Source organism: Gavia stellata, chromosome 14, assembly GCF_030936135.1.
Source record: "Gavia stellata isolate bGavSte3 chromosome 14, bGavSte3.hap2, whole genome shotgun sequence".
Lineage (NCBI taxonomy): Eukaryota > Metazoa > Chordata > Aves > Gaviiformes > Gaviidae > Gavia > Gavia stellata.
The window spans coordinates 8,920,891-9,039,907 of NC_082607.1; the positions used below are offsets into that span (position 1 = coordinate 8,920,891).

The 119,017-nt window shown below is 45.6% G+C and overlaps 3 protein-coding genes, 1 long non-coding RNA gene and 1 other non-coding gene across 13 annotated transcripts; 4 read left to right on the plus strand and 1 right to left on the minus strand.

Annotated features, from left to right (window-relative positions):
* The first annotated feature begins 7,905 nt into the window (after window positions 1-7,905).
* MOSPD1 (motile sperm domain containing 1) lies at window positions 7,906-22,425 on the plus strand. The gene is made up of 6 exons (XM_059824406.1): window positions 7,906-7,943; window positions 13,228-13,484; window positions 13,670-13,745; window positions 16,988-17,214; window positions 19,161-19,322; window positions 21,758-22,425. The coding sequence occupies exons 2-6, from the start codon at window positions 13,331-13,333 to the stop codon at window positions 21,787-21,789; spliced, it is 651 nt and encodes a 216-aa protein (XP_059680389.1). The 5' UTR covers window positions 7,906-7,943; window positions 13,228-13,330; the 3' UTR covers window positions 21,790-22,425.
* A 7,032-nt stretch (window positions 22,426-29,457) lies between these two features.
* On the minus strand, window positions 29,458-46,760 carry LOC104251254 (P2R1A-PPP2R2A-interacting phosphatase regulator 1). 3 transcript variants are annotated; one of them, XM_059824269.1, is made up of 10 exons: window positions 46,615-46,760; window positions 43,086-43,164; window positions 38,044-38,100; window positions 35,919-35,962; window positions 35,785-35,839; window positions 35,238-35,330; window positions 34,599-34,687; window positions 33,852-33,916; window positions 32,736-32,832; window positions 29,458-31,570 (listed from the first exon to the last, which is right to left on the minus strand). In XM_059824269.1, the coding sequence occupies exons 1-10, from the start codon at window positions 46,728-46,730 to the stop codon at window positions 31,411-31,413; spliced, it is 855 nt and encodes a 284-aa protein (XP_059680252.1). In that variant the 5' UTR covers window positions 46,731-46,760; the 3' UTR covers window positions 29,458-31,410. The 3 variants fall into 3 exon arrangements, with proteins under 3 accessions (XP_059680252.1, XP_059680250.1, XP_059680251.1); XM_059824267.1 differs by having other exon boundaries at window positions 33,852-33,913; window positions 46,615-46,730; XM_059824268.1 differs by lacking the exon at window positions 35,238-35,330 and having other exon boundaries at window positions 46,615-46,730.
* Window positions 46,761-47,168: 408 nt separating this feature from the next.
* Window positions 47,169-49,596, plus strand: LOC132318166 (uncharacterized). Its single transcript, XR_009484292.1, has 3 exons — window positions 47,169-47,338; window positions 47,939-47,996; window positions 49,446-49,596. It is a non-coding gene; the product is annotated as an uncharacterized LOC132318166 (long non-coding RNA).
* Window positions 49,597-50,545: 949 nt separating this feature from the next.
* PABIR2 (PABIR family member 2) lies at window positions 50,546-61,354 on the plus strand. Of its 7 annotated transcripts, none has more exons than XM_059824255.1 (10): window positions 50,546-50,691; window positions 51,193-51,271; window positions 52,585-52,641; window positions 53,015-53,058; window positions 53,139-53,193; window positions 53,420-53,521; window positions 54,942-55,030; window positions 55,590-55,654; window positions 58,036-58,132; window positions 59,240-61,354. In XM_059824255.1, the coding sequence occupies exons 1-10, from the start codon at window positions 50,576-50,578 to the stop codon at window positions 59,388-59,390; spliced, it is 855 nt and encodes a 284-aa protein (XP_059680238.1). In that variant the 5' UTR covers window positions 50,546-50,575; the 3' UTR covers window positions 59,391-61,354. The 7 variants fall into 7 exon arrangements, with proteins under 7 accessions (XP_059680238.1, XP_059680232.1, XP_059680235.1 ...); XM_059824249.1 differs by having other exon boundaries at window positions 50,576-50,691; window positions 51,193-51,276; window positions 52,578-52,641; XM_059824252.1 differs by having other exon boundaries at window positions 50,576-50,691; window positions 51,193-51,276; window positions 52,578-52,641; window positions 55,593-55,654.
* Window positions 59,010-59,154, plus strand: LOC132318199 (small nucleolar RNA U109). The gene has a single exon (XR_009484300.1). It is a non-coding gene; the product is annotated as a small nucleolar RNA U109 (small nucleolar RNA).
* Window positions 61,355-119,017: the final 57,663 nt, after the last annotated feature.

Consider the following 119,017-nt stretch of genomic DNA (forward strand, 5'->3'; position numbering starts at 1 on the left):
CATTTCAGAATAAATGTAAATTTGCACCAGAACAACAAGCGATGTGAAATGAGACTTACAAATGCATTGGTACAAGCTTGCACATGAGGCAGTAACAGATGACTGATACAATGACTGATACTATAATTTAGCTTTTTATGCAGCTTAAATGAGCACTCAATTTCGTACCCTTTAATCACAAAGTGGCATTTCATCTCATGAGTAGTCAGCTGCGGTTCAATAAAAGAAAGACTGCCCAACAGGAATAGGCAAAGTAGGCTGAGGCCTCCAAAAAAACCCAGATCAAAAACATTATTTGAAAAATGAAATATTAATATGGGCAAGGCTTCCAACTAAATGTTTCCTTTGGTATTTGCTCAAGTGAATGTTATACCTCTAGTGGCAGTAGAAGTGAATTACTTAGCATAATGACTATGGAAAATTCAGACTACAGTTAAGTAGTTTCTACATCTTGAATATAGGTATGTACATACAAAAATGTGCGTCATTTTTGAAAAATGAAATCTTAAATCCCCATGTCGGTAATTCACCCTGCTCAGAGCCTGAAAGTCGAGCAAAAGACATAAGCAGGCCTTTCCAAGTTAAATACTGTAATTTGTCCAAATAAAACGACAGCACGCAGGCTCACACCCAGTGTTCGGATGCGCCCATGCCTTCTGCTGAAGTTACCAGATATGTCCATTACCTCTCCTCAAAGGAAAGCTTGTTATAAAAATGCTAATGTACAGCTCGCCCCTGGAGGCACACAGGAAGGCAAACTGCACGCCCAGCTGTGCGAGGAGACACGCTGCTCTGGAGAGGGAGCATACGGCAAGACTGGTTTAGGCTGCGACAGTGCCGGGAGTCTGTCTGTGGACATGTATCTCCTCCCAAATCCAGCTGTGTTGACAGCAGAGTCCTCCCCCAGCCTGCCCAGAGGCTGGTGAGCATTGCCCTGCAATAGGTTACCACCCCTCTGATCTGGATATACTTGTTTGAACACTCCCCAACCTATTTCAGTGAAAATCAGCTGGGCCAGCAAACTCTTACTACTTAAAATGTTAGGCCATGGTTGCACAGACATTTTTTCTTCCCTCCAAAACAAGCTCCAGCTATTTCTATTCCCCTAATCTTCAGCTATGCTTTGGCTCTGCATCCCCTACCCCATGGGTCGATGCGCTATTTTGTCTATTTTTATAAACCTAAGTTGTTGGGGTTTTTTAAGTTGGATGCCCCCCCCGCCCTAATTCACTTAACTAAGTGTTATGGTCTGTACCAACACAACAGAGGAGATGGCACGGGGTTGGAAAAAATGGCCAGGATGCCCCTACGTCAAATTTGTCTTCAGATAAATGTCTTCAGGAAACCATGGTCTGATACTCCCTAATTCCCCTCTGAATTTGGCTTCTGATAAACTACATGAATCGAGTTTTTTTACAATCATTTCATTCACAGAATCACAGAATCACTAAGGTTGGAAAAGACCTGTAAGATCATCAAGTCCAACCATCAACAAACACCCCCATGCCCACTAAACCATGTCCCACAGTGCCACATCCACATGTTCCTTGAACACCTCCAGGGACGGTGACCCCACCACTTCCCTGGGCAGCCTGTTCCAGTGTCTCACCACTCTCTCAGTAAAGAAATTTTTCCTAATATCCAATCTAAACCTCCCCTGGCACAACTTGAGGCCATTTCCTCTTGTCCTATCACTTGGGAGAAGAGACCAACACCCACCTCTCTGCAACCCCCTTTCAGGCAGTTGTAGAGAGGGATGAGGTCTCCCCTCAGCCTCCTCTTCTCCAGACTGAACAACCCCAGTTCCCTCAGCTGCTCCTCATCAGACTTGTGCTCCAGACCCCTCACCAGCTCCGTCGCCCTTCTCTGGACACGCTCCAGCACCTCAATGTCCTTCTTGTAGTGAGGGGCCCAAAACTGAACACAGCATTCGAGGTGCGGCCTCACCAGTGCTGAGTACGGGGGCTTCAATGGGATTCAGGGGATTCAGTGATCTCAATCTCTTGTTAGTGTCATGCTCTCCAGACCCACTAAACTCAAAGTTTTTTTTGGCCTGGGCCTTCATGTAAGTAATTCAGGATGTGGCAGTTGCGGAGTTGTACCCTCCCATACGCAGCTCAGAATATGCCCAAGGCAGGTTGCTTCTAATGCCCTGAGTCAAAGGAGAAATACACTCTAACCACTGTCCGTGCAAATGAAGTACAGGTAGGATCTGTGCCCATGGTGTCCTCTTCAAGTCAGTGCACATAGATTATCCGCACGGTAAACTTCTCAAACGTTGGTGGCAGCAAACCCAAATCCAGAAGCTTTTTTAATTTCCAGGTCAGAGATCAACTCCGGCCCCCTCGCCCCCCAGATCTCTCTCTTCTGCAGTGCATTTGCAACGTACCAAAGGCTGCACGAACTAAGCACGAGACTATCTGCCTAGCAGCAACAACAGTTTCTTGTTCTCAACTTCTAGCCTTTTTAAAATCCTTTGTCTTTGTCCTGCTGACCATAATCAGGAACAAGTTCAGCAGGAAGGGCGAGTGGTTTCCAGAGTAATTCCCAGCAGAACTCCATGAGGGAGCCTGGAGCACGCCTTGGCGCCATGCTCAAGGAACAGAGCGTGCAATGTGGAGAGCCCTTCAGAGAGGGGCCAGGATCGGAAAGAGAAGGACAAACGGTACTTGTGGTCAGCTTTTAAAGACAAATCTAAGTATCAGGGCAGACATTTGCTAACACGATAGCAAAGCCGTCAGCGAGGCTGCCCTGCCTCCCCTCTGTACAGCTGCACAAAGACTTAGTAAGTTGCACACGTAGAACGCTTGAGCAGCGGAGGTGCAAAATAGATTGTATTAAGTGAAGCTTTTAATAAGATTTTGATAACAATGATTTTTATGTTAATCTCTAAAGAGTTTGCTTTTGTAACATTTAACTGATAAGCATATAATCTAGTTTTAATTTAATCTCTGCAGGTGTTTCCCAATGGTAAATGTTAAATTTTTATTGCTTCCTTAGGCAGTAATAATACGGGAAATGTCTGTAAGGTTCCTATCGTCCATTTGTATGCAGATAGCATCACATTTTATAATAGCTGTAAATCTGACAGGATAACCTCTTACTTTTGAGATGACATTATAAATATGTGTCAACACTGAAGTAAATATCTTTGGAAGGAAAATGAAATAGAGGTGTTATTAGAGGTCTAATGAAACAACCGTAACTGCTTATTTATTAGAGATGTATGCGCACATCCTTGAAAGAAGCAGAGCCCATGCTGGGTTTGCAGCTTTCCAATGAGCAGGACAATGGAGATTCTCAGCAGGGTCCTACAGACAACGCAGAAATAGATCCTACACTTCATAAAGATGATGACTGTCTATAAAACTCTAAATGTTTGCTCTCTCTGAGGTTTCTAAATGATTATAAATACCATGGTGTCTAAGACTCAATTATGGCTTCTTTCATACAGCTTCATGGAGCAAAGCGTAGGTCAGGAGCTCCCACATGAAGAACCATAAGACACCAAGTACAAGGAAGGGAACTCTGATACCTCTCTCAAGTGTAATAGGACCATACTTTGGGCAAAACTCACTCAGTACAAGACCTGAGAGGGACTTGAATGATTGCTTAGATCTCACGCTGGCCTCTTTCTCAAGAAAGAGCATGCATGAAACCTGCCTTTGCTTACATTTAGTATTTTAAAGACAGCTACGCTTTAGGCTATATTTTACCAAAACCATTTTATCTGTTCTGCAACAAATACGGCTCTCTGGCATGCTGTGCTCACCGCGTCCACAGGCACATCTCAGCGACCCATCAGCACGGGCTGAGAGCTGAGCTAAAGGATTTCTAAGGTGGAACTGGCTTGCCTCCAGGCAGCGTGGAGCATGGGCAGAGAGAGCTTTGAGCTGTCTTCACTCTCCTGTACAGGCATGCCCTGAAAGGGATTACACTTTAACAGAGGTCTAGATTATTTCCTCAACGGTGCTTAGATATGTGGCTCCCAAGGTCCACATTATTAGCCATAAAAACAAACAGTCTAACCTCTGACACAAAAAAATACACGCTAGTACGTTTAAGTCCCTAGGGACACGAAATGGGAATACAGCATGCTGCCACGGGGGGGTGGGAATCTGACAAGCTGCCACATGAGCAAGTAAAAGAAACCCCTTTTACCGGTGAATTAAAGTTACAAGAACAGCTTGGACAGTTTAGGTTGAGCAATTCTTGCTTCTGTTGTAAGTCAGAACATGTATGCTGCTTTAAGGTGGTAGTTCGAATGCAGGATTTTGTTTCTTTTGATCGCCTTTTAAAATGAAAAAAGACCTTTTATGAAGACTTCCTTATAAATTGGTATTAATTAGAAAGAAAAATCATTTTCTACAGAAAGACAAGATAAAAACAACACAACATGGGCACGAATGGAAATGCAGAGACGTCACTCCATTTCCTGAGTAACTTCAAAGAGGATCTGCCATGTTGTGCCATGGAGAAGGCAACTGCCAAGAAAAACAATCAATCACGTTAAGAATATTCACTATTAACAATGAAATGCATTAAGAGCTACAGGTAAGACTCAGGTATATAAAATGTTCAGCTCTCTCCTGTCTGCACGCTAGTTCTTCTCCGATCAGACTTTGTAAAAATACAATTTATTTTGCGTACTGCTTCAGACTGACGATTCATTAAAGGAGGCCCCCTCATAAAGCGTTTGCAGTCAGCCTCCCCAGCTGCACCACTAGGACATATGTGCCAACGTTACAGGCGTACTGGGCTAGCGGTGAACACAGAACCCGAGTGCCATGCCCTCTGTATCTAAATACTACACAATGTCCTTATGCCACGGCAGATAAAGTGGAATTCTTTGCTAATCAAGTGTAAAAATTACAGGAATCAGGCATAATGCTGTGTTTCCCACAACTTAAGAAAATCTTCTCCATGATAAACGAGTTGAGAATCTCCCATATAAAGTATTTAAACAGATGGATAATCACCACAGCAACCAAAACCATGACAGAGTCATTCAGGAGCATTCCCTATCTGCAGACTCCAGTCTCGAGTTTCGTGCTGCAAGGAGGCAGTATTTTATGTAACAGAAGACTAGCCAATACTTTTCAGTAACTCGCAGTGGTTTCCAAGGTAGGTAAAAAATCAGAGGACCAAACATTAGCTACAGGAGCAGAATTTTTTTACACCTCAGATCACACTTAAAGTGACCTAACAAACTTGTCGCAGATTCTCTGCTGCATCTGATGTCTCGACTCCTTTGCATCTGTATTTCTGACGACTTCTTCATCCACATTTTTTCCTCTCATCTTTTCCATGCTCTACCAGCATCATAACAAGGACTGCAACCTCAATCTGCCTCTGATCCCAGAGGTAATTAATTATTCAGGCAAAATACAGTAGCCCAAGAAGGAGAAAGCGAAAGAAACAATAACCTAATGATAAAGGAGAGAACTTCCCACAGATCTGAGATAATTCTAGTTACTGCCACACATGGCAGTAGTCTCCATCTCCCACATTGCAGATGAGCAGTCTACCCACAGCACATGGCATGTGGGCACACTCCTATACATCCTCTCAACAATTTTTCCATCCACCTAAAGTACGGAGCCTTGCTGGCAAGGCAGTGAGAAGAGCTGTAGGACGGTGCCAAGCCAGGCTTTGTGCACGCCCCAAACCAAAAAGCTCAGCACCGGTGGGTTTACCAAGCAGCTCTGTAATATTTTTGCGTATGTCGGTGCTGGTTAAATAGCGATGGCACATATGTACCTTTAATAACGTCTGGGATGGGGCACAATCTCTGTGAAGGGCACGTTACTGCACAATTGTCAGTGCTGTGGGGTTTGTGCTCTCTCAAGCATCAGGCGCTAGCCACGAGCACAGAACACTGACTCCTACTCGTATGCATACAATTGTTTTCACATTTAATTGGAGTTAACACAGGGCTTTTAAAATAACAAAATAGCCTACAAACAAGCTGCAGCGATAGATGGGTGGAAGAGGAAGGAGACCAGCACGATTTCCGATTTTCAGCAGGTGGCCAGTGGATGCAAATGTTATTAAATGTGTGACAGAAAACCCAAAGTTGAATCCTGGGAAATTTATAAAGGGAGAGCTAAAACCTGCTTTTAGAGATTCTGAACTTTCTTTGTAAATGAGCTGGATGAATTGGAAAATATCAACTTGGCTAATTAATGTTCTTCTAAGTCTAGCCATTTTAAATTATGTTTTTTTCTAATTTGATCATTCTGTTTATTATTAATTTGAATATCTCTGAAGCATGTTTATGTCTGCTGCTTCTCCTGAGACAGGTTTCCAAAATCAGAAGCACTGTTTTGATCAAACATTTAATACTCAGTAAAAACCTCGTAATTTTCTGAATGTATCCTGAAGGCTGCAGTCTGATAGTCCATTTAAAAACAAGAATTCCAGTTTATTTTTAAGCATAAATATTAAACTCTATGAGCTGATTGACTTGTCAAGAAACAAAAAAATAATGCTACCAGTCTCCCCTGCATGCATTTTCAGAAATTATGGCAAGATGATAATTTCTCTATGTCATAATTTAACTATAACATTATGTAATTTGTGGTTGTAAGACTGAAACTGTTAATGAACTACTAGCAACTCTGAGACCTGCTGAAGGAAGTATTTGGAAAAAGATGAGTGCTAACACACACATCTTGGCTAAGGTACAAAATGAAGGATTTTTTTTTTTTCTTTTTAATGTCTTCCATGATTTTAAATAGACAAAATATGTTACTTCCTGTCCTGGATTGTTTCATAATGTTATTGTGAAATACTAATGGCTGCTGTGTTTATTTTCCATAGAACCGTGTTCATTTCACTGGTGGGTAAAGTCTGGTAATGGGAAAAAGATTTTGCAATCCTGCTGACTGGATGGCTTAATATAAATCTAAATTATTCACCTGACTTGCAACAAAAATATTTTGCTGCATTAAAGTTGCAAATGATCTTAGGTGATGATTACGCTGCTGCGGGGGTTTTTTTATTATACAGAACTTAAAAGCCCAAGTCAAAAAAAATCCAAAGAAAAGTGATAGTGGATACTGCATAAAATGAGCTGAAGTCCACAAATAGTTTAATAAAAACACATTAAATAAGTAAGAGGAATATAGAACAAAGGTAAGAGCGAGAAAAACAGTTCAGAGAGACAACACGGGCCATTTAAGCGGTGCTACTGTACGATTAGTGATCACGAACGTGCGTTCAACTCGTTACGGTTCCATTCCGCGTTCAGAGCAGGCGAGACAGGCTGTAAGCAACGGGCAAGACGGCTCCGCGCTGGGGCTCCGCAGCCACAGCTTCACCGAACCCGAGGCCGGGTTTGGGCCCCCGCCCGCCGGGAAACACAGCGGCCCCAAGGCCACGAGTGGCCAGGAAGCCTTTCGGAAAGGGGTCAGGTCTCAGAAACCATCAGCTGAGGTAAATTATTCTTGAAAAAACAACTTCCCGTAGACGCGCAGAGCCGGGACGGTTGCAAAATCCCCCGCCGCCCGCCGCTGGGCCTCCCCTCGTTTTGCTGCCCGGGGAGCGCGGGCCGGCGGTGCGCCTCACGCCCTGCCCGCGGCCGCCGGGATTCCTCGGAAGGGCGGCCCGGCCCGGCGCCGGGCTCCCGGCTGGGGAAGGCCCCACGCCACCGCCCCGCAGGGAGCAGCCGAGGCCCGAGCCCCGCGCAGCGCCGGAACCTCACCGCTCCCCGCCAGCCCGCGCCGACATGGCGGCGGGGAGGGCGGGGCTTGGTGGCGCGCGAGGGGCGGGGCCCCGTGACGTCTCGGGACGGCTGGCCGGCGGCGGGAGGGAGGAAGGGCGGGAGTCTGCCGCGATCCCGGCAGCCATAGCGACGACGCTACCTGCAGTGACGGGAGCAGGCGGGGGGGGGCGGACAAAGGGGGCGCCGCGCGAGCCCGCACCCAGCGGCCCCGGAGGGGGTGAGTTCGGGGCGGGGGGCGCCGCGCGACACCCCCGGGTCGGCGCGCGGGGGAGGAGCGAGACGTACAGCCCCGCTCCCCGGTTGCCGGGCCCGGCAGCGGGGGGCCCTGGCGGGCCGGGCCTCCCCTCCCCTCCGGCGGGGAGCGCGGGGCTTTCCCCCGGCGCCGGCGGCCCTCGCCGTGCCGGCTCAGGTGGGAGCGCTGGTGGAGCTCGGCGCCCGCGGCCCCTTCCCCTCAGCAGGGCCGCCGGGAGGAGCGGGGCGGCGGCCGCGCTCCGAGGCCCCGGCCGCGCCTGCCCGGCCCGGCCCCTCTCAGCCGCGGGGCTCCAGGGCGGGGAGCGGGGCGGCCGGGGCCGGGGGGTGAGCGCGGACCGGCCGCCGGCGGGGCCGGGGCTCGCTGGAACTGGGGCCGAAGTGCGGGGCGGTGCGGGTGCGAAGGTGCAGGCAGCGCTGTCGGCACGGGCAGGGCAGGGCGCAGCTGCGGGGGGGCCGTTAGAGCGCAGATGCCTCAGCCTTTATCTCTGCTGCTCCTTGCTGGAGAACAAAGAGGATCAATTAAGCGTGTACGATTATTCCCGTTTCTCTGCCTTCAGTCCGACTGAAGGCAATTTGGGAGTCAAATTGGAGTGCCCTTCTTCCCGGGGCTCGCTGAGGGAGGAGTGTTTTCCTCAGTTGGTCTGTGGCACCTTGGCATTTAAGCTGAGTGTTTGAACCTGGTCTGAGACAGGAGAAAGGCCACGTAGAACTAACGAGCACAACACGCCTTTGAAAAACAGCGAGTTTAGTGCACTGAACACAACCTGAAAGTGAGAAAATAGAGACTAAAGCAGATGTGCCCTTGAAAGTCTTCCATAGGATTCTTCTGGGCTGTACAGTAGAATGGATCAGAAGCACTGCACAGCTGTTACTTCATTTTGCCCTGCTTTTGCATGTCTCTCAGTTGCATTTGAGTATTTTTTTTTTGTTACTGTCACCTTTTCGGCATTTAGGAAAATACTGTGGTCCTAATAAATTTTGCTGTCAGTATCAGCACGATTTATGCATCTTGTAGTCATCCATGCTAATAGGTAACGCTCTGAGACTGTTCAATTTTACAGCATCCTGGAGACAGTTACTAATTACATTTCTCATCACCCTGTAAAGAGGTAAACAGTAGCATGTTTCAGCGCAGGCTTTGCAAAGTATCAGAGTAGTTCTGCCAGTTTAAATGTGACTATCCGCCTACTTAAATACTTTGCAGAATATGTGCCTTCATAGATTAGCAAATTGAGGTGAGGTTAACCAACTTGCTCAAGGTCATGAAGTGTCAGTCACAGAGTTAGCAATAATGGAATCCAGCCATCCTGGCTGCTGGGTCTGTGCTCTAATCATTGGATGACTCTCCCAAATAATTGCAGGTAGTTTAAACATTGGTTTGCGTAAGTGCGTGTTAAGGCCTTCAAAAACTTTTGGAGAAAATAAATGTTCATAGATCTGCTTCAGTCAGATCTTATGCTGTATTTGCATGTAGCTTAAAGTGGTTGCGCTGCTTGACATAGGAGGGAATTTTAAAGAAGGCTTTGTGGCTTATTTTGTAAATACGCACTCCAAAAGCATCAGTTTTATTGAGTATATAATGTATAAAGGCTTATTGTGTAGATTTAGAGGGTAGGTCATGAGATTTAACAAAAATAGATTACACTGTAATTAGACGATTTTTAAAAGGAGAGTGTGGAGACTATGACTGTAAAGAGGTTATCTTCTGAATAAAGTGTTTACCAGATGACATTCTGTAGAGTTTATTTGCAGTTGTTAGGGGAAAAAAAAAACAACCAACAAATGCACTCAGAAGCCACGGTGATGAGGCTGTTGGAAGTTAAAATGGGAACAAAAAACTTCCTCACTTGATTTGTTTTTTCAGCAGATACTTGTTAAGTAAAAACAAATCACAATCGGTGTTATTTTTGACCCTAGAGAGAAGTTACATTTCACTTCGTGGTTTTCTCTGTCGAGTTAAATTTATGAAGAAAGGGATTTCACAGGAAACGCTGGCAGATCTGTGCTATTGTCACACCAGCAGTATATATTTAGTAACTTCAGGGGGGAAAGATCCTTATTGTGCTTAGAAAAAAAAAAATCAGTGGCAATTGTTTGTCTGGACTTCAAAGAGCGTTGGAAAGCAAGCTGGCATTGTTCAGGTGTTACTCTTTGGCCCGTGTCCTGTGCTGTGCATTACGTTTGACAGATTCCTGCACCTGCGGGGAGTTTCATTGGCAGTGCTGGGAGAAGCCCATCTGCGCAGTGTAGGTCTCAGACTTGAGGCCACAGATCTCGGTTTTGTACAGATTTGTTTGTGCTTACCTTTATGTTCTGCAAGTAATCCTGATGACTGTTGACTATAAAATTTAGTGATTGTGGTGAGAATCTGCTGCGCTGCAGTGCACAGGGTAGAGGAGCGGCAGCAAAGTTTCTTTTAAATGACCAGACTGGGGTGCCGAAGGCAGCTGGCTATGCAGCCTTATTCTGAACATTTACGGGAGTGCTGCTTTAGGGTTAATCTGTGCAGAGAAGTTCTGATGATACAGACTTTCTCTGTGAAAGTCTTTACAGTTTCTTGTTGATGAGTGCTGTATGAAAGGTATGCTGTTATTAATGCTAAACCATCAAATCTCCCCAGCGTATGTATAGTTTACAATGCGTCTTTGGGAAAAATACTTTTACTGATCTAACTTGGTTAGATATCTCAGCAAGGTGACTTCTAAGCCAAAATGATTGTCTCAAAAAGGATGCCGGTTGCTTGCTTAGAAACCCAGAAATTTGCATCCTGAATGACGCTGCTGTGCCAGCACACGTCCCTACTGTAGGCCTGGGTTTGCCAGATTTACTTTTGCCACTTTGAGCCAGAACTTCTTATCCAGCCAAGTTAAATAAGAAAAGGAAGCAATAATGGGGTATACTTTTTTAAGATTGGTGGCTTTCCGCCTGCAAGTTGTGGAATCCTGGGAGGTTTGCACACTGTTTTTTCAATGGACGCATAAGAAAAACAAGCCTGATTAATAGGCTTAGTGATCCATACCTCAACTGATGTGCTTTGAGGGGTTTTTGGATGCCTCAGTGCTTGCCGCTGGCTGAACTGAAGAAACTGGAGTTGTGGTATGACACCAGGAATCAGAATTAAACCTGTGCATTGTTTAAATAGAAAACTAAAGCATCAAAATAATAGTAATTATTATAAACAATATTTTTAAAAATTTATTAAATACAGTCACTTGAAATATCTAGCAGTAGTTTGCTATTGGTTGTACGGTAGTTTAAAAGGTTTATTAGGAAAAAGACCTTTTGTTAATTTCAAAGATTGTCTATATTTCTGTTATGCATAATGTATGCAGTATAAATATGTATGAGAACCAAAGATTCTCACATATGCTTACCGCATGCTGCATTGAGCTAACTTTTGTAAAAAAAAAAAAAAAAAATTAAAAAAAAAAATCTTATCTTCTGCCTATGAGAAGTTTCAAAAGAAGTTACTTTGTATTCCTACGAGCTGGCAGTTTTTCCACATTAGCTCTTCATATAGCCTTTATATATAGAACAACGAATCTCACTTTGCAATAGTACATAAAGTTGTTCAAGAAATAATGCTTACCCTTGCTGCAAAGTGATTCCAGAGTTTGTTAATACTTCTGAAACAAAAGGGATTCACCAAAATTCTAAGAAGCACTTGGAACACGAATTGCCACTTAGAGAGCTATTTCTTTTTCTAGACTCTTCTTAATAAGGTAGCAGAACATCAACTTGGAACGCTATCATTGGGGATTTGTTTTCAGAATATTATTAGTAGCATTTCAGTGAAGTGGAAACAAACCTGTGCTCTGAAAAGAAACTGGATCTTGGGGAAAGACATTCCAGTAACAGCCATGAATTTAAATTTTACAGGGATGATTTGCTATTTAAAAAAAAAAAAAAATAAAAGCTTAGTTTATGAATAAGAATCAGAACCTGTAAATCTGAAGATATGACAGATATACTCTAGTAAACACCTACGCTTATATCATGTTTCAAGTATGAAACGTGTATCTGGTACTTGGAAATGTGAACGTCATGATGTTTAGAATGCAAAAATAATCATTTGTTTTTGATTGTTCATAATGCGAGGGCTATTCACTGCTAGACAGTTCAGAAACTAAATTTCTTAAGGTGCAACCAAATCAGATTATTAGACTGGAGAACAGCTGAAATGGATGTTGTCTTATAAAGCTTCTTTGGAAGTGGAAATTACAGCTAATGAATCAGTAGGAACTTTTTGTCTTTTAATGTTTTCTACTATAGAATAAAGTTAAGTTTCAAAGGACACCTTCAGTTTGATAATTAACCTATAGGAACCACAGTAAAATATGACGTTCTTGGGGGGAAAAAAATATATGTAGCTGTTTCCCTTTGTTCTGTCTGTTGTGTGTAAAGTCAATGGTATGTGTGCTGAGGAGTCTGGCCTTAATTTTATTTTATGAAATACGTTTGGGATTGTTGCTTGATTGGGTCATGGGTTCTGGTTTTAGTTCTGGAATGTCACTCAAAATAAAACAAAACTGTGGGGGTGGCAGAGGGAGAATTATAATGGTTATACTTTGGTTAGAGACGGTGGTGGTAGAAAACCTGTCTTATTTTTTTAATCGAATAGTAAATCCCAAATCTGTTTGGTATTATTCATCCCAGTTATTTTTCAATTCGTTGCCTGTAACTACCATGAAATTGTAACAAGAGTTCAGTTTAAACAAGGCATGAAGGTGTTCCCCATTCTTTTGTTCTGAATCTCTGGGATTTGACATACCTCAGTGCCTATGTGAGCAGATACCTAAGTTGTTATACCTCATCCGGGAAGGTCACCACTGCAGAGAGGTTCCTGCCTAAATGGTGACTACTGCTGCCTTACGTCTTTGTGTTTCCTCATTTCTGCTCTGTTTTTTGTCAAGTATTAGTGGTCTGAGGCAAGGATGGGATATCTTTTTGTTGTTGTTGTTTGGTTTGTGTTGTGAAGACCCAGCATAAGCAGCCCTTGTCATGGACTGGGACCCCAAAATGCTGCCATGATACACTGAAGAAATGCTTATCCATTTATTTTATAGCAGGAAACCCGATGCAAATATTTTTCCTATTTCTGTATTTTTGAAGGAACTTAAGTAAAGGCAGATTCATAATCAAGCATCAAGTTCTATATTTTTACACCTTTGTTGACTGCCTCGGTTTAGTATAGACTTACGGAAATAATCTTCTTGCTTTTTCTCTTTTTTTCCCCTTTTTTCCTTTAGAATTGCCAAAATGCTTTGGAATTCTTAAACGATTCAAAAACTGAAGTCTCTGAGGATACAAAATCATAAGAACACAAGAAGCAGCAAGGAGGATTCAGTGCCAATGCAGCAACAAAAAAGACAGCCAGAGTTAGTGGAAGGAAATCTTCCTGTTTTTGTTTTTCCTACAGAACTTATATTTTATGCAGATGACCAGTCAACACACAAGCAGGTGTTGACTCTATATAACCCCTATGAGTTTGCCTTAAAATTCAAAGGTGGGTTTCTTAGGTTAAGTTTTATTTAAGGGTTAGTTGGTGATCTTGAACAGTCCAATTATATAATTCGTGTAACAAATCATATTTGTGACAAAACCAAACTCGTGTCTTTACGTATATCTGTTGATGAAGTTGGTGAGGTATTAATTCGTGATTTGTTATCACTACTGTCCTTTTTGTTGCAGTTCTTTGTACAACTCCAAATAAATATGCGGTGGTTGATGCTACTGGTGCAGTGAAGCCTCAGTGCTGTGTTGATATGTAAGTAAAAGTTGTTTGTTTGTTTGTTTTTCTAATGTATGACACTTGATTACCTTAATTTCTTTTATTATTTAAGGTGTAGTAAATAACAGCATGCATAGTATAAACTAAGTTGGATAAAGGTATAATATTTTCCTAATCTCTTATGTTCTTGTGGTCATCTGGTCTTTGCTATTCTTTTACTCTAGGGCAGAGATATTACAATATGGGAGATACTTCCTTCTTTAATTTTGTCTTCAGGCATAAATGAAATGCTAGTAAATGCATCCTGTAGTATAGTTTGTAAACCAGCCGTGAGAGTCATATGAGCCTCCTCGGAGTACTTTTTTGTTATTTCTAACAAGAAAAGCAAGACCCCCAGGGTTGGGATTTCTTCATGAGAAATATTTGTTTGCAGATGGGCAAAATGAAAATGTACGCAGCTCTACTGAGCACACCTTCCTGGGCCATGTTTAATAAAGGTACTTTTGCCTACCTTTCACTCCAACCACTTCTCTCATTCTCAGATGTCTCTGTCTCCCCTTTACTTGTTTCTGCTGTCAGGTCCCAACCCCATAACGGAGAAAGGATGGAGGCCAGTTAAGTGACCATAATAATGTATAGGGTCTGGAGGCTGCTATAATTCAAGCTAGAGCAGGTATATAAGCTAAAATAGCCCAATTTTTTTCCTCTTCTATGTGCCACATTATGAAAGTATGAAGTGCCTAAAAGAGCAGACTGAGCTTTCTGACTAGAAATTTGCAAACTGTAAAACACCTTCTGGAATCTCTGGCTAACAAATGGTCATATAAAAAACCCCCTGCTATCGAATGAGCCGTTTTTTGTTGGATAAATAATACTGTGCTTGGGGAATGGCTCTTTTCCTGTTGACTGTTTTTCTTAGGTGTAATCTGGAAAATTCCAAGGACTCACCAAATAGAAAGAAAGTTTAAAACATGGAACTAGAATTTTCAGTGGGCAGGGGTAACAATCCTAAAAATGGAACAAACCAGGTCAGAATATACCAGTGTATCAGTGAGCTATTCCAGTCTTTAGCAGACATTTACACAAGCTTGATTACATTTGGTTCATCTTAACCAAATGTCTTTTATTAAATAAAGGAAAATAAGACATACGCATGTTTCCAAGGGAATTTTTTGTGCAGCAAAACCCCCACCCCATTCCAATGGTTGCTGTCTAAGGGCAGTGTTTACTGCTAGGATATGAGCACTACTATGCAAGTATGGCCATTTGCCAGATAAACAGATATTCTACAGAGCTTCCAATTATGCAATGGTCTCTAAAAAGAAACAGGAGAATGTATCTGTTTATAAGGGTCTGCAGAAAACGTCTCTTTGCTTGGCAGCAGACGCATGTTCTCATAGCACAGTGTTACGTAAAGATTCTGTTTAGGTTGGTAGATAGTACCATGGTACTAAGAGTAGAAACAAAAATTTAAAAGGAAGTGTTAAAGGAAGAAGTGAGCGTTGAATCTGCTGTTCTGATATGCTGAGAGTTGTATGAATTAGGATTGTCGGGGGGGAAAAGGCCTTTTGTTTTAGTGAAGGCAGTTGCCCAGCCAACACTCAGCTTGCTGAAAGCCTGTCATAAGCACACTCTTTTGCCTCTAAAGTGACATAAAACTACGTGTATTCCTGCAGCCTTCTCAGTTGGGGGATGACTTAGTCTCTGTTTCCTTGTTGAATAGTCTATTCAAACTAGGTACCAGTTACAAGCATTGGCTATGTGTTAATGATTGTAGAATATCTTGATGTGATACAGTTCCTTTAAATGAAGACTGAAACACAAAAATCTGTTTCTTGCAGCAGTTTAATGTATATATTATCACAAAGATAGGTCTCTTGAAGCAATTTTAAGACTACTGTCCTGTTACTAAGGGTAGAATCATTTTTTTCCCCTCAGGAGATGGCAACCTTCTGGAAGCCAAATCACTTATATGTAGGTATTTTTTCAGATTAGCTATTGTTATCTTAGAAATTTAGAATAGCCTTTCACAAAAAAAGTTTTCTACTTTGGAAAAATAATTTAAATCCATATTAACCCTAAGAGCTGATATGACTTCAAAGCCTAAATGTTATAGCTTTTTAATGCTAGATACATATTTTCGTAATGAATCATAAATGCAGAGAGGAGGCAGTTGAGCAGAGCACTGCTCAGAGGTCTGTATTGCCTTTGATCACTGTTACTTTAAAACTGTGCCTTTTGTAGGTCCCACGTACAGTTTTTCTCATGAAATACCATAAAACTAGAAAGAATGCAACAACTATCACCCTGTCTTACTGTTGAAGCCATCTTGGTCAAACATATTCAAAACAGTAGAGCAACAGAGTGTTTGCTGGACAGGGAGAAGGCTCACCAAGAAAGTAACTGACTCTCTAGCTGTAATACAGAGAATATGCCTATGCTGCAGTCTGAGTTGTGGTTGCAGTTTGTGTAGCTACACCTGGCTTAGGTCTTGGTAGCTAGCGAAGTATCTGCAGCATGATGCATTTCAATGCAGGCTACGAAATGTGCTCAAGCTAGCTAGATTAATGAGCAAAGCTCTGACAGCACAGAGATCTGCTACTGATAGCCAGATTTACTCACTGAAAGACAGATGAGAAATGTTTATGTAGATACGTAATTGCCATTTTTGCTGCATTGCTACATGCTCTTAATGGTGGGCTTCTGATTTTGAAAGTCCCTTTACATCTAGCTGCCTCTTGAATGTAGAGGGAATGAGTTTTGCTTCTGAGAAAGTATAATTGTAAAGCTCTAAGCCCGGTTTCAGCAAAAAGCTAGACTTTTGCCATCAGCTGTCCAAGTGTTTGGCAGTCTTACTTTTTTTATTCCCTTCCCTGTCCATTCCAGTTCCCCCATACCTTTTAAAATCATTGGCCAGCATCAGACAACTTTGATAAAGGAGGAGGCGTCTTTCAGATAATTGATCTTTCATGTGAAGTGGCAGCTGGGCCTCAGATCGAGGCAAAGGTGTGCTTGAGATAAGTAATTAACTGTTCTTTTTGACCAGCCAATTGCAGCAGATATATTTGAGAATCAGAGCAAGCATAGGGAGAGGAGAGAGAAGGCAAGATCAAATCTTCAAGAACACTGAGTGATGGAGGAGGGAATGGGGATCTGTACTATTGCAGTGTATCTGTGTATGGGAGAAAGGGGAGAAACATTGGGCTGTAGGGTGTAATTCCACAGGAGACATGCTTTTTATTAGTTCCACTGTTTGAAAATGTTGTTTTCCTCCGCAGTGTGATTCGTCACAGAGATGTTCGGGCTTCTTACTATGGTGTGATAGATAAATTCCGTCTACAAGTGTCTGAGCAGAGCCAGAGGAAAGCATTAGGGAAAAAGGAGATTATTGCTACTCTACTTCCATCTGCAAAGGAACAACAACAACAAAAGGAAGAGGAGGAAAAACGAATAAAAGAACACCTGGCTGAAAGTGTCTTTTTCGAGCAGACTTTGTGTCAACCAGGTAGCTGAAATCTTTTATCCCTCCTGTCTTCTGAATCACTTATGAATAGCTCAAGTAACTAGGAAGCCTAGACTAAAATAAATTTTAAAATAATTCTTTTTACTTACCTGTAAGACTGCTGTCTTTATCATTGGGGTATGATAGTGCCCAAGAACCCAAACTATGGCTATTCTGCTTATGCTGTCTTGATTAAGTGAGACCCTTGGCTACCCCAGGTTTGCATGTCATAACTTGGAGAGTACATCCTCTATTTCTCTGGTGCAGAAGTTCTGTTAGATCCCATGGGAATTTATCTGCAAAAGGATGGTAGTGTTTTTTTCCCTTGGGCTCTTTCAGAACATATGCCCCTTCTGAGTTTGTTCCAAACCCTTAATCCTCCATTTCCTGATGAGCAGGAAATACTGCCAAAACATCTTCTAAAGTGCTCCTTGTTCTGCACCATCTCATTTGTCTGGCTCACAAGTACAGAAAAGCACAGTTGCTATCTGAAAACTCTTTGCACGTTTCATACGTGAGGAAGTGAATCGACAGTCTTTGGCAAAACCTGGACCAAACAGTTAAACTGAGGTGATAGGGGAAGATATAAAAAGTATCAAGTTTTACCGGAACTGAATCTAAACTGATTTTTGACTTGACGATCTACCTTCTTGTTACTTTTACTGATTTATACTGTAATATTCTTGTCACTGTTTTATTTTTCATGACAAGAACGAAAATAAATTCCAGAAAATAGATGAACCTGCTTCAAAGTGTTCCTCTTGTTAAAACCAGACTGTTTCGCTATTTATACATAGTTTGTTGGCTGGTGAAACACCTTTTACTAAAAAACCCCTCAAGATAGGTATTAGTAGCATACATGGTTAAAGCAAACCTACAAGATCTCTGGGCTCGCAGAACAAAATGTTACCATGATAGTTGTTCCAGTACAGAGGGTTTGAACCATCCTGAACAATCTGATGCTGGTCTTAATCCAAATGCTATTTCTCTGCTTAAAAACCTTGTTGACTACATTATATTGCTTGCCTTACAGAAAAACAGTAAACAAAGCAACTACAGTCTCTGCATATAACCTGCAACCTAGAAATATCAAATTTATGGAATTAAAACAGGACACGTATTGCTGGTCACTGAGGATAGAAAAACCTGATAAAAACATTGGCCAATTTCCACTGGGTCTCAAGAATTTTGTTAGAGGTATTCAACAAACATGTTTAAGAGCTCTTTCCAAAGATTACACAGTGTGCCTTTGAGTAGGTTCCAGCTGTTAAACTGCAGCGCAATAAAGAGTATGAAGGACAGTTTGTCTATAGTTTGCATGTCCTTATTCTGGTGATACTCAACTGTCAGAATGGTTCACTCTCACAGTTTTTAAAGAAAGATTCAAATGTTGCTAATTTGTGGCACATAAACTGGTTCTGGCAGGTGCAGCCCTTGAATCCTCTAAAGAAAGAAGGCGGCATCTGGCCCGAGAACCTGTGCTCTTGCTGTAGCCAAGTTTTGTTCTGGAGGTGTAAGGAGAGTTATCTGCCTGTGCAGCTCCTTTAGGTGCTCTTTCCTAATTGATTACTAATCACTGAAGGAACATATCAAGGAATGGAGTCAGGATGCATGGTGAAACCTCAAGTGTTGCTGAAGCATCCAGCTGTCATGAGTGTGTATATATAGCTACTGGGTCTGGCAGGCTCTGTTCCTCCGGAAGGGAGGGGTTTGGGAAGTCATGTGAAAACAAGTTCCAGCATCAGATCAGGGAGCAGCCTTTTCCGCTGCAAAATGCAGAAGGTTTGGGAAGGTGGGTTTAAGAGTTGTTTTCTACCCCCTCCAGATTCCAAAGGGAAAAGAAAATCTCCGTGTATTGCAGCTCCAATCTACCGCGAACATTTTTGCAGAATATTTAACGTTTATATTGGGTCGATATTCCTTACAGTTGGTACCATCTTGTTTTTCAGAAAACAGAACTGCCTCATCGGGACCTAGTTTACTAACAGTCTTCCTAGGAATAGTGTGTATTGCAGCACTAATGCTACCTACATTGGGGGAAATGGAATCCCTGGTGCCTCTCTACCTCCACTTAAGTGTGAATCAAAAGTTAGTAGCTGCTTATGTTTTAGGTAAGTATTTTCAATTTTGTAAATGTTTTCTTGCAACTTCTGTGATTTGGGAAACTTCGGTGTTTGCCAGTGGCTTCAGGAAACTTGATGGAGAGAAAGCACCACATTACGTTTTGTTTTGCATCTCCACTTATATTTTAACTTGCAGCCATAGTGATATCAGGGTAAATTAGTTACTGTAAGTATTTTAGACCAGATTTTAGTTGATATTTATTATAAACATGCCCCTACATGTTAATTTCACCTTCATTTGACAACTGGCCAACTGTAGTCATTTCCAACAAAACTGAATGGAATGTGCCGTTTCTTACTCTTATATTGAAATAGTTACTCTATTGCAGAACCTAGATCTCTTCTGTTGTTTTATTTCTCTCTCCAACACAGATGAGCTGGGCTGAAATGCTGCATTCACTTGTTGATAAGCAGTTGAAATGTGTAGAAATAAGTTGTTGTAAACCCCTCCTAAGAGGCCGCTACCATCCACAGTCCTTCCTGATTTGTAACTTGCTCCTAAATTAGCAAGCATAGATAAGTTGCACATTTCATTTGTTATGACTATTTTTCTGTAACTATTTCAGATTTGAAGAGCAGTCACTCTAAACTCAATTCTCCTGTCCCACTACCTGGCAGAAATGAGGATTTAAAGGAAACGAGCTAGGCAGCTTCAAACTGATAGCTAGAGGTGAGGTAGTGATGGGAAAAGATGCAAGTTCTTCATGGTTAACGCGCACACTCAGTTGACTGACTGATTCATGCAAGTCAGTCTGCTGGAATGGTTTGAAAGCTCCCTTGTTGCTAACCAGAAGCCTACATCTTTGCCTGAGCCGATGGTGATGTATTTTCAGATCAGGACCTTGCAGTAATCCTTGAAAATTACTCCAGTGTTTGCTGGTGCCAGCTATAGTATTGAACCATTTGACTTCATACATTTGCAACAACTTGCCTGTTTCTAGATTCACTGTGAAGTTCTTACAGGCTTTGATTCCTTTGGTAGCAGCATTTTTAGTGTTTGTGTTTGTGAAAAATTTCTTCTCTGTGCAACTCTTGCTCATCTAGAGAGTTGATTGCTCTTGAGAAGATGAAACCACTTTCTTCCATAACAAAGTATGACTGGATTGTGTAGCATTTAATTGAAAAGGGAGGTTAATACCACACCAGCTGGGCTGTACAACATTTGAGAAGTATTTGCTTTACAGAAATGAGTTAAACTCTTTATTGCCTGAAAGTCCCTATAGAAGTGGTATAAGCTGTCCTGTAGCACCTTCCAGAAGCATCCGTTATTACTCTGCGATGATTTAGATAATCCGAGCTAAGGCCTACGGCAGCGCTGGTAGTACTGACGGTCTAAGCTAATACAGAACTTAAGAAATAGCTGAACTATAATTCCTCTTCAATGGATAAATTGCTTATCTAATGGAAGGCAGCATTACAACTGTTCTGTCATGTGTCTATCTTCAAAATCTTTACAAAGTAAGTAAGTTAAATCAGTATGTAGTGGCAGGATAGTAAAATAGTCTCAGAAATGTCTTTATCCGTGGTGAGATCTGTAGGCTTTACCTAAGCTCTCTGCAGTGAAAGGCTGTTATATTAACATCATCTGAGCCTGCAAGAAAGTAAGATTGCCTAAGAACTGATACATTACTGTTTTGATGTTACGTAAGGTTGGAATTCGAGGAGCCCTAATGTTTTTCCATATGCCTCTCTGCCTTGTGCAATGTAACTCATGGCTAAGAACTTGCAGACTTGTACTTTTTCCGGTATCTGCACATAATTAAAGTGAACTTTTCAGTGTGTCATGAGTAAGTTTATTAGCCCCACGTTTCCTACTTTCATCTGTTTTTAATTGTTTTTAACTTCTATCAGAGCAGGGGTTTTTTTTTCTTCCTCTCCCTCTTCAAAGGTCACAACAAAGAGTCTGTAGAAGGCTCCCTATGCAGACTGACAAGGAAGCTTAAGATCTTCGTCTAAAACTAGTCTTTGATCAATTATTCTGCACAGAGCAGAAACAAAAATATCTTCGAGACTCCAGCTAATCTCTGCCTTACCGATGATTCAGCATTTGAATTATGCTGCCCATAACTAGCCCCCATGAAAACTGGTGGCGTGTGTGCTAGTGTTACACTTACCTAAGCCAAAATCTCAATGTTAATATTTTCCAGTAGTGAGATCGATAATTGTTTGGAGTATTTATATCTTCTTTGAAGTTCAGTTATTAGATATACTGCACTTCAGTGTCATTTTTACACAGATTTTGACTACATCAAAATTCAGAACAATACTTCCAATATTTAAGTGAAGTGTATATATAAATTCATTCTGCATGTATTTACGCACTTTTACCTTATTTCTTGGCCTGTGACAGGGTAAACTGTCTTTTTTTTAAATGTTTTATTCGGTGAAATTAAAGGATTTAGTTCTCAATTCTTGTCTTTCAGGTCTCATCACCATGGTTATTTTGAGAACATGAACAATGAGTTAATAGGATGTCAAACACCTTACTGTATATTCACATCATGAATGTGGACTGCCTTTTACTCCCATTTGGCTCACTAAGATGCTAGCAAAACTGTTCAGTGATTTAAGATACCTTCAGAAGTGTAATATATTTTAACTATGTATAATAAATGAAAGACTCAAAGCACTTTTCGGTGCTTCTGTAACAGACAGCTATGAAATGTTCAGTGATACCTGTGAAAATAATTTGAAAAACTTTTATATCTACGCCTACTGTAAAAAATCCTTATTAAAGCAACATTTGTTATTTTTAGTCTATGTTCACATCAGTGCGTGATCACTATAAAAGCAAACTGTCTTATGTAAAACGTTCATTTGGTTTGTGGTTGTACATGCTGAGGCTGGTGCATAACACTTCTGTATACATACCAGAAGGATGAGAGTCATGACTAATTATTGAAGAAAATGAAAAATTCCATCAGTGAAACTATGAAATAAACCATGAATTTTAGGTGAAGAAGTAATTCTCAAATTCCTTACTTCATTACAAATACATCGTTGAGTGCTTGTTTTCTTACCTGGGGAAATAATTTCTGCAACAGCCATTTTGTATCACAATTGTAGACAATAAAAACAAGTTCTATAATCAGATCCTTTCATTTCTTAGGGATGCATGCAATATGTGAACTAAGTGGCGTTAACGGAAGTTGAACTCACACTGCACGCTAATACAAAATTCTGCGTTTTTTCTATTTTAGAGACCAAACTAAGTATAGCAACAAAGGCATTCCTCTACACCTTCCCTTCCTCCCCACAGCTAAGAGGGGTATTTCTTTTGATCAGAAACTCCTGCACAAATTCCAGTTTTATATTCTAAGGAAACATTTATCTTGTTTCATGTAATAACTCTTTTCCTTCATTTGACATTTAATTGTCAAGATGTTAAGTTTAAAAATAGGTCTACTGAAGGGCTGTTATTACTGCATTTGATTCCTACACACAAATCTTTATAAGATGTCTATGTAATATGCTCTATCTATATAAAAAACAGTTTGGAAATTGAACTTTCTTTCTCCCTGCATGTTATGGGTCACTTTTCTGTTTATGCATGGAAATACAAAGAAACCATGCAGAAATGAGTGGTGTCAAAAAAAAAAAAAAAAGGTTGATATTGTTAATCACTGTACATTTTTTCTTATATATATAAAACAACTAAGACTCCCTAGGGCAATAAAATGTTACTTTAGTTTGATTCTCCGAAGAACCGAAATTGTGTTATCTATCAGCATCAGATGATAAAGAAACAGTCAAACATTGACATTTGTGGGGAAAAAAGAAAAAAAACAAACACGTTTCTAAGTGGTTTGAGAACTCCATGTTCCAGAGCCCGTGCTTGCCTCCAGTCACAAACACGGAGAGCATGTTCTCCTGCCACTGTATAGCTGCATTCTCGTACCTTCACTGTTAATTCTGATTTTCATGAGGTGGTTTAACGTGCCTCTTCTTGAGGAAAGGTGAGGGAATTAAACAGAAGTTCGGGAGATAAAACTGCCAGGTTGTGCATCAGCCTGGCTGTTATGTATTACAATACCTACATTTTTATGTGGGCAAGAGTAGGACTTAACTCAAAGACAATGTCTTAAAGGCCCAAGCTGATGATATTAAAAAAAAAAAAGAAACCAAACCCTTTTTCCCCCCATATCCTGGAGTTCCAGTCATGGGCCAGGATTGTGTTTTGCCAGGTGCTTGCAGCAGTACAGAGAGAGAATCCCACATCCAGGAACTGAGTCACTACAACCACGGCTTGACGCCTTAGTCCTGCAGGAGAGCGCACGCACAAGACTTGGGACATGAGATTACAGGAGAACACAGAGCCAGACTGCCAGCATTCATTTTCAAGGAATTTAAAGAGAAGCAATTGGTTTAGAAAAACACCTTGACCAAAGAAATCGGTAACAAAAAGTTACCAGCAACTAAAAGGACTGAAAGATTGGACCATTTCTTTTTCAAGGGCAAGTGAGGAGTGACACACAGATAAAAAGGGATTAAATGCACAGTGTAACTCAGCAGATACAGGTAAAACTGGTACTTGGGCAAAATACGCATAACAAGTCTGAATTTTGACTTCTTTCTACTTCAAGGAAATTACAGCACACTGTACAATCACAGATTTATTCCACTGTTTGGAAAACTAGACCGGAGGAGAGTTTCACTTCAACACTGCAAGGGGGAATGTATCAACGCATGTTACAGCATGGTCACAGGGAAACACTAGTAAAATTTTACCAGGTGGATACACAAGGTTTATAAGATATCTTCTGATACTAGAGGACACACCTCTAGTACTTACTTAATAGGGTTATGGAAAGCACTGAATGCCTTTGGAAGTAAAACCTGAGACAGTGAATATGCCTCCTCTTAAAAACACCAGGAAAAACAGTTAAGTAAGTGGTCACGTAATTTCCTATTCCTGACTCTTAACACAAACAAAACAGTCATTTCCTTGAAATGGAAAAGTATTTTGAGCAGACAGTTAGGAGGGCTTTAAGATCATCCAGCAGAAACAATCCTCTTGTTTACCTAGCACTTACTATGGCACTGATATCTCAAACAAACAATGCTGGCAGGCAGGAAACGAGAGCGCTGCTGAGATCACTTTCATTAGCGTCACTCCTAGTAGCTATAGGCTTGGTACATGATCTCCTCTAGGTGTTTGCACTTGTCTGGATCAGAAAATGCTTAGACGTCCCTGTTTTCGCTGAAGGAGTGAATCACAGAATGCTTAAAACTACAGTAAACCCAATATAACTGTTCCAGAGCTCCAGGGAGCTAAGAATTGTCAAAGCCAATCGTACGTTATTTCATTTTATGTTCACATGTAGCAAGCATCTGATAACCAACAAGCCTAAACTGGAAAGAGGCTGCCAAATAGGTTTGGCAATAAATCACCATATTTTAGTCCTTGTTTGTCAATGTATATTTAAGATATACCTCACTTTCCTTGTAACAGCTTTCCTTATAAATGCCAAGTTCCATCACTCCTTTCCTTTGTCAGGGGTATGAATCTCCTACTTAAGACTTATGTGCATCGGTAATCCATCCCACTGGTAGGGCAAGACTACAGAAGGGAACTTGCCCAAGCCAGTAAACCAGATCCAGGAATGCTTTGTTTACAGGAAAGAAAGTTCTCAGGCACTGAGTGATATATGTTTCATAGGGCCTGTGGTGATCCAGAGCAACCTCAAAATTTAGGGACCAAGCTGTATTGGAGGTCTTAAAAAAAAAAAAAAAAAAAACAACCATCCTCTCTGCCAGGAGGGAGTTTGAGTTCTTGGTCCAAGCAGCTCTGGTACTTTGCCCTCTGACCTTGTATGAGACCCTCCTGGCTGAAAAAAGAAGGGAACAGACTGCAATACAAAGCATGCAGGGCTGAGTAATCCTGGTATTTGATCCTCCTGCCTAGCTGTGTGCAGAGATAGAGGCTGAGTGGCCATAGAAAAACAGGTTCTCTCCTATGTCCCTGTGAAACAGGTCACTCGCCTCCTTACGGCAGTGCTAGAGAAGGCACTAAAGCCTCTCATTAAAGCCTGAGGAGAGACATCCAAAGTTAATGGTGCTGGCGATGGAGTCTATCTTCCTTGTATGCATAGCTCGATGCCTGAGGAAATTAAATTAAGACTGAAACTGTTGAAGGAGAGTGAAGTATGCTGTTGCCAGCAGCATATCACTTGCTTAGTACTGCTCCACACGAACTAGTGAAGATTGGGAAGCCATTACTACACAATCTAGCAAGAGCCATTTAAAGATAATGAGTGTATAAATGAAAGGAGTCTAGACAACCTGTGTATTCTCAAAAAATAAGTATTGGAGGTATGAATTCAGGCAGGTGACACTCAAGTGAACAACTAAAGCCAAGTAAGGAGGTATATTCACTTTTTGGTCTATTTTTGTCTTCTGTAGAACACAACCTTGCAGAAGCTCTCTGCTGTACGCTAACAAGCTGTTTACTTTAGATAATCAACTGTAGCTAATGCATATCAGCTCTTGAAAATTTGCAAAGCTCTATAACCACGCTGACAATATAATGTGGAATTACATGCAGGCAAAGTTAACACACACTGGTCTTTGAAAGAGCAGAGACTCTGCAAAAGAATAGTTTAAGCAAGAGCACAACCATGATTACAGCAGCACGATCAAAGCAGTGGATGATCTCCTCACTGGGAGGAAAAAGGCTAGTAAGAAGGCCCACCTGTGTAACAGGCTCCCTGTAATACCTCTGTCATGGAGTATCAATTCAGACACACTTAACTGCAGCCGTCCTGATCCTAGCAGAACAAAAGATACTAAGAAGGAACAAAGATGACTGATAAAATGCATATCAAAGACATGGAGTAGAAGAACCAAGAATCTGTAATGGAACTTAAATCCATGTTTACAGTTAAAAAAAGGCATTAACAATAGAATTTACAATAACAAAATAGAATTTACAATAACAAAATGAGAGCATTCTTCTCTAGGAAACTGCAGATACTCTAGGTGGCTTGAGGTACAAACGTCAAGGCATTAGGCGAGCATATGCTTTGACAAACAAGAAACCACCATCAAGACACAAATAAAACTCTGCAGTAGGCTCTGGAATCCCGTGTTCCATCAACACCACGAAACCCATTAGCGCCTTTCCCTCAGGAATCTGCCAGGAATCTCCAAAATCAAAACCGACTGCTGAAGTGAATGCACTTAAAATGAAAGGATCTTGATTTATTTTGAGCAGGAAGTTTCTTGCAGCTATTTCAGTGCCACACAGCCTGATTTAAGCTGGCTTGAACGACAACACACTATTTCTGCGCCACAAAAAACAATGCATGATATGCACATCATGGTTTTGATTTTTCTCCACATGAGGGGAAAAAGTAATTATGAGAACCACATTTCCAAAGATTAGTACCTGCAGCAAAAACTGCTCCTGCTTGAGCAGCTCTTCCTACTTGACATCCAACAAAATTTAAACATTTACATGCCATTATTAATTGTGGAAGGAAGTCCTAAATAATGAGCATTTTCCAAGGCTCTTACAAAGCAAGTAAAAGAAGAAGAAACTAAACTACCAGAAGAATTCTAAATTTGATAAATGCCAGATTTGTCTGAGGAGTCTTCATGGGTTTGGGGACGTCTGACCAGTTCCTTGAGAGACACAGGGGAACCAGCATGAAGAGCCCGTGTTTGGTTTTGGGTTAAATGCACTCAACTCCTTCCCCCTCTGGAATTTCTGTCCTCAAGCCAGCTACTGAAAGTCAAACAAGGTTATTCTCCTTCAGTTGCTTATTTTTTTCCTCTCCTCTCTCATGCTTCTACCACAAAACCCCAACAGGGGAAGCAATCTCTCCCTTAAAGCATGTACACGGGGTCTGGGTCTTTTAGATGCAGGGTAGCTGTCTGCTTGGAGTCCAGTGTGACAGAACAAAGGCATCTCCTGACCAAGACCTAGGCTGGCTGTCAACTGGTCTCAAGTTTATCAAACAAGGATGCTCATACCAAATATACAGAAATGGGAAGACTCTACTGTTGACAGGTAAAACAAATGGACAATCATCCAAGACATACCCTCAGGAAACAGCTACCAAATAAAAAACATGAGGTGACAATTTTTGCATTCAGTTACTGAAAAGGACTCTTGCAAGCCAAGCGCTCCTCTTTGGATCAGTAAGGTTTTAATTATTGCACTGTAGCTGTAAACATTCAATTACATTTACAAATATTTTAACTTCCAGGAGAAGAGGGACCAACTTAAACTCCATCTGCCAGTTGGTGATGAGAAAGGTTGCTTAAAACAGGATATGAAGAGCTCACACGTTTTAATTATGACTCCTGAAGCTCTCTATTTTAAGTAAATGAGTTACAACTCCAACATATGCAAGAACACAACAGCATAAAGTGAACATTTCCGAAATGACTACTGCTAAGAAATGCACAAGCTGTTCTCAAGCTGGAAGCTAGCTGATGGAGCTCCAGAGGTCACTCCTGCCTTTAGTCACTTCGCTAGCAAATAACCTCACAATACCAGGGCTGGACTCAAAAATACAGCACCAATATTAGAACCACAATACACATTTATAAATCAAAATATCTCAGTCTCACTAACACAAGACTTTGGAGACCTGTTTTGTTTGTACAGGTTGGCAATCATTTACACTCAAGTTTTCTGAAGAAAGGTGAAAAGAACAAATCTAGGATTAAGTTCTTCTACTAATCTCAGGAGGACCGTGGGCAGCTGTTCAGTTGAGTATTGAGATCAACTGGCTTGCTGACAGCACACAGAAGACCCTAGCAAGTTAATCTGTCTGATGCACGGGCTCATTTTTCCTGGCATTTGTACCTCTCTTCTAGCATGAAGTATCTGTTCCTCTGCTAAATGCAGTAACCACTGAAGCGCTCATTCCAAAAATACGGTCCCCCTGAGCACTGGCACGGTTATCAATGTTCCCTCAGCAACTACGTCACTCTGGAGAAGGTGGAAGGAAGAAAAACACCTACCAGTTGTCAAGGAAGACACCCTGGCTCAAGACCCGATTTAACTGCCAACAAATCCTACAGGATAGTTTTCAACCAGTGCCAATCACAAGCATGACTTTGGAAGGGTGTCATTCGAGAGTCGTGATAGAACCCTGGAGAGAAACAGCTGTATGCCCCGAAAGAGTTGCAGAATAAAAAAGTTTATATAGAATAATATATCCTTATATATTATATTTTTTATCTATACATATATATATATATATACACACATGATCATAATACTTCTAATATGGCCTGAGACAAGAAAGCTGCCCATTTCTTCTCGGAGGAAGACAAAGGCGTAGACGTTTGTAATATAAACTCAGATCAGTTAAGGAACATCAGATGCAATAGTCCTCTAACCATGACACTTAATCAAGCAAAGCTTCAATATGCATTGTTCATGAGTAAATGGGGAATTAGTAAAATAGAGGCAATACTAACAGCATGAGTTACTACGTGAGTACAGGGTTGATTATGCACATTGTATAACACCCTAATTCCCTGAATCCAGATACAGAATAATTTGGTTCCAAAATTTTATCTTTCATTTCAGTGGAAAAAAACTATACATGTCTCCTGTCTCCAGGGCACAAAACTGCAGCTGCTTGATGACATGGACGGACAAGAAATTGAGATGCCTTTTTCCACAAGTTCAAAGTAATTTCTGTTTTGCAAAAGCAGGGAAAGGAATGACTGCAGATATGTAACTATTTCTCTCTCCTCCAACAGCATTAATTGCCCTATTAAGGCAAACCACCAAGACTCCCCACTTCTTCCCAAGAGGTAAGAGGCTCAGTACTGTCCACCAGCCAGCTGTAGCTTCTATCGTCCAAACTATTTCACTACAACTTCCTCTAGGTATAAACTAGGGACATGTTAGGCTATTAAAGTCTTTTGAAAATGTTCGGTTTTATTCTTCAGTTTTCCTAGAGTTGTCACAGAACTTTAAGATAGCATTACAGTAGGAAAACAGAAAAGTCTGCTGCAGATTTTAAGGCCAACTTAAATGTAAACTAGACTGGGTGGAAGTGGGTTACAATAGATATTCTGATTTAAAAAGAAAAACATCTAATCACAAATGAAAACAAGAACATAGTTACCTTTCTAACAAAGTGCAGAAACAGCAAAAGACATTTATTTTTCCATTTATTGGCACTTATTTGAAAAATAGCATAAATATTAAACAGAAAAGAGACAAGTTGACCCACACGCAACTATTAAACCCCTCTACTGATGCATCTTTTAAAAAAGACTGGAAGAAACACCAGAAGGTTCTTTCTTAAGAAATACGCAAGATTTAAAAAAAAAAAAAAATCTTGCCCTCACCACAAAAAAGTGAACGCACAGCAACTCTTTGGCACATACCTGAAATTGTGAAACAAAACTATGCCATATTAGACAGGGAGCACACAGACATTAAACACAAGCTTGTCCATCTGCCACAGGGATGAAGGGCAGTCTGAATTTAAAAAGGAACTGCAATCAGTAAGTTGACTATTACAATAATTTAAGAGGAATGAAATCAGAACTGAACCATATAATATCTTACTTGAACTGACTAAAACTATTAAATACATTCTATTTTCTTTCTACAATAAGGACATACGGAAACTAGTCATTGGTCCTCAGGTCACCAGGTCTTTGCACTCCAAGTCGTCCATTTATAATTTTGATGGCTGCTGTCAATCAAAGCTTCATCCATGTGAATCTTTCACAGCAGAGTTCAGAGTTGGCTTTTTTCCTACTTGAGGAAGTTTCCATACTTTTCTCACTTTGTTACAAATTACAAAGATGTAATGCTTCATTATTAACCTCTCTGGAGAGAAGGCTTGAAACCACATAGTACAGATGCGTACACATGTACAAATGGGGACCTAGCTGGGAAAGTTCAATTGCATAACAGGAGACAACAACTAAAATGAAGTTGTCACTGGAAAATCTGAAGCAGCTGTCTATGGTGGGGTTTGCAGATTTTTCTTCCTGTTCGGGGAATTTCAGAGTTGAGATCAGGATGCCTCAACCCACTGACTTTTCAAATATAGTACAAGAGTTCTGAAACAGCTCAGATTACCAAATTCTAGGCTTCCAATCAGCATCTGAAGTTTTCAACGGTAGAAATAACTTGATGCCATTGTTTGAGGAAGTGACATCAGGAGATTAAACACAGATTAAATGTGTTTGATAGCCTCAGCCTGTAAAAAAGCATTCAAGATTCCTTACTGTTTTTGTCCAACAAGTCATATATGAGGACAAATACTGTCTGTTAAAATGCACTTCTGAAGTATTAAATACTAAAACCTCAGGATTTAATGTTTTGTTTCAAACATTATTACTATTTTTCCCTATGAAAAGACCTTTAACAGAGCATCTAACACTAATACGTCATCTAAATGGGGAAGAAAAAAATAATAATACAAAACCCCAGAATGTTCCACACCTAATTCGGATTTAGTCACAACAGCAGTCATGATCATTAATAAAATCCAACATATAAATTCGACAATTCATCAACTTGTTCTTTTGACATCTATTAGAACACAGAATTGATTAACAGCCAATCAGAACAGAACACAAGAATCTATTTCCCCCCTGCAGTATTTCCCCTTTCATATGAAGAACAAAAGATACAAGTATCTAACACTCGGGGAATAAAAACAAATTAGTAAGCTGCTTCATTGGTTTCTGACTGAGGACAAACATCAAAGTCATCTGTTACTACATAAGCACCACTTAATATTAGTGAGGACACTGCCTGTTGGCTGTTGGAGAGCAGTGTCTTCCACAAGCAGAATGTACATACAGTATTTGTAAATTACACCAACAAGACAATATCCATTGTAAATCAACAGCTTGCTTACAAATTTTAGCATCAAATATGTCTGCAATTCAAATGCTTACTGTATTTTAGTAAATGTCATACAAATCACTAGAAACGTGAATTCCTCCTCAAGGAACTATTCTGGAAGTTTTCTAGAAATAACGACATTTCTGGAAGTTCCTATGAGGAACAATCAGTTACACACAACAGAGTCTTACTGATATCCAGCCTGTTTCTTGGTGTCCATTAGCAGACTTCTGCTTCTCAATTAATAGGTAACTTAGCAGTAAGATCTACGGGTAAAAAAGGAGATCTGGAGTCAGAAAGTGAGACTGCAGAGTCTGTGTTGGTGCCGACTTCAGCTGGTGAGTCACAGGAAGAGCCTGCACTGCTTCTGTTGTCATCAAGAGCATGTGATGACAGACTGAAAACAGAGTAACATCAAGATACAAGAAATGAGGTACTCTTTCTGATAAGTTTCAAATACTAGTTTCCATTCATTATAAAGCCATTTTAAAAACAAATGTACATCTTCGAAGGAACAGTAAGCCCTATGATTCGAAACAAATCTGCAACTACACACCTTGCAGTCACTTCCAAACAGCCAGATAACATTCTGCCAATTTCTTCCTTCAACTCACCCAGAAACGGTGTACAGATGAGAAGCATCGGGCTGAGCAATTCATTACAAGATTTAACCCACCTCCTGCAAGGTCCTGGGCTAGCAGATATCCATAGGCCTCTCTTGTCAGGAGAGCCGACGATAAACTGTACATACTTCAGTTGTACCATTCACTACATACTTCACAGGACACAGAATTGTAACTATAGGTGATCTATCATTAATGATAGCATCAAAGTATTTTTTAAAATTACCATCTCCTAAACCAAAATGCAGCAACTGAACCTGCACTGCTATGCCTACTATGAATAGGGTGTGCAAAAAAGGTATGTTTTCAAACTACCTTTAAAACACCTATTTTATTATTGCCACTGCAATGGGCTCAAAGCTTGTGCACAGCTATGTGTATTAGCTGAGAGGCAAAAAGGACAAACATACTGTGAATCACCCTCTCTTGATAGTTGTGGGGGCACACCCTACGTATTATTAACCTCTTGACTAAAATAATAAATCAAAATCCCCTGCTATTTCAACTCGTTACAATTTTTTTACATGGTACTTTTTATCTCCTCCCAGCAGGGAGGGTCAGACAGAGTAATTTTCCTATGTGACTACAAGCAAGGGAAAAAAGGAAGAAAAAAACCTCAATCGGTCCACAAGCATTAGCATTCATACGTGTCTGCAACCTGAAACTAGACTCCAAAAATTACCAGCCATAAGGTGTCTTTTCCTAAACATGCTCAACTCCCACATGCGTGAAGCATGTTAACAGTCAGTCCTAGAAATTGTAAAACTGTAGTGAATATTACTGCCTGTTTACTGTGATAATTTCAGTGCTTCAACATTATGGGATGTCTGTATTAATAAAAAAATCCAAACAACTTCAAGCATGATCATTGCTAGATGAAAAAAGACTTGTTTGTAGCGCCTCTGATGAAATCGACACAATAAATAGCACAGCATTTACCATCCTCCAAGGTCCGCCTGATGTGAAACTTCAGGGGTAAGCATGTTGGTGGATCCTTGGAATAATCTTTTTGGATGATCTTCTATCTCTGTTACACCTTTGGTAAGAGATAAGGAGTGATAAAAAATTACCACTCATTTAAACCGAAATTTACTTTCAACATAGATCTACAGAGCAAACAGAACAGAGGTTCAAACTTAATACAATCTATTGAGTGTTATTTTATATGTAAAACATAGAAGTTCAACGCTGACATTTTAAAGACTGTTTATTTCTTGGAAACATTCTAGTCCAAGCTTCAGGGAAGTTTAGCGAGTCATGAACTGGGGTTTAGGTATCAGATATTTATTCTTCAGTAGCGAAGACTGTTTTTTTTATTCCAGTTTATTCAGCTATTTGTTCACTAACTAGCTCCGTCAATGTAGAGAAGCTGAGAACAAGGAAAGCTTCTTTTCCTCTTGCAATCAATATAAACAAGGTCCAGGACTATCAGTAAGCTTATATATTGACTTTGATTTCCAAATACGCTAGAAGAAGGGAGGCTAGATATATGCTTACACAGGCTACAACAGAACTCAGACAAAAGTATTTTAAAAGCTGCCTCAGAGCCAGAAGTGTTCTGTTACAAAGGTGAAGCATGAAGACATATTTAAACTTGAAGAAAAATGTAGGAAGATAGAGAAACATTTCCCAGTAAAGCAGTAAGGTGTTTACCAGGTCTCTGGATCAGTTTTTGGTTTTTACAGTACCCGTGAGCTTCAGTTAGCCAGGACTTTCAAAATTTTCTATTTGTTAAGTTAAATATACCAATAGTTGTAGTTCTTGTTTTGTTAAGCAGGTTACATTAGTTTCTTATAGGACCTATATGACTACAGCAATGGAGAGGCATTAGAACAGAACAACTATTAGTTTTACAGAATAGTAAAAACTAATTTATCAATTTGTCTGGTTTATCCCTATAAATAGTTCCATTTATTTGGTCATCTGTAATACCCTCTATTACTAGGCACTCTTTGAAACATCAGCCAATTGAACAGAGTTATGAAGAAAGCCATATGGATTATTATAAAAAGTAACAGGTTGACTTATTATATTAGCCAAAACCAAATACTGTACCTTTCCTTTTTATCGACCCAAGAACACTTGGTCGAATGCAGTTAATCGGACTCTGGCTTCTCCTGCTAAAAGAAGGCATATGCTATACTGATATCACCATTAATAAAGGAAGCCTGAAAACATGTGAAGAATCAAAAGATATTCAGATAACAAACCACTAAGTGGAAAACACTAAGAAAATAGGCATTAAAACAGCTTATCCAAAATAAATCCTTTTTTTTTTCCCTGAATAAAGACCAGAAAGCAGAGAGCTTAACAGAAAAAGTTTAATCATATTATTTCACAGCTGGGACAGTCTAAAAGCTCACATCTAGGCACTGACTAGATCTCAGCTGACAGGCAGTACTTTGCTGAACTGTTTGGGCCTAATAAAATTTATCTGTATGCCCACATCACTCAAAACAACATCCAATGCAACTAAACCAGAATCAGCAACAAACCCTAAATCTGTTTGGGGTTTTTTTTTTTTTCCCCTTAGAATTCAATTCAATTAGTTAAGAACTGATTAAGAGCAACGTAGAGACTACACTGAGAAGACAGATGCCAAAATGCAGCCCACTTTCCTGATGTTATGACATGAGGATTTTAAATATTTTAGAGCACTGTAAAATCCAAAGTTTACATGAATATATAAAGTTGTATTTGTGATCAGAAATCAATTATGTATATAACAAATTCTGGTATTTCAAAAGCCTACTGTGAACAAGCTGTACTAATTTTCTGTTATTGATATGATCTGGTACTTACCTTGAAAATCGCCTTGTTGGACTTGGGCTAGGACTTGGAGGTAATCCACTGCTACTCACCAAACTTTGCAAAGATGGTGAGAAACATTGCTGAGAGTTAAACAGTTTGTGTTATTTACGTATGAACACTGTATCACACTCTTATGGTAACAACTAATCCTTAATGCAGGTAAAGAAGCAAGCAACTATCAATTTAAGCAACCAGTCAATATGGCTGGGTATACCGAAATACCACTGTTTGTTACTGAGGAAAAAAAAAATTAAGAAAAAGTTGGATAGACTGCATTTTCATGTGGAATACATGCAAGTTGACAAGGATTTATTTCACCATAGTCTGGTTTAAACAGACTATGGTTCATAAAATAAGAATGTATGCCCCTTCCTCTTATTCCAAGAGGAAGGCAAATAAAGAATAAGGTTCATTAACAGTCGAACACTCCACGGAAATTCACATGCACAAGATGCACAACTGCTAGCCGCTATCTTTGGTTTGGGGGTTTAGGGTTTTTTTGTTTAGTCTGTAGTTTCTTGTTTGCAGCTGAGGTAGAAAGGAGCAGGTGGCTTCATCTTTTGCTACTAATTTGGTTGAATTTATTTAGCACTATTGAAGATAAAATCATTATTACCACATTTTGCTCACCTTCCCTATTCCTCTGGTAGGTGAAGGAGCTGGAGAAACTGGGACAAAGTCTACTTGCTTTGGTGATGATGATTTTTCAAAATCATTGTCGCTCTGTAAATATTACATACAATTAATCTTATGAGCAAGTTACCTTAATATGAAAAGGACTGACTGGTGTGGAACTGAGTATGATTCCAAAGTTATCCTCCATCATATTAATAATTTTTAGGTAGCCATTTATGACCTAAGCTTAACAAAAAAAAACCCAAACCAAAACAAAAAAGCCTTAAACATTACGTGGTGAGTATCAGAACGTGGAAGAAAATTTGAACAGGCAGACATCCATGCAATTTTCCTTTTGGCATACTAGCCCAAGGAACCCAAACGTATCCTCAAACAACTGGTAATTCTATGCCTTGTTGGTATGAAAAATTGCTGATCAAAAGCAGTGATATACTAACACCTTAATTGTAGGTCAAACTATAAAATAAAATGTTGACATGAGAGAGTCTCTAGTGTCCTGATACTGATAATAGAAACACAAATTAAAGCATGAATGCATTACCAGGCTCAAGCTCTCCTCCCATGAGTGGCTCATCTGCATTGCTACTTGCACTTCTCTATAAAGAAGAAAAGAAATGTATTGTCCCGGGCCCATAGAAGACTGTGTTAAGTATTCTAGTTTGTCTTAATGCTTACCTTTCACGTACTGTTTCTCTGTTCATCAAATTCATTCCTTCTTCCTAAAAGATTAGCAGATGAAAAATTAAGACAAAAAAAAAAAAGCTTTGCTACAGCAAATCAGAAAAGCTTGTTTCATTTCACTTATGTATGTGGAAAATTTAATTCAACCCGGTTAAGCAAAAATAACCTTAAGCTCTCACTACATGAAAAGGAGTGAGGGGGAACGACAGGAAAAAGATGTAGCAAGACAGACCATCCCAGAAGAAGTGCTTATGGGAGTTCGTTGTTTCTCAGGCAGCTTTTTTATTTTCATTACTATCCAAGAGGTAATTACAAAACTGAACAATGATAATACGAACCAAAAATTCTGCACATGCTAGAGTATCTTTATGCAGTCTCGTATAAGATTATTTCACAAAGCGGAAACTAGTACAGATAATCATCAAAAGCATGGCTGGATTCTTACCTTATTCTATGGATTAGTAACTACCTAGACACTTGTCAGCGTTTTATTTGCAATACAGTGCATTGTACACAATGAATTTGGGATTTATTTTCTTTTTCCTAAAACATCCATAAAATGTTATTAAAATGGATCAAAGATGTAAAATTAAACTAAACATTAACACCCAGTTAAAGTACAAACTTGACTCAATCTCCTCTTACGTAGACTAGTCCTTAAAACTAACTGAATACTGTCCAGTCTGGTGAGCGCATGAGTAGATTCTCTAATTCAGTCCAGTTCAAGAATAAAAGTTCAAGGAAGCATCTTCACAATCTTCACCATATGTATGAAGAGTCTTACTACGTTAGTAAGTGTGTGATTATTTGCTAAGATTTGAAAGAGATCAAAAGTAAATCACACAGGTTCCCATCTGTGCCAGTAAATATACAGGACATGGAATTTCAACTTGTGAATTTAATGATCAAACACAAATTAGGAAGTGTAATTGTTCGCTTTAATAAATGTATGGAACAGGTATGAATACAGAAGTATTTTCCAAAAAACTGAATTATCAAACTTTACTTCACGTAATACAGCAGAGCCACAGTAGTTCATTCCCTTGCTCTCATCACATTTACATGTTAATCCTAAGCTTTATATGCTGATAAAAACAGCTCTACAACTGACCTGAGTGCTTCAGAGTCTCTTCAAGCCAGTAAATTATTTACATAATGAAAGCAAGCAGTTATTTTCTTCAGGATTACTATGCATGCACCTTAAATATCTGAGGTGGGAAGCAGAAGTGCCTCCCATCACTTCAGACATCATACCCTGAAAATGCTGTCCAAAGCATTAAATTGTTTCTTAATTTTTCACCCTGTAAAAATCAAGCCTATCCATTGAAAACTAGCATGCTAAAAGGAATTATTAAAAAAAAAAAACAAAACCAAAAACAAACCAAGCATCTTCAAGCCAATTTTATAAACATTCTACTGTCAAAAAGTCGACACATAAAATGGAGGAGCCACAAGAGTTTGAGCTGTTGATTTTAAAATCCGAGTCTTTAGACTGCGGTCTGTTGTCTGGTAGCAGTGCTATTTAAGCCTACTCAGATATTTGCCACACCCCCCCCTCCCTGCCTAAGTGTTTGCTCTTGTGCCCTTCCCCCTCCGCTCATGCTGTGACAGCACAAGTACAGTGATCTGGGTAAGAAAATTATACAGATGAAAAATAGCCCAGCCAGAAGAGTCCAAACTGTTTCTTAGCCAGAGTGCTTCCTTATCCAGTTCATTTTCTGGCTGCACAAAAGTCTTGTGCCAACACAAGTTAAGGAATGCTTTGTTATTGGCCCTGAATATTTATGCTGGCACTACTGCCAAAACCTTGGTGAAACTTTACCCTAAGGGTTTACATTAAAGGTTTCCTTTCTAAAATGTCCATTTTAAGATTTCTCTTTCTGCTCAAATCATCTTCTCACTACAAGATGCACTCTACTTTATGAAATTTAGAACAAGACCTGCGGACAAGATCCAGTTTTTACTTCTGAAAACACCCTGAAGTGACCGCTGCAAGACTCTCTACTACAGTTTCAAAGTAAATCTATCGCCATTTGAAGGACATTACACATTAACTGCAAAAAACCCAACCACCTATAAAAAATCTAAAGTTTAAAAAAAAATTAGAACCTGTGCTTACCTGTTTGATTTGATGAAGACGGCTGCTAGGAATACGGATAGGAGATGATGGCACAAACTGCAAAACAAAGCCACATACAACTGAAACACACTTACAAACTACATGAGAAGGGAGAGGAAGGTGCAGGAATGTTAGTAACCACTCCACAGTGGTATCCCAAACTAAAAAGTATATGTATTTTGGTATGGGTTTTGTTTTTTTTTTTTAAAAACAAACCCTAACATTCATAACATTCTCTGTATACACAAACTACATTCATTAATTGCAAGAACATGGTAATATGTATTCCCATATTATACTGCTTTGTATGCTCACAGATGCTAATTGACATCAACCTGCCTTTCATTTCATTTCCAGGCAACTAGAACTCACAGCCTTCTCTACAGAATGAAGCTGCCCAGGGAAATGGTGGAGTCACCATCCCTGGAGGTATTTAAAAGACCACTTATGGATATGGTTTAGTGGTGGACTTGGCAGTGTTAGGTTAATGGTTGGACTTGAGGATCTTAAAGGTCTTTTCCAACCTAAACGATTCTATGATTCTAAGCTGCTTTTAACTAGCACACTGCCACCCTTAATATATATCGTTGCATAAATATTTTCATTTAACTGATCCAGAATATTTTCATTTAAGTGATCCAGAAGGCTCCCCAATAGATCATTTAAAATTACAAACCCACACATTGTCCAAAAAGGTGTCTGGATTGTTGTTTCCCTATAAACAAGTACTTTGACAGGTTAAAAATATCAGCTATTAGAAGGCTATTGAAGAATTAAATACCTTCCTCATGGTTTCTCAAGAGCTTCACCAATTCAGGTGAAATTGGAGAGCATGTCACTAAAAATAGTCTTCTGTTAATTTTGTCAGTTTTGCATCAAGATCTCATTGGAATACTATGATCTTAAACTGCATACTCAAACCCAAGTAATTAAAAGTAATTATTTTCTCAAAATAGAATTTCCTTTCATGTATCTCCTATCCCGCAAATGTTTGACCCTCAGCTGACTTTTGTCAGAACCCATTCAGGGATCAAAAATTCAAAGCTAAAGCTTTGAACAGAGGTTTAACTTCTTCTCTGTAAGCTGACAACCCCTCCAAAAAAAAAGGCGTCTTTTTAAAATGGATGTGTGTTCAGCAAGTAAGGTTTGTGTTATTACTAAGTGTTTATATACTTTATGCAGTATGAGGCTTCATTCACTTCACAAAACATTACTAGAGCTCTTCATTATGCTAATGGTGGAGAGCTAACAAACATTCAGTTAACCATTTACTGCACCATCTTCTAATCAGTGCCACGGAGAATATAAAGATTCTGCTGTCTTATACAAAAGGTTATGGTAAGTTATCAGACTATTAATGCTTCATATATCCAGAACCCTCCCTCAAAAAAAAAACCCCAAACATCAAGACATCACACCCTTCTTCTCACAAAAGATACTAACCTATCAAACTCACACAGAGGATGTCTAATGTTTGTGCCAGAATTTAGTCATCATAATATGTACTACTAAAGTCTAACAGCTATAACGTTTTGATTTGCTACTTCGTAAGTCCAGTTTAGGTCAGTTTTACTATTATACGGGGCTCCCAAAAATCCTGTGCACGTAATAAAAATTCCTCCAAGCTGTACCAGCCAATGTGGACCTTGAGTTGACCTTGATTCTCACCCAGAGAAAAGGTTCTGGACAATAGTACATTCTTGCCTATTCACTCTGTCATTCCACAGTAGAAATGCATTTGTTCCACTCATTATATTCTAATTTTATGATTGTGATCCACATACTTTAAGGTCTGACATTAATAGAATATATATGAAACCAGTGCCTCACAGTGTAAAATAAAAATTATAAAAAGACAGTCAAGTGTTCCTCTGCAGGATCTAATGCACTAACTAAATCCATTAACTCTGATGATCCTACATCCCATCTCCAACAAGTCATGACCCTTGCTTTGTCAATGTGTAAAACTCACTTTTTCCCTGGTGGTAGTCCTTTGATTTAATTCTTCTGAAAAGAAACTATCAGAAGCCTCAGTCACTTTTAGAGGATACTTGCTAAAGCAGACTGAACGCATTTGTTAAAGTTACGCTACTCAAATCCCCAGTGTTTTAAGAAAGCACAAAGCTTAATAAAAAACATTACAAACTATTACACTATCACATGGAAGAGAAACACCTTCGCCTTCCTCCCTTCTCCAGTGTGTCAGATAATCTTTTGCACTGAAGGTGAGGTTTCGGAAGAGCCAGTCTGGCAGGCAGCACAGCCAATGTAAGCAGTCACCTGCCCCTGGTGCCTCTGCCCTTCCATCGCCGTCCCCGCAGTGCCCCCTGCCTTCTGCCAACACAAGCATTTGTGGGGCCACACAGTGAGCCGTAACAGGGAGCTTATCTAGCTTTAAAAAATAATAAAAACATTAAATTAAAAATCAACTTCTGCTGAAATAGTACCTAAACATCTAACCACAGACTAAAATGCTTTGCTTAAACAATGAAACCAAAACCCCAACCACACAAACAAAACAAAAAACACCAAAACATTCACTCACTAGATGCCACTGATACCTTCTGGAAGGAAATAAACAGCAGATACTGAGCCTAGTTGACCCTTCCTTGGCAACTACATGTAGTGTCAGAAAACTGCAAGCTAAGCCCCAGCCAAAATGGCATAGCTGCCCCTGGAGTCATCATTACAAAAGAGCTGCAGTCTGAGACTTGGAGAAGCTACTCAAAAAAGAAAAGATTTTAGAATTCAGCTGGGCAACTGGGACAACCACAACAGCCCTGAAGATGGAGCTAGATGGAGTAGGACCTTCAGTTATCGGAGCATTTTAGCAACTCCCATTGTTCCCATGACAGTGAACACAACACAGACTAGACAAAGACTAATCAGTTTTTTTCCACAAAGTTTAACAAAACATAAAATTTTAGCTGTACTTATCATACTAAATTAACAAAGTTTCAGTCACTTACTGAATCTCTTCACCTTCTTTATTGGAGCTTACACTGCAATAAAACTTGGATTAGTTTTCCTAAATACAAAAAAGTGGGGTTTAAAGTACACTTTATCACCTACTTATTGTAAAATTTAATTTACTAAAGTAGATGTCACCTAGCTTCTTAGAATATCTCTAACATCATAAAACTACACTTACTACTTTGCTATAGCAAGAATACCAGGTGAGGTTGCTCAGGGTCCTTAATGCTGAAAGTTTAATTATTTTTACAAAATTATTTATCTATGGATGATCCTGGTTTAAGACCACAGAAGAATGAGATAATGTCTAAGTTCCCTTCCAATTCCATCCTCCCTGCCATCTTCAGCAGAACCAAAAACCAGACCATAATTCAAAGAAATATTTCAAAGTGGACAAGGCACTGATCTAGCAGTCAATGGAGCACATGATTTTTAGCATCAATAAAATTTCAACTATATTTTGTCAGCATCTGGTCAGCTGGTGGTGAAGAAGAAAGTTAACTTTCAGGATGCTTTTAAATAACCTTCAAGTGAGGTGAAGGGTTAAGAACATCATCCCATGAAGACGGGAACACTGGTTCAGCCCAGAAGACTGCAACATCTATTAGGGGCAGCCAGAAGAGCCAGCCCATCAGTGAACTAGCTCCTGCTTCCCAGCAAGTTCCAGGCAACGCGCTCTAAATCAGCATCTTTTTTTCTCAACAATTGAGAATCTTCAAGAAGTAAACACAATAAACTGAGCTTTCACCTTTATTTGTTTCTCCTTTTGTCTGACCACAAGCATAAACAAACTTTCCCTAAGCTGCCACCCTAAAAATAGATATGAAGAAAGAGACTTGTTTAAAGAAATATTTACCATAATATGTTCTATCAGGTTTATATCCTAGCAGGAGAAAGGCTTTTCCACCAATCTTTCTAGACTTTTACATAAGTATTCTGGTTCTGTTACAGATGCAAACCTTTGCTGAAGTAGTTGTCTGTCCTGATTTTAAAACAGAATTTTTGCTAAGGGGCATCAGTCAACAAAAGAGGAGAGTACTATTCTTCAACCATTAACATGGGGCTAACAAATTATTTCTAAAGCGTCTTCAAAAGGTAACTAAGAAAAACAGGATAATTGCTGTTAGCAATCCAGGGACTTTGTTTCCCATACATAAAACAAAATTGATACCACTCCCCTCCCACCCCAATATAGCTTAATTTTTCCAAAACATTAATAATCAATGGAATGCAGCTGGAAGTTATCCTGTGTCTACATATTTCTCAAGGCCTTCTTAGGGGAAAAGTTACATTTCTGGTTATACATGAAAGTCTGACCAAAAATTCCTTTTGGTTAGAGGAAATAACTACTCCATGCACCCTAACCCTTTAAGGGTTAGCAGATCATGCTGTCTATGTGATCCTGTGCAGGTGTTCTAAATCAGTCAAAATCACACCCTTCTACCACAATTTGTATGATACTAAAACACAAGATATGCGATATTTTCTCTGGGTTTAGATTAATATTTTAGAAATTCAGATTTGGGGAGTTGCAGTAACAGAAGTCTGACAAAAGTTGACATCACAAATGAACGTCTCCAAGACATAAAGAATCATTCATCCTGAAAGTCTCAAGATTCATGTTCTATCAGCCAGTTATATCTTGTTATATCAGTTGTTGATTACAACTGTCTATTCTGTCATTACTGTATATAAGACAAATTAAGATCATAACATCACTGCACTTTTTAAAAAAAAAAAAACAGAATTGATTAACATGTTGGTTACTGAGCAATACATCTATGTAATTAGTTTTCCTTGTGAACTACCTTTCTTACTCTACCTTAGAACACCTGCTTGCATTTTATAAACAAAGTTATGATCATAATGAAATGTAAGTACTCTCCAAGGCCAAATGGTCTATAAATAACATTTCGCTATAGCTACAGCGTATTAATGTCACAGTCTAGAGCCTTGTTTCTGAAAACATGTGGTATTAGTTTCACAGACTACAATCTAATTTTCTTCTTTAATCCTGTTTGCACACTTCTGCCTTGGACCTAGCGCAGTTGGTCTAATAGTTTTCTTACCAGACTGTGACGATTCATAACTGTGGTACTGTTCCTGCGGGTTCGCAAAACGTTAGCCTGGAACACCTGTGAATTATCGCTGTGAAAAGAAACACTTGTCAAACGCAAAAGCCATTTCCTTCCTATCAAAAAGTACCTCCTAATGTAAGCTCAGTTTCAAATGCTATGACAGCTATCATCTCAAAACAAAGCACTCAAGAGACAGGTATGTCTGTTGTTGGCAGAGAGTGGAAACCAAATTACTCTTCCCTCAAGTCCCAGCAACTTCAATTAATGACTTTAATTAATCATACTGAGTCTTCAGAATAGCTGAAAATATTGTTAAGACTGATCATTTCTGTGGGAATTCATTATGTTTGGAATGGCTGCAGCTTGTGTATTGCTTTGAACATCATTCAAAAGAACAAATTTATAAATGGCATAACCAGTAACTGAAACCAGCTTCAATGCCATAGATAAAATCGAATAAAAAATAGTCTTGATAAAACTTATCACCATGAACATTTAATAAGTTCTGAACTTTTTTCCAGGAGAGGTTAAATTAAACATACAGTAAAACCAGTTTTTAAAGCCCTAAGACTTTTGACCACAGTCACATTTCTAACAAGGAAGCAGTGCATCCATTTAAGTAATGCAGGATTAGTTATTTGATATAAAATGAGCTCCTTTCTCAAGGCAACTTTAGTTCTATTGATTCCTAAAGCAAGTTTTAACTAGTGTTATCAACAGCCATTGATCAGCACTTAATGAACGAGACTGCAGAAATTAAGTAAGTTTTATGGTCACTAGAAGAAAAATTTTGAGCCACAATCCTACAGTCCCCACGCCTACAAATCACTGAGGAACTGCACAGGCAAACAGATCCAAATGTAGGACTGTAATTAGATTAAAATTACAAGAAGTCACTGGGTTGTATCTTTTTGTCTCAGCTGCTAATCTGGGATGAATAAAAGCACGACACAAATACAATTTCTTAAAACTAATCTGACCAATAGTATTACCTTGTTCTAAAGACGGATAATCATAATGCACTTTAAAGACACATCTCTGACAGAATCCTCCAGTTTAAAATGCACCAGTCAGACATGTAAATTTTAGAGAGCTTTTATCTAGCTGTAAAATAAACAAAGCTTATACTATGAAATAAAAGCCCATAGGAATTGGCATAAGCACTGCACTTTTCACCAAGAAGGCGGCATTGACTCTCTTTCTCTAAAATGTCAAGTACAAATGACAAGACTTCATTTATAATTTTCAAAGAAGTTTCACTCAGTTTACCCCCACAAGAAATCAAGCAGTTGCCATTTGATAGGCAGTGCAACAGGAGAAATTTAAGGGATTCATGACATGATGTTTAGAGATGAGCTTCATGGGCTGAAGCCAACAGCTACAACTCCTTTTTGGTGTAAGTGTAGTGGTTGGTATGCAAACACAACACAAACAGTACATCCTGAAATCCAGGGTTTGAATGGAGAAAACAGGTTGGAATGATTCTGTAACACATTACCGTAGGCTGAGTCTAATATTCAGTGCTAACTAGAAGAGAAGAGAGGGAGAGGAAAAAACCCCTACAATCTTACTTTTAATCTCCCTTGCAAAAACACCAGAGCTGGCCAGATCTCGGACTTACCTTTCACAGAAAATTCTTACAGTTCCCATTAAAAATCAATTTTATTTGGCATGATAACAAGAATCAAAAGTTCTGCAAAAGGTAACTTCTGTGATCTAAAATATTCCACTTAAAAATGTTCTGTGGCTCTACAGTAACTCATTCTCCAAGCTCCTTACTAAATCTGTTAATGAAGAAGTCGAAACAGGAGGCAGAGTAGAAAAAGCAAGCTGTTCAAGAGCAAGAGCTTTTGTTTCAGTTTACTCAACAAAGCCATTCTGGGAAAAACTGAAGTTTCTTGCCAAGAGCTGCAATCTTGCAAAAACAGTTTTCTGCTGGAAAATTCCTAACTAACAGGCAAACCACTGCAACCATGTCAAATTACTTCAATGGCATTTCAGTTTAATTTCTATTAACACCTAATGTATAGCGTAGGCACAGTTTCAAGGCAAGAGCTCAGGCTTACCCTTCTACCTGCCCAGGCCCTGAAATAAATAATTTGTTTACAGTATGGTTATGGGATGCCTTTTTTTTTATTATCAAAATAATTTAAGAGATTATAAAAACACCTCGTCTCAGTTACATAATTAGTTTACCTGCTCAGAAACCTCCCTGAGGAGCAACTGCCATTCACAATACTTCTATACTGCATGAAAATGTAAACTGATAGCTGTTTCATTATGATTATGTAAAAGAATCACAATTATGTTTACTTAACATTAACTCATGACTGAATAGGCAAGAATTAGTATTTCCTCTGAACTGTAATGTACTGTTAACCATTTTGGTACAAGAGATTCATAAGATTTGCTCGTCACTTGGTATCTAGTTCCTTACAGAAACATGAACTTTAAGAAAAAAAGCCCAGTAAGTACTTATCATGTATTATACTATCTTTTATAAAGTTTATTGTCCATATGCTCTCCCAAACTGCAGACATACTACTAGTAGCAGCACATGGATCACCCTGAAGTTAGATGGTAGCCACACCATGTAGCAGATGGGGGCATCTCCCAACTTCGTGACAGCCAAGAGGAGGCAAGAAATAGCACTCTAAGTTATAAACTTACCCAAACGCAAAACCATACAAGAGACCATGCATGTCTGAGAGCTTTCGCCCTACCCCTGCCTGGGACTGCTGCTGTCTCTGCCCTGTCAGCTGAAGAGAGCTAGACCTGGCACACATGGCAAACATCCAACCCCCTTGCAAATACCACCTGCCACAGGCTGATGGCAATATCCATGCTAACAAAATTAGTACCGTCCAGCAAAACTCCAGGACCACTGATACACTAAATGTAAAACTTATGTTTCTTTCAAGGTCCCACGAAATTATGTTCTTCCTCGCATTTGCCCGATTGTTCTGAAAGCATTTACTGTTGTAATTGTACACAGTGCTGTGATTTTTTTTGGTCAAACTTGAACCATTACAGAAATCGCAGAGATTGCTACTTTATCTATAATAAGGGCCACAGCCTTGACGCTGTGTACTGTATGTTTCACAGCTACACAACACACAGCAGACCTAGATGAAAACAAGCAAAGCGTTTTAATAAAGCTACAGCACGTCTACCTAGGCTTTCTTGCACCCCTCCACACCTAGAGGGGTATCTTGCCTAAGTCCCTCCCCGCTTGGGACACCGCTCAGGAGCCCACGCTTCCCCATACGCCCGAGGCGCCCCAAAGCATCGCCATCGCTTTGCGCTGCGGGACGGGCGGCGAGGAGCGCACCTCCCAGCCCGGCCCGGATAAACGCGGCGCAACCCCCTGGGCTACAGCCAGGGCGGCCACGGACCCGGCTCCCGACACAGCGGCGGCCAAAGCCCCACGCCCCGGCAGCCTGCCCCGGGGCGGGCCCAGCTGCCGCCGGGGCTGCGGGGCCCGCCGCTGGCGCCGCGGGCCGGGCCGGGCCGCGCTCACCTGAGCCCGTGGATGAGGGGGGCGCTGTTCGATCTCCTCAGGCCGCCCCCGTCGCTCGGGGCCGCGGCGCTCCCCGGCGGCAGCTCCAGGTCCAGCTCCATTTTCTCCTGAGCCATCGCGGCAGCGGCGGCTCCGGCTCCTCCCGCTCCGCCGCGACGCCCATTCACTGCCGGCGGCCGCAGCGGCTCCTCATGCCGCCGCTCCCCCCGGCCAGGCGCGGCGTGGCCGCCCCTACAGGCCCCGCGGGCGGCGCCGCAGGCAGAGTCCGGGGGCGCGCCGGGCCCGGCGAGGGGGGCGGCCCCAGCAGCGCCCCATGCCGGGGGCGGCCCGTTCCCCCACCCGCTGTCGCTGACGGACGAGCTCCCCCCGCCGCTGCTGCCGCCGCCTCCCGAGGGGAGCGAGCGCCTCGGGCCGGACACCGCACCGCGCCCGCCGCCGCACAGCGCGCATGCGCCACAGGGAGCCCCCGCACGGCGGGCCCGAGCCGGTGGGCCCGCGACGGCGGGGCGCATGCGCAGAGTGTCCCCGCAGCCGTCGGGGTCGCGGCTGCCGGCGGAGTAGCCCGGTTCCCCGGGGCTCTTTGCCGCCGGGCTTGAGGCCAGCCCGGTGCGTGGAGGGGTGCGGTCTCGGTGCTGCTGTTCCCGCTGAGCCTCTCAGGCGAGGACAAGCAAAAATCACTGGGAGACATGAGGCGGGATGGACAGGCACAGCCTCCGCCGCTGAGGTGAGGTGACCGAGGGGCCGGCGCGGCCTGCCAGCGGGACTGCCCGCCGGGGGCGGGGTGCTCTCAGGGGCCGGGGCTCCCCTGTGCCTGGAGATGTACAGCCGCAGCTCCAAGCGGTGAGAAAGCTTAAAAACGCACCTGCCCCCTCCGCGGGGGTGCCTGGCCCGGCTGCTGCGTGTGGGAGAGCCCAGGCCGGCTGCTTGGCCCTGACCCCCCCCGCGCTAAGGTTACATGCGTCGAGCTCGGCTCTGAGGCACAGATACTCAGTGCTGTAGAAGACGCCTGTACCCTTATTCTTCTATGCCATAGCAGTTTCTGTCAAGCCCCGTCTAAACATTTGTGTAGAGAGCAATTCTGTCCTTGTGCACATACTGTCTTACGTGTCAGTGTCAATACTTAACTGTTGCCATGTACCCATCCATCTAACTGTAGTTAAATAATTTTATCTTAACTGTAGCTAGATATTTACAACTCAGATTTAATTATTTTAGGTGTCTAAAGTATATTCATTAGTACTGTCTCGCTAAGCGCTACAATGCTGACCTTTAAATATCAAAAATGAAGCATCTGAGTTCATACCTAACCACTGTCACTTCTCAGAAATACAGGTGATGGTTCTTTGCAGGCCCAGGCATCTCTTCATCAGTTTGTATTCCAGGTGAGATTTTCAGGCAGTCTTTAAGAACAAAAATACCCAGAGAAGAAGAGTAGGTTATAAATAGCTAAAACATTTTTTTTCACAGCTCGCATGCTTACTGATTTATTTAAGGCTGATGGCATATTTTAACTTTGGGTGGCTGCATTTATTTGACCCACAGGGATATTTCCCTAATACTATGAAATAACTCCCTCATTGTTGCCCACGCTGTAACTGCGTGCCCACCGGTCCCTCAGTATCACTGTACCCACCTATGTCATTCTCCCAGTCTCCGTTTCCCCACTTTGAATCTCCATCCTTCACCTGTATCCTACCAAGGCTCTGTTTAACATATTTTCTTGTTTCTTAATCCCTGTTGCCATGGTCATCTGCGCTGTTTCTCTAACTCAGTCATTTCCTCATTTCCATGTTTCACGTCATTCTATTCCGTAGCACAACTCTCCCACAGCCCCTTTTCTCTGTCCCGCTACCCTCCTCGGGCCTTTGAGGGTCACCTTGACAGTCCCCGGTTTCTCTTGTATCTATATTCCCATTAAGGTTCTCTTGGCTATGGTAAACCTTGGTCGGGCAGTAGGTTAATGTGTTGGTGCCTGGCACTAGAAAATTTGGGTACGTGAAGCTGATGCTTTTGAGCTCACAACTACATTTTGGATGTTGCTGACTTTTTCCTTGGGCACTCTCCAGCTGTCCTGTGAAACACTTGTGCTGAAGCGCTAGACAAGGAGAATGGTGCAGGTTCTGTATTAAAGCTCTAGTGTCGTGTTCCTTTTAGTGAATGGCAGCAGTGAGAGGTGATTAACAGCCTTTTCCTTTTGCAGCAGCAGATCCATATTTTCCAGTGACTGATCATAATGATTAGAAATCAAGCAAAAGACAGTTTTATGTTATTTACCTTGTTTATTTTTGGAGCAGATGGCAATTATGTATCATCTCCCAGAAAGGTGTCATTGCTGGCTACGATATATCATCATGTAAGCAGTGGCACAGGCCTGTGAATTGTGTTCCTTCTGCGGTAATACAAGGCAAGGAATTTTGTCTCCAGGTTTTTCAATATAAATACATACTGAAAACATCCTGAAAATGTTTAAAATGTAATCTCGTGGGGCTGTTAACTCCTCTCAGGTACCTAATAGGCACAAAGTTCTTTGTTAATAGTGTCAGTATAATGCAAGAAATGCGAGCATCAACAGAAACAGTTGATGAGACATATACACTGTCTCTGAAGGTACAAAAATGCAATACACTCGAGTTGGTCTTGATTAACAAAAAATGCAAGGAGGTACCATAGTAAATAGCAAGCTGTATAAGCAATAGTTCCGCTCAGTTATCTAGGAACATCTACCTTCAATCGTTTTGAAGTTAGAGAATAATTCATTTAGCTATGTTCCCACATAAGAAAGTTGAAATGATGAAAAATCCTAACTTTATCTTAACTGTTTCTGTACCTAGCGCTGTGGAAAAAGAATTGCTGTTTCCCGGGAGAAAATGAAAACCTTTTAAAATTTGGTGCTGGTAAAGACCCTGAAGATCCCCTGCGTGTAAGAGACAAATGAGCGTGTTGCAATTGTTATTATAGAAAAATATGGGGAAATAAAAATCAGTAAGCACAAACTGAAGATACTTTGATCACTTGGAATGAATTGTAAAGGTCAGTCCAAAACCTAAATACAGCCAAGAACTAGAATCACATGTCTCTTAATGAACTTTATGCCAGATTTCTGAAAACGGCGCAGAGGCTTGCATTCTCATTACTCGTTAAAAACACATTACATTCTTCAGCAGCCAAACAAAGCTGGGAAGAACACTGGAAAAGGCCGCGTGATTTAAGTCGAAGAGAGGGAACCTGGCCCTGGACACCGCTAAGGCCGCCTCCCGTCAGGGCAGGGCACGAGCCCAGCCCGGCATCCACCCAGTTAGGCGTACAGCGAGGCTTACGGCCGCCGTCGGACTCGAACCCGCGTCCTTCGCTAGGCCACGCCCCCGCCTGACGCGACAGTGCATCTCGGCGCCCATTGTACCGTTTCAAACGCAGGCCCTGCCCCGGCAGCCGGTCAGCGCGCGCTCCCCCTCCGGAGGCTCCCGGGAGTCTGCGCGCAGCCGAAGCTGGGGCGGGAGCCTGATGCCGGTCTCGTGGGCATGCGCAGTGCCGGGATGCAGTTGCAGGACGCTTGCGTTGTGGAAAGCGGGTAGCTTTGCCTCCGCCCCATTTCCCGCGCATGCGCGTTGTGCGGCGGCGGCGGGCGCGGGGGGGGAGTCCGGCCCAAGGCGTTCGCTCCCCTCCGGAGGCGGCGGCCGCAGCAGCACCGGCGCGGACAGCGGGACCGCGCGCGGGGAGCTCGTCCGTCAGCGACAGCGGGTGGGGGAACGGGCCGCCCCCGGCATGGGGCGCTGCTGGGGCCGCCCCCCTCGCCGGGCCCGGCGCGCCCCCGGACTCTGCCTGCGGCGCCGCCCGCGGGGCCTGTAGGGGCGGCCACGCCGCGCCTGGCCGGGGGGAGCGGCGGCATGAGGAGCCGCTGCGGCCGCCGGCAGTGAATGGGCGTCGCGGCGGAGCGGGAGGAGCCGGAGCCGCCGCTGCCGCGATGGCTCAGGAGAAAATGGAGCTGGACCTGGAGCTGCCGCCGGGGAGCGCCGCGGCCCCGAGCGACGGGGGCGGCCTGAGGAGATCGAACAGCGCCCCCCTCATCCACGGGCTCAGGTGAGCGCGGCCCGGCCCGGCCCGCGGCGCCAGCGGCGGGCCCCGCAGCCCCGGCGGCAGCTGGGCCCGCCCCGGGAGCGACCTGCCCGGCGGGGCTCGGCTGCTCGAGCAGCATCGGTCGCCGCCGCAGCCAGCGGGCCCCGTGCGCTCTCGGAGCCTGCCGAGCCCCGCTGCCGGCCACGCTTCGCGCAGGCCCCTAGCTCTCCCCGCGCCGTGGCTGGTGCGTGGTGGAGGCCTCTGAAACGTGTCACTTGTTACTCGGAATGCTCGGGTCAGGGCGGCGAGTTACTCCTGGTAACTGCAGAACCGCAGTGTGCGGGTCTCCACAGGTTGGAGGAGAAGAGGGCTTGCTGGGCTCCTTCAGTGAAAGTAGAGCTTCTGTTGAAATACAGTGGATGTTTTCAGTGCACTGGAGGCTGTCGTGTGTATCGTAGCACTGTGTAGTTTTAAGCAAAGCACACCTTAGAAGGTTGTTCACAAAACTTTTTTTTTCCCCTCCAGTGACAACTCACAGGTTTTTCAGCCTTACGTGTTGCGAACTCGCAGGAACAGTACAACAGTTATGAGCCGTCACAGTATGGTAAGGAATCTTAAGCATGTTTTGTTTACACCTAACAATAATTGGGATGGAGAAATGAGGTTAAACTTGATTTGTATTTGCAGTAAGCATCCTAGCAAGCTTGCAGGCTGCAGAATATGCATTTTTTTCACCTGTAACTGCAACCTACAATGAAATAATAGTGGTGTATTAACTGTATGTCCTCAAGAAGAGAACAACAGCTGAAGCTCTGTGTGATTCCCAGTGTTAAGTACAGTCTTTAATTTGGACCTGACCATGGGTTGGAAGAGAAAACTGCTGTCACAGTTAGAAGTCTTGAAAGGGTGTTTTAATTTGTTGTAAAAACGGAAGAGAGAGTCACAAGTCTTCGTTGACCTGTTTGTTTGACAGGGCCGCTCTTTTTTTTGCAAAGGCCGAACAGAAAATCACTTAAAGAGTAGTAGTTTATTTGCTGGGTGATATTCTGCCCTCTATTATGTAAGTGTGGTAGTGTAGAGTACTACAGTTATTTAACTTTTCAAAGATGTTGCATTTCTTTTTTTCACCCTTCCCTTGTCAACTCGGGGATCTATATGCTGTTTTCCACTAAAATTTTGCTTTCTTATCTGAGGGAGGTGAAGGTTAAGCATTGCTTTTCTCAAAACCCATAGAACTTAAAGTCCTGCAATATGTTTCTTCTATTCTGTTCAGAAAAAGTGAGATGGAATTTTAGTTCAAAATCTTCTATTATGCGATTTCTTAAAAATAAGAATCCAAAATTTTGGAACTCAAATCAGTAGGTGTTAGAGTAGATACATGGGCATCCTGAGTGGGAACTGTTGGCCTATTTGTATGTGATGGTAGCCAAAGTTCCAGAGGAATTAGATGTGTAAAATTGTATGTAATTGAAAAATTCCAAAAGTAAAGTTTTAGGGAGTGTTGTTCAAGACTGAGCTGAAACATAGAGATTTCTCCTTGTAATAGCCAACTGGTTGAGTAAGTTCATAAGGGAGTTTGTCGCCTTACTTTAGGCAGTAGGGAATTGTATAATGTTTGTAGTTTCATTTGTAATACCTCACTTGCCTAAATGGCATATATAGCTATTTGTGTTTTTGAGATGCTAAGTAGTATCCGCTTCCAAGTCTGAGATCTGTGCTGAGTGATAGAATGAATTTGTAAGTGGTAAAACAAGCCTTCTCTCTTGAAGGTCAGTGTTTTCTTATTGCAACTTTGAGTCATCCACATGTAGTTGTACAGCTCACTTTGAATTCACTAAGAATGTAGGTGATGGTAAATAGGATGTATGCAAGCTGTTGATGTGTGATTTAATCATTGTGGCTGTCACTTTTTTTCAGTTGTTGTCATCATCTCCTATTCGTATTCCTAGTAGCCGACTTCATCAGATCAGAAGGGTAAGTGTAGTTTTTATCTGTATATTTAATAACAGAATGAGAAGTATTATATAATAATGAAGTGTTTACATAATGGGAGTTTCTTTCCTATTGAGTTTTTCAAGTACTAGAGGAAACAGAGTCTTTTTAAAGACAATTTCAGCAAGGAAGCATCCTTGCAAGGCTTGTTGTTGTCGTGCTTAAACTACCTTTTGAAGTGTTTTTTCATTCAAGAGAAACAGTAAGCTGGGCTGGTAGCAGTCTCTTCTTTCTGGAGTACTCCTACTGTTCATATTTCAATTATAACGGCAAATTATTGAATCACAAGTGTTATTCCAAGTACCTGTGATGAATCAAATGTTATGGGAAAACTTATGCCACTTATCTCCTGCAGGAGGAAGGAGTGGATTTAATGAACAGAGAAACAGCACATGAAAGGTGAGTGTTATTGAAACAAGATGATAAAATAGCCATAGTTATCCTCTTTGTAGCTACTGATGGGATTTTTTGTATTCTAGGGAAGTGCAAACAGCAATGCAGATAAGCCAGTCGTGGGAGGAAAGCTTGAGTCTGGTAATCTCTTTATAGATGTTTCCTATTTAATTCTGCTTTTACACTCAACTGATGAATTTAAGAGAAAGAGAGGAATTAACTGTGAAAATAATTTAAGAAGAACCTAAGTTCATCTGCTTTAGCTATTTTGTGCATTTGGCCCAATGACTTTCCATGAGAAGGTTGTGTCTTGGATTCTAAGGTAATGTCCTGTGCCAGTGTTAAGTTTGAAACCTTGTATTTACAGAGCGACAATGACTTGGACAAGTCTGAGAAATCTTCCTCCCCAAAGAGAATAGACTTCATTCCAGTTTCGCCTGCACCTTCACCTACAAGAGGAATAGGAAAGGTAGGATAAGTGAAATACCAAACTGAGAGAACATTTCAGCATTTGAGACCAAGGAGAACCATGACGACATGTAACTTCACAGATTTTTTGATGGTTTTTTAAAAAAACCACAACCAAGCAACAACAAAAAACCCCCAACCCAAACCCACATTTTACTGGTTTCTAAGAATCAGATGCTTATTATCTTAGAGCCTGCAGAGCTTAAGCAGTGTGCCGGTTCTGTCACACTGAATGTTTTCAGTTGCTGCTATTTATGTGATGTTTGGACAGGTTAGGATTCTGGTTCTAGGGAAGCTGGAAGAGGTCATTAGAGTGTGCCGGTTCTGTCACACTGAATGTTTTCAGTTGCTGCTATTTATGTGATGTTTGGACAGGTTAGGATTCTGGTTCTAGGGAAGCTGGAAGAGGTCATTAGAGTAATCTGCTTTGGACATGAACTTCTGCTGCATAAGTGGGTGGATGCTGGGGAAGAAGCAACAAAATCAGAATATATCATATGTGTAGAGTAAGAGTCTAGGCAGAGACCAGAAGCTGCAAATCTGTGTGGTGAGGAGGATGAAAATATGTCCATCAGTTATGGAAAGGAAGGCATAAACTCACTGTGAAGGAGGACTCAGACATGCTGAACTTGCACTGAAGACTGATGGCAAATGCTGGGGAAAGGGAAGAGGTGGATCTTAGATAAACTACATTTTCCAATCAGGATTGGAAAACTGAAATGTAGCATAGAGAAACTGGCAATTGTATTTAAAGATGGGTTGCTTGACCTTGTTTTCACCCTCTTCTGTGGTTCTGCTTTTGTACTGCTACTATTTTTTGCATGCCTCTACCAGTATTGATGCATGGAACCGCCACGTACTAGTGCTGGGTAAATGTGTTTCTAGTATAACACTGATGCTGGCAGCTGCTCCTGTACCTTTGGAATCGTGACTGTAAAGCAGTAGTAGATAACTTGGCAGAAACGTTTTTGTGCTTAGCTACGGGCATTCATGGGCTAAGCTCGGCTTAGCTGCAGAACCACAGAGCTAAATAATCTGTTCTACTCTGGAATATTGCGTTAAATTTTCAGGTCGGATGCATTTCGAGTAAACTTGTTTTTCTAACAAGCCCCTTGAAAGAAGTAAGTCCTGAGTACTGTACTGCTGTTCCTAAATGTAACAGGAAGAACAGAAACAACTGTCTTAAAAAACAGTGTCTATTTCAATTTCAAGCTTCTTGTAGGTTTGAATTTTAGGTTAATCTGAGCAGTATTGCATTAGCCAGTATATTTTTGCAGATTAAGTTTTAATGCTTCTAAGATTGTGTTTGATCATCTCTGCCTTATTCTGTTACTGGGGATGTTTTGTTTGGAGGGTGGGGGGGAAACACCTGAGTATTTAAAAGGAAATTCTGAAGCATCTTAATGTGACTTTTTCTGCAGCAATGTTTTTCACCATCATTGCAAATGTTTGTGAGCAGTAATGGATTGCCTCCAAGTCCTATTCCCAGTCCAACAAGGCGATTCTCTAGGTAAGTAACATCTACAAGTAACAGGTATACGTAGGCTCAAATTCCAAGGCTAGCACAAAAGTTAGTTAAAGTTGATGTTAAAGCATTAAAGAAAACCTTTATTTTTACAGTAGCTGAAGTATTGCCCCATAAAAATGCCCTGAAAGTTCAACCTTTACCAGTGGTAGCTTTTTGTGGGTGCTCTTCAGGAGCCTGTGTCAGCTTTAAACTAGACTTGGTAACTCGTGGGGGAATTCCTAGGTACTTCAAATGAACTTTGTCGGCATATCAATTTTATATAAATACTACACACAATTTGGAAATGGATTGAAGTGAGGATGTGATGCACTAAGGGAAGAAGACCCTAGAAAATTTAATACAACTTTGTGTGGCAGATAATCTGCTCTAATAGACAGCACTTCTTTGTTATCTATATATTTGATTCTCTAAGCATTCCAGTTGTGCAGGAGTAGTTTTAAAGAACATTTCATATGATATGGTTGTGTCAATTTGATGCTAGGTATGGCGGTGTTCAAGCTTGGAAGCTTTATAGACCTGACTGTTGGTATTCTCTCTCTAGCAGGAGGAGTCAAAGTCCAATCAACTGTATCAGGCCCAGCGTTCTTGGCCCCATTAAAAGAAAAGGTATGTGTATTTACATTATCTGATGTGTTAATATGGATGTAGTTTTGCAGCTGGATAAATTTCTTTCTTTTCTGTGGGTTTTTTTTTTGTTGTTGTTGTGTAAATATAATGTACTTGTATCCACAGTGAACTGGAATTTGCCAGTTGTAACTTACATAAGGTAAAGCAGTTAGTCTAAATCACAAGAATGAAAAACTTTAAAAGCAGCTACTGCTTGAAAGAGGCAAACTTTATTCCACATCAAATTAAACGTTATGAATATTCGTAAGCCCTGACATTCCTAAAAGTACCATTGTACTGTGCACACCCTTCAGATCATCTTAGGAATGTTGCTTATCATGCAGTATCTTCTAATCTTAGTACTGAATGTTTGTTTTTACTCTGAAAGTTCAGAAGGTGAGCGTTCAGAGAAATGGAATAGATCAGTGCTCTTTCCTCCTGAAGGGTGAAAACTGCATTCTTTCCTGGAAGTATTCTGTGTTAAGGATATTCAAATTACATCCCAAAACAAGTCTCCATAGCAGAACTGTAAGACTGAGATATTTGCAAGTGGGCCTCTAGCTATGCTTATCCTTTCTGCATTTTTTTAACTTAGGCATTCTTAACTGCACCAAAAGCATATCCTTTTATTTTACAAGAATTATATTTAGTCTTCCAGACAATTTACTGTTTATTGTTTTTTTAGGACTGTTGTCTAATTTATACTGAATTGACAGGGAGAGAGACAAGTCTTCTCTTAGATGCCAATTCTATCTTGGCTGTTATTTTCTATGAATTTTAGAGGCACTAAAAATTGAACAAAAGTTGATCAAGCTCAAGGATCAATAGGGAATAGATATTAATACTGTGTTGTTTGACTGAAAATATTTCACAGTAGACTTTAGACAGATTGTATTAAAAACAGTGCAGGTAAAGGGCAAACTTTCCTCACCCTATCCATGTGCTCTTATGGAGCATCTTTTATGAAGTGGAGATACGAGTTTGCCTCTTTTACATGAAATATCAAGGAATTTTCAAAATGTAACTTAATTTTAAAACATCTATTTCATTGAAATGAACCTAATTTATTTTCTTAAATACATAATCCTGTTATTTTCTGAATTTTAGCAGTAGCTTTATGGTTCATATTGTACAGACGTGACATGGTAACAAATTGACACCATGATATATGGAGGGAAGAAAGCAATGTATTGAAGAACATTTCACTGCTATAGGGAATTAACCCTGGTAGACTGTGCAATGTGGTGTAGCAGTGCAGATTTGTCTTTGACATTTCAAGTGACAAAAGAGTTACCTAAGTTGGTGGTTTGGGTTTTCTTCATTTCTGTATAAGACCAAGTATTTTAAATGTTTTTTGCCCATTCTGCTTGACAGAAGCTGTTATTCCTTCCCTTCAAAGAAGGGAATATATCCCTGTGGGCTAAAGGAAATAGGAAATTTGGGGGGGGGGGTTATCAGTCTTTCATAAAATGAGTGGTAGTATAATTCCTTTGCATAACATTAATATATACTGGTTTGCTGTAATGCTTAACCTCGAATGACAGTTTTTCAAACTGACACCACAATTGCTGTGAAGTGTAGGTAGAAAGCCAGAAAATTTGTTTCCATTTCACATGTTTTTGTTGCCAAACTAAAAATTAAAATACATTGTAGCTGAGAGATTTTTTTTTCTTTAAGCTTGTTATTGGGAAGTTCATTATATTTCCAACGTGTCTATTGTACAGAAGCTATTAATGAGCTAGCCCATTCTCAGGGCAGATTATACTAAACAGATTATGTGAATTCTCCCCATCATGTTTAATCTTTTAATATCAGATGATCACAGGTACAAAGATAATATGACCCATGATGAGTAAGTGAAAATGCATACTCATGCCAATTTTTTTCTATTCAGCTTTTCTGTAAAAGTGCACATATGCATCAGAATTTGTTGTATGCATAAGGGTAAAACTGTGAGCCAAGCTGGCGTTCCTATTTTCATAATCACTAAGAATTTTAATGTCTGTATTTTGGTTTATGTCAGTTGCCTCATTTCAACTGCTTACTTAATTTTAAGTCACAGTAATTAGTTTGCTTTAGATTATTTTGTCTGATTGTAGTCTAAGTAGCAAGTGCCTGGTTTTGTGTCTTTGAGATCATTGTAGCCCCTCAGATACTGCTGAAGCATTAGTTAAATTAAGGGTGAACTGGATGGTTAAACAACAGCTAGCATCAAATTAATGTCTTACCCAAGTGCTTGGCTGGCTGAATTCAAGGACTTACCATGTTGCAGATGCAACCTTGCTCTATTGTGGGACAAACCTCTCTTTTACAATAGACAAATACTAAATGGATGTTCTAGAGACTCAAGTGAGTTTGATTATTTGCACTATTTTCCTTAGGTGAAATGGAAACTGAAAGTCAGCCAAAGAGACTTTTTCAAGGAACAACCAACATGCTTTCTCCAGATGTTACACATCTGACAGATCTCAGTTCATGGTAAAATATTTCATGTGCCCTGAAATGCCAAAACAGGGAATGTGCATTTATCACAAGCGTTCTTGTTTTGGTGGGGTTTTTTTGTTGTTTGGGTTTTTTTTCCAGGAAAAAATACTTTGTGTGTAGCTTGCGTATGCACATTACTGGAAACTATTCCTGTGATAGTGTAGTGTGACAATGTTCCTGCTCCTTTGATCAATTCTTCCTGAGCAGACTCTAGCCTAGATTTTGTGTATCAAAACTGAATATAATTGTTACAAAGCCTTGTTGGTTCATAAGCAAAGTTACTTCACTTCAAAGATGCTTCATCATTGCAGTATGTTGTAGGCAGTGGTCATGTAGTATCTGTGGTTCTTGCCCGAATACTTAGAAAATGTGTATGTAAATAGTTACTGCAGTTACATAGTTCATGTTGATATACTCATGATTTTTAGTGTTATAGGCTCTCTCCTTTCTGTATTACGATCATAAAAAGCTGAGGTTTTTTGCGTTAAGAGTCAGATACTAAGTATTCTAAAATATCAACTCTGTATTACTATAATTTCAGTTTACCTACAGACTTGAAACTGCCTAGAAATATTTTCTTCGTGTTGCTTCCAGCTAAATTGCAAAAGCATCAATTTATGTTCCCTCTGGAATCTCGTATCATGACTTTGAAATCCAAACACAAGCATTCCTTACTTACAAGGGAAAAATAGGTTTCAAAATCTTGCTTTGAGTAGTGCAGCATTGAAGAACATACTAGCTAATTAATGACGTTTTTGCTGCATTGCTGGTTAGATTCTTATTGTTCCTTTCCTATAACCTTGTGAGGTTTTATTCTCATTAGTTTTCACCTCCTTTCTATAACTGATTAAAGTCAGAGTCATAATTTATTTTGCATGTTAAAAAAAAATAAAATTCTGCTCCTCATTCCCATAAGGAGCATGAATATATATATAACATGCTACAGAAAACAAGGAGTCTTCAGGGCTGCCAGTCTTGCAGTAAAGACTGAGTGGTAGTATATGTCTCCTACATCTTTTCTACAAAGACAAAAGTACGTTAGCTTTGTACACAAAGTCATCGTGCCCGTGTTACTAAATAACCGTCTTCTTTTTTCTCCAGCCTGTCTTCAGATATTCTTGATGGGAGTAGCAGCAGTGTTGGCTCTTCCTCTGACTCACTGACTAAAGGCAGCATAACCACAGAGTCTCCAGTAACATGCTCAAACTCATGCTCTTCATTCATTTTGATGGATGATCTCTCACCTAAGTGACTTAATAAGTTCTGAGTCAGTGTCTGGCTGTGCTGTTCCTTTACTGTACACTTGTACAGAGAAACGAACTCTGATCCTTGAACCATTAACACATGGATTATTAAAAGGAAAAAATATTGTAACTGTAATCCTTGGCAACTTTCCAGTGATTTTGATTTATCCATTTAATGGACATTGTAGACCATATTAATGTCTGGTTTTGCGAATTTATTTTTTAAACAAGATGTCTGCTCAGATTATACTAACTTTTTGCTTTCAGGAACTTGCATACACTTTTTGATTCCGAGAATAGGTATCTACCTATTAGTGTTGCAATTTTTAGGAAAATACTTCTATCATTATTGTGGTCATTATGTCTAGGGAAATAATTTGGTTCGGAAGGATTTGAAAAAACTAATTTATTCTCTGGCACTTCTACAACTGAGTAAAACTATTTTCCTTGCTTTTTTTCAGTCACTAGCCTCAAATTCTCTTACAGAAGGGAGAAGGAAAAAATCTTTTCTTAGTGCTGCTAGTTGTTTTTATTACAGAAGACCACAGTGGGTCTGCAAATCTCAATCTATTACATTAAAAAAAACCCAAACACAACAAAATAACTAATGACTGGCATTTTTGCCATCAGTGAAGAAATAACAGTACTCTATGAACATGATTAAAATAGCTGCATAGTTCTCTCCCCAGATCCTTTATCCTACAGATTGTATGAAATAAGATCAATATTCAGCAAGATTTGGCCAAGGAAAGTTAATCCATGCCTCGATCTAAGACATACAGTGCAGATAACTTAAGTTATTTAAACTACTGTGTAGGAGAACCATGTATGGCACCATCGATGTCTCCTGTGGCATTGAGGTCATAGGTATTTTTGTGCCTTAGGGGACATTGTTACAAAATTACGGAATGTAAACCAGAGGGGTGGGTGGGAAAAGTCCTTTGTGTACAGCTTGTTTGTAGAGTGCTTACCAGAATCTGTCGTCGATGCTACTTTCCTTAGTGTTCCTTTCTGAGGTGTGTGCTCCGTTGCAAGGTGCTGTGGGCAGTCCCAACCCTGCTGTGAGATGGCAGCCCAAGGAATACCCTTTGCAGCCGCTGTGTACAGCATTTGTACCTTTGCTGGTCATGAGCAGGGCAGACAGCTAAGTGAACATTCGATTTCTAAGGAAAGACTTAAAAGTTTGGATTGAGTACGAGCTCTGCAAATTGTTCGGCTAAGGAGTTGTGTTTGAGCTATGAGTAGTCTTGATACAGTACCTTGGTCTGAGGTAAGACAATAGATATTTGACTTTTTAAAGACTTTAACGGAGCAAAATAAATCCGTTTGTAATCTACTGTGTTATGCTATTTATTATTTATAACTATGTAAAAAGTCTGTGGTGATGAATTATAGTATTTTTTTATGATTGAATAAGTTTTTTATGTTCAGTAATTGCTGGCTGGTTTGTATTTAATACGCAACATTGTCTGCCAGAATCATAAGCTTCCATTTTTGAATGTTTGTAACATAAATGCTTTTGTTATCTAAAAGTACAACTTCTGATCTTTTTGAAAGAAAATAGCACTGAATTTAAAGTAAGATTATGTGCTTTAAAAGTGAGCACAACCTCTGGCAATACTGTCTGGCTTAAAAGGGGAGGGGGAGAACCATAGTTTTTTCTGCTCTGAAGAAGCCGTTGAGTTTCCAGAAGACGTGTACATACCAGATTATTTTTAAAAGTGTTTCCATTAAATTGTAAGAAGTACCATAACGGGCCAACAGTGGCACTATTATTTGTATTATCATTTTCACCTGTGGAGCATTAGTTCCCCACCTCAAATAAATGTGCATATTGTAAAATACTGTCCATTGGTGCCATTTTTAAATGAGCTCTACAGTATTGAATGTTAATTTTATTTGTATATGCCCAGTGCTATTTCTTGAATTTTTGATGTCTTAAATTGCTTAATTATTTTTTTATTCCTGCTTGTATCTTCTCTGCCTTCTTGATGCTAAAAGAAGGCTGCATTTACATTTGCAAAATATTGATAAATAGTCTGTGATAAAATTCAACCTGTTACCTGTGCCCCAGTTTCATTATACCGTGCTTTTATTGGTACTGTGTTTTAGTAATCGGAACAAGGGGTGGCAGAAGGGGGAAACCTATTGCATGCTTTCTTAAAACTGAGAAGAGCATAGCTATTGCTTATTTTTGGCTGACTTACCTGTACAATTGATGTATTCCAGATTTGTTTGTTAGTGGAGAGTCTTATATAAGTGCTGGCCTTTGTAAACATTAGAATGTAAGCTTCATAAAGCAAACGCGCAAATACTCACTCTTGTTACAGCATTTTTTTAGTGTTCTGGCTGTTCTCCACTCCAGAAGACATTGCTCTTTTATAAAATATATATGTAAAACACACACAGACACGCTGTGTCTGTTGTTTCAGAATGAATGTCACTGTGTAATGTAATAGGTCCCATCTAGGACTGTATTCTGTTTCACACACATAGCTGTAAGACCACTTGTTTGTCTTAAAACTAAGTTTTCTAATAGTCTGATAGCTGATATTTGCACTTAACCTGCATGTGAGTTGCTGCCGCTTACGGAATCAATCTTTGTTGCAGTGTAAAGGCTAGTACAGCATATTCTGACCAAACTGACTAAAAGTTGCACTTCTGGATTTATTAGCTGTCTTGTCTGTAATGGATTAGATACCAGTTTGGGGAAGAAGACCAGCTGGTGCCGGTAGTCAGCTTTAGTATATGACTATTGACAGGCTTAACAACTGCTTTCTATGACTTCACCAGACTTACGTGCGCTGAATTGCCACGATGAGTGTCTGAGAATTCTTGTCTTTCTTCCCCTTCCTTTTGTTTTTTTAAAATAAGGAATCATTAATGCATATCCATCGCTGAGAATCACCAGCGATGGCTTTACCTTTAATGTTGTAACTGTTGAGAAGAAAAGTTAAAATACCAGCGTAATTCAAGCAGCGTTTTAGATGGACTGGGTTTAATATGTTAATTAGCACAGCATTACAATGTTGGTCTTTGTACAGCTCATTGACTAGCACTGCCTTTAGATCATATCTGAAGCACACTGAATCCTCATTTCATGGGCTTAAAATTCTGGAAGGATTTTACCAATGGTTTAGAAAAATGTGCGTGTCAGCTGTGGAACTCTGTATGTTTTGATAATATCAAGTGTTCTGAGTCAGGAAATGGGTCACAGTATGCATGTTTCATTCTCTTCATTGAATTTCAAATTGGGGATCATGGGCCCAAAAGCCTGTATTTAAGGGGCTGTTTTTGTGACTGTATGTGATTAAATACTCTCTCCTACAATGAAAGTAATTAAACTGTCAGTGGGTGAGGATGTAAATCTGAGTCCTGCAGACTTTATTGGAAAACTCATTCTTGAAATGCACAAGGAAAGCTATACTGTATAAAAACAGTAAAGCGGGATTATTTTTTAAAGTCGTGATAAAAATAGAGTACTCATTTTAACAACTCAAAATGCTAAAAACATTTTAAATGTAAGGCTTTAACTTGGCACATGTCTCTCGACAGAACCACGTTGGGGGCTGGATGCAGAGTTTAACTTGAGCAGGCTTAGGTGGATTTGGAACTCTCGTATTCTGGTGCACAAACACAATAGACTAGTCTTCGGAAATTCTTTTTTGCAAATATTCACATTCTTATCTGTATACCCTGCTAATATATGGTGTGTGACAACAAAGATGAGAACTTGTTTTTCCAGGAGGAATTTCATCTGCATATAATCTTCCCGGTAACTTCATAATAAAAAAAGCTTTGCATTAATATGAGTTCAAACATTTCATGAAGTCATAGGACTGTTTCATTTGCTTTTTTTGGAGTAAAGGCCAAGAAATATTTTTGGAGCTATACAGACTGCCTCTTGTATTCCAAGGCTATTATATAAATGGCAGCTGTCCATAGTAAGTGAAAAGGGACTTTGCCTACCATTCAATATTTCAGTCTCTCTTGAGATCTGTTAAATAATCCTTAGCAAATTTGGTGACTGATGTAAGATGGGTCACTGAAGGTACCAGATGACCCGGCGAGAAGTATGTAGTAACTAGCTGCTCTGACTATACATTAGAGTTTTAGCCCTGAATGTAGACCTAGCTTACCCAACTAATTTTCAAATGAAAAGTGCGTTTTTCAAGCAACTGAGACTTACATGAGCGTCTGCGCTGTTCAAACTTGGAGGAAAAGACTCCTTGTTGGCAAGTCCAGGACTGTTTTGCTCACTCCATCCCCAAAAGAGCGAGCTATGCTTGCCAGTCAAAATTAGAGTAGCAGTTGTCTCAGTTTTAGCCATCTTTGGAGAGGGGGAGGAGTTGGTGGTTGGGTTTCCTTAAGGGCTGGTTATCTAATTCACGGCTAGGACCTTTGTCATCAGGCTAAAATCAAAAGTAGATGTTGTTTTTAGGGCAGGTCTGTCTTCTGAAGGAGTAAATAGGCTGCAGAGCTGGTTTAAGCATGATAGCCTGGGTTTGCTTCCTGCTGCGGACGAAGAGTCTTCATGTAAGCGGGCTGCTGGCTCCGCGCTGCCATTCCCATAAATACAAATGCGCACAACTTCCACTTTTAACTTGTACATGTACCTCAAGGCTATCCTTTTTATTAGTGAACTGGGCACTTAACGGAAGTCTCTTGTTTCAGTCCAAACCGTTTTGCATTAAAGCTGCTTTTTATTACTTGCTTTTAGATCTTAAAGCCTTTTGATATGGGGCCTATTGGGCCTTGGGTTTGAGTCTTGCCTCTGATTAGCGTGCCAGGGCCAATATTTTCTTTTTAAACCTGGAGCAATTTGTTTTGTTCTTGCATTGTAAGTTGGGAAATGCAGAGTAGGGAGCTTCTTGCTATTAACAAAGAATGCATGTTAGCTTTGGTGATCACAAAAGATTGTGGGGTTTTAAAAGAAATAAGACCTGAAACCAGAACAAAGAAATACCTATTTTTAGCAAACCAATTGGGCTGGTTTGATACCAGGCTCTTTTTTTAAATGCAGGCAATAGTCTTTTGAACATATCATTAGTAACACAGCAACAAAATCCAATATGCTTTCACCCCCAAACACTCCTCCTTACAGTAAAGTAAGAACTTGCTACTGAAAGACCACAAGTTTTGTGCACCGCTAAGAAACCGAGGGCATCGCCTGTCTTGGTCTCTGAATAACAGTCTGCAGTAATGACCCTCTGTGATTGAACAGACCCATTAGTGACACCAGGCTGTCTAGCAGTTCCTTTCTGTCCAAAAAGCATCATCTTACACTGTGTAGTAATTCTAACACCTTTGGTCTCCCTTAGCTTATTTCTGAGGGCCATGAGGTTTTTACCTGTTATACAAACACAAGTTATTATTAGCTGTTAATTACTGTAGGTTGACTGTCTTGCTAGATAGCTGTGGTAAAATTCCTGGTGGACTTTGTGGGCTTTTGCATGTCTCTCACTTTGGGGTATAACAGAGTTTGGGATTTTTGATTATTTTTCAGATAACGCAATGTGTGTCTTCTGGAAGAATTAGCCATTGTGTTTTAATTCTGCAAGGCATTTGGAGATAGTTTATGCAGAAGTAACTCCTATTTAACAACATTAGTCAAATGAATCTTGGAGACAATGACATGTGTTTGTTTTTGCAGAAGTTGACTGGTTTAACCCTTGCATCACCTAAAGAAACCTCCTGCATTCTGCCGCAGTCCCCACCACTTCTGAACTTCCCCCAAAGTTAAGTTGGCAGAAGTGCCAGGCTATTATTTGTATTGGGGTAGTTTATAATGCAGATTATGAAAACCCTATTGTGCTAGAACAAAAAGATTTTCCTTGCCCCAAATAATTTGCAATTTAAATTTGTCATGAGAACTGTAATGGTTTATCAACGCAATGCATGGTCAGCAATTTTTTCAGTATGAAAAAGTTAGGATCTGTAATACGCAGGTAGGAAGCAGGTGGTTTCAAAAACCTATGGGCCAAAGGAAAATAAAGAATGTAACTAAAGTTAACTAGTCCAGAATCTAAACCTAAATGTTGGATCTGGCCTCTGACAAAGGAAGCCCTTTGCTCTACAAGCCCCTCAAATTTTGGAAAAATTCAGCTACTGCCATGAACTTAGCAGCTCAGGCTCAACCCTAGTTAAGTGTGAACACTTCTCTCCTTATGACCAGAACCTCCAAGAACTTGGAAGAAAAATAAATGTGAAAGGGGGAGCTAGAATAAAAATGCCTCTGTGCCTATGATGCATGAGTATTGGTTTGAAAAATGATACCGAGAACAAAGTACAGTGAGTTGGGACAAATGTGCTTTAAATAAGAGTTGAGGATGTGCTACGTATAGTATGTGTAACATCTTGTTCGTGTGCAAGAACAGACTGTGAAAGAAACAGCTTTGTGTGGGAGAAGCGACATCAAAGAGCCTGAAAGAACTAGCACTGTAATAGGAAACACTTGCCTTTTGAGGACTGTTATTGTTGCTGGTCACTTCTTTTTTTTTCCCTGATTTTTTTTTTTCCCCTCCTGTATTAAAACCCAGCAGTGTGAGCAACGTGAGGCAGCATGGGGAGGGTGGGCAAGAAGGAGGGGTACGGAGGGCTAGCTGGATTTGGGTGTGCTTTCACAGCTTCCCTCCTGCCCCCTTTACACTGACTTTGCATCAGCCTTGACGGTTATAGTTGTAGTTGTTGACCAACCAAAGCAAGGCTGGATGCTCAACTTCTTGTCTTTAGCAGCACGGTTACTGAAGGGGCTTGCCAGCTTCCGTCAAACATCAGGGTATGTCCTAGACATTAGTGGGTGAAACTCTTCATGGGGTGAGAGGGGAATTGAAGGAGTACGAGTGGGACAGAGGTGCCCAAAGAGCTGTGGGTCCAGTGGGAGAGCACGGGGGACCTGGTGGGACAAGGGACTGTAGAGAGAGCACCACAGCGGAGCGGGAGGAGGAACATCACCAAGCAGGAAGGAGGTGGCATGGCAGGATGGGAGGCTGGTACACCTGTGTGGTATGGAGAAAGCGATGGTTTTCCTGGGAAGTGTCATGGTTATCCCTGTTGCCAACAGAAGGCTTGTGCTGAGGAAGAGGGGTTGTGGTATAGCTGCACGCCACAGCCACATCTTCCAGTTTGCACTTACCGGGGTTTATCAGGTATTTTTTTGAGAGTGTCTGAAGTTTTTCAGCCTTGCTTTGCGTTACGAACAAGGAACATAGCGCGTACAGTACTTACAATAACCGTAAGTGCCAGCACGCACAACACACATCCAACTTTGGATGCTTTGGGTGCTTTGGACCAGATGTGAGAAGTCAGCGGTGATGAGGATGACCACGGGATGGCGTATCGTGGCTTGCAAAGCGCAGGACGGTGTTTGATGAGCAGTGGTAACACTGCTCAGAAGTGCATCTAAACTGCGTTCATCCTGCAACTTCTATTGCTAGAAACTTCTAATGTTTTCTTTTCACTCGCAATGTAACCTCTTCGGAGGTAATTGCAGAGTAAATGCTAACTTTCCCGAGTGAGGTTTGGACTTCATTGTATTAATAACATTAAAACTATTAAAAAAAAAAAAAAGGCAGATGCTCTTTGACTATAACACAGTCCCATGCTAGAAGCGGCTTTGGTCAAATTTACTGACAACCTGAAATGAATGAAAAGGCCCTACTCACAGCAAGAGAGCTTTTCTGGGAGTATATTGCACGTTGGCTGTTTTCCCAGCCCCGTGAAGTCTTTTCGAAGCGTGCTGTGGCATATTTCAGTTGGTTCTAGTGAATTGCAGTGCACAAGCTGGGTTTTTTTTTCCTGAAGCGCTGATGCTGCAGTGCTCCCGTCAGACCGCACGCAGGAAACATTTTTCTGTTATTTCTCTGCGTGGGCACCCGCAGACCTGGGTCTTGAAGAATTTACAGCAGCTCCAGCTTTGTAACCTGCAGCGCGAGGGGAACATCTGCCTGCACGGGGTGAGCATCCGACCACGTAGCTGTGATCCAGTGTCGTGCCCGGGTGAGTGCTTGGTAAGGCTGGCTAGAACGTGTCGCAGTGTCTACCACTGCTTTTGACATAGATTGGATTATTTACTGCAAACCGAGACACAAAAATAAGCAAGCACCAACCTTGGGCTGTGTGCTGGAGAGCTGCCGGCAGGGTTGCAGCGTGGGTTTGGGAAGCTCCAACCGCTGCCCTTCCAGCTCTGCGGTCTAACCCAGCCTACCGAGGAGGTGGGGGAAGATGGATGAGCCTGATCTTCTTCACCAAGTGCTTTGAGATCTCTCCAATGGCAAGTGCTGTGCAAGGGCTGAGTACTATCAGCGCTGCTGTTGCTGGGAATTCTGGTTTGGCCCCCGCAGCAGCCACTGGCCCTGTTGTGCCTGTGCTGCACGTAGTTTTGACTTGAGTTGGGAGCGGTTTCTCTGCTCTTTCATAGTTTGCCTTCTCCTTCGCACGTCTCCAACAGGAAGTGCAGATTCAGCAGGCATTGTGTGCTTCAGCAGCCTGCCAGCTGCCTTGCTGAAGCTAATTCACAATTCAAGTCACTCCTGATAAGTTTGCAAACAATGTGCAGTGATTTCTGAGCGAGATAGCAGCTGAGCCGAACTCCTCGGTTTCCAGCCTGTCAGTTGAATGAAGCTGTGCATTTACTTTGTAAAGCTCATGGGTCAAACTTGGTCTTAACGCTTTGTGCTGCTGTGATGTTTCATAAATTTCGTATTTGTTTAGGAATAACTTTAAGGGAATGTCATCATTATTATTAAAACTCTCAAATGAGTGTGTGGAGGCACAAAGAGGGCATATGGTTAGCGTTGGTTTAATATGAGCTGGGAATTGAACCCAGGACTTCTGACTTGCAGTTTAGTTCTTTGATCACTGGATAATTCTGTTACCCCCTTTATAACACACTGAATTAGCCTGGGAATAACTCCAGTGAAAACAAGAGCAACGTTTTTTCTTAGGCTAACTTCATGTGGCAGCCACTGAAAGCGTGCACTGAGGAACTGGCCCAGAGGAAGCGACTCTGCACTCGTGGCTCATCAGCCCCGGCAGGAAACAGCAGGTCAAAGTTAGAAGGAACTTACTTAAAAGCTAATGAGTGAGTGGTGCAGTAAACATCAAGAGAAAGCTTGGTTCAATAGCCAGCAGAGGAGCTTGGGGTTCTCTATCTCGATCCTTATTCCACTTGCTCTCTGTTGGTTCACATCTATTTAACCAGAGAGATGCCAAGGTGATGATCTAGCAGATGAAGATTTGTAGGTGAGACTGTGCCCTCTCCTGATCTGCGCACAGCTCTCCCTGGAAAATGGGGTCAGTACAGCATGCACGCTTCTTACTCTGTATGTTTTTATGAACTGAAATCCTCCTGACTTTATAGCTCAGCTTGGCAGATACTGTTTTTTTCAGAAGTCTAAGGTCAGTAGTCACAAGCATAGCAGCCTAGAAGTTCAGGATGGGTTTGACTCTTCTGTGCCAAAAATGTTACAATACAGTGGTAGAAGTAGGAATATATATTGCTCCTGCCAGATGACAGCAGGGTTTTGCTTCTGGGGAAGCTTGAGGAAGCTCACCTTGGTGCACTTTCCAAAGGGCATGAGGTCACAGCATAAGCAGACTTACGTTTTGAAGTGTATTTGTCACTGTGCCATATGTTGGGTTTCTTTTTTTTTTTTCTTCTCCTTTAGTATTGGAATTGGAAATTCAAGTTGGAGAAATGTGAAAGCAATTGGGCCTAATCCATTCCTGTTGTTACTCCTTTTGTTTTCACTGGAGTTACTCCAAGGCTGAATTCAACATATGATGAATAACGTGTTCTCCGAAGTTGGAACTTAGGGGAGAAGGTTTTAGGGATGATCACGCAACTCTGAGGCTCCTTCACAGGCAACTGAAGCTCACACAAGAGGGACAATATATGGTGAGTTCGGGTTGTTGAATTTAGTACAACATTCTAGTAATAAGCCCTCTAGTCATAATATTACATTATTATCCATTAGAACAATTACTTGAATGAAACCCAACTGCTAGCTCACTTAGATTGGATGGAAAAATCCTAGCTGTTGATCTCAATTGCCAGTTAGCTAAACAGATACTAACCACGAGCAAATGACAAATGGTTCTGAGCCTGGTAATCTTCCTCCCGCTTCCCTTTCCTCTCACCTCCTCTGGAACCAGCTCCTCCAGGGTTGCCACTCGTGAAATGTTGCCTGCTCTTCATGCGTTGAACATCTCAGCTGCAGCCCAGGAAAGTCTCCAAAGAGGTTACAAGCCCTAGGTCTGTTTTGGTTAGATGGAAAAAGGAGAGTGGTATAAGCCGTGGAGGAGCTGCACGTTACCAACAGAGGACTAGGTGGTGTTTGTTTGGGTTTGGTTTTTTGCAGGAGGGGGGGTATTTCTGTTAAGAACTAAGATGAAACTCTTCACAGATCTGCAAGAATGAACCGGTCCTCACTGCTGGTTAATTCCTCCTGTGTTCCTGTGAGCTGTTGGAGGGGTCATGGCAGACACAAGATCTCCATGGTAAAATTAAGCTTTTTTTTCTTGGAGAAATAACCATTGCCATCTCTCTGGCTCACTCCATTTCATTTACTTTCAAAACAACTTAGATCACAAAGGGCTCCAGGAGGGGTGCAGCATCTTGCAAAGAAAAGGCCTGGATGATTTTCTTCATTTAAGAGAGTCTTGTGAAAGTTGTGCTTCCTCCTCTTGCCCAGAGAAGACGATTTATAACAGATGCTCCAGCAGTCTTCACGGTCTGTGATTTGGAGGGTCGAGGATTCACCAAGCTTGCCGTGCTTGGGAGGCTGGGCTAGCTTTCTGCTGAACAACGTGAGTCCTGTCCAACTCATGGAAAATCTCTCTGCCCCACAGCCCAGCTGACACTGAGACAAGACATCCCCTTGTATCAGCTCTGCCATGCTGGGGCAGAGCTCCCTGGCAGCTCTGCTCAGGCGGTTTTCAGCGCCACAACCAGGGTACTTCCTTGGGCTTGTTGAGGTTGAGCACTTCTCTGTTAGCCTTCGGACATCATCCTCCTCCTTCCTCTCTGCTTTGCTTCTGAGTGGATGCCGGCTGCTCTCCCTACTGCTTCTCCTTCCAGACCCTCTCTACTTGCAAGGATCCAAGCTGCAGTGAGCACTACCACAGTCGACTGCCCTGACTACCAAGAATGGTACGGAACATGCTAAGAATATAAACAGCGTTACAGGAAGGGACATCTAAAGTGTTTATTACAGCTGGAAATGGAGGAAACTTCCCTAACACCTTAGCTAAAGCACAGGGTAAAATATTTTCTTCAACAGTTATATACTTAGTAAGCGGGAAGGAAGAACCCTTTGCTTTTAAAATGAAAATAAAGCAACTTCCAGCCTTACTTGCCTTAACTTATTTCTCTCCACAACAGAAAATGCACCACTAATAAGCTGGTTGGTGTAATGGTCAATGAGAGGCTGCTTTGCTTAGATCTGAGGAGATTTTTAGGGAAAAGGCAGAAAATTTGATGTATTCCACACAGTTACTGACCTCAGGGCTCAGTGGAGCAAACACCAGATAGCCAAGGAAAACAGTAGGAATAGTTAACATCTTACAAACCACGGCGCAGAGGGATTATCGCACCAAACTTTGGTTAAAGTTCACATAGCAACGACGATCTCTGTCTTTCTAGGAACTGCAGCTCCTACTATTTCTCAGACATGCTGGTCCAAGACATAATCACTTCCCCAACTTTACTTGGTCATCAAGAGTGCTGTAATTTGGACCAAAGCTTTTGGAAGACTTCAATGCTAAACCAAGCGTGCTATTGCCTGGCTTAAGCACAAGGGAGAAAGGATGTGTGTGTGTGGCTGTATTTCTGCAAGGTGCCCAAACACGATGTAAATGTCTGGATTTATACAACATGGGTTTCACAGAGTTCGAAGGTGGGACCTCCTCAGCCTCCCGGTCCACAAGCCTTGCCTTCTCTGAGAGGCCAGCACCAGGTAAGACTGTAGGCTTGTGCCTCCAGCCCTGCTGCGCTCTTATTTTGTCTCCTATTTGTGTTTTTGCTTCACTTCCCTTCAAGCATTTGGCTCTAGGAGTTGGGGCATCTTGTCTTTCACTTTGAAACTCTCTGTTCCTTCTAGCTGTTGAGCCACCTGGGAATTGCAGATCCTAAGAGTCTGGAAACTAGAAGATTTAAATAAATAAAAAAAAAAGTCAAACACTGTATTGTTTTAATTCCTGGAGGAGGCAGATTGTAACTCGTCTTCGTGAATGCTGTGGTTAGGTGTTCAGCCCATTTCTCTTGTAAGCTAAATTTTTTTTTAATTTGTTTTGCCCTATGAAGTATTTGCCTAAGGACTTTCTTCTATTCCCAGGTTAGTAGTAACGCCTGTGGAAAAAGACAAATTTCTTCTTAAAAAACTGAGTCAAATCTGGGTGGAGGACACAGATATGCAGCCTGGCGTGGAGAGTTGGTGGGGGTGTTTTGGATGACTTGTTTCTCCTCAAGTGACACAAACCCACACTGTACTCATTCGATTCAGACGTGAACTTGCCTGAAAAAGGGAAGTTTGGGTTCTGGGTTCAGCTGTGAGAGCTGAATATCACTTCCCAGCTGGGCGACCGTGCCCCTCCTTGAACAAAACCACAGTTCAGTCTTGGCCATCGAGGCACCAGATTTCTTCCTTGAGCCCCACGGACACCCCTTGTCCCCAAGGGGCTGCGAATAGCCGGTTTGGGGGCCGTATGTCAGACCTGTCTGTGGAGGCTGCTGGAAAAGAAAGCGTGGAGAGGTGCACCTCTGGGCCAGGCCCTCACCTGGCAAGTGCTGTAGATGTTGGGTTTTTTTCCCTTGAACTTTGCTGAAATGCACGGCCATACTCCAGGACCTTCCAGGGCTGCTTCTCTAATCTCCCCAGAGGGATCAGCGCTGCTGGAAATCATGAGGGCTTGGATTAGCTATCAACTTTATCAGGAAAGCTTCTTTCCGGCCAAGCTAGTAAGAACTTTGCTAAGCGGGAATCTTGGGTTGAAGCTGCTCTTCTCATATTTCACAGATGGCCTCAATGAATGATTTACTAGGAGAGTAAAAGATTAGCCAGATTCCGCCAACTGCATCTCGAGTCATATAAAGCACTGGATTTTATTGGGGCCTAGGCGATTCCTAATTCTTTAGCCTCGTTAGACTGTTTTACAGTGACTAATTGCCCTGCGCTCCCTTCCCCAAGAATCAGGTGTCTCCTGGCGAGGAACCCACGCTTCTCACACGAGCCTCACCCATGGCTTTGAAACAACCACGCCAGTGAAGGCTTCTCCATATGGTCAGGTACCCAAGGACCACAAGTCTTATGTCTCTATTTGTATTTTATTGGAGAGGTTAAAATGCTTCTGGGAGAGAGATGGCAAAGGGAATACTTAAAATATGCAATGAGGTGTTTCCATAAAATTATCAAAAGCTTTGCAGAATCTTCCTATGGAGAAGAGCCATCGGTGGAAGAGTTCACGCAGCTAGAGGTTTGAGTAGGGCGAAACCTCTTGCTTTAATGTTTTAGCTAGTCTCCAGGGCTCGGATGAGCTCTTCTGGGGGAAGGGAGATTACCCCATGTTTGCCTCTTAAGGAGTTTCTCACATTTTTCTCTTTGACATTGGCAGCCAGAACTCTGTGTCTGACTCTCTATGGCAATTCCTACAGAGTTTGGCTGTTTTAAAGGACTGCAGTACTGATTTAGATGTCCAAATTGGAAAAGCAGGGTTTAAAGTGGACTTACTTTTTCCTTTAGAGTGAGGCTTGTTAAAGATCCTTGTTAAATTACTTACCAGTGGTCTCACAAGATAAAAAGCTCTCTTCATTTAATCATTTGCATGACTTCCATCATGCTCTTCTCCCCTGTCCTCTAAATAAAAAAACAATCGTAAGATCACTAAAGGGCTCGAAGGGATGGGTTGCCTATCGCTGTTGAAATATGAAATGCACACAGCGTAAAGTGTAAAGCAGTATCGGCATGTGCTGATCTCACGTAAACAGTCTTTGGTTTATAGCAGTCAGAGATGAGAGCTCTGAGACTCGCTGGGGGGATCGACGCCTAGCAGAAATGTTTAAAATATTTGGGTTTTAGCCAACAGGCTAAGAAAAGAGGTTTTGTATCTTCCTTTCTCTCTGCTGTGATCTCCTCACATACAACACTAAAACCTACATAAGAAATAGGGATGAAAAGAAACAGCCCTGACAGATTTGTCCCCAAGGTATCAAAGAGGTCAAAGATGCTCAGTCTGCCCCAGAAGTACAGGGATAATAAAATTTGCTACTTTTCTGATTTTTGCATCACCATTTATCTATATAAATTGGGGCTGACCCTACTCCCTGGCGGTCCCTTTTGGTTGAACCTACGGCATAAAGGAAGCAGAAGCAGCCCCTGGAGTCCCCTTGATAAAAGCTCCATCACCACAGCTCTTCAAGGCTCAAGGTTTGCCACTAGCATAGCAGGGTGAGGGAAGAGTTATAAAAAGCACAGGAATGCAAAATACTGTCCTCTTCTCAGTGAAGGTAGAAATAAAATGTGTATGTGCGTTTCCAGGACAGAACATAATCTACCATCACTTGTGTCTAGTATAAACAAACTGTGCATGGGCAGCTGTTGTATGTACAGTTTTTCAAGCGTATCAGTTAAAAAAGAGATTTATTTTGAAATGACTATGTCCTCCCCGCAACGCAACTGACCTGTAGGAACAGAATATTACGACTAAACATCACTTTAAAAGCAAATGTGATCCTTTGATGTTTAAAAACAAAAGACAGTATTTGTCAAGCCTGTGTTTATGAGAGCAACACCAAAACTTGGAGGATTACTCACCACGGCAATTTTTGAGGATATTAAGTCGCTCACTCAGATTTTGGCCATAGACAGCCAGACCATGGGGATCCCTGGGCTTGCCTGAACGTGATCTCCCATCAGTGACCATCTAAGGTCTCAGAGCCCTACAAGACCTCATCAAAGACTGTGCCTCCACTTCTCATTGCCAAGCAGACGGGACCATTGATAAGGGTTTGAAAAGGCACAGTCAAAAGATGGAGCAATTAACAGGAAGAATTCAGTCAGGAGAAGAGATATAAAGTGAATTTCCTTGATTTTTGAATACCACTCTCATTATTTTTAGATAGATGATCTTTTTGCCAGATGCACCGAATGGACGCCTGGGATCCTGACGTCTTACTCTGAAAAGGCGCCGGGCTGTGACTCCAGCCTTTCGCTGTGCATCCCACCATGGTTGCGTGTTTGGAAGTCTGTGTTGGCAATGGTGGGACAGCTGTGCAATACGCTGCTATAAAACGTTCCTCTTGCAATGTTGTCTTTCTTTTTGTTCTATTCTTCCTGGAAACTCTTCTTGCCAATGCAACAGCAGATCTGCTCCTACAGAAAGGGCTGTTCTCTGCGTGCCTGCCCTCATCCTGAAGATACCCCTTTCCAAAACCGAACAGGAATCGAAAAAAGGGATGAGCTAAAAAGGAAATTAAATTGCTAATGAATTTAGGAGATTACTTAAATGCTTATTTCTCACCAATATTTGCCGCACTTTGTCAGGGTGTTGTCTGAGCGTGGCCGGGACTGCAGCAGCCCCGGCTCGCTCGCCGGCACAAGGGTGATTGCTCAGCGGCAGAGACAGGAAAGGGTAAGAAAGGAAACAGCTGTGATCCTTTTTTGGAGCATTTGCTCCTGTTCATCCCCTTAGATGTATCCCAATGTAAATAACCTTTCATATCACTTTACAAAGTGATTGCTAAGTGGGATGGAGGAGAAGGTAGGCTGTAATGTAATAATTTCTGTCTTTTCTCTTTATTTTCCTGCTTGGTCATAGAAAGGAAATCTGGCTGGTTGTTAATTTGAAAGCATTTGTAGTGGTGATGGCATAATAGATATGAAAGTTCACAGGACTCTGGCAACTACTAATGTATTGAGACTTTCAGATGAAAAAATGAAAGCTGCCTGTAAAGGATTCCCATTTGTCATGAAAACCCCACAATACCATGGGACAGCTGTTTGCCTGGGATCTGTATCTCAGATGTAAGGAACCAGAACAGACATGTGCTCTGCTGTACAAAGACCATAACCCCAGAGACAGGTAAATCATTCTTTATAAGGAAAAAACGTCATACAGAATTAACTTTTTCTATAAAAGATACTTTTCAGGTTTTGCTCGCTATTCGACATAATCAAAACCATGGCTTAAAATGTATAAATTACGGTCTTTTATATTCTAGTGCTCTAGTAACTTTCTCTGGAGATGGATTTGGCGCTGCTGCAAGCGCGGATGGATAGCCGGCGGGGTCTGTTCTGGCAAGGAGCTCTCCTGTTGTCATACAAGAGCACGAAGGTGCAGCAGGTGGCAAAAGTTTCCTGGGAGAGGTTGGGTCCGGAGTCTTTCTTTACTCCCCTCAAGCCACTCTGTGCTTTGCCTCATTCTTCATATCAAATAATTCGGTGAGTTTTTATTTGAAAATCGGAACGAAAAAAGAAGTCCAGGGCTGAAGCTTCACCAAGCAGCTGGAAATCAGGAAAAGTCAGGCTGTGATGCCAAAGCAACACAAGCTTCGCACGAAGGGTGAGCTCCTGGAAAATCTCCCCCAGTTGTCTTGATGTGCTTTTATTTTTCACATGGTATCTTTGCCATGGCTTCAAACACAGCATTGGGCTTAAGTGTGAGCAGGTTGCTTGGGAGGCCATCACGCAAAGGTCTTTTAACAAAACAGAGGTAGTGCCATGAAGTTCAGGGAGGAGAAATAATGCCCCCTGAGCTCCCTGTGAGTCTCCCTGTTGGTGTATTTTTAGCGATTACTCTTTTTAGTTCATTCTGTATCAGGAAATTTTGCACTGAGCTTCCCGCTGTGCCACACTGTGCTGGTCCGTCACAAGGGCAAAGCATGTCTGCACAGAAGAGTTTACCTAATATGAATTTCCCTAACTTTGGCAGATCCAAAGACTTCCTCCCTTCCATCCTTCCTTCTTCTCTCCACTTTTTGGTTATTGCTTCAAATGAATAAGACAGCAAACCTTGTAAATAAGGGATGACAAAAATATGCAAATGAAATGACAAGATTAACCCAACCGTGGGCTCAGTGTGTACAGGCATAGGAAAGTGAAAGAATATTGAACGAAGCTCTCAAAACTTTGTTTCTTTGCCAGAGCTCAATCTCCAAACGCTAATTTAGCTGTGCTAGTAATGCATTTAAGCGTGTTCCTCTGTTAAGCAATATATTCCCTACAGAGCAGCTCTGGAGCAGCTGTTAGCTACAGGCTTTCCACAGGCTGAGGTCTCTGGGTCAGGAACGCTCTAGCTTCCACCAGCACATCTCCCTGAACTGCTCCACACGTTGCTGATCTGTCTTCAGGCAAGGTGAGTTCCAGGTTTCAAAGTGCTTTAGCTCAGTTTGAGGCGCAGAGGCTGAACTCAACTCAACCTCTTGCTGCTCCTGCCAGAGAGAGCCATCATGTCTGGAGACTCAGCACTGTCCTTTGTCACATCTCAGCTGAAAATAACGCTGAAAATAACACTAACTTTTCTGCAAGGAGCTATGCTTGGCTGCTGCATGCTCACCGCAAGCTGCATAAGCCACTGCTCCCATGCATTTAAACACAGGCATGTTATTTTCTTTAAGGTGGTGCCAGGTCTTCCTTTTCCAATGTCTTCAGGCATGAATTCATCTAAGTGCAACTCATGGCTTGCAGAGCACCCATGGCAGGCTGAGACGCCAGGGATGAAGAAGGACAATCTTGACTTTGTTGCTGCTAAAGACAGAGATTATTTTTAATGTAAAAGTTATTGTCTCGGGCAGTCTTCATCTCACCAGTGCACAATTTCAGAATGCTTTAAATTAAGTCTGGAGGCTAAAAGTGTGTTAGTCATTGCCCATACATCTTAGGGGAAGCAGGGCTCTCTAAAGTTATTGTTAGCATCAGGCATCTGGTTTATGTTTGTAATGATTTATTCAATGATGGGAGACAGGTAAGGAACCATCGTGGAAGACAAACTAGAAAAGATTGGGTTTTTCAAAGCTCTGAAGCCATTGTTAAATCAAAGTTGTCTGACTTCAAAAGGAATATATAACTTGATTAGGTTCTTTAAACAATGTACAATGCTCACAAAGTTGGCAGATATTATTAGAGGCAGAGTTGGTAGCACAGCCTGCTCTGGAGGTTGCTTGTCCCTTCTAAGTGCAAGATCCTGTTCTTATGTCATGACTCTGGCTTTTTTCTTTCTTTCTTTTTTTTTTTTTTTGAGAAAATTTCAGCCAAGTACTTCAACTGCCTGGGAGAGCCAGGGCAGAGAAGAATACATTGTTTTTTCAGTGTTAGAATAATTCAGGAAATCCTTTCTTTGGAAAGATCTAATGCTTCCATACTTTGAAACAGGGACTTGAAATCCAATGGGGGAAGATAGGCTTTGTGCTAAAGACGGGTGCGTTGCCATTGCCATAGGGATCTGGCCACGGTTGTTTCAGTTTTATGAGCCTCTGAAAAAGTCTAGTTTGTGTATGTGCAGTAGGGCTTTGCAAGAGCTTAGCTAAGATTAGAAAAGAGTCTCTGCTCGTGTCTCCCAGTGACTGGCCCTCACTGGCCTGCGTGAGTGGTGAAATTGGTCTTTCCTGGTAAGGACTAGCTCTCACTAAGAGCAGGACTTTGGGAGGGAGAAGAGAAAGCCTCTCCGCTGCGGCTCCCAGCAATCTGGAGCAAAGATGGGGACTGTGACTGGAAGCGGGAGCTGGTGGGCTGGGGCAGGTTGGGAAGGGTAGGCTGAGGGGTGATGGATCCGTGTCTGTTTGATCCCCTCTCCCCAGCCTGACAGGGTATTGCCTTCCTCTCCTGCCAGAAAACATCAGTGACACCCACAAGCAATGATCCTCATTTCCCCCAGGCACAGACGCAGGCAGAGGGTAACACAGCACAGCTGTGGCCACCCCAGGTCATGGTGTACCCCAAGGCGGAGGAGGGCAGCCCCAGGCACTCAGCAGGACGTAGGCAAAAGCTGTATCTGGAGATCCTCAACTCTTCCTCCAGCTGAGCATACGTTTGTTCATCTCATTCTTTTGGATAAAAGACGCTGTCCTGGGTTGCAGCTGATCACAGAATCACAGAATCACTAAGGTTGGAAAAGACCTGTAAGATCATCAAGTCCAACCATCAACCCAACCCCCCCATGCCCATTAAACCATGTCCCACAATGCCTCGTTCACACATTTCTTGAACACCTCCAGGGATGGTGACTCCACCACCTCCCTGGGCAGCCTGTTCCAATGCTTCACCGCTCTCTCAGTGAAGAAATTTTTCGTAATATCCAGTCTAAACCTCCCCTGGCGCAACTTGAGGCCATTTCCTCTTGTCCTGTCGCTCGTCACTTGGGAGAAGAGACCAACACCCACCTCACCACAACCCCCTTTCAGGTAATTGTATATTACCTGATGCACTCAGCAGGTTCAGTTCTCCACAGGGGCAATCCCAAGCTGTTGGGCAGGGATTTCTCAATTTTCCTTCTGTAGCACAGAGCAGATAAATCATTGTTATTGCTCTGTCCTCTGCCTTGTTTCACAGCAACCTGTCTTCCCGCTGCAGAGACACGGTGAAGGGACACATGAGGCTGGGCAGCCAGAGGTGCCAGCTGCCAGAGCGGGCTGGAGATTTCCAGTGCCTGCACTGGAAAGGATGAAAAACGGGTCTGCACAACTGTAACTGCACACAGCCACATATTTAGTACTTTGGCTTTTTCCCTTGTTCCCAAGCATGCCTTGACTCAAGGGATGACCCAGCTGGGGTTTACCAGTCTGCTGAGGAAGGAGTTAAATGAAACATTCTAGATTTGGGGGTAAAAGACTGCTCATGGAGAACTCTCCAGAGCTCTGCTATAAACTCACCATGCCTGTACTGCCAGGTTCAGCCAGCCCTGGGTAGTGTCACCTCCTGCCATGCTGCTGAGGAGGCAGCAGCAATGTGCCCTCCCCATGGGGACAGGTTGGTGGCAGTGACCAACATCTGTCAGACCTGCAGCCACCCCAAAATAGAAATAAATAACCCACCTTTTGCACTGGTGCCAGACACCTGGGGTGAACCCTACTCACACTGACCGGCCTGTTGCTCTTTGTCCTGCCCAAAGCATTGTCCAACAAACATCCCTGGCTTGGCGAAGAGCGCGGGGCCAGGCATGGCACATCCCGAATGGCTCCGAGTGACGTGCACACAGTGTCACACATACGGTGTGAGGACCAAACCGACGCTCGGCGTGGGAAGTTTGTGGAGCTGCTGGAAGGAAGCCAGCAGCCCGCGTCTGGTTGAGTTAGAAAAACGTCCCAGTGCTGGATCCACCCAACTCAGCTAGAGCAGGGCTGCTTGGCCAGACGACAGGCCTGGCTCTCTCTCCAAAGTGGACGAGCGCCAAAGGGGATTTTTAATTTCCAGATGCTTTTAAAATAAAAATAAAGACTCTGCTGTAAACTGGCTTTGAATGGACGCCTCTCCTTCAGCCAAATAGTTGACTGATATGGGCTAGATGACTGGGCAATAAAACCTTTCATTGCAATCTGGTGCATCGTGAGCGCTGGCGAGCCCCGCGCTGAGCCAGGCAGCCCAGCCGTGGCTCCCTGCACAGCCTGCCCTCCCCGCTGCGAGGCGGGCGGCCGCTCTCCGAGGGCCCTCTGTCTCCGGATAAAAATCTTTATGCACGTCTTGATTTCTTTTTTGTTCTTTTGGAGGGAGGGGGAAATGCTTCGGGAGAAGACAGTTGGCAATAGCAGAATGGGAATTAAAAGGTTTGGGGGGAATATTGTCCTGAACGTGCTGCGAAGTGCTGCCAGGAGCCGGGCAGGGCTGGCGACAGGGTGACATTGCAGGACGCCTTGCTGCGCACCTTGCTTCGGATCCGGCCACAGACACATTTCTAAGCCAGCCCTGGGTGAATCCCTCTCCAAGCAACTTAAACCTGGTGGCTGCCAATCAGCATAACGAGACCGATTAATTAATTTTCAGTGTCTGCGGGGGTGTAGCTCCTGAGGCAGCCACCCAGCTCTGCTCTGGGGCCCTGGGAGCTGGGGCAACTCCTCCACAGCCCCCCATAACCCACATTTTACCTGCACACCAGGCATTCAGGCATCCCAAGACTGCAGAGATGGCTATTTCACATAATATCATACCCACAGGGCAGCTGGAGGGTGCTTTGTGAACACAGCCTGAGACATATGCCATGGCTATAGGAACATAAGGGAGACAGCTCCCATCTCCGTGCCGATGCCAGTCAGTAAGGGCCGTGGCAGGGAGGGGGATGCTGGGGTCTGGCTCTGCAGGCAGAGGACCCGGCAGCCCACCGCCCGCTCACTCACCTCCTGCTGCAGGTCATCACCTCCCCAAACCGACGCTCACCCCCTCCCCGCTGGCACTGCCAGTTGCTTTATCAGCATGGATCTTGATTAATTCCTTACCGCTGCAGGCATGATTGCCTTTTCTGGCCAGCTGGGTTTCTCTGCGGTGTGTTTTATCCCGTTGCCGGCACCAAGCCGGCACACGCGGGAGCCAAGCGAGACTGGGGCAGCAGAGCCAGAGATGCTGGCATGGAGGGAGCGTGGGGTGATGCAGGGTGACGCAGGGTGACATAGGGACAACCCGGGGCTGGAGCTCACATGCAAGCCCAGGAGCGGCTCCCCAGCAGATGCTCTTGGAAAAAAAGCTGGTTTGGGCTGTTTCCACACCCGGTGTCTGGCTGCAGCAGGCAGGGAGTGAGGACGGGCTCGTCGCAGGTAACACCAGGGCTGTTTTGGCAGTGCCAGGGCTGGCTGGGCTTGCTGGTGGCCATAAGAAAACAGAGCAAGCCTGAGCCTGCTCTGCTGTCCTGGAGCTTGCTGTTAACAGCAGAAATGCCCACGATGGACAGTTTCACTCACCCATCTCACTGACCCTGAGGAGGACACATGGCTATTGCTGATGGCCTTCAGGGGACAGAGCGAGCCCAGTGACCCAGCAGGACCACCGAGGACCTGTCCCTCCTTCCGCCCCTCTTGTAGCTATTTTATTTCTTGTTAAACTACTTGCACAGAGGCAGCTTTTGCAACTCGTTCTCTGTCTAACTCCTTTTATTCTGCATTTCCTATGGTGATTTTGACCCGGAGCCAAGGCAAGCTGCTCTGCTTGATGCCTGTGCACACAAGCAAGGGGTCTGTCCCCACCTGGACGGGGCCATGGCAGAGGAGCACATCACCCTACCTCTCACCATCACCATCCGCGAGGCAGCCTGGGGTGTCACCAGAGCCCCTGGGCAGGGACTGGCCACATTTTTCCCCCTGGAGAGCAGGGAGACCTAAAGAGTCATTGCAGATACTTCAGCAGCAGCACCAGCATTTTTGGCATCTCTGTGGAATCTCTGTTTGGCATTAACTTTCTGTGGGCCAAGGTATTTGCGTGGTCCTGGTGTGACCGAGGACACCTGCCCACAGCCATGCAGCCCTGCGTGGAGCAGACACCCAGTCAGGAGCCATCCCTGAACATCCTCTAACCTGGCAAAAGGGCCTTCTGCCCCTCTCCCATGGGCTGGGGCTGCCAATCAAGCAAATCCGTGCAGCTTTTCCAGGAAGCCTCATGTTTCAGAGACATCCTTTCACAAGTGGGGGAAGGCAGGGGTTGAAGGCAGCACACCTGGGGTGCAACATCCCCTGCACTCCCCTCTCCCGGAGAAGATGATGCTGGGGTGTGCATCGCCTCTGCCTCTCAGCATCCTCCGCAGCTCCTCCGCCTGGACATTGTGCAGCTGACACGGAGGGGTTTCTAATCCTCACTCCTGTTTCAAATGTCATTCGATTCCTCGTGGCATCTCACAAAAGACTGAAAGGGCAGCAAGCATAAAGGCAAAATAATCCTTATGCTGGGAATGCCTTTGAACAGCCCTGAGCTGACTCCACAGGCATCTGCTGGTGTGGCGGATGCCACGCAGCTCTCGTGTGTCTAAAGTTTTGAAGATGGGAGACACGATCCTGCCTAAAATATTTGCATCTGAATTAGACTCCCAAATGCCAGAACACGCATCTGTGTTTGTCCATGTTACTTATCTCTTTTTGACTTGACATGCCTGGTCACTGGGTAAAAACCACAACAAATTTGCTTTTTTTTTCCCCTCTTGTTTAGCTTATTAATTACATCTCCTGTTACACTACACTCTGGCCTCAATGGATTCATCTGGGATTCTCCTGAGATATGCATACTGTCGCAGCAGATAGTAGCATATAATCATTTAACATATGAATGCTGTCAAACAGTTTAATCAAATCTGAAATTGCCCGCCTTTGAGCCCTGCACTAACTCGTTGTGACTGCAGAAAGTGAGCCCGGCTCCCCGAGACAAAGAGCAATTGCAGCCTGGCTCTTTGTCTACTCTCTTTGCATAATTTCCTGAACCCTGCCCTGTTCCACCTGCTCACTAATGTTAAGCTTATTTATGGATAATTTATATGCAGCCCATTCCACAAATGCAACCTGGCAAGGATTTTTTTTTTTTTGGAGGAGCTATGGGAACAAGCCTTTCACCACACACATTCCCCTCCAGTTTGTAAGACCCGAAGTCCGAATGCTTCATCAGCACCTCCTGAGCCTTCCCTGAAACGCCAACGTGCAAAAGCACAAGTGCTCTGGTCCTCGCACCGGCACCCCCCATAGCCTGCTGGAAATTAAAATGCTCTTTTGGGGGGGATCGGGATAGGCCACAAATCTTTTTTTTGTTGTTTTTTTAATGAAGATGCCTGCAGGACAGCTCAGTGGGATGCTCAGAGCTGCAGTTCACCGGGTACGCCGTGCGCAGGGTGTTTCTGCGGCACTCGTAACCCCGACCTTGGGGCTCTCGGAGGAAGCGCGCGGTTCCTGGAAAGCATTGTTCCCGCGTTTGTTTGTTCCGCGTCTTCCCAGCAGCCGCTGAGAAGAAGGAGAATAAAGGGCAGCATATGGGAGCCGGCTCCTGCAGAGGAGTCCTGGGTGGGCAAACAGGACTGCATGCCCTGGCTGAGCCCCCACGAACCTTCCTGGGCACAGCCCGCGTGAGCATCCATGCCCACGTGGCAGAGCTGGTCCATGCGTGAGCAGACGCCTGGGTGCGTGGCGGTGTCCATCGGCCCCAAAGGCTCGCATGCAAGGAGAACAGGCAGAGCTTTGCTGCTGGAGGATCTCAGGTAAGAGCCCAGTGCAGCTGCAAAGCTGAAGCAACGCTGCTGCATTCGAGTGAGTGCTAATGTTTCTCTGCCAGACTGCCTCTCCATGTGTGCCTGGTTTGGTCCATCACACTTTGAAACACGAACGCAACCTCAGGGTGAGCCAGGCTGATGCTGGTTGTGTTGCAGAAAAGCCTCTGCCCCTCCTCTCCCCTTGCACTAATTCTTTGAAGCACCCATCGCTCTCCTGGGACGCGGCAGCGGAGGCTCCCAGCAGCTGCCGGTTTGGCCGGTGCCCAGGGGCGGTGGGGACGGCCACCCCCGGTTCGCCGGGAGCAGAGCGAGCCCTCGCAGCCACCCCGCAGGGAGCCGCTATTTCAGGCCAGCCGTAATCAGAAGCAGGACTGCCAAGCCGGAGGCGAAGGGGTGTCTCCCGGCTCCCCTGCCCCACTGCAGGGATGGCTAGAAATAACTTGTGCAGCCTCCGCCAGAGACCAAGCCACATGCGCCAGGGCTGCCGGTGAGTCCCGGGTCACCCGGCCACGCTCCAGCCCATGGGCAACCGGACCGTCCCCTGGCCAGAAGAAGCTGGCCACCCTCAGAGGAGCTGTGCCAGTGCAGGTCAGCCCCGAGGTGACGGCTGCAGCCAGACGTGCTCATTAGCAACTGGCTTTGTGATGAGCTCACCGGTTCCCGTCGGCATCTCTGGGAACAAGCCTTGCCCTGGGATGGCGGCAGGGAAGGTGGGGGGCGGCCCAGAGAGGGATGTTCGCCCAGTAGCGGCCGCGGGACACCGCCTGCCAGGGCTGATGCGGAGTGCTGCAAAGCTCTTTTCCGCACCACAATCTCTGAGCCTGACTCAAGCAAACAGCTAAACCAGGTGTGGACGTTGCAGCCAGGTGAAGCATTTTGGATGCAGCGGGGTTTCCTACAAGGCAGAGCCCAACAGAGTCCCCTCCACCCACTGAGCAGTATTTCCCACCAGTTCCCCACGTTTGCTATTGAAGAACCACTTGGTGTTTTTCAATGATCTTTTCAGCCATCCCCCCAAAACCTGGCTCGGTAACATGCCCTGTACCTTGAATGCCAATTACTTTTGCTCACTAACATGCCCTGTACCTTGAATGCCAATTACTTTTGCTCACAAGGTTTTACAGCCCAGCGAGGAGCCCTGCAAGCAGCAGCACTGGTCCCTGCCAGGGGTCAGATGCCCCCCAGCCCTCCAGGCACCCCTTTTCGCCCGAGGGGTGCAAGGCGAGAGTGGGCAGACAAGATGCAACCCTGGCATGGCTGTGCCGATGCCGGCCCAAGCCAGGGAGTATCAGCACATCTTGGCACGCAGAGCGACGCATTGTACCAAAAATAGGGCTCCCCCATTGTATTGTTACGCAAACATGTTCTGGGAGTAAATCAAACTCCCTGGGATTTTCCAAGCCGACTGCCGGGGATTTCTCGGGGTCATTTCACCCCGGCTGCCGGGCACACCGAGACCCCAAAGCACAAAGCAGCCCTGGGAAAGGGTGGCCTAGAGGAGGTCTCCCCGCTTGCTGGCCTGCCCCAGCGGGCAGAGGCGACGCTGTGGGTCCCATCGACCTGCCACAGAGGAAATTCAAGTTTCTGTTTCTGCCACCGGTGCGAGCAGGGCTGCCGGCCACCCTCAGCACATGCATCTCCTCCCAGTCCCTGGGGCATCCCCGCGACCACCCCCAGGGTTTCAACACGACCCCGCGCAGACTCTGCCTATGCTGCATCTCCTGGGATGTTTGCTCCAGGCAGGCAGAGCCAAAAGAAAAAAACCCAGCCTGTCTGCTGAGCAAAAGGTCCAGGAGGGGGAAAAATAAACACAGGAAAAGCCACAACATTCAAGAACGTCGCTGGATACTTAAATGATGCCAATGTCCTTAAAAGCTGCTTGTGTTTGCAAAAATGTTTCAGAAATGGCAAAAATCAAGATATAAAATATTAGCAAACAAGATAGTGTCACAGATAGTATCTGTCTCTGGCACTCATAACAGCACTGCTGATGAGGTGACCTCCAGCCACAAAGCTTCCAGGTTCTCAAATGGCACGGTCATACCCCCTGGGAGATGGGGAAACTGAGGCATGAGTGGGCACTGCAGTTTTTCCCACCAAGCCAACAGTGGGAGGGAACTGCCCCTGGATGCTGGCCTGGCACCCCATCCTCCCACCTCTTACCCCATCCCCATCCCAACCCACTCCATCCTATCCCAACTCAAACCACCCCATTCCAACCCATCCCATCCCACGCTATACCAACCCATGCCATCCCATCCCACTCAATCCCACCCCATCCCATCCCATCCCATCCCATCCCATCCCATCTCATCTCATCTCATCTCATCTCATCTCATCTCATCTCATCTCATCTCATCTCATCTCACCCCATCCCAACCCATCCCAACCCATCCCAACCCATCTTATGGCTCTCCATCTCCTGGCCACATTGGACGACAACCCACCATGCTGGGGACCCTCAGGGATCTCCTGCTCCCACTCCAGATGCTGTACCAGTGCTGAGGGAGGGACTCACAGCAGCTTTTGTGTACTGGGGAACTCTGCAAGGAAAGCCTGGACTCGACCCAACGCAGCACAGCTCCTGATGAGTGTGCATCCAAAACTTCTGTTTTCCAGTGCAAAAAAGAGCTTCTTCATGGTCTTTTTTGTGTAGGGCATGAATGAGAATATGGGGGAACTGGGAAGGACCCTTGTTCCCAGTAATTGCTGGCCTGACGTGGACAAATGACTCCTTAAAATATTGCAAAGACTATTAAAAGTATTACTGATAAAAGGCAAGAAGCTGGGAAAACAGACTAGACCAGACTATTTTTAGAAGCAGTGGCATCTGGACAGCGTGAGAATTGCTTTGTACAAGTTTAGTACAGCTGATGTTTCAAGAAAAAAGTTTGCTGGCTAAGCTGAAATCACCCAGCACAGCCACCTAGAGAAACAGCGACCGGCACACACCAGCAACTCAAACACAGGCAAGAAAAACCTGCGGCCAAGTGTCGCTCAGGGCCATGTAAAACAGCGACACGAGGCTCCTACCCAGCAGCCAGTGCCTGGGGAGGATCTGGCCGAGGTTTTGCCGCGATGCTGCTGGCGGTGGTGGCTGGGGACGGCTCCCGTGTCCCTTGGCAGATGTGCCACGCCGCGGTGCCACCGCAGCAGCGCCTGTGCCAGCGGCCAGCTGCTCTGCTTCAGGTGGATTGGGAGGGAGAGGCTGTGCAAAGCTTGTGGCCTAACAACAAACACCGTCAGCATTAAAAATAGCCGAACTATTTAAAAACCAAGTGCTGGTGACTCCTGACGCCGGCTGTTTTTGCCTGCCTCCATATCTGCAGCAGCCGGGCTTGGAAGAGGGAGATGTCCTGCAGAGTGCCGTGCTCCCCGGTAAGGGGATGTATTCATCTCACATCCAGAGAGCCATTTAAATTGCTGAAGGAAACCAGACATTGCCTGGGATATATTTTCTCTCCACCCATGCAATGAATGAATCTCTCCCCTGTTGTCGCTGATACCTCCCTCTTGCTTTTATCTAGCAATGATTTTGATTTTAAATCAGCCTCTGACTGACTCCAGGTGTGACTGAAGGGACATTGGCCTGAACCAGCAATGTTTGAAGAACAAGTGACACATCTCCCCGCTGCAGACTTGTCCCGGGGCAAACCCCAGGGCAAGGGATGAGGAATGTGGGGAGACCCAGCCAGGCATGGCGGGTGGGCGGGCAGCTCCAGGGGCTGCAACCCCCCGTTTTGCAGGGCACCAGCAGCAGGATGGCCAGTGCAACTACCCCCTGCAGCCTGTGGGACCAGGCGCTGTGGGTGCTGCATGAGGTCTGGGACCCCTTAGCTGCTCACCCTAAACCCAGATGCCAGCCTGGACACCTCTGTGCCCTGAGAAGTGGGGTGGTCCCTGCACAACCTGGCAGCAAAGTCTTTCAATAGACCTGCGTAGTCAGGGTTGATGCTGGGGGTCTGGGGAATGGCAGATTTGCTACCATGATCAGTTCACAGGTGCTGGGCCCTGGCTCAATGCAGCCCCATCCCCACCAGCTCCATCACCTCCCTGCATCCCTCCCTGCCCGGCCCATCTCCTTCCCCCTCCCTGCGGGACGTGGCTCTCAGACCGGGCTCTTGCCCTGCAGATAGGACCTCCTGCCCTCCCTTCCTCTCTCAACACAGCAGCCCCTGCACCACTACTCCCAGTACAGATGCATATACAGAGACTGGTCCCAGTCCCAGCATGGAAGGCGGGGGGGCTGCCCACAGTCCCCAGCCAGGGCACTGTGTGCCACGAGCCAGGGGTGAGAGGGAGCCCTGCCCTCCGGTCACCGTGAAGTAGCAGAGACACTCCCAACGGCTGCGTCATGATAGCAGTAATGAAAAAGCACTCGAGTTAAACCCCTGCCATCTGTCTTTGTTTTGCTAACCCAATTCTCTGGTTGGAGCTGGCAGGTCAGGACTCGGCTGGCTACGGACCCTTTCTGGAGGTTGTTGAAGGCAGCATGAGCTGTCTTGCCATGGCTGAGGGCTCTCAGGGCTTTTTCTTAATGGAAAAAGCTCTGGTTGATTCCTAGACATGGCACCTGGGCATGGACAGGGCGGTTGCGTGTGGCTGGGAGCCCCTCGGAGCCAGCGCACCCGGGTTTGCAGCCCGCCAGCAGCAGAAGTGGCAGACGCAGGGAGAGGGGACTAGGAACCGGGGAGGGGTCTGGGCACAAAATGTCCTTTGCATGGCCCGGACACGCCGTGGCCACAGCATCCCCGAGAGACCTGATGAGTCCCCGTCCCCTTGCTTGGTGGCAGAAAGGGGACACAGAGCAAAGCTGGCACTCCCCTTCCCCACATTGCATTTGCTGTGGTTCCTGTTATTCATTGCTTGTATTTGGACAGCCGCTGGGTACTGGTGAAAACACTCAGAGCCCAGACTCACAGTGTCTCATATATTTCAACACCAATGACTATTCATCCAAAAAACTCAGACCGGAGTGTGGTACTCATTATTTGCCACTCTTCAGTCTCCTGTTTAAAATGTTCCCAGTCCAAGCGCAGGAACAACCGCCCTGTGCCCAAACAGTCGGGCACACAAACACCCGCAGCAGAGCTCACCAGCAGTGCGCTGGCAGAAAGCACTGCCCAGACCTCTCAGTGGGCACCCAGCGTGTGAAGGCAACCCAGCTCTGCTCAGAAACCCTCCTCTTCCCCAAAGGAGACTCCATTTGCTATGGTTATTCCCTCTGTCTCCATTGACGATCATGATAACAGAGTGTTTATTCTCTATCTTCTCCCGTTGATCTTGGAGGACACGATCGAGTCCCAGGGTCAGCAGTCTGATAATTCCTGTCCCTGCACACTGGGACCCCAGGAGCAGGAGCGACGTTGTCACAAGAAGAGGCTCCAGCCGACGGGGAAAGCCCCTGAGGAGAGGCTGGCTCCTGCGGCCGGGGTGCGGGAGACAGGGCTGGCTGGGAGGCACATGTGGGGCTGGTTTTGGGGTTGGGGCTGCTCTGTTGAGCAGGAGGTCAAAGCATTTTCCTGTACTTCCCTGCCTGCACATGGGGGGAGAGCATGAACAGAGTTGATGCAGAGCAATGGTGTGTCGCTTTTCAGACCCCTGGTTTTTCCCATACACCCTCTGCAATGGCAGAGCTGCCACAACACAGGTGTGACATGAGCTGACAGCACGAGGAGATGCATCTGAGAGCAACCATGGCTCAGCTTCATCTCGTTCGCGGGCCTCCAGCATCGCTGCACACATGGCACAAAACCGCAGGAGCTCGCTCCCCACGCCGGTCCAGCCCTGCAGGTCCGCTACAAGGGACTCGCAGCTCAGGAGCTGCATGCAGCGCTGGTAGGATGATGGAGCCTGAACAGAGAAAGAAAGGCAGCAGATGCCCGTCCTGGTGCTATAATTGAGTTATCAGCCCAGACCCCACCAGAGGATGCCCTGAAGAGCCCTTTGCAGGTAAGGCTGTCAGATCTGCTGCCTGCCCTGATTTCACATCCTTATGGATGCCCGGTGTGTGCGGGGAAGAGCCGGGCCACCCTCCTGCCTCAGGCCGCTCGTGATGGCAACGCTCAGTCAGTTCCCGACAGCACATTCGGGTTCCGAGTAGAGGGAACAGTAACCCAGACGAAATGTTATGCTAAAAATAGCCCAGTGTCTGGGTCGAAGCACGCTGTGGTTAGCCGGGGGTTTTGCATCCCTGAGAAAGCCTGCGCTGAGCAGGGTCCCTTCGCTCCCGTTATTGTCCACTTTCCCCCTCTCCCTCTGGAGAGACCCTGGGGATTAACCAGCAAATAAATGGCTTAACACGGGACAACAATGGCTTCTGTGATCAATCTTCATGAAATGTGGTTTGGTAGCTCTGCAAGAATCAAGCCAGCTGCCAATATGGCCCAGAATAAATGAGAGTCTGCGACAGGGCTGCGGAACGGAGAGGCGAAACACCGGGGCCAAGGAGCACAGCCCAGGCCACCTCGGGAGCACCGCAGAAACGGGGCTGCCTGGGAGGGAGCCAGGGACGGGTGGCCCTGGGGAGCTGCAGCGTTGCTCAGCTCTGAGGATGCTGCAGAGGGAGGAAAATCAGGAGAAGACAAGTTTAGGAAAGTGCTGGTGTGCAGGCAAAGACAAGAGAAGCTCATCTCAGGGCGCTTAATTTTAGGAAGGAGGCAGACTACCAAGTTCATGGGTGCTTGTTCAGGAGCCTGCCCTGATTTGACTTGACTGGTTTGGGTTTTCATGAAACTCCTTCCCGAGCTGCAAAAGCTGAACCCCACATTAACCAGCGTTTGCAGCTGCAGTTGCTTATGTCAAGTTACGGCACTCGAGCTTATGGCTGAAGTCTGCACCGGACCTCACCCATGTGGCTTCTCCATACAGAAACCCCTGGCTTTTCGCCGTCCAAAGGGAAACTAAAGGTCAAGGTGGATGCAAAGTAACATAGGCTGTTTGCCTGATTTCCCATCCGGACAGCCTCGGTCTCTGCCGGTACCTGTCAGCCTCCACCTGCGACCCCCCCTGCCCCACCGGTGCCCAGTGTTGGACCGGCCCCATCGGTCTCTCTCTCCCAACACCCTAAGGAGCATTCTTGGAGCTGCCTGCAAAGCCCTCATTACCGAGGCTCATGCAATGAAAGATGAAGGAGGTGGATTAAGATTTCACAAGCAGCAATTCAGGTGTTTCCTACCTTTCTGGCACCCGTCTTTGAAATCTTACCTGGTACAAAGGAGGGGTTTCTGCACATCACCGAAGGTCGGGCACTTGCCCAGCAGCGTGCCTGCAGTTTTGGCATCGCTTGGATCAGAGACTACTGTTTCCTAGGGATGGTGCCTCGCTGTCACAAAATATTATTGCTGGTGGAAAAAGAAGTTTGTTGCTCGCTCAAGAAAAATAAATCCTTGACCCTTTACAAGACCTATGCAGTAGTGGCGCCGTTGACTCCTTGTGAAAGTGTGTGGGTGGGAAAATAGTCTACGCTGACTTTTCTGCTGGCTATGTGAGCTGTGCGAGACGTACGGCCTTTCAATAGACGGCTGATAACGCTCAGCTACTCCTCTACTCGCAGCCTGCAAGCCCCTAAAGAAACACCGACTGCAAGCATGAAATTAGAATCTCCCACTCATTATTTCAGAAGGATGTGCCTTTCACAGCCAAGTGGCCGCTATTTGCTTGGGGGGAAACATGTGCTTATCTCTTATTTCTGTGATTTATTTCTTGAGATTAATGCATCAAATTGGCTTGCTCCCAAACTCTAAGTAAAGTCTGTTTTCGTGGGACTGTCCCGAACCACACAAAGTTTCACTGCTTGTTTTCTGAAACTCAGAGGAGGATTTTTATCTCAATCGTAAAGCAGAATTTGGGGGTTTTGCAGATGCAAGGCAGCCAGCATTGGTTTGATCTGCATGCAAACGATAGCCTTCTCTGAGTTCAAGGAGGGCTATTAAATCAGCCCTGTGAAGATAGAGCAAACAAAAACAGACGGAGCAAAAGAGTCGAGGGGGAATATTTCTATTCATATAAGAAGGCACGAAAGCAAAGCAGGGGAGGCGAGTTAATGATCAACTCATCCGGGGTGTTTACTTTCACATGCCACTGGGGTAAACAGAGCCATGTCATCCCTGCAGACTGCTCTTGTTTATAAATATACAATAACATTTACAGCTGAGCTGGCTGGACTCCCCTGGGTCCGGGCTGGAGAAGCCGGATGGGTCTCGTCTCCCACCCCTGCATGGGATGAGCCCTTCTTCTAGGGCTGCTCTGCTGCAAATCCACCTTCCAGCTCTGCTTTTGCATCTGCCTGCGCCGGGAAGGCATAAGCCCAGCTCCCAGTGCATCCCCTTGGAGATGCCCCATTGGAGATGCTCCGGCAACGTCTTTCCCATCCAATTCACGTAGATACTTAGAGGTTCCCTTTGCATTGCTGGGTTTGGAGCAGCAGCAGGTCCCAGAGCCCTCTTGGTGCTTTACAACAGCCTGAGCACATACAGAGAGCAACAGGCTTATCTTCATGTCAGCCAACCTTCCATGATGACAGTCAGAGCAAGGATTTGACATCATTGGTGTTATTGACTGCAATCCATAGTTATCCTTCAAAGAAATCATGTTTAACCTAAAAAGTAAAGTTCCTATAAATGCTATATAAATACAGAGAGTTCCTATAAATGCTATAAAGTTCCTGTGAATGCCACTATTCAGTGAGACCCAAGGGAGGAAGCAGAACAGCAAACAAACACCAGGTGATTAATTCATTGCAGCTGACTTATTAGTGTAACTTTTTTGTCCCGGATTCATTGATCACCACAGACAAATCTTAATGATCTCCCATTTTTTCAAGCTTCTGCCCTAGGTCTCTGTGCTCACCTGATTTGCAGTCAGCACAAAAGGTATAGCATGCTGCGAGTTTGAAATGTGACCCTCCACAAGGACACGCCGGCAGGGTTTGTCTGCACGCAAATTTGCATCGGCTTAAAGACACTGATGCAACTTCCTGTACAGACACGATCCGGGTGGTTTAAAGCAGGCTTTTTTTGTGGCTTACTTAAAACCCACTCCCAAACAATTTAAATTAGACATATTCTAGCTTAGAGTAAGACATACTGGTGCTTGTATAGGTTTTTTCCCACCTTCAATGTTGCATCTGTAGTTTAATCAGTGCAAGTCCATATGTGTCCTTAGATCCTTATCATGTGCAAAAAGAGGCATTGAATCTAAATTACATTTCTATGAATAGTTGCTAGTTTTTATTATTTTGTTAAATAATTCTGTTGACACATTTTTCCAGAAATTGCATTGAAGGCAAGAAGTTCTGGTTCTGCAAATGGTCAGTGTAAATACCAAGGACTATTCATCTTCATTTTCATTACTAAAACCATAATCCCGTAATGATGGAAAGGAACACTGTGGGAATAAATTGGTTTACATGGGAATACATGTTTGCAGAAAGTTTTTGTTCACAGCGTGCACAGGCCTATCAATCAAACACATCTCCCCATTTGCATCTGTCCCCCAAGGGGGACTTGCAGAGCCCTTAATAGAATTAAAAATAGCCAAATGGGCATCAGTGAGTTTTAGGTTTCTGAGAGAGAAGCAATTCTGGGTTGCTTGATGTTCCTGGCCTACAGAAAGCAAATAATGCCCTCGCTTGGCGTGGATGCTGGTTCTTGTCATCGCACCACTGGCATTTCAGGCTCATATCAAGATTAGCAGAGGATAAATACTGGAAAAATGTAATCACTGATTATTATGCAATGAAAACGAAAATGCCAAACTTTGCACAGAACCTTATTCACAACAAATTATACAACCAGCTGTAATCAAGGTCATTTCAATCTGAAAGCATTTTCTATTGAAATCCACAACAATATTCAGGCCCCGTTCATTGCCCAACAACGAGAAAGCCACAATTGCTCTTGTGTGTCTGGATGCCCCGGGGTGGTGGGGCTGGGCCCCGCGAGGATGCACCCACCAGAGCCCTCTCGCCCGCCGAGGAGCCGCTGAGGAAACCAGCACAGCCTGCACATCTCAGCCTTTTTATCTTGAATGTCAGACCCAAGCATGACTCACACAGTTCCAAAACTGCCATTCCCTCCTGCCGGCATTAACTCAGTCCCTTTCCTCCGTGGCAGCTTCAGGCGGATGCGCGCTTTGCTCTACAGCTTGTGTTTTAAGCCGAGGAGGTCCTTGGATCCTCAGGTCACTCTTCCTTCGTGGACATCATGCGTGGTGTCACCTGCACCCACACCCCAGGGACCAGCCCCCGGGGCTTGGAGCTGGGCATCGGTGCCGGGGCAAGCCGGACCTGCCTGGCTCTGCGCTGCCGGAGCTCGGCTGGCCTCTGGGAAATTTGGCTGGGGCTCAAGCTTTTGCAACAGAGTTTTATCCATGCTGTTGCCTAAGCTGGAGAGAGCGGCAGGGTTTCCGGAGGGACACCCCACAGCAAGCGCAGGAAAGCTGCTGGCAAAAGGTCACTAGCAGGGAGGGGGATGCTCTGAAACCCATCGCTCAGCACACGGAGGACTGCAAGAGATGGTTTTGTAGTTAAGGCTCGGGTCGAGGCCCCCAGAGACTCGAGCTCAGCCACCACGAGCCTCTGAGCAGAGCTCTGCATCTCCACGCTCGCATTTCCCATCCGCACGACGGGACAATAACCCTCCCTCGGCGCCCGGCTGCCAGCGGGACAGTCCCCCACGGCAGCTGCAACACGGACCCACTGCGCCGCTACAAAAGGCAGCCGAAAATGTAAAAAATGCTGGCTGTGGTTTCCTAAATAAATGCTGAAGCTTTGCTAGACAGGACCTATCAGTTCTCCCCACGGCAGCACCAGAAGTAACTGTGCAAACTCCCCGGCGCGATTTAATTCCTTTTCTGGAGTGACTAACACCTCTATTATTCCCATCTGACCTCTGCAGACATCCTGCCACGCAATTGTGTTAAACTCTGTGGCGAGAAAGATAACCGGGCCTAAAATTAAACCATCCAGCACGTTTTTAATATTAGCACAGGCGAGGAGTGAATTCCTCCCGGGTGGAATACACCTCTTCTTGAAGAAGCAAGGAAAAACCAGCCCTCGGCACTGTACCAGCAGCAGTGACATGCTGGAAATTATTTGTCTTTTTATTTTGTGAGCCCCTGTGATGGCCTGTTTCGATCGCCTGGTCTGGGTAGGGCCTGTTCGGTGCAGGGACCTGCCCTGCTGCCACTGCCGCCACTGCCGGGCACAGGGTGCCGAAGGAGGTCCCAGCACAGGCACGGCATTGCAAATGCAGCGGAGACTTATTCGATGAAGACAGGCAGGCTGCGGACACTAAACGCGAGAGCAGATACCCCCCATGTGAATAACCCGGTGTAAACCAGAGCCTCGTGGTATCTTTGGCTCTGGGAGAAAAAGTGTTGCAGCAAGACAGGCAGCGCCAAGCCGCAGCCGGGATATCACCGGGTCCTTTGGCTGCAACTGGATGGCTGCTCTGTTTTCATTCAAATATAGTTTTCCATCAAAAATAACCCCCCGGACTTTGCCATGGTGTCTTTTTCACAGTGAACTCCAAAAGCAAGTTGGGCTTGAAGGTGCTGAAAGCCTCTTTGCACGGCCCGAAGGGCAGCCTGGCACTTTGTGGGGTGCAGCACATACCCGCTGCTTTGCCCCCCGGCCCCAGCAGCGCACGCAGGTTGGGGCAGGAGGGGTTTTCTCACTCCGGCAGCGCTCGGAGGAGAAGGACTCAATTTTGGGGGACAGAAAATCTGAAGTGAAATGCAGCCTGATGAGCCTGCAACATCGCTGCAGAGCTCCGGCCATGCTGTGCCTTATGGAGAGCTGCAGAGTGCCCACACAGGCTGCGTCCTGAGCACGGAGCCTGTTGTCTCCGCCGTCTCCCACCAGATAATGTTGCTCCGGGATGCTGCTGATGGAGAACCCGAGTGACGAGGCTGCCTGCGCCGCTCGGTGCTTTCCCTGTAGGTCCCGCTGGTGCTCGCTGACCCTGGGGAGCCCCACGGCTCTGGGATGGGGTAGTGGGTGTCTCACCCACAGGGCAGAGCAGCCGTGGGGTCCACACCGGAGCAGCGCACACCAGAGCACTCCAGTGCACACCAGTGCTGCCGGAGCCCTCGTCCCCCCAGCTCCCAGGTGGGATTTTTGCACTCTTGTGCTCCCTCTGCTGGTCCTCAGCCCGGCACGGCTCTAGCATGGCTCCGGCACTGCTCTAGCATGGCTCCGGCACGGCTCCGGCACGGCTCCAGCACAGCTCTGGCATGGCTCTGGCACTGCTCCGGCATGCCTCTGACACGGCTCCGGCATGGCTCTAGCACGGCTCTGGCAAGGCTCTGGCACCACTCCCGCACAGCTCTGGCATGGCTCCAGCACGGCTCCGGCACGGCTGTAGCATGACTCCGGCACTGCTCCGGCATGGCTCTGACAGGGCTCCGGCAAGGCTCCAGCACGGCTCCGGCACGGCTCCAGTACAGCTCTGGCATGGCTCCGGCATGGTTCCAGCACGGCTCTGGCATGGCTCCAGCACTGCTCCGGCAAGGCTCTGACATGGCTCCGTCATGGCACCGGCACAGCTCCGGCAAGGCTCCGGCACTGCTCCGGCATGGCTCCGGCATGGCTCTGGCACCGCTCCGGTGCTGCCAAGCCCTTGGGCCACCCCTGCTCTCCAAAGCACGTCTCTGAGCCAGCCTGCAGCGAAGGAGAGGCCCCCGGTGCCGGCTAGGCAGAGGGGTGCAGCTGGGATTGCACCAAGCAGGGCATCGCAGGATCCAGACAGGATCCACGCATCCTCAGAAATAGCAGAAAAACCTTCCCCAAAATAAAAGCTTTAAAAAACACTATTGGGAGCGATACTACAGCACGTGAAGATTAGACAAACTGGACTAGTACTGCAGGGTTCACTTTATATTAAGTCACACACAGGCATAGACAGGACACTGTGGATTTGTCAACCCATTTTTTACAAACACACTGTGCAGCTTTTTGCACCAACACCTCCACAGCGCGCACTGTTTGCATAACCTGTGCAACATGCCACCACCGTCAGAGGCGACCTGCCTCGCTCTTACGTTACACGGGTACAGCTGGCCACCGACATGCCACCAGCAGAGAAGGAGGACACCAGCACAGAGCAAAGGCTGCAGCTCGGCTCAGCGGCTGCCAGCCACCATCCTGCTGAAAGGGACAAGGAAGCACCAAATCGTGCTAGGACATTGCAGTGCAAGGTCTGGTTTGCAGGCTGTGCTCCGTGATTGCGTGCGGTTCTCCTGTCTTGGCAATATTTGCCAGCTTTATTAGAAAGGCTGCTTTCTAGCAGTTATTGCCAACTAGGGACGGAGGTGGGGGAGCTGCACTCTGCACGGCATAAATGACAGCTGCCAAGACACCTTCTCCAAGGCCCCATAAAAGCCTGGTTATGCCTCAGGCTGCCTCCTCTCAGCCAGACATCCCGGAGGGTGACCTGGCACAGGAGGCTGCTGTCGCACAGCCAGCCTTCCTGGCTCGGAGCCCCATGTCCCCATCCCCATCACTGTCCCTGCAGCGATGTCCAGCCGCCCCATTCACTGACGTGGTTTGGTCGTGCTCCTGATGTTCCTGAGAGTTGGAGAGGAGCTGTCACTCAGCAAAGGAGGTGAAATACCTATCCCAAGTGAGCTGAAACCCTCGCTGTGCCCTAGGAGCAGCCCAGCATGACGGGAGCTCGAAGGCAGCGGAGAAGGAAAAGGATGTAAATTGAACAACAACAAAAAAAAGAATGCTGTTATCCTTTCCACACAGCCTCCTTCTCCTCCCCACCACCACCACTGCACCCCGGGAATCCCCAGTGACCCACTGTGCACCACTGACCGGGGAGGCTGTGCCAGGCACACGCTGCACCCTGGCCTCTGCCACCACCACCCCAAAATCTGGGTGGCTCCACGCAGGGTCCAGGTCCAGCCTTGACTGGGGGCAACGAGCAGCCTTGCAGCTCCCAACAGTGCACACTGGCGTTCAGGGTGTACAGACTCGGCGTTTCAGAGCTGCTTTCCAGCGAGAACAATAAATCTTTAAAACAAGTGTGGGGTTCTCTGAAAGTCACTGAATTCAATAGCTGAGCCCTGCAACAAAGCCTCTTCCTGAGTGCGATGGCTCCCTGCCCACCGCCCTCCCCGGGGGAACGGCAGAGGCGGCAGAGAGGAGGTGAGCTCTGGCTCAAGTTTGTGATTGCTGGAGAAAACAAAACCTGTCCAGAAGTTTCAGCACACGCCGACGCCTTCCATCGACACGGCCGCTCCCCAGAGGTGACTGGCACCGTGAGCCGTCACTTCTCCCCAGCCCCGAGGCACCCGCCTCGCTACGGGGCAGGCTGTCGAAGCCCCTTTAGAGGGAGCCGACAGTGGCCGGAGCTTCTGCCAATGGCAACCGCAAGTGCTGGGTGAGGCCCCACGGACGCTTCTTCTCGTGGAGAGCTCGCAGTTGTTTTCTGCGCATCATGGGGCTATTCCCGTCTAACCACTGCCCCGAGTCCCTCCCAGGTGTCCTGCTCTGCCTTGGCAGCGCTGGCAGGGGACGGCTGCCCATCGGTGCAGGCACCCACCCGTGATCCCCGAGCAGCAGTGCTAAAAGGAACCCGCTTCTTCTGCATTTTGCAAATCGCTCTTTGCCTGCGAGAAGGTGAAACTCCGCATCCAACTGACCACTGCAGAGCCATAGCAGGCTGGAGGGGCACAACCGGCGACCCACACCACGGGGTCTTCTCCAGGCGAAGCCTCATCATTGACCACTTCACTTTGCACAACTCATTAGGCAAAATACTTTCCGGCGATCTTTCCCTCATTTTTCAAAACTGATCCCTCTGCTTTCTGGGACCATTTTTGTGGATGCAAATAAACGGTTAAACACATGTAGTTGTCTCCCATGTTAACTTTCCTTGGTATCATCGACAGCTGCTTTCCTTTCAGTGCATGAAACCGCAAAGCTGAAGTAAGTGAAAGCGTAGGAGAACCAGGGCTCGGATGGTGAAACCTTCCCAACCAGAGGCTGATAAAAAGAAAAGTAAATGTTTTTCCATGGTTGAGAATAGTCCCATTATCTCTGAGGGAGGCAACAAACCTTCCTCTCCGAGGAGTAGGTGAGTTGGTAGCGCCAGGCCAGGCAGTCCCGGCACGCATGCGCTCAAGGAGAAACGCTAAGATACGTCGCCATATACTGAGAGATGCAAATAAACTCCATTACTGTTGTTAATTCTGCAGCGAAATTATTTTTCCAAATCTTCCCCAAACCAGATGTGGAAATATTTAGCTACCTCTGCTCTCCTCCAGCCCCGAGCCTGAAGAAAGTGTTTCGAAGCAGATGAGAGGCAGGGGGAGGTGGAAACCGTGACTGGTTTCAGCGAAACTCATGGATTTCCCAATTCATGGTATCATTTACTGACATCATGAAACTAATTTGGGCTTTTTCTTCTGTCTCTTTACAGTTAGGTATTTTCCCCAAGAGGCTGAAATTTCTCTTTCTTTCAAACAAAATTGGATTTCTTTCCTGTAAAGAGTACAGAAATGTAGATCCCATTCCCAGAAGCAAGATTCAGAAATCATTATTTTTTTTATTAAAATATTTTATTAGATGTAGTCAGTGCAAAAGACTAAACTAAAAGGCAGTGGCTCCAACAGACCGTCTCATCAGCACCTCTCCGAAATCACGTATCAGTCTGGAAAACAAAAAGGAGGTCGCCTTGCTTCCCTCCTCGGCTTCGCCCCGTGGGTCACACAGTCCTGCTGCTCTGTGGGTTTCCAGGTCTCCCCCCTCCTCGGCATGCTCCCGGGAAGCCGGGAGGCTCAGGACCGTGCGATGCACATACCTGCCCAGGCGATGGGCTTGCCAGTAAGGTCTGAGCAGGGCTGAGCTAACCCTGGTTGAGGAGCCGGCCGACCTGGGGATGCGTGATTTGCAGAGCGTATGAAGCTCTCCGGGAGAGAAAATACCCAAGCTGGCCGTGCGAGGCGGTCACAGGTTGGGTGACACGATGGCAGGTGAAATTCGGTGTGGGCGAGAGGGAGCCACGCTCGCAGGCAGAGCAGCCCCAGGGTGTTCACCCCTGCCCGGGGCCCGCGCTGCAGGAGAGGGTGAGGACCACTCGCCTCCACGGCGAAGAGGCACATTGTGGGCTGCTCCGCGCATCCCCCGCGGGCAGGGTCTGGCCGGGGCAGGGTGCCAAGCTGCACTGTTCCCGACCGTGCAGACGGGGAAGGTGTGTCAGCAGCCGCCTCCCTGGAAGCCGGTGCCTGCCATGCAGCCATGGCTCTCCCACCGCCCTCCTGGGCTGCAACCGGGGCGCAGCGGCGGGAGCCGACCCACGAGACACCCCCCTTCACTCCTTGCCCGCCCAGCCCACAAACCAGCTCTAAGCACGGAGACCACCCTTCTGCAAACCATCGCAGCAGCAATCCCACAGCCGATGGGGATGGCCTCGTTTTTGAAGAGCTTGGTTTTCCTTCGCCAAGCAGAGATGTCTCTGCCTGCCCCATTGAAAGACATTATTCATTTCTCACACTTTTCAACATCCACTGAAATAAATAATGTTGGGCAAACTCAGACACTACGCGCTTTTTAAATTGTGCCGCTCACATGGTGGATGGGAACTCTGCAGTACGCAGCAGCTTAGATTTATGTCTCCTATTCCCCACGAGAGCAACGTGTTATCGCACCCATTTGACTTGACATTTCATGAGGGCGCAGATGAGCGCTGAGAGCAGAGAGAAGCGCTAATTTAGGAAAAGTACTAATTAAACATGTTCTGGGTGGTCTCATTCGGGCGTTCTGCCTTTTGGGTTAGACTGGTTTTGCTACCACTTCCCTCTCTCCCACGTTTTCTCCTCTCTCACCTTTCCCAGCGCATTTGCGCCTACAGCTGTCCCCGCAGGGGATTTCCACGGAGGCTGGCCCTGGTGCCTGGGAATCCCAAAGCCCCGCTGGCTGCCCCTTGCTCAGCCACAGGGCAGAAGTTTACCTTCATTTCCCGGGGCTGCGTTGCATCCTTCCCCTCCATGCAGAGCTTCGGCCGCCTTGCAGCACAAGCCAGGGCAGGCCACAGATACAGAGACACGGAGGCATTGCGAGCCCCAGAAATGAGCGCAGCTTTCAAGAGATAGGCATCCAGCGATGATGTTAAGCAACTATTTCCTTACACTACTTCTTTCTCTACGAATAATGCTACAGTTTGCAGTTTCGGTGGCAAGCATAACGCTATTATTAGATTTCACTGGAATTGGGCCAGATGTGGCAGGTAAGTGTCTGGTCCTCTGTCCCAAATGGCACTATTTTAAGTGCATTTGCAAAGCAGTGGATAGCGCACTCGCTTTCCATGCTGCATGCAGGTTTTGGCCTCCCCCCCCCCGATACCTAATGCAACATCTCCTCTTCACACCTAGGACAACATGAGAAGAACAATCCGAAGCCTGTTTTGCCATTGCTTCCACGCTGTGCATTGCTGAATTAATTTCCATGCAGTTTTGTACAGAAAGTCAGATCCCGTGTGGCTTTAAATACCAGATTCACCCCTGAAGCCCCATTGCAAGGGGGAGGCACCATGAGACAGAAAGCTCTGGAAGAAGGGAAGATGGGAATAAAGTGCCTCCCCGTGAGCTCTGCCAGCGTTAACATTACAGTACAAGCAACGCTTCTTCATCCTCCTCCGCGTGGTGGAAAACACTCTGTTGTACAGTAGGTGCAACTCAGCCTACTGAGTAATTCAGGGTAAAAAGCATATTCAAAGGTATATTGTGCCCCGGCCATCTAGAAACCTAATTAATGTTTATCCCCAGGAGCAATGCTCATTTTCCTGTTAAAACTCTGCTAACAGGACAACTGGTGCACTGTCAACCTGCGCACTCGGCGCTGCCATTTCCTCTCCCCCCCCGGAACACAGCGCAGGCAGCTGGGCTTGGATGCCTCCGCATGGAATGGCTATCCCTGCTCGAAGCTGCCTTACTATAAAGCAACACTTCTCTCTGGGAAAATGAGTGTCACCATCGAAAACCAGGATGAGGATTTTCAAAAGCAATGAAGTCCACTACGGGAGCTGGGTCCCCTGAAAGCCCCATGAGTTAAACTTCCCCCAGGTGGGGGTTCAAGAGCCCCCAGAACAAGTGGTCATGGGCTGGAGGGCCACAGATCTGCTGCGTGACCCTTCCCAAAGCCTTTCCGCTCCTTCCCAGGGAAACCAGGGACATGCCAGCAGTCAGAGTGCTTGGGACCACCCTGCCAGGCACTCTCCAGCATTTGGACCCTCGCTCCTGTCCTCCACAAGCCCAGCCTTAATCTTGAAAGCAAACCTCTGCCAGGGACCTCCAGACCTGCTGGAAGGGCAGCGATCGTAGTCCAACGCCCAGCATGGGAACGAGCTGCCTACGGACAGCAAAGGGCAAGGTCCTCCCAAGGAAAATCACAGTGAAAGGCTTAAAACTCATCCGAGCACGGTGCCAGCACGCAGGCAGGGGCTGCTCGGGAGCCTCCCCAGCTTGCTCCAGGTGCTCCTGGGCTGGCCATGGACCTGCTTGCTATGGAAATGGAGCTGGATCTCCCGTGCGGGAGTGGTTGATGCGGCAACCAGAGGCTCAGAGAAACATGTTTTCCTGCTAGCTTGTTGGATGTCAGCTCTCAGACACGCACGACTTCACTGCTTGGGTTTTCTTTTCAGCAGTCACAGGAGCTGGCCTTTAGGAATTAACACATCTTCCAGGTAAAAAGCCAGGAGCCAGACTGGCTTTCCTAGGAGAAGGGCCAAGGCATCTAACGACAACCTCTAACCTACCATTTCACAGACTCCTCAGATGTCTAAGGGATGCCTCCTGGGGCTATTGCCTTGAATCGTGCAAAATAACTCTCGGACAATATAATTTAATACTCTGTGTCATATGGCAGAGGTCCATGGCATGGTCAAGGAGCACGATACAAAAAATACTCAGCTGGAAATATCAGTTTTCCTACTGTATCAGCATAACAAGGACTTTTGCAAACATCTGATGTCGGGACTGGTTTGTATTGCAAATGTCCCTGTCTAATCTACAGCTCTGTATTAAATAACACATTATCCCATCATGACATTTTGCTTTGCCAGGAGAGCACAATATTTATATGTACATGCCCACAGTACTGAATTTCTGACAGAACACCATATTAATGACAAATTGCAAGTTTGGTAACACAAGTCAGAAAAAGTTTTAAACCTGCTGGCTTTGGGGAAATAAGACAAGCTTGTTTGGACACAGAAAAATTGCAACAGCAGACAAAGTCATCGTATGCCGTTTGAATAAATATTCATCTTCAAAACAGCTTTGCACACAGATGCCTGAGAGCTACTATAATAGATAATTTCTCAATGCTATTTCAAATGCGTGAGAGTAGCTCTGCTTTCAAGATGCGAGCGGCTCTTCACTCATGGGTCAGCCCATCTTCTGCCGACGGCACTTCCTTAAGGACAAAGCCGGGGGACACCTCCACGGCCAACGCGCTGGTGGTTACCCCACGGAGAGCCACGCTTCTGCTTCTCGCAGCTAAAGAAAACAACGCGCAAGGTGCTCCAGCCCTTTTCGGAGTGACCTGGCCGTGCAACTCCCCTCCCGCCCCTCCGAGCTCTGCTTTTTGTATCCTGCCTCCATCCCCTCTCACACTGCATCAAAACCTCTGCAGCGGTTTCAGGTCGTGTCTCGCGCAGCAGCATCTCCTCCTCTGCCCTCCTTTCCATGGTTGCTGTATTTGGTGCGGCCGTGGGGAGAGCTCACACTCCAGCCAAGCTCTCGAACCCAAAAGGGCTGGAAATACCCAGGGAAATGGGTCTGAGCTCTGCGCAGGCCCAGGTCGCAGCAGCAATGCTAAGGGTTTGCCTAGGACAGGCTGGAGTATCTCACTCTTCCCCGCCCTGCATTCAGTTAGTATATTTTACAAGCAATTTTCTATCGAGATGTCGGCCACACTATCAACCCACCCCCTCCCCTGCACATAATCAAAATATTTTGATAACCAAAAAATGTCAGGCAATACAGCAAATTTTGCAGTAAATAAGTAGAGCAAATAACTGCAAAGACAAGGAGGGGAGGAGTGGGGAGCCAGTGCCTCTGCCGGAGGTTTCCATCCCTGAACAACAAAGAAGTCCTTTAAAATTACTGTTTTGACAAAAATAGTCATTTTCGACGAAAATAACCCCCCTCTAGTGGAAAGAGGAGGCTGATGGTAGGGAATCTCATGCTGCCGGTTCACACCTCTCTGCTTTGGAGGACCAGCGCTCCGTCCGAGAGCACGGCCCGGCCCCACGGCACAACTGCGTGTTGGCCCAGCAAAGGCCAAGCTGCTCTTTGCAGCAGGCAAGTAGCGATTAGATGAATCGCCTGGCAAACGAGCCCTCAGCGAGATACTAAACACACACCAAATATGTGTGACAAATTGCAATGACAAGGTTGCGCTGGCAGGCTGGATGGCGGGTAATGAAATCCCTGTCCAGACAGTGCTACGCTCCGGGCACTCTTTGAGCCAAGAGAAGGCAAGAGATGCTGCCAAAAACCCATCGGCGTGACCACCACACCCATTTTCCACACTACAGCGAGTGGCTGAGGCCACTACAAACACTGACGGTGCCCGGAAAGACGAGGTTGGGACTGGCACACCATGCACAAAGCTGGGGGGAATTGCAAAATGCCAGGGCTGGTGCACAAGGTCAGATGAAGGAGACCCACAAAGAAACCAAGCACAAACCCAACCCTTCGGTCTGGCCGCGAGGGACCGAAACGCTGGAGGAAGGGTTAGAGCAGAAGCCAGAGCTCGAGATGGGCCGTTTACTGTGCCGCGTGGGGTAATGCGATAAACAAAAGGCATGGCTCTCTGTTCTGACGTGGGGAACCGCGAGGTGCTGTGGCTGTGCACACCCGTGCTTGCTCCCCACCACCCCCCCGGGCACCCCGGGCTGCCCACCCGGGCTCCCTGTGCCCCATGCAGCCCCTGCAGACACGAGGACCCCCTTTTCCACCCCAAACCCCAGTGCCGGGATCTGGTTTGGGGCTGGCCAGACACTTGCCCAGAAGCAGCTGCAGTTTATTAGCCCAGTAGCTGTGGAAAGTTTCCAGGCTGGGCAGGATGCTCCGGCAGCGAGCCTGGGGCGGGGGAGCGGGGTCCGCGCAAGGCTCTTGCTACAACAGGAAAGCAGGGGCAGCACGGGCAGCACAGCCCTCAAACCCCAGGGGCTCCTTTTGACGAGATGTCTCTCTTCAGCCATTTGTCCCCTCTGATGTCCCCTGTCCCACCACCGGCACTCCTCAAAGGGCACGTAACCGCCGAGCTTTTCCCTTTCTTCTCCTTCCACTTGCAGACACCAAAGGCGAGCCCGGCGTTTGGGCTGACGTCGGACAAAGAGAACTGGGTCTCTTCAAAGAAAGTTTCCTACCTTTGCCACGAACCTGCAGCACGGAAGGGGTGGCCACGGCTTGTCCCTGCTACAAGGGGCAGGAGCATTTCAGTGGGCCATGTTTACTACGTGCGCTGCTGGGACATTTATTTTTTTAACCGGTTCCAGAGCTGCCACCTCTGCAAAAGCACCACATTTTGACTGTTCAACAAGCCCCAACCCGGCCAGGTGTCTGTATCCCCCAGGCGAGGGAAAGCCAGCGGGCCTCGGCGCCGCTTGCCGCTTTCTCTGGAGCGAAAGGCGACGCGCGGCGAGCCGGCGGGCTGCCGGGGAGGCAGTGCCCGGGCAGGGGCCCCGGCAGGTGTGCCCGTGGGAGGGCGGCGCGGGGGAAAGCAGCAAACGGCTTCGCTGGGGTATTCGGGGCTTTCTGCTTTCAGCCCGAGTGATGCGCGGGGCGCATCTCTGCTTGAAGAAGGCGGCCGTAAAGCATCCATCTGCAAAAATACCCCAGCAAACGCAATCCCTCGCCCTCCCCCCCCGCCCCGGTTTCTGCGAGCAGCATTCATTCCTTGCTCTCGCTGTAGATCCGGCATGCCGAGTCCTTTCTCCCCAAGAGTATTCTCCCTTTACAAAGCAAGATCATAAAGCAGTGACATAATCCAAGCTTGGCAAACACTTTTGCTGATGTTAAGCCAGTGCCTTTCGTGGTTCTGACTGCTGCTTTTGAGTCCACGATATAGATGGCGCAACCGGCTGATTAAATGTGCAGGAGCCTCCCAAGATACCATTTCATTTGAAACGCTGACATTTATATTTGACATTCCAATAAGTGTGGGGCTTTTTTTTTTTTTTTTTAATTAGTTCTCGCAAGGGTGCGGGTCAGACACAGCTACACAATGAAGTTCTCCATAAAATAGGTATGATGCAAACAGATGACTCCCGGCCAGACTTCCTAACCCATCTACCTTGCAGCGGAGCCTCGAAGCCAAATTAATTAGAGGCCACCCACAAGCAGATGTGAGAGGTGTAGGTGAATCTCTTCGCCCGTTCATTCCCCGCCACATCTGCTGAGATCTCGACGCACGCGCTAAGGGCGAGTGGGAGGGCTTTGGTGCTAAATAAATGACTCGATTCCTTTTGTTTTGACACCAAAACGCAGCCAGCCAGCGAGGCTGAGTAGTAAACAATAGTAGTAAGGCGGAAAAAAAAAAGAATTAAAAAAAAAAAGCATATAAGATGCCTCAATGAAGAGGTGTGATTGTTGGCAAAACGTGTCCTGTTTGAGTTTATGGGATGTACAGAGTCGTTTTATTAGGGATACTTTTTGCTATTAGCGTAATAAAAAAAGGACCAATTGTTTCTGTCATCTGAGAAAACTCTTGGTGGAACAGGCAGAAATCCAGGAATAATTAAGAAAATAATAGTGCACACCCAACAAGAAAAACATTATTTGTTTAAAGATGAAGTCCCTCCAGAATACTTGGTAGTGATTGCGTTTCTTTCAAAAGGGGGGGAAAACCCTTCTAAATGAAAAGCAGCAGCCATCAGCTAGTTTCTAAGATCTCGAGTGGAAAAAGCACGGGGCTCTAATACCCTTCCGTGGTAAGACTTTTCCGTTTTCGCCGCTCTTATCAGCCTTCGCAAGTTGCAAAATAATCATGTTTTGCCCTTACATGTTTCCATCAGAGGATCAGAAGCGCTTCACAAAGCAGAATTAATTGAGCTTCACTGCTCACCTGTGAGAACAGAGGGATTATTTAGCAACAGGGTTTGGGTTTTTTGCTGTTTGGGGTGGGGGGAGGAGTACAAACTGCAACAGGAAGGTTACAAACCCACCAAGCCAACAAGAGACTTTGTGGCTTTGCCCATTCCCAGCGATGGATGCGACAAACCTGGAAGTTTCTGGCCTCCAGATCCGGGTTGTCCCTTCGGAAGGGACCGCTTTGCCCCAGCGCCACTTTTCCCCAGGGCCTGAGCTTCCCACCGGCACGAATTACCTTCCTCCCAAGCTCTGGCTCTTTAGAGTCACAGAACTTCGGCAAACCGTGTCTCCAAACCGCCCATCTCCCCTGCGAATGCGTTGTGGTGCCAGCCCGTGCCCAGGATGTGTGACGTGGCCCCCAAGATCCCGCTCCCGTCGTTCCTGGGGGACTCCGGGCGGGTTTCAAAGCTGTGCCAGCCGCGGACGGGAACGCGGTGGGGAACGTCTGCCGAGCGGTGGGGAAAGGCTGCGAATCCGTGTTTGTGGGGGACTCGAGTGCCACAGTGACGGGGGAAATGATACACCTCAGTCTGGTGGCGTGTACAGCGTGCGGACAGAAGCACACGCCAAGTAACAAGAACTCAACTTTCGCCCAAGCGGGACTGAAACAGCATCATCCCCCCTCGGGATGGTCTACCCGAGGCTGTAAACCACGGAGGGAAGGGGCGGTGGAAGGAGCCTGTCTGCACCAAGGGCGCAGCGGGGCTTTCCCGTCAATCCCGCGCAGCTCTTGCGGTTTGTTTATTTTTCCCCATTTTCCCCTTTTCTGGGGGGAAAACTCCCAGAGAGTTCTCCTCCGCAGGCAGCTCCCGGCTGCCGCCGTCCCGCCTCGCCGCACCGCCGCGGCCCAGGGGCAGGTGGATCCCCCGCCCCGGCCGCCTGCCAGCCTCGGGCCTCCGCTGCCCCGGCCCCGCTGCGACCCGCGGGGCCGCCCTCCGCCGGTCCGAGGGGCAGCCAGCCGCCACCCCACACCCGCGGCGGTGCTCACCGCCCGCCCCGCCGAGGCCGGTACCGGGAGGCGCCCGCCCGGCCGCCAGCGGGAGCATCGCCCCGGCCCGGCCCGGCCCGCGCGGAGCCCGGCCACCGCCGCCCCGCCCCGCGCCCGTCCCCGCGGCCGTGCCCGTCCCCGGCCCGCCCCGGCGGGCGGTGCTGCCGCCGCCCCCGCTCCCAGCAGCCCTTGCAACCGCCTACAATGAAATTTGCGAAGTTTTTTCGGTTTCGGCGCCATTTTCGAGTGGACTCGGAGGTGAGGAGGGAGGGCGGGCAGGGCGGCGGGGCCGGGGCGCCGCGGGGGGCCCACCGCCGCCCCCCCTCCCCTTCCCCCCCCTCCCGCGGGCTGGACGGCCCGGCCCGGCGCGGCTCGGCACGGCGGGGGGGCGGCACGGGGCGGGGGGGGCGGCGGGACGGGGCGCGCTGCGCTGCCCGCCGGCCGGCGGGGGGGGGGGGGGGGAGGGCACGGAGCGGCCCCCTCCCGCCGCCTCCCCCGCGCCGCCGTGGGCGGGGTCGCGCCGCTCCCCGTGGGGGGGGACGCGGGCCCGGGCGAAACGTGGGGGGGTTGGAAAGGGGGGAAAAAAGCTGTGACAAAAACTTTCTGTGGCGGGGGGGTGGGGAGAGCGGCGGCACCAACAGCGCCCCCCGCCCGCCCGCGCGGCGCCGCCCCGCGCCGCACAAAGGCGGCCCCGGGGGGGGGGGGGGGGGGGGGGGCGGCGGCCCCGGGGGGCGGCGGAGCGGCGGCCCGTGACGCAGCGGGCAGTGACAGCGGGAGCGGCCCGGCCGGGGGGGGGGGCGGGCGGGGCGGTGGCCCCCCACTGCCGCCGCCGGACCGTTAGGGCGGGAGCGGCGCGCGGCGCCTTCCCCCGCGCAACGCGCGTCCCGCGCGGGGGGACGGTTCCCACGTGGGTGCGGGGCGCCCCGCCGAGCCGCGCCCCCCGCCCCCGGGCCGCCTTTTCCTCCCGGGGCTCTCGGGACGGGGGATTGTCTTCGTTCTCTTCCCTTTTGGCCTTGCGGGGAGCCGCGCCCGCCCCCCGCAGGTGTGGCTGGGGGTTGGTGGGGTGGGGTTTTTTTTCCCGTTTCCCCCGTTTTTTGAAGGAAAACCGGGGAGCGCGCTGGCCACCGGCCCCCGCTTCGTCCTGCCGTCGGGCCTGCGCGCCCCGCGGCCACCCGCGCTCGCCCCCGGCTCCCGCTGCCAAAGCGGGCGCACGTCAGAAAGTAGTTTTTATACAGTAAAAGGAAAAAAAAAAAACTAGTATAACCAAAAAATAATTCGCAGAAATAATTTAAAATACTAAAAAAAAAAATTGGCACCCAGCTTTTGCTATTATTTTCCCCCCCCCCTTGCTGGTTACTCGCTTTGTACAGGAAATTCGAATATCCTGGCAAGGGCCGGCGTCCAAGCGCAGCTTTGCTGCGGTGACGGGAGCGACGCGGGCCGCGCTGGGGCTTTTTCCCTTTTTAATTCATCCTAAAGACAATATTTTTCCCACGTGCGCATCAGGTACATAAAGACAATTTTTCTGCGTGTAGCGAGTGGATTCTCCGAGGTTAAAACACGAATTGCTCCCCCCAAAAAAGAAGGAAAGCGTGCTCGTGTGTCGTACGCCGATGTACGGGTGTAGGTGAGGGCCCATCTGCCAAGTTTCATCATCTTCTGCGCTGAAGAAACCCAAAGGACTCCGTTGCTCACCATCAGCCGCGAAAGTCTGTGTTGAGTTAATCCACTTTGGTGGGAAATACAGTAAAATTGAGCTGCTAACGCAACGAGCATTTATGAAATATAAGAGGGAAGCTTTCAGTAATGCTTCAGGCGAACTGACCCAAATATTAAAAAAAAAATAATAAATTACTGTGCGCTCGCTATGTTTTGAATTAATGTTCATCTGACCAAAAAAAAAAAATCACTATTTTTTTTTTTCTGTTCTTAACAAATAAACTTTATAGGAGTCGGGCTTCCAGATCTGTCCCTTGTTGTTTAAAACTGGATGAGATGACAATGCAAAAAATGGAAGTAACAAGAAGCATCATACTTTTCTTCTCCTCAGCAGTGTTGAGAAAAAACTGTGGATCCTGGAATTTTACTGTGGATTTTACTGGTTTTCTGGAGTACTGTAAGTTGAAGTCTTACCCCGCAGGCCTTTGCGAGCACCAGTAGCTCTCCCTCGTGTTACCAGCCCTGTCTTGGTAAATACAGTCGATCCCGCTAGTAACAGTATCGGGGGCGAGTTTCAAATCGAGTAAAGTTAACGAATTAATTTTTTGCGTTATTTGAATTTGCCCTTTGTAGCTGCGGTTTGGTTTCAGGTGTTCTGCCCCACCTAAGAGCACGTTAACGTGCGGTTTAACGCGCGAAAGGTACGCCGTGCTAGAATTAAAATGTAGCTCTGATATGCTGCTACTTCCATGAAATACATGCCGCTTCTCTGACCTTTTTCTGGGTAAATCAGAAAAAAAAAAATATTTTTAATAGAGTGTATGAGAAATTATCCGCTCTCGTATAGCTTTGACATACGAACAGGGAGAAAATTTATTTTCCGCATTTATTTTGTGCCACCCAGGAAGAAGTCTTAGCTGGCTAAAACGCCCGTAACAGCGATTTTTGCGCGACGTGCGCGCGCCGAGGGGATGCACTGTAGATGCCTGTACAAATGAAAGTAACTTGGCTGCGTGCAGTTCCCACATCTGACTGTTAGTGCTCTTTAATAGTCATTTCTCTTCACGCAGCCCTTGCTCGACTTCGGCAGCCTTGCGAGGCGAGTCGTATCGGAAATGTAATAGCTGGAACCATTTGGTGGTTGTCGATCAAGTATCGGGTCTGATTCCAGCTGTTAGCCGCATCTGTAAATAGTAATACGTGACTTTTGTTTAAATTTCGTTGTTCAAAGGGAGGCAGGAACGAAAGTGGTGTGATTTTTTTTTTTTTTTTAATTATTATTATTATTTCCGCCCCCCCCCCCCAGACCTGGGCATATACAAAGTGTTTCGGTGGTGCTACTCACCCCCTTATTTTCCTTTTGTTACCGTAATTGTGTCTCACTAATTAACGTCTGGGACCTTTAGTTGTAACAAGATGATTTATTTTAGTGTTTTTGTAAAATAGTAAATGCCTTTTTTTTTTTTTTTTTAATTCTTTCAAATGAGAACAATGACTTCAGGATTTGTCTGTGCGTGTCTCCTGAAAAACTGTTTGGTAGCAGAGTTGTTCTTTTTTTTTTTTCCTGTGCTTTATATGTATATAGGAAATGCTTAATATTTACTTGTCTTTGAGCCTACCTCGCCCTGAAGTGTGCGAGTCAGTGAAGGCTCTGTATGCAAATCTGTCCTGTCACGGGCTCCTGTATTTATTTTCTTTCCTTTCCCATGGCGCTCTTTCTCACTTTTTTTTTCTCTTTTTTTTTTTTTCTGGTTACAGTGTCAGTGAAGAGGGACTGGGTTGTGTTTTAAGGGAGCCCTGTATTTCAGGGTGAATTTGTTTTGGTTTTGTGCGTGTGTTTGAGCTTGGGGCGGGGAGGGGGTGTTTTTTACTTAATTGCCCAATATACTTTGGCAAGCAGAAGTTGCATTGTTTTGTGAACTACGTGAAGGGATTTTTGCATGTTCAAATTCCCCAGTTATTTGGGGGATTTAATTAAACCTCCGTCGGTGGCTGCCTTACGTAGATGACAGGTAGAAGTCTCGATTTCTAGAAATAGCCGGCGTACACACCGCGGGTGTTATGGCAGCGGAAGAGCTGTTGCGATGCCTTTGCATCGAGGTGGAGCTTTTGGGGCAGTTCTCTTGATATTTGGGGCTACCAGCACAGTGGGGGCCCCCAGTTCCCAGCAGCGGTGGGGTGCTGCTCAGGCTGGGGGTGCTCCTGGGGCGCTGCCTCCCCAGCAGCGAGGGACTGAGCACCTGACGGTGCCACCAAAAAGAACCCCGACCCCCAAATAGCCTCTCTGCATCTTACCTGCTTGTCCAGAGGGTGGTTTGTCTCTTAAATCAGCATAAATAAGATGTCTGCTTTGCTTTCGGTCTGCCCAGACCAATAGGTTGCTCTTACTGCCGCTGTTTTAACCCCTTCGGGGAGGGGAGGTGGGCTTGCTGCTGGCCGTGGTTGCGTGTGGTGGCTTTCCTGCTTGACCTCGGAGCTGCTGCTGGTTTTCTGCTGGCAGGAGTCGTGTCGTTCCTCCTCGCTGTACGCTGCCCGAGGCGTGATTCGGGGTTACCAGTGCTCCTGGGGTACCGCAGGGTCACGCTCCTGGCGGCAGTGGTGCCAGTAGCCCCGGCTGCAGGAATGGGGAGAGGAGGGATGCGATCCCTAAGTGCCGCTTCATAGTCTGCCCTATCTGGAGGTGAAAACTTGGTATTCCCCCCCCCCAAATTTTAAAAATATTTCCGCCCATCCAAGCCTCTGCGCATGGCTGGGGGGGGACAGCTCTGAGGCTGCCCGACAGCCCCAACCGCCCCCCTCCCCGAAGCACAGCGATGCCTCTGCAAGCGCCTCGTAAACCCTTCTGTGTGTTGCTTTCTAGTTCCCATTGAAACAGCGATTGCCTCGTGTCCAGGGAGAGTCAGCGCAGAAGGAGCCGATGCGCCTGCGTTCACAGGTGAGTCGGGGAGGTAAGCTCGCGTGTCTGACCTGCTCCGAAATCCCTGCAGCATCTGCATCCCCCTGGATAAAGGCGGGTTCCTCTGAAATGCGTATCCCTTCTTGGGCGCTGCAGGTAACACCTCGGGGAGGTCGACCTCAACTCAAATCATCCTGTTCAGCTGCCATCCTTCTGATTTAACATTGAGAATCCAAAGCACAAACTAGGTTTGAAAGAAGCTGAAGTGTGAGATGGGATGATTCAAACACAGAGCTTTCTGTTGCTTAAAATAATTATGCTGTCATGTCATAAACATGCATATTTTCTTAGATACGTATTTCACTGCCTATCCCAAATTTCCACTTGCCCAATACTCAAGAGTGAATGTTGATTTTTCTCTCTGTGCTAGAGAATAGGCTGGTGGAGGTGTACGGAGCCCTCACTTCGGAAGGTCCTCCTTGCTCAAGAGAGCTCTTGTCCCCCTTGTTGAACTAGGCTAAAGACTAGTTTATATATCTATAAAAACATTAAGTAAAACGTGAACCTCAAACACAATCAAAATTAATTCTAGAGCTGAGCTTGTTTGCTGTTGCTTTTTATTTTATTTTTTTTGAGTCACTTGAAGAGAGGAAAGAAATAAGACTACAGGGGTACAGTCAAGTAAAACATTGTTACAGAAATAATTACTGGTAAAATTACGTGGGGGGGTTGTTTTGTTTTAGCTTGTACAGTTTTGACTTTCTCTGGGTACTTGTTGGCTTTGCAGTAAGTACCAGTTGCTCGTTAGAGTTGGACCCGGTGCTATCGGTATTGAGGACACTGAAGTGGTGAAAAAATACTGCTTTTTTTGTTGGCAAATATTTGATTTAAAATTTGCAATAATTTGGCCCGGGTCACGAGAGCTTTTGAAATTCCTATTTTTAAGTTTGCTAAACAGGCAGGGACTAGGAGGAGGACAAACTGGAACTCAGCTAAGCGGCGCGCTTAGCGCAAGGGGACGGCACAAGCGTTTGAACTAATGGCGTCATTTCTGACATTGTTCAGGGGTTTTTGTGATGCTGCTTTTCAAGAAAATGAATTGAAGGAAGTTGTCACATAACTGGGGGAAAAAAAAAAGTCAAAAGGAAACACAAAAAATGTCAGGCTATCTGCACGGCTCCCGTACAACCCTTGCAGGCTGGTGTGTAAGTGCCTCTGGCAGCTGCGTGCTTCAGCCTCCTTTCTGCCCTGCGCTGGTGTGTTCTTCTCTGCTACAGGCAGAGGTGATGAAGTTCCAGGGTGTCTTTAATTCCGGTCGCGCAACGTTTGTCCTTTCAAATAGTAAATGAGCGTAATCTAGTCTTTAAAAAAAAAAAAATAAGGGTGTTTTTTTAGGTTTCTCAAAAGTCAAAATGAGCTGAATAAAAATATTTTAAGGAAAGCTTAACAGGTTTGAACTGTTGGAATCTAGGTTTATTTATCTGAAATATTAACGTTGCGACTCCTGGAAAGTCCTCGATGTTGAGCAGCCCCTAAGAGGACGTACAGGGTAACGTTTCCCCGCAGAGCGTTTGGCCGGGGCGGGAAGGCTCTGCAGGCTCTTTACAGTAGCAAAAGCAGCAGGTCTGCTAGATCTGAAAGTGTAGATTTGCCAGGACCCAAATATTAACGTATGCTTTGGGGGTGGGGGGAACAGTTAATTTCTGATTTTTTGTTTCTGAAACTGGTTTGTTTGCACTGTGTAACTGCTTGTTCTCTTATAGTTACAGACTTTCTGATAGCACCCGTGAAGAGAAAAAAAAAAAAGTCCCGTGGTGGTAATGCATGCACGTTAAATGTCTTCATTGTAGAGTGTTCTTCAGTACCTTATATCATGGTTTTAAAAAAATATATATATATTCAAAATACGATTTGGAATGTCAACATTCAGTGGGCTTTGAGGAGATGTAGCAGCACATCATGGTTTGTAGGGACAAGGAGATACAGACCATTCTGGGCTGCCTCATTACCTCAAGGATAAGACAAGAAAGTGAGCTTCTGGTTATCATAGATGTGGAAGCTAACACCTTCCCATGTATCTCTTTAGTTCAGTTGAACAGGTACGTGTAGATAAGTTCTCTTGGTGCTTGTATCTGTGCACATCCTTTGCAGCTACAAATACATTCCCCATGAGTTTGTGTGTGTCTGTGCGTCTCGGCGCGCCTGGCCCCGCAGGCAGGAAGGACTTGTAGCTCCTTTTGGTCTCCAACGGGGGCATGGCCGGTGTCGGCTTGAGCGCCATGCCTTCAGCTGGCACCTTACCCCTCACCTATTGCTCTTTGGTCCTTTCCCTGGCAGAGGATCGGCCAAGGTACTCTGTGGCCCCGTGTCTGGGGGGAACGGGAGGGTCTGGAGGCCGTGGAGAGGCGCTGGGATGGAGAGCTGTCAGCAGTGCTCTAGCAGCACGTAAATACTGGAGTTTGGGATTGCCTGTTGCTCTCCAGTATTGCATTGCTGCTTTAGTGAGGCTGGAAATCGGTCCCTGCCGCAGGAGCTGGGGCTCTGGCTCTCGGTCTGCCTCCTCGGCACCCCCACGGTGCCTCCCACACTGCTGCTCGGGGGCTCTCGTCTCCCACACCAATAAACCACTGCGGAGGCAGCAATGAACGAGGGCTTGGTGTCGTTAATGGGGGGGGGGGGCTGCACCCCGACACCCCTGTGCTGGTGGGCACCCGATGCCCCAGACCCGGGATGGAGCGGGCGGAGGGCACTGCTGCAGCACCGGGGCTTCGGCTGGGAGACGGTGCCCAGCCCTTCCCCAGCATCTCCGGGGGGAGGGAGGGCTTGGGGGGTGCACGGTGGCAGTGGGGGAGAAGGGGTGATGTTGGCCCCTGGCTGCACCCTGCCTCAGCAGCTGGGGAGGGAGTGGGGGGGATGTTGCAGGGGTGGGTTACGAGGACTGGGGGGGAGGAAGCAGGGGCCCCAGAGCTGTGCCTGGGGTGCTCCTGGACCCATGCACCACCCCGGACACTAGCAGGGTACCCAGGTCAGGCACAGCCAGGGTGGGGAGGTTGCTGGTGCCCAGCATCCATGCAGCATCTGGCAGCACTTGGGCTGTGGTGGGAAGGGTTTGGTGGGTCTGGAGGGCCTGGAGCACCCCAGGGTTTGTCTGCAGACCTATCGCTGCAGCGGTCAGCTCCTCCAGAGCAAGCCCAGCCCCAAGGTGAAAGGGTTTTCCTTCCGCTGCCCTTAGCATCACGCCACTCGCAGCTTCCCAGCCTGGGTGGGAGCAAGGGCTGAATCCAGGGGCCACTGTGGGGCCAGGGATGCTCCTGGGAAAGGGCTGGGATTGTGCCTGCCTGGTCGAGCATCCATCCTCTGCAGTGGGAGTGAGGTTGCCCGTCCTGCCGGTGACAGCACATCATGAACAGCCCCAATCCTGCAGTCTCCAGTGGAGTGCTGGTGGCTGTGAATCCTGGAACATTTGGGTTTTTTCAACTTTTTAGGCATTAATAAATCATGGTATATAGTTGCAGGGCAGGGGGATGGCAGGGGAATGTCCTCTCGCTGGTTTGCAGCTTAATCGCAGCTCCTAGTTTGGGTGGTGAGTGTCAGTACCATCGGGGGATCGGCCCACGGGACCCCCCAGCACACAAACATTTCTAGCACAGGGAGGTGCAAAAGGTACCTGCACGGGTAGGAGCATCTACCCACAAACAGGTCGAAGTCAGGATGTTTGGACACACAGCCAACCCATTTGAAATCAGACCGGTATCCTTTCACTTGGGTCTGTAGAACGGTTTATTCCCACTTTCTGCAAGTCAAGCCCTTAATCGTCATGTAAAATACTGCTCTCCCTCAGGAAAACAACTCAGTAACTTGGTTTACAGGGAAATTGGTCAGTAAAGTGATTAATTCTGTACTTCTATACTTTCATTAATTTTACATCACTTTTTTTTTTTTTAGAAAAGTTTTCTGTTAGCCTTTGGGCAGTGTTAAGAGTTAAAAATCAGGATAATTCCTTCTTTTTAGACCTTTCCGTTGTGATCAGTTTGATTTTACTCAGCTAGAAAAAGATGTTTCCACCTCATTCACAAACAGAAGACTCCTGCTAAAACTGTGCTTTCAGGCTACGGTCTCCTGCCAGGATCAAAACGACTTGACAGTTACCAGAGAGTAAAAGCACCGCAGAGTTTTCAGAGCAGTGGGCAAGAATAAAATTTAGAGGCTAAATCAAGCCAATAAGAAAAACGATCCCAGGGGAGGTAGATAGATAGAAAAATGCGCCCGTGGAGGTGACTGTGCTGTGGGTCAGCAGCACCAAGCCGTGGGAGGGGTCCCCGTCCGACCCCCGGCTCGGGGTGATGGATGTGCCATAGCCGGGGCGCAGGGACGTGGGGGGCGAGGGCTGAGGGTGCAGCGCGGGGCTTTGCGTCCGCCGCAGCGGAGTGCTGTGGTGCCTGGCGGGCGCTGTCAGCTCCCCTCTGCTGCTCCCTGTACCTCGTGAGCGCACCTCTGCTCCGCTCCAAATATTTCAGGGTATTGCCAATTATTACTACAGAAAGCCCGGGGGGTGGCCATCCATCTGCGATTTATCCCTCTGAGGAGCTGGGACAGCTCCTGTCATTTCTTTCCTTAAAAGTTTACCTTCAGCGTGTTTGTTTGCAGGTTGGCTTCACTACAGCATTTGAGCACAAACCATTTGGGGAAAAAAAAAAAGCAGCAAGCCCTCGTGGAGCATCCGTGGTCTGACTTCGGTCCCCGGGAGACCCTCACCTCGCTGCGCTGGTGCCGCAGGCACTGCGTGTCCAGGGGCAGCTCTTATGCGCTGTGAGCCATGCAAAGGGGCAGCAGCACGTGTGAAGCAGCTTGGGCAAGCTTTTCTGTTTGTATAGGATAAAGCAAGATGTATTTTTTTTTTTTTAAATGTGAACTCTGCTGCATGTGACTCCTGTGGAGGAAAAGTCTGCGTTTCCTCAGTAGTTTTCTGGTGTGATTTTATAAACACGCTGGAAGGCGGCAGTTCCCTGTGGTAGGTAAATACATGCAGCGCATCGCGCTGCTGCGTGGCTGCTGGCTTTAGTAGGTAGACACTAGGCAAGCTTATTAATCGCACACTTCTGCACCAATCTCTTCATTTCACCCAGATTGAAACCCTCCCACATACGCAGACTGAGGTTATGTTACTCTGCTCACAGTACCAGGTACCTCCATTAGAGAGGCAGTGGTGGTGTGGGAGCCAAATGAGGTGTTGCAGATTCCTGTAAACACTAAAAAAGCAACCCAAAAAGCCACCTTATCTACCTTCAGCGTTTGCCTGCTCACCTCCTTTGATGCAAAAGGAATTTTTGGCAAAGGTTAGCAGCTCATTGTGGTATCCAGCATTATCTTGCTTTCCTTGCACTTCTTGCCCATCCACCTCATCTGCTTTTCCTCAGCTCACATCCAGCGTGCTCCGAGCCGGGGCTGCCTTTTGTAGGTGTTTGCGTGGTGCCTCGCACAACAGCAGCTCCCAGTGCTAGACGTTAATCATTTTGGGTCTTGCTTTTTGCACTAAGGGGGAGAAAAAAAAAAAAAAAAAAACAGTTTCTATATCTTTCTTAGTGAGGGTAATCCTAACCGCGTACCCAGTTATGCACCTGGCGTCGGTGGGAGAGCTGCACAAAGGACAAGAGCTCCTTGGGTTAAATTAAACGTGGCAGGTAGCAGCCACATGGCAAAGCAGAAGCCAGCTCGCCCGCTCTACCATAAGAATTTGCTAAAGCGAGAGTGCGATGACAGGCGCAAACGGCGGCACTGGCACCCTGATGACTCAGTGGGTCTTGGCAACAAACTCACCAAATGGAAGAAAAAAGCAAGTTCAAATCTTTTCATTTCTGAAGCAAAGGGTAAGACGCTACTCTCAGCAATGTCGACCCATTCGTGTGTGCTGCTCGAGTAACAGAATATCGAAGGTTACTCAAAATACGCTTCAAGTAGAGCATATATTCAGTTATAAGCTGTCCAGCGTGAGTTCTCATGCAATATGCTTTGCAAGAGAAAATAGCTTCCACCTCATATGGAAAAGAAATTATTTGAGTGTGCACAACTGCTAGGCGAGGTCTGGTGGCAGGGAGGGGACTAGGTGGTGTGGAAGATGCAGCTAGACAAGAGGGTGTTTGTGGTTATTCTTTACGAGAAAGCACAAGATGGTTTTCTAATTGCAAGCGTAAGGAGTTTACACTGTATTTCTACCTCGTATTTTGTATTCTCTGATCGCTATTGGGTACTTTTTGCGTTTTGCGAATGGAAGAGAAAAAATTGGCAAGAAAGGAAATTGAGGAGAAAAAAGACCTGATAAATATAGTGCGATGCACATTTAAAAGCACACAGACCCCCCCCATACCCTCCTCCCCCCGCCTTACGGCTGGCTTTATCACATCCCAGCTCCTCAGGTGGGAAACAGGCAAATGCCGCATCGGCATCGCTGCTCCGGCGCTTCCTGGGCCCGGCAGGTTACCCAGCGGGAAGCGCAGGAAAGGCAGTGCGTTTCGGCAGTACCCAGAAGGTCTGTCCCCAGGGACAAGGCTGGTACCCCCTCCCTGACTGAAGGACAGCTAAGCCAACACCTAGTGCTTATGACACACCCTGCCCCAGCTGCTTCGCAGGCTGCGCGCTGGCCGTGCCCGCAGCGGCGCGGCGTGGCAGAGGGTGGCCTTCCCGGCGGACGCTGGATCTCGAGGAGCCCCATGCCAGCATCCGTGGCCTCAGCACAACGTACAGGGCGTTGGCACACGCTCCCACGCAAAAGGAATGGGGAGATGTGGTGCTTTCAGTGGCAGGGTTGGAACAGGTGAAATAAATCGGGT

Coding starts and splice junctions, on each gene's coding strand:
- MOSPD1 (XM_059824406.1), top strand. CDS start 13,331: ATGCAGCAACAAAAAAGACAGCCAGAGTTAGTGGAAGGAAATCTTCCT. Junction 13,746..16,987: donor CCTCAGTGCTGTGTTGATAT/GTAAGTAAAAGT, acceptor TTTCCTCCGCAG/TGTGATTCGTCACAGAGATG. Junction 17,215..19,160: donor GCAGACTTTGTGTCAACCAG/GTAGCTGAAATC, acceptor CTTGTTTTTCAG/AAAACAGAACTGCCTCATCG.
- LOC104251254 (XM_059824269.1), bottom strand. CDS start 46,730: ATGGCTCAGGAGAAAATGGAGCTGGACCTGGAGCTGCCGCCGGGGAGC. Junction 33,917..34,598: donor CCAACAAGGCGATTTTCAAG/GTAAGTACCAGA, acceptor GCCTTCTTTTAG/CAGGAGAAGCCAGAGTCCGA. Junction 31,571..32,735: donor CAGGCGGACCTTGGAGGATG/GTAAATGCTGTG, acceptor CTCTGTTTTCAG/TCTGTCATCACATGCTCTTG.
- PABIR2 (XM_059824249.1), top strand. CDS start 50,576: ATGGCTCAGGAGAAAATGGAGCTGGACCTGGAGCTGCCGCCGGGGAGC. Junction 51,277..52,577: donor AGCCGTCACAGTATGGTAAG/GAATCTTAAGCA, acceptor GGCTGTCACTTT/TTTTCAGTTGTTGTCATCAT. Junction 52,642..53,014: donor GACTTCATCAGATCAGAAGG/GTAAGTGTAGTT, acceptor TATCTCCTGCAG/GAGGAAGGAGTGGATTTAAT.